Raw genomic sequence first — 144,179 nt, 5'->3', positions numbered from 1 at the left:
ATCTTGTTGTGAGGAAGATTTGTGCAAAAATTGTCTGCATGACGATAATGCGCCATCCCATACTGCTCTGTCAGTACAGAAGTTTTTAATCTCAAAACAAATTTCAGTACTACCGCAGCCACCATATTCAGCAGATATCGCTCTACGCGACTTTTTTCTACTTCCAAGAGTCGAAACGGCGGTGAAGGGACACCATTGTCAAACAACACAAGATATCCAAAAAGCTGTGACGAGGGCCTTGGAGGATATTACAGAAGATGAGGTCCAGAAGTGTTACCATCAATGGCACAAGCGCTGGAAAAAGTGTGTGCAATCAGAAGGGAACACTTTCAATGAGTCAACACTAAAGTTGACTAAACCGGCAAGCAACATTTTTTTCACATCAGTCTCATTACTTAATTGTTGAACATAGTAGGCTATAACCACGTCTCACTCTTTTCTAAGTTACTGCTATTCCATGTTTGGGCTGTACAGTTGGCTAACAGGTGAGGTATTCCACCTGTCAAGATCCAGAAAGCTTATGCCGCGTACACAACGACGGCACCTACAGCCTGAAATACCGTACCGTTTTCGAGATCTTGACTGCTTATGGTACATTCGACGTAGCTACTGCAGTAAGAAGGAAAGGTGTACTTTGCTGATAATACGCTGCTGCTGCCGCGTATCCTTTGTCATTCAGCACGGCTGTTTGCGAGAAATAAGAAAGCTGTTAGTAAGCTGGAAGAGAAAAAGCCGAGCGTGTCTGAGGTTTCACGCTCGCCGGCTAACCAGCGCCACGGCTTGAATAAAGGCGCACATGAAAGCGGCCCGCCAATGCGATGGCTGTCCCCTATTTGCCGGGGTCGCCGCCGGATTGCCTAGTGACGCGCATTCGCTCAGCGGGCGAATAAAGCGCGGAATTTATAGGGCTTTCTGCGTCGTTCCGCCTCCATCCGGCCAGGTGTGAAAAGCGGCGGCCACCTCAATGGACGGCCGTGCCTTTTCTGCCGCCGCGCCGGCCGCCTTTGTGGCCCACAGCTGAGAAGCGACCGGCCGGGGTGTTTAGAGGCGCTACAGTGCGCGTCTGCGAGAGTCCGTTGCGTCTTGCTGTGCACAGGCGGGCCCGCAGACTCGTCGGCTTACGGTGGATTCACTCTCAACGCCAACGGAACGAGAGGAAAATGTTGGCGCGTTCACCCAAGACCAGTGGTCTTAAACTTGGCCGTAATTACCAGAGGAGTACAACTTTTCCTTCCTGCCCCTGTCTCGTTCGCAACGCATGAAGCGGCTCAACCTGTCGCAACACAGGAATATACACTTATGCTCAGAAAATAAAGATAATGCTGATACATGGTGAAGCAACGCTCTGGTGGGCATTTTGCGGGTTTAAATCATCTCGGGGTATGACCATACGGTGCATTTGACCTGTGGTCGTCGCACGGTGGCGCAGGCAGCTGTCCATATACGCAGAGAGTGTGTTGGTACATGTCAGACTACCATGAAGTGAGTAATTGTACAGACGTCTTCAGACATGCTAATAGCGGCTGTGTGTAGAAAATGCTCAAAGAACACATATTGATGACGTTATGACGGGTTGAATAGTAGGGCGACTGGAGGCTGGTCAAACACGGCAGGTCGTACCAGGGACCCTCCGTGTACCACAAAGTGTGAGCTCAAGATTATGGCAACGATTCGAGCAGATAGGAATTGTGTCCAGGCGCTACACTATGGGACGTCCACAGTGTACAACACCACAAGAAGACCGATATCTCGCCGTTAGTGCCCGCAGGTGGCCAGGGAGTGCTGCAGGTAGCCTTGGTCGGGACCTTACTGCAACCACTGGAACAGTTGTGTCCAGACACACAGTCTACAGACGACGACTGAACAGACATGGTTTATTCGCCTGGAGACCTGCAAGGTCCATTCCACTATCCCTTGGTCACAGGAGAGCCCGTGAAGCCTGGTGTCAAGAACGCAGTACATGGTCATTGGAACAGTGGTCCCAGGTTATGTTCAAGTATAGTCTGAACAGTGATTCTCGCTGGGTTTTCATCTGGCATGAACCAGGAACCAGTTACCACTCCGTTAATGTCCTTGAAAGGGACCTGTATGGAGGTCGTGGTTTGATGGTGTGGGGTGGTATTTTGCTTGGAGCACGTACACCCCTGCGTGTCTTTGACAAAGGAACTGTATTAACAGGTCAGGCTATCGGGATGTCATTTTGCACCAGTATGTCCGCCTTTTCAGGGGTGCAGTGGGTCCCACCTTCCTCCTGATGGATGATAACGCACGGCCCCACCGAGCTGCCATCTTGGAGCACGTCTGGAATGCTTTCAGTCGACGTATCGCTGGTGCAACAATGGGAGGCTATATCCCAGCAGCTGCTTGACCAACTGATCCAAAGTATGCCAACCCGTGGTGCGGCCTGTGTACGTCAGCATGGTGATCATATCCCATATTGATGTCGGGGTACACGCGCAGGGAACAGCAGCGTTTTTTAGCACATGTGATTCGGGACGGTTTCCTCAACTTATCACTAATACCGTGGACTTAAGAGGGTCTGTGCCTATGCTACTAGCGCCAGTTTTGTGCAGTGCCATATCCTTAATTTATGAGCATGAGTGTATATGCATTGAAGCACAATGGTTACACCAGGCCATTTTGGGTTTCCGCCCAGCTTCACGCGACCCGTTGAGCTTGCTGCACCTGACAACGTTTTGCGATATCAATCCAACGTGATTAGCCAGGTGCACTGAAGCGCCAACGAAACTGGTATAGGCATGCGAACGTAAATACAGACAGAAAACGGCGTTTTCATCGGTGGCGCCTGTGTAAGTGTCTGGCGCAGTTGTTAGATCGGTCACTGAAGCTACAATGGCAGCTTATCACGATTTAAGTAAGTTGGAAGTGGTGTTATTGGCGGCGCGCGAGCGGTGGACACAGTATCTCCAAGGTAGCGATGAAGTTAGGATTTTCCCATATGATCATTCCACGAGTGTACAGTGAATATCAGGAATCCGGTAAAACATCAAATCTCCGACATCGCTGCGGCCGGGAAAAGGCCCTGTAAGAACGGGACCAACGACGACTGAAGAGAATCGTTCAGCGTGACAGAGGTGCGACCCTTCCGCAAATTGCTGCATATTTCAACGCTGTGCGTGCGAACCATTCAACGAAACATCATCGATATGGGCTTTCGGAGCCGAAGGCCCACTCGTGTACACGAAGCTTACGCCTCGCCTGGGCCCGTCAACACCGACATTTGGCTTTTGATGACTGGAAACGTGTTGCCTGGTCGGACAAGTTTCGTTTCAGATTTTATTGAGTGGATGGACGTATAAGGATAGGAAGACAACCTCATGAATCCATGGGCATTGCATGTGAGCAGGGGACTGTTGAAGCTTGTGGACGCTCTGTAATGGTGTGGGGCGTGCGCAGTTGAAGTGATACGGGACTCCTGATAGATACGACTCAGACAGCTGACACGTTCTGTTTTATGACCTACATCCATTCATACCCATTATTTATTCCGATGGACCTAGGCAGTTCCAGTAGGACAATGCGACATGCCACACGCCCAAAATTACTACAGAGTGGCTCCAGGAACTCTCTTCTGAGCTGGACACAAAACTCTCCAGACATGAACATTTCTGAGCATACCTAGGACGCCTTGCAAGATGCTGTTTAGAAGAGATCTCCACTGCCTCGTACTGTTATGGATTTATGGGCAGCCGTGGAGGATTCATGGCGTCAGTTCCCTCCAGCACTACTTCAGACGTTAGTAGAGTCCATGCCACGTCGTGTTGTGGCACTTCTACGTGCTCGCGTCGGGCCCTCCTCGATATTAGGCCGATGTACCAGTTTCTTTGGCTCTTCAGTGTATAAGATTGCGTAGGTAGTTTTTTCACTGCAACTCAGTTATTATAACTGTGGAAACGGAAACATTAATAAACCAAACTTAAAGGAGACTGAGGAGAAATTAATCACTAGGGAACACATATGTTTGTGTTGGTAGTTGCTCTGCATCTCAGTTACCAGTCCACGCGTCTGAATGGAACACTGAACTCTTCTCTGAAATGAGCTGCGTTGCTCCTCTCAGGCAGCCCTGGGGGATTTCTGTAAATGCTGGTAAGGTGCTGCAATCAGCAAGCGTAGGTCCTCAACAGAGTTGATCTCAGTAGCATAGACCAATCTTTTGACATAACCCCAAATGCAGAAATCCATGAGATTTAAATCCGCAGACGTTGGAGGCCGTGGCACAGGCGACTTACCCAATGTTGACCACACGTCTGAGTTAGAAGCTGGCGCATTCGTAAGTGCAAATGTGCTGGAGTAACTTCATACAGGAACCACATGTTCCTGCGTTGATTCAGTGGGACATCATCATGTACATCTGGAAATACAGTTGGCAGATACCGCATGTACCGCTGTCTGGTTAGTCTCTGTGATAGGAAGTGTGGCCAGTTATGTGGTCTCTGAGCAGTCCTGTCCAGACGTTCACTAAATAACGCTGCTGATGTCGTGATATTAGGACTGACATCGGCCCAAGTGTGACAGTTATGGTAGTTAACAATACAGTCACTAATGAATTCAGCGTCATCCGTGAACAGAATACTGCTTACAAACAGGGAATTCAGGGTACACTGTTGGGGCACCCAGTGGCAGATATTCTCTCTAGGAGGCAAGCCTGCATTGCTGAGGCTTTGCACTCAATGGAGATGATACGGATAGAGTACTTGCGGACCTAATGCCCGCCACATACTGCTATGACTCAGGACACGCTCTTGGGTAGCTATCTTCCTTGTTGATGTACTCGTATCCCAAACTTTGAGGTACCAACGAAAATACCGCGGCATCCAGGGGCGTTTAAAGTTGATTCCCAACTCGAATTAACGTGATACCTCGGCAACAGGTCATTTGCGGATCCGTGTTCGGAGCTTTTTAGCTACGTTAGTTTGTACTTTCCATGTGTGAATTATTTATTATTACTTTTGAAACCGGCTGTATGTCCGTCATGAAACAGAGCCCAGATCCAGCATCGAACAACCTGTCGTGTGTCAGTGAGGCACGTTCCTGTAGACTTGTTGGTGTTTCGCAGAGTCAATTGTGTAAAAAGTCACTAAACACTCATACGAGAACCTTGAGTATGTTATGACATGTTTGTAAATTTGATCAGCTGTTGTCTCACTTAAATATTTAGAAAGAGGGCTTAGAGTTAGTGGCTGGTAAGGGTGTACTAAGGACTTGAATCATTTGACAGTATATACGCTTGATAAATTTAGGACAAAAATTGACTGAAACAAGAAAAAATATGGCTCATTGGATATTAAAAACCTGGCTCTCGTGCTGCACAACGTAGTGCGAAGATAGTTTAGTACGAAAGAAAAGCATCTTCTTTCAGATGTGCACTTTTTAGATTAACATAATACAAAAAATTAACTTCATGTTTCATAAAATGCATTTGTGGGATTTAGAATGAACTATTTTGGCCACATTGAATGAATTCAGTGAACCCGCAATAGACGTCCTGGAAAAGATATTTACTGTTGGTATAACTGGGGTCGTATCTGGATGGAACAGAATAAGATAACAATAAGATGACATAAACTAGAAAACCTTACTGTATTTACAAGCTGTGACAATGTCGCGAATTGAACAGTGACCCGAAAATGTTTTATAAAACAGATCTGAAAATGATCATTATAGACCGAAATCGGTAGTCTGATAATACAAAAATTTATGACCATAGACGTGAAGTAAAGGAAATTTAACCTTGCTGTAGTTGGCGTAGTAGCAGCTGTGGTCTAGCGGTAGCGTCTTTATCAAGTAGCACGTTTTGTCTAGGGTTCATCCCCACCTAGATGAGAGAAAAGACAATTGAAACACACGCACACAACACATCACGCACACACAAACACACACACTAATCAGACACACACAACACAACACCACAAACACGACCAAGAAGTCCTTGCTTAAATTTTGATTAATAATCAGCATTGGCGGCCAAAGATTTACAACAGAAAAAATCACCTCTCATTCTGACAACGGCCTTGCCAAAGAGTGGACAGAGCTTCAGGGCACTCTTTGTCCTAGGTGTGGGAAACTGCCCCTAAAGGAGGAAGAATCAGCAATGATCAACGGAATGAGAATGCACAGGGAACCGAAAACCACTGAATTAAAGACATGTAAGGTGTATCCACAGGATATGTGACCTGTAATTGAAGAAGTGTCATGATTATCTCCTCACTGGAAAAAGATTCCGGAATAGTCCCCCATTCGGATCTCCGGGAGGGGACTGCGAAGGGGGAGGATACCATCAGAAAAAGATTACGCAGTCGGCTTTCTGCCGTGATAACCTAGCGGACGTGCACATGCTTTGTTTGTTTACCCGCTAGAGCGCGGTTGCGTCGTTGTTTTGCCTTATAGTACCGCTACCGACCCGCCATGGCGTTCTCATATCGACAAGCTACAACGCATCGTACACGAGCCCGAAGGCCCATGAAATTGAACGGTTTCTTCGAGACATCATGCACATAGAACAGCATTAATTGATAGGCATTCATTTGTCTATTGTATCCAGCACAGTGTACCTCAAAGTGTTTGACGTAGCGGCCTGCGACAGACTCATCCAATGATCTGCAAACGGCTTTCCCTTCTGCCACGCCGACGGTAATGTGAGCGTGGTAGCAGTTGACCATGCTGGTCTGTGAGTGCGTAGCGTGCCCTTCTTTGAACTACCGTTCCAAGTTCCCGACAATGCTCTGCAACCATATGGCACAGCTCTGAGCCACACAGAGGAGAAATGGAATTCCTTCACAAGTACACTGACTTTGACGGGGTACGACAAGTGCGCATAGAACTTGAGAAGCACGTTCCATCATATGTCTTCGTTGGCGGCTACCGCGCAATTGTTATATATGATTGCCAACCGAAGACTTGCTCGGGTTGCTGCCAGGGGGGCCATGTTAGAGCTGAGTGTCAGCAGCGCCGTCTAGTTCAGGTGCCCCGCAATGAGCTTCCCCAACGATCCACGGTGACCTCTCTCCCACTAACGTATGTGGAGGCGGCACGACATGATGTGACGGATGATCAAAACCTGCTACCTCCTCAAGCCGCTGCGAGCTCCGTGGGACTGTCAGGGCCGCCGCTGAAGAACGGGACAGGGATGTGAGAATGGCGGAAGACGTCCACTCCCGTTGACGCGCCTACAGTTGCAATGGATTCCAGCGGCCTCATTCACCAGAAGGCGCCTGATGATAAGGAACACTTTCCTACATCTGATGGCCCTGAAAACGAGGCGCGTAGGGTCGACTCCCAAAATGTGGGCTCCTGCGTAAGTGGCCATCCACCACTGACATTCCATTCCTCTCTTGGTGATTGGGCGGACGACATGGAGTCGATGATGGACAGCACACATCGGTACCTCCTCCGGAGCCCATGGCTGACACTGAGCCTGGACATTTCTGCAGTCAGGAGATGATACGGCACAGTAATGCACGTCATGCAGCTGGATGGCTGTGTGGTGTCCGAGCTCACTGTGGCCTTGCACCAGCACACTGCCTCCACCACCTGATATGTCTCAGTCATACCGAGTGGGAACAGTCAATATCAGTGGTGTCCACTCCACTGTCAAGATCTGCATGTCAGACGACTTGATCAGAGTAGCAGACTTGGACATTGCCCTTCTCCAGGAGATCCGCCCCGGGCTGCGTTTAGACACCACCTGCAGCCTGCCCTCTGGTGATGCCGCAGGAGGAACGGCCATCCTCCAAGATGGTATGGAAGCGACGGACGTGACACACTTGCCGAACGGGCAAGGCATCGCTCTCACAACCGGCGCAGTCCGCCGCGTTAATGTCTACGCCCCCTGCTATATTTTCCACAGCAGTGAGAGAGGTGTCTTCTATTCGAAGGTGGCAGCCCCACTTTTGCAAGGAAATATGAATAATTACATAGTGGGCGGCGATTTTTACGGTGTTCTGCGGCCCGAGGACGAGATACCGCATTGCGTCCCATGCCCGGCTCTACAAGCACTGGTACGTGACCTCGCGCTCCACGACACATGGCTGTTACATAATGGGAATCAGCGCGGATACACGCACTTTACCGGCCACTCTGCCAGTCGTCTGGACCTGATATAAGGCTCGCGTGCCCTCCGCACAGCAACCCGTGATGCAGAACTCTGGCCGACGGCCTTCACTGATCATCTTGAGTATATCAGCTCTATCACCTTACACCGACAACTCACAAGACGCAGAAGAGGCCCATGGACGCTGAACGTCATCATTCTTCGCCAGGAAGCTTGTCGGCAAGCGGTTACTGACACATGTCGTCGTTGTTTCAGGCGCCTACCCATGTATGCTTCCACGTTGCTGTGGTGCGTGGGATGTGCCAAACTGCGCTCCGCAAGACCCCGATGGCCTACAGGCATGACAGACCGAACTGGCAAAGGACAACATCGGAATTTTACTGCACACCGTTACGTGAGCTGGCGACGCAACCGCCGTCTCCCGAACGTCAGATGTCCATACAATGTATCAAAACTAGTCTACTTCGCATCAGGGCAGAGCAGCTAGAAGGTGTCCGCGTCCGTGCCCGAGTGCAGGACTTCATCCCCAACGAAATGGCAGCAGTCTATCACATTGTGTGGGAGTGGCGCCACCGCAAACGTCAGCTCATTACGGCGGCAAACACGGAGGAGGGCAGCCGCGCAGTGACGCAAACGGACATAGTGCACACGTTCGCCCGACACTGTGGGACCTGGTACACGGAAGATCCACGAAAAGTACGTGATTATATCGAGTTGCGCACGATTTTCCCGTCCCTAGGGACGTGGTATCGAATGATACTCTGCTGTTGCCCATTAAATCCGACGAGCTAACATCGGCCTTGGCACGTGGAGCATCGAACAAATCGCCTGGGCCGGACGGTTTACTCCTGGGATTCTGCCGCACTTCTTATGACCTTATGGGTGACAAATGGCTCCAAATGTTTAAAGAACTGATCCGCCCTGATTTCACTGTCCCCGCGGAATTCACAGACGGCATCTTGATCCCAATAAAGAAAGCGAATGGTGGTTGTAGGTAGCACGACTTTCGTCTACTCACACTCCACAACAACAACTACAAGATCTTCGCGCGCGTCTCCACATCGCTATCGGGGAAGCCAGCCACACCGATCAGACATGTTTAGCTGGTGTCAGCAACATTCATACGGCGTTAGGAGCATACCGTGACGTAACTGCTGTGACGGCGGCCTGCAAAATACGAGGCGCCCTTGTCATCTACGCACAGTTTTGGAACACATGGGCCTCTCTCCAGAGTCTGCAGAGGTGGTCCTTCGACTGGTCCACGGAGCGCGCTACCACATGATGGTCAACGGTTACCAGTCTGGTCGCATTGTTGTTGGACGGTAAGAGCGACAAGGGTGCCCCTTGTCAGGTATATTATTGGCGGCAGCGCTTGATCCAGCTTTACATGGTCTACGGCAGTGATTAAATGGCATTTCCATGCGGGACGTGACCTAACGTTGTGGTTCATTCGCCGATGATAAGGGGTTGCTGGCGCGATCAGAGGATGAACTGCAAAAGGCGTTTCAGTCGCTACGCCAGTACGGGTCGGTCGCTGGGAGCGACATCAACGTGAAGAAGACAAAATACATGGATGTCGGAGGGGGGCTTTCCCACGCATTCGCGGTGCCCTTTGACAAGGTGCCCGTACTCAAATGTTTAGGAGTGCAGTTCTATAGCAAAGTTCGCCGCACAGAGGCGGCTACTTACCGCTGTCTCCTGCCCCAGACACGTGCTCTGATACGGGACAACGAATTGCGTCGCATGGACATGCTTCTCAGAACACGTTATGTCAGCACCTAACTTGTCTCCAAACTGAACCTATTTTGAGCATGTCCTTCCCTGGCCGATTACGATGGGCAACAGATTTCAAACAGAATATGGACATTTCGTGAGCGCCCGCCATGTTTTCAAAATCCGGTAGGCCACCCTGTCACTGTCGCAGCGGGCGGGCGGTATCGGATTCATTCATGTCTATAACCGTACGTCATCGCTTTATCTCAACAGTATGCGTCACACGTGGACCTCTGCCCACGCCATTCTGGCGGGCACTCTGATAGCTGAAGTGGCACCACACTCTGCATCCCCCGGTTTGTGTAGGATACATTTCACCGGCAGTCGCCCACATCAGAGAGTTCTTGTTTGACCTCAGCTACTTACGGTCAGACCTTCCGACGACACCGATGCCCAGCACGAAAGACTATTATCACCTCTATCAACAGCAGCAACCTATCAGTACGGTTGCACACAGACATCCAGAAGATGCCTGGAACATGGTGGGCGAGCGGTACACACGCCTTTTCTACCTACGACGATACGTTCATTGTGGTACATGGTTGCGAATGGGAAGTTCGCTACTCGTCAGAGGCTACATTTCATTTATCTGACGGACGATCCCTTGTGTCCGACAGATTCGGATACACAACGCCTGTCTGTGCCGCCACCAGTGAGTGCTGGCTACTGACGCAGAGCATGCTGGGATTACTCTTGCGGTGAATGCCGGAGTCTATCTCCCCTGATGATATACTGAGCCCCGACGCGTATACTTTCCATCGACCAGGACGAACGCCGTTAACTGGCTAAAAGGCACGGCCCTTTACTACATATTTAGCGATGTTCACAAAGACACGCTCGAATTTTGGTTTCTGCTGATGACGACACATGCAGCTTTCAGCCGCCACCCGAAGCACAGGACCCGTTTCGCAAAATTATTTAGGTTCATTATTTGCGGATCCTCCTGCTCACTGGAGCGTTCCGGGTATGAGACACTGAAAATGAAGAAGAGTCCTGGAGCATATTGATCCTGTACGGATTGAATAGGGGGGAACCCCTCCCAACAGACGAGAAGACGAATCGGACGCTCGGCTACGGCAGTTGTAGAATCTTTTTCTAACGAAACAAAAATTAATCCATAAATACAACAAAAAATTAAAAAAATATAAATATTGAACAAATAAATAAATAAAACAACATAGATAATCCCGCTACATCCTCTCCCTGATCCTTCGATCCTAGAGCACGTTGCCTGGGCATGGTGGCCGGATGGGCAGGCTTCGGGTTTCGACCCCTGCCCTACCCGTCACCTTGCTCCTGCAGAGGTACCGCCAAAAAAAGGGGTTAGCGTCTTTGATTCGCAATCAAAACTTTTTCGGTACCGGGTTCGAATCCCGCCGCTGCTTAAATTTTGATTAATAATCAGCACTGGCGGCCGAAGACTTCCGGCATAAGAAGTCACCTCTCATTCTGCCAACGGCCTTGTCAAAGGGGGCGGAGGTTCAGGGAACTCTCATGTCCGAGGTGTGGGAAACTGCCCCTAAAGGCGGAAGAATCAGCGATGATCAACGGCATGAGAATGCAGAAGGCAAAGGAAACCACTGCATTAAAGACATGTAAGGTGTATCCACAGGACATGTGGCCTTTAATAGAAGAAGTGTCCTGATTATCTCCTCATTGGTAAAAGATTCCTGAATGGTCCCCCATTCGGATCTCCGGGAGGCGCTGCCGAGGGGGAGGTTACCATGAGGATTGAATTATCAACGGAAGGATAACGTTCTACGAGTCGTGACGTTGAGTGTCAGAAGCCTGAACGTGATAGGGAAACTTATTAATTTGATAAGGGCAATGCAAAGGCTCAATCTAGATATAGTAGGGGTCAGTGAAGTGAAGTGGAGAGAATACAAGGATTTCTGGTCGGATTAGTATAGGGTAATATCAACAGGAGCAGAAAGTGGTGTAACAGGAGTAGAATCTGTTATGATTAGGAAGGCAGGGCAGAGAGTGTGTTACTGTGAACAGTTTAGTAACAGGGTTGTTCTTATCACAATCGATAACAAACCGACACCGACAACGATAGTTCAGTTATACATGCCGACGTCGCAGGCTGAAGATGAACAGATAGAGAAAGTGTATGAGGATATTGAAAGGGTAATGCAATATGTAAAGGGGGACGAAAATCTAATAGTCATGGGCGACTGGAATGCAGTTGTAGGGGAAGGAGTAGAAGAAAAGGTTACAGGAGAATATGGGATTGGGACAAGGAATGAAAGAGGAGAAAGTAATAGAGTTCTGTAACAAGGTTTAGCTAGTAATAGCGAATAGCCTGTTCAAGAATCACAAGAGGAGGTGGTATACTTGGAAAAGCCCTGGTGATATTGGAGGATTTCAGTTAGATTACATAATGGTCAGATAGAGATTCCGAAATGAGTTACTGGATTGTAATGCGTACCCAGAAGCAGACATACACTCAGATCACAATTTAATAGAGATGAAGAGTAGGCTAAAGTTTAACACATTAGTCAGGAAGAATCAATACGCAAAGAAGTGTGATACGGAAGTACAAAGGATTGAAGAGATATGGTTGCAGTTCTCTAAGGCTATAGATACAGCAATAAGGAATAGCTCAGTAGGCAGCATAGCTGAAGAGGAATGGACGTCTCTTAAGGTGCCATCACGGAAGTTGGGAAGGAAAACATAGGTACAAAGAAGGTAATTGCGAAGAAACCGTGGGTAACAGAAGAAATACTTCAACTGATCGATGAAAGGAGGAAGTACAAAAACGTTCCGGGAGACTCAGGGATACAGAAATAGAAGTCGCTCAGGAATGAAATAAATAGGAAATGCAGGGAAGCTAAGACGAAATGGCTGCAGGAAAGATGTGAAGACGTCGAAAAAGAAGTGATTGTCGGAAGGACAGAGTCAGCAAGCAGAAAAGTCAAAACAACCTTGGTTGGCATTAAACCAAGGGTGATATCATTAAGAGTGCAACGGAAATTCCATTGTTAAATGCAGTCGAGAGAGCGGATTGGTAGTATGAATTAATTGAAAGCCTCTATGAAGGTGGAGATACGTCTGATGCGATAGAAGAACAAGAAACAGGAGTTGATTTAGAAGAGATAGGGGATCCAGTATTGGAATCAGAATTTAAAAGGGCTTTGGAGGACTTATGATTAAATAAGGCAGAAGGGATCGATAACATTCCATCAGAATTTCTAAAATGAATGGGGAAAGTGGAAACAAAATAAGTATTCACGTTGTTGTGTAGAATGTATGAGTCTGGCGACATACCACCTGACTTTCGGAAAAGCATCATCCACAAATTTCCGAAGACGGCAAGAGCTCATAAGTGCGAGAATTACCGCCAAATCAGCTGAACAGCTGATGCATCAAAGTTGCTTACATGACTAATATACAGAAGAATGAAAAAGAAAATTGAAGTCGCGCTAGATGGCGATCAGTTTGACTTTAGGACAGGTACAGGCACGAGAGAGGCAACTCTGATGTTGCGGTTAATAAAGAAAGACAGACTAAAGAAAAATCAAGACTCGTTCATAGGATTTGTCGACCTTGAAAAATCGTTCGACAATGTAAAATACTGCAAGTTGTTCGAAATTCTGAAAAAAATAGCGGTAAGCTATAGGGACAGACGGATCATATGCAATACGTCACAACAGCCAAGAGGGAATAATAGGAGTGGACGACCAAGAAATAAGTGCTCATATTAAAAGGGGTATAGGACAACTACTGTTCAATCTGTACATCGAGAAAAGGGTATAAGATAACTACTGTTCAATCTGTACATCGATAAAGCAGTGATGGAAATAAAAGCAAGATTCTCGAGTCGAATTAAAATTCAAGGTGAAAGGATAGCAATGATACGATTCCCTGATGACATTGCTATCCTGAACGAAAGTGAAGAAGATTTGTATGATCTGCTAATCGGAATGAACAGTCTACTGAGTGCACAGAATGGACTGAGAGTAAATCGAAGAAAGACGAACGTAATGAGGAGGAGTAGAAATGAGAACCGCGAGAAACTTAACATCAGAATTGATGGTCACGAAGTCGCTGATGTAGTATTCTGCTACACAAGCAGTAAAATAACCAATGACGGACGGAGCAAGGAGTATTCCAAAGCAGACTAGTAATGGCTAAAAGGCATAGAAGTCTACTAATATTATATATCGACCATAATTTGAGGAAGGAATTTCTAAGAACGTTCGTCTCGAATACAGCATTGTATGGTAGTGAAACACAGACTGTGGGAAAACCGGAACAGAAGAGAATCGAAACATTGGAAATGTGGTGCTACAGACCAATGTTGAAAATTAGGTGGACTGATAAGGAATGAGGAGGTTCTACGCAGAATCGGAGACGAAAGGAATATGTGGAAAACATTGATAAGGAGAAGAGACAACATGATAGGAGATCTGTTAAGACATGAGGGAATGACTTTCATGGTACTAGAGGGAGCTGTCGAGGGTAAATACTGTAGAGGACGACAGAGATTGGAGTACATACGCCGGCCGTTGTGGCCGAGCGGTTCTAGGCGCTTCAGTATGGAACCCGTGACCGCTACGGTCGCAGGTTCGAATCCTGCCGCGGGCATGGATGTGTGTGATGTCCTTAGGTTAGTTAGGTTTAAGTAGTTCTAAGTTCTAGGGGACTGATGGCCTCAGACGGTAAGTCCCATAGTGCTCAGAGCCATTTGAACCCTTTTTGGAGTACATCCAGCAAATAATTGAGGATGTACGTTGTAAGTGCTAGTCTGAGATGAAGGGGCTAGCACAGGAGAGGAATTCGTGGAGGGGCGCATCAAACCAATCAGAAGATTGATGAAAAAAAAAAAAACAACATGGCGTTGCAGTATAACAGACATCTTCAGGTACACAAGTGTATAGGATCTCGACTTCAGGAGATGATTTCACTTACGACAGAAAACGTGAGCCAGAGATGACCTGATGATGGTTCCAGTTGAGAACAAAAAAAATGGCTCTAAGCACTATGGGAGTTAACTTCTGAGGTCATCAGCTCCCGTAGAACTTAGAACCACTTAAACCTAACTAACCTAAGGACATCACACACATCGATGCCCGATGCAGGATTCGAACCTGCGACCGTAGCTGTCACGCGGTTCCAGGCCATAGCGCCTAGAACCGCTCGGCCATCCCGGCCGGCAATTAAGAACAGTTAGTACTAGTCGAAAAAGCTGAATTTTCACAGGTAATTGTTGATATCGAAATAAAGAAATAATCGAAATGTTGCACATATAATATTTGATATCGAAATAAATAGGCAATTTGGAAATACGCTGTAAAGAAAAAATAGGACAAATGAAATCCACATTTTGTGGCGTACGATGGCCGAAAATGAGTATATATTTCTTTGAGTTTCGTTTTGTATTATTCGGATTAAAAAAGGATTTTCATCAACTACCGAAATTTGCTCGTAACACTACTATGAAAGCGTGCAGCGTAAATTGATACATAACGTAGCACAGCGGGAAGACGGGCAGGTAAACAAGATTCCTTAAGCCTACTTGGGCTGGGCATAGCTTCGCTTGGACGGGAGTAAAGCAGCCTGTCCGTTGTACTGGTAACATGCGGCAGCTTGCCTATCTGTCTGTGCTGTTCGACTCTGTGACCATATTTCACTATCATAACAGAAACTATAGTAGCTGGATGCAGACAAGTACAGAGGTTTTTATGTTAATCCAGTGACATCATCAGTTACGATTTTATCGAAAATGGGATAATCAAGTTCAAGACTCGACTGTGGATTAATGGAAACCCTTTGCGTGGTAAGATGAATGACTGTTCTTGTTGCACCAAGTCGATGGTCCTGTCTAGATATGCCGCTGTCCAGGTGAGCGACCGCTCAGTACACAAACTGTTTCATGGACGCTGGCCATAGTGACAGTATTAGGCTATGGGTGACATTGACCTTTGAATCATGACCAGTGGCCTTGCATTGTTGAATTCACCGACTCTCGTTAAATCACCGAAGTTAAGCAACGTCGGAGGCGACCAATACTTGGATGGCTACCTGACTGAATACACCAATTGCTTCACGACGAAAGGTAAGACTGCTGGCGATGTAATGTTTCTCATCACCAGACTGCACCATGTCCTGGATTAACTGCCAGGTGAGAGAATGTGAAATGATTGTAATTCATTGATCAGATAGTGATGTTAAGCCCAGCAGCCCTGTTGGTGCCATTGGAGAGGAGCGGGTTATGTTCAGAACTGGGTTTCAGCCTCTCCTATCATCGTCCAACACCAACGGGACATCTCGCTACACACACTTATTAGGCTAGGCGCATAGATGAGTATAGCGCGTGTGGCGCGGCGCAGCGCAGCGCCCGTTTTTATAACTTGACAGGTTCAAATGGGACCTCGCAAATGGCGACGCGACGCGACTGGGACGCGACAGTCGACTGCGCCAGGACGCGCGGCTTTGTGGTTGCCGCACAGTTTTCTCGCTCCGCGCGTCACGCAAGCACCACGGGAGGGGTGAGGCGGGGAGAGGGAAGGCAGTCCTGCCATATGCTCACCTCAGCAGAGCGCGTATGGGCAGCGGAAGTATTGCCCAGCCGAGAAATCAGCCTTACTGTGTAATGAGTTTTATTGTCACCGATTAGTGTTTCATTTTCCGCAGTTTAAGTGATCCATATCTTTTCGTTAGTTCGTAATAGTTTTCAGTTACATGTTTCTGCACACTTTTTTGTTTTGTTTATTGTTTGTCAAAATCAATGCACAGTTCAGTAACCGGTGAGCCAATACACATTGGAAGTATGTCTTCTGCCTCCACAGAGTTTTCAGATCATAAGAAGGGACAGTCGATTCATCGTGAGGCCAGTGAATAAGGAGGTACGGAAAGTTATAAAATCATGTGATCTAGAAGCAAGGCAGGTAAGTAAAACGAGGTTATCTAATTGCTGCCTGTAATGCTGACGTACCTCTACGATCTGTTACGGCAAAAAAGGAAGAATGTATTGATTGTTGGTGTTAATAACGATCATCCTCCTTTACTTCCTCTGCATTACTGCAGATGACGTCTCACTGAGCACATTTGTTCTGTGCATGCAGTACACGTGAGGCGCCTAGTTCTTTCCACTGCACTGTGTGGAATACGAAGGTTCTGTTACAGGTCACTAACCTGCTGTCGTCAAGTTGATGTCCCCAGGGCAGAAAACATCACGCAGGTCGTAGGTTCTGTATCTTGAGGCTGAAACTGACTTATAGCAAGGTTCTGTTCTGAAGTAATGTATCACTTCTTTGGGATGCCACTCGCATATTTTAATATAGCCACACGAGAAGACTACATGATCTTAATACAACACCTTCTGATACAGCAAAGTACGTGATCAAACACAATGTTTACGAAAATGTACACTATTTGTGGCATGTGTTTGTGCCTCATGACTACCGGAGTGAATCGTTTAATACTGAACACTGGCAAACACATCCTGCCACAGACAACATAACTGTACATCTCGACTGCCTAATCGAGTGTGATGAACAGGAACTTAAATAAAAAATTTGAAACGCATCCTCCGACAGACAACATCTCTATTCTCCTCGACGGCCTAATCCAGAGTGACGAACAGGAACTTAAATAAAAAATTGGAAACACCTACTACGACAGACAACATGTCTGTTCTTCTCGACTGCCTAATCCAGAGTGACGAACAGCCCGAAACACTTCGCGCGCTCTACCAGAAAAGGCGTGACCCGAACGCTTCCGAAGCGCTTCGTCTGCAATTTAGTCAGTCTTTTGTTTTTGACTTAAATTGCTTTTAATAATTCTAAAACGACTGATTGATAGTCAGCAGTTGAGAGATATTTATACTAAAAACTGAAGTCATTCCAATGAGTAGTTTAACTAATAAAAATAACTATACTTTAACGTTTTGCCCTTGCTCCGAACACAGCAACCAATCACAGAGAAGTAGCATTATGCAGGCGGTCTTTCTCACGGGAATGGTACCGAATCTAATATCTTTCTCAGGTACTTCACACCACATTTCCTCATCTATATACTTCTAGCATCTCCACTGCTCTGGGAACAGCTTCTTGGAGAATAAGATGATGGCTGACTAAGCCAGAAATATTACACTGTTACAAAAAGTTGGAAAAGCGTAATTTCCACAGATATCTGTGCTCCTGGTAAAAAGCGTTCTTAAGTGGATGTGGGTATAGTAAGAGACATTATACTACGTATATATGGACATCAAATTTCCACTGCAAGCTAGAAACAGTCGATAAGCCCTCATGAATAATGTTTTAATTGGTTCGTCGTGACGAGAAAAAGCTTTTCCGTGTTTTGTATCCCACCTCGAAGGCGGCGCGTGGGTAGGAGCAGGAAAAGGTAACACGTCGGTACTGCAGTATGAATTTAAATCTGGTTTACACTAGCAAAAGGAATACATAACTTTGCAATGAGGTGCGAAGTGTCCCGCCGTCTGCTCTTCATCTGTCGTCGGTGTCTGTCGTAATGCCAACCTAATAACTTTAATACGCCGTGGCATCGTTGCTATCGATACCACACAGTGGGTGCAGATACACTAACAGCATTAATAAACTAATCATACAACAAGCTACACAAATGAAGAAATGGTGAGTATTATTCTGAAAATATATATCCTGAAAGTGTGTGGTGATCTGATATATTTAATTTGCTGAAATGTATTGCTGACAGACGCAGATCTATTTTCATGACAATGTTTTTTCGAAAAACGTGAACTCTTCCGCTCACAGTGCGCACTTGACTAGCTTCCGCATTCCTTCAAGCGTATTATTCACAGCTGCTGACGATACACTACCATGTCTTATGCCACGTATCAGTTGCTTACTTTTATCAATAACAACTATTTTATTCGCGAATCCCCACCTGCGGGTTCGGGGGTTAGAATTGGTCCGCACTATTCCCGCCTGTCGTACGAGACGACTAATAGAAGTCTCACACGTTTCGGCCTTTAATTGTTGGTCTTCTCTCGGGCTTGACCTCCATCTGTTCCAAATTTCTGTTGCTAATGCGTCTCATTTGAAGAAGGACGCCATATATGGTGTTTTTTGTTTGTTCATCATGCACCAATATCTTGTATGCTACTTATTGTTGTGTAGCGGGTTTTGCACCCAATGTCATATGGGTTGTCTACTTCTCGTCTCCTGCGCCATACCATCCTTCGCCCCCACGATAATTCTGGACCATTTCGGTACCCGAAATCCAGCGAGGTAGCCAGTCCGTCTTGGTGGGGCTGTCATGTACCCTCTTGGTGGTAGCCCCCTTACAACACAGAGATCGCACTGCTGATGAGAAAACTTAGACCTCCCCACGTATGCCAAGGAGCAGGTGCCCATCCTTCTGGGGCACCAGGACTCCTGGCAATGGCCATCCTGCAGGGTGGCCCTTGCTGAGGCTCTGTGGCGCCAGTGAGGAGAGCCCCTGGTCAGAGTGGGTGGCATCAGGGCAGATGAACCGCAATGAAACGGCTTAAATGAAATGAAGCTGGTGGTCGCTCGGCCCCAGCAGTCTCTAAGCGTGTACAAAATGAATTTGATTCTGCAACATATGATTCCTGATCGTTCCCCACCGAGACCATGGCTTGGGAGGACCATAGGGAGACTTGGTCTCGTGAGCTGTATCGCCTCAGTACATATTTTGCTGCAGGAGTGATGGAGAGACCTTTCAGGCAACGAAGGTCCAGTTTTTCATAGACCACCTCTAAGGTAGGTTTGGGAAGTGGCGGAGTTGTCTAAAATGCGCAGCAGAGCGATTTTGATCCAAGTGTCCTCCCCAACCCAGTCGTGGACGTTGCTCGCCTGTGATAAGCTGGGAGATATTCCCGTCTCGTTTACTCCCCATAGAAGCGTTAACTTGGTCCAGGGTCTTTTTTTCCATTGCGACCTCCTTTAGCAGTCGGATGAGGAGCTACGCGCCAACTTAGAGCGACGGGGTGTCCCATTTGTCCACCACATGCACAACGGACCCAAAGACAACAGGGTTGCCTCCAGTGCCTTCTTTTTGGAATTTTAGGGTGACTCGTTACCTGAAAAGGTCAAGGTGATGGTTTAGTGCTGTGATGTGAAACCACATGTTTCTCCCCCTTTGTGGTGCTTCAAGTGTTGGAAGTTTGGTCACATGTCTTCTTGTACTTCCAGCGCCACTTGCAGGAATTGCGGTCATCCTCTGCACATGGCTACTCTGTGTGTGTCTCCTCCCACTTTTGTCAACTGTGGGAACCATCACTGCCCCCTGCTCATCTGACTGCCCTGTCTCCTTAAGGAGCGACGAATCATGGTAGTAAAAATACTGGACAGGCTCACCTATCAGTATGCGAAGAGGAAATATGAACGGCTTCATCTTGTGCAGATGACTACATCGTCTGTGTCGACTGCAACTTCGTTGCCTCCAGTGGCGACGGCTGTCCTGCAGTTGTTAAGCCTCCAGTGGGCCCTCAGGGCCACCCTGGCTCTTCCCTTGTGTCTGTGATGGGGGACACTGCTTTTTCTGGTGCTCCCAAGGTACCTCCTTTGGGAGACCAACCCCCCCCTCCCCAAATTGACAGGGATATCAGACCCCCCCCCCCCCCCAGAGGTACACCAGCCTCCTCTGGCTTCTTTCATGTGGGAAAGGTAACTTGGAAGTCTACCTTCCAAGGTATCCTCCAGCGCAACAGCTGGGCAGCTGTGGCTCAAGGTGCTGGAAATGGCAGATCGCAGAGCTTCCCGCTCTTTTTCTGTCACTGGCCCTCCACTGAGACCCCCCCCCCCCCCCCCCACCACCACAGCTTGCGCCTAAGGAGCAGGGATAGGAGGAGAGGAGGAAGAAAAAGAAGAAGAAGAATAAGAAAAAGCTGGTGTGATGGAAGAGGTTCAGGTTGCCTCTGTGCCACCTTTTCCTACCAGCTCTCCATCTGAGGAAGATTTGCAGATTTTGGCGTCCCCTGACGACCTGAATCTCGCCTCTTCCTCAGACGCAATGGTCCTTGACTGAGGTTCTCCTTCTGTGGCGGTAGATGACCCAGCAGCCTAATCTGCCTCCTCATTCACTTTATGCCTTTTTACACCATGGACCATGTCATTCTCCAGTGGAATTTTAGTGGATTTTCCTCCACCTTGCTGAGCTCTGACAACTTCACCCTTTCTTTTGCATTGCTCTCCAGGAAACTTGGTTTCCAGTACTGTGAAGCCCCGCCCTCTTTGGCTATCACAGTTATTATTAGAATTGGGCAGCTTATGAGAGGGTGTCTGGTGGAGTCTGTGTCTATGTCCTTAACTCTCTTTACAGCGAGTGTGTGCCTCTTCAAACGACTTTAGAGGCTGTTGTTGCTAGGGTGTGGATGTCTCAGGCTGTTGCCGTCTGCAGTTCCTATCTTCCACTGGATGGTGATGTCCCACAACATATTCTGGCTGCACTAATAGCCCAACTGCCGCCACGTTTTCTGTTACTAGGCGTCTTCAACATGCATAACCCTTTGTAGAGTGGATTAGTGGCAACAGGCCGAGGCAAGTGTTGGCAGAGCTCGACCTTTCTCTTTTAAATGATGTTGCCTCCACACATTTCAGTTCGGGACATTTCACGTACTCAGTCATCAACCTTTTAGTATGCAGCCCTGGCCTTCTACTGTTTGTCCAACAGAGTGTGCATGACGACTTGTGCAGTAGTGACCACCTTCCGATTTTTCTGTCACTCAGCGGGGAGCCTCCCCATATGGGCTTTGAATAAGGCCGACTGGAATTTGTTTGCGTCGATTGCCACCATTGAGTCCTTTCTCATGATGCCATTCATGTTGTGGTTCACACGGTCACCACCGGCAATGTTTCTGCAGCGGAATCTGCAATTCCCTATTCTTCTGGCCCCCTCGGTGCAGGACTGTGTCTTGGTGGTCACCAGAGATCACTGAGGCAATTTGCGATCACAGGTGGGTCCTCCAATGTCACAAGTGGCACCTGTCATTGGACCACCTCATTTATTTAAGCAGATCCATGGCTGAGCTCGATGCCATATTCAATCCTGAAGGCCTCTGCCAACACTTTCTTTCCATCCTTGCCACGTTTCCCAGCTCGGCTGTAGTCTTTGCCGACGCTTCGATGGATGCTGGTCGAGTTGGGTATGCTTTTACTTTTGTGGAACAATCTGAACAACGCTCATTGCTGGATGGCTGCAGTGTTTTCACTGCATAGCTCATTGCCGTCTCTCACACCCTAGAGTATATCCACTCCTGCTCAGGTGAGTGCTTTGTTATCTGTATTGACTCCCCGAGGAGTTTAAGAGCTATCGACCAGTGTTTTCCTTGCTCTCGTCTGTTGGTGGCTATCCAGTAGTCCCTCCATACTCTTATCCAGTTTGGCCGCTTCGTAGTCTTTGTGTGGACCCCGGGTCATGTCAGCATCCCAGGTAATGAAGGTGTAGACATGCTGGCCAAACAGGATATCAGCACACTGGCTCTTGAGATTGGCATTTCTGAGTGTGATCTTAGTCAGTTTTGCGGCAGAAGGTTCCTGTCACCTGTGGTGATGAAAGGTGCCCACTGCCTTCACCCAACAGACTTCAGATCGTCAAGGAGACTACTGGTGTGTAGCACTCCTTCTTGTGGGCCTCTCGCTAGGACTCCATTGTCTTCTGTTGGCTACACATTAGTCACACCTGTCTGACACACAGTTATTTATTGTGCCTCGAGGACCCACCTCTTTGTCACTGTGGTTCAGTGTTGACAGTGGTCCACATATTGTTGGACTGTCCGTTTTTGAACTGCACTCAAGCAGACGTTTCGCTGCCTCATACGCTCCCTACACTTTTAACAGATGACGCTGGAATGGCAGGCTTCGTTTTGAGTTTTATTTGAGCAGGAACTTTTATCACCTGTTCTGAGGTTTTTTTTTTGCGTTGAGTCTGGCCTTTGGCCTACGGTTTTGGATTGGGGTTTTTAGTGTGTGTCTCGGTTGTTGGCTTTTCCTTTTTTAGTTTTGATGGTCGGCCAACCACTGTAACACTCTGTGAGTTTTTAATTCCTCTTTTCTGGTCTTTGTCGGTGCCTGCCTTGTTCTGTGTCGTCCCTTATCATCTTCGTTGCTTGTTTTTGTAGCTTGTGGGTGTTTCATAATCGTGGAAAATAGGGACCGATGGCCTTTGTAGTCTGCTCCCTTCAACCCCCACCGCCCAACCAACCGACCAACCATCCGCGAATCACGCATTGTTAGTTTGGCAATGCGTAGGTGAGTAACCAGCATCAGGCATGTGCGTTTCATTCCGCCTGCAGGGTACGCTCTTCATTAGTTTGATACTGCTACTTATTTTGCCAAAACACAATATAATTTGCACAAACTCATTTTTGCAGCAGTTATTGTGACAGAATTCTGAAACAGAATGTCTGATTAAACAAGTAATTGGCGACCAAAGAGCTCAGTAGCTTACGAAAAACCGCACTGTGACGGCCTATGGTAACATAAGAGAAGAAATTTCATGTTTACTTTCATATTAGGAAACTCTTGTCTTACCAGCTGTCGATAACTCTTAAAATATACAGTCACTGGAGTGAAAAAAATTAAAAGGGATGTGTAATTACTTATACATCGCCATAGATAAGAAAGTTCAGTGTGTTTCTGAACTGGCAAAGTACTCTCCTCATTGTGTGCCATTATTCTCCAAAGTCTTGTTTCGATGTCTCTGGCGGATTAGGAGATACAAGGGATGTAGGAATATTTCATTCGCTTTGGCGTTAGGTCGGGAGTGAACGCGTTCCATAGGGTCCATTTTCTCGAAGACAGATAGTGACCTCTTCCCAATTCTAAACCAAGATTCAATATGTTAGCTGAATTTCATACGCAGCGACATACGGTGTAATAGGCACCAAATGCAAAATCATAGCGACCCCTGTTTTTCTTTGCAAACTGTTTGAGTATTGCGTAGTGTCTTACTAAAATGTGTTTATCACAATAAGCATGACCCTTAGCGAAGCGAAGGTGACACATAACGCTACAAATAAGGCAAAAATCAAATGTTTTCAGTGTAAAGTTTCTGTAAAATCGTTTGAGGAAGGAAAATGGGTCCACGCGCTTCAGTTCTGTCAGCGCAGAGCGTAGCCAATCGGCGCGTGCGAAGTAAGTGTACGCGTCGCCATATGCGTTGGACCAGTGCGATACGTGCGGAACGTGGACGTCGCGCTGTAGTGTCCTGTCACGTCACATGTGCTATAAGCGTCTCAATTTGCGCTTAGCCTACAATCTCTATATTTCTAACATTAGCTTAATTACACAACTCTGAAACTTTGCAACGAGTAGGTGACATTGTAGGCAAAGGACAGAGAAATCTTTGACGACAGAACTTGCCCTTCAAGGCCACCGTGCCAACAATACCTTACGGATTTACTTTTTACCTTCCTTTCATCAGATCTGTGCCAGTAATCACAAACACAGACAGCTGTAGACAACGAGAACATTATTACAGACTACCTACATCACTTCATGCTCGATTTCTCCCAATAAGGAAATGGCCTCTTCAGCTGGATAACTGGCTATGGCACAAGTCCAGAATTTGAAACAATAGTTTGAGGAATACAGAAGTGAAATTCTGTTGGTGTCTCAGCCACCAGTTTCGCCTGATGTGAACGTGATGAAAATCTTGTGGAATACTATATGCCCCAAACGCTGTGTCCACAAAGCTCCAGCCTGCAATTTCCGGGATTTCTGTGACCTGTGCATAGACATCTGTTATTATTACATACCTCATTAATCAAGAAAGGACTTGTCGAGTACATTCCCTGCAGAATCAATGTTGTACAGCATTCAGAAAGTGGACCAATACTTTATTAAGTAGATGACCGTAACGTTTTGGCTCATTGTTCTTCCTGGCCAACCAGGTAAATGTACTATAACAACTGCCTTGGTACGGGGCACCAGGTGATCTACAAGGAGACATAGATAACATCCTGAGTGCTCCTTTCTGGGACTGTGTGATAGAAGAGGGAATACATATTAGCACAGCATGTAAATAAATAGACTCAAAATTCCAACTAAATGTAGCCTAGAATCCAGCAGTTGCAACCGACGCATGACGAGAAAAAAAAAAGAATTTTCGGTAAGTTCCGCCGCATCATAGAAGAGCATCCACCTAGCTAGCAGTCTCTGATGTGCTTCCCCACAATGGCGCTTGGCATCAGCACCTGTGACCTGATGTACTTATGGAGGTCTACAACATAGTTCCCCATAAGGGTTTTGAACTAACTACAATTTTCCATCTGGAAACAGATCATTCTCTCATCGCTACTTTCGGACGAGGCCTGCACAAAAAGGCCGTTGCAGTATGTGGACAATGGCAGCTGCAACTATCCAGCAACAACCAACAGCCGCACCTGACGATGTCGTGCAATCAGGATTTACAAATCGTGATTTGTTGTTCCGAGAGCTGAACTGGACATATCATTTGTTTTAATCAACTGATGCCATAAAGCGCGTTTCTCGTCAGTACTATATTTCTCTATTAGTCATTCATCTAATCTTGAGTGTATTTGGCAGAACATTTGAAAAATTTCCATCATCTAGCAGTCTGGACTATGTACCATAAAAAGCTACATTCAGAAAAATACTTTCGTGAAAGACTTCCTAATGCTTAAATATATGTCCAGTAGTACCACATACCTCGTTTTCAGAAAACTTAGTTTGTTTTTGTTACTTAACTTCCACTGTTGTGCTGATTTTACTGCCCAAATATCAAAAATCGTCTCCTAGTTATCGATTCATATTTCCTAATTAATTTCTCCAACATATCTTACTTAATTAGACTACACCGTACTACCGACACTTTACTTCGATCCATATTTATCTCATTATCTGATTTCAAGACACAATTCACTACATTTAACCGATAATCCGTTTTTCATCCCTATGAGAATTATGTCATCAGCAAACCTTAAAATTCACCCTGAATTTTAATTTCCGTAATTTTCTCGTTAGTTTCTTTCTCTGGTGGCTATAATGACATACTGAGTAAAAGGGAGAATACGACAAAATTTTGCCTTACTCCTCCCTTCACTACTCGTATAGCTTCCCTTTCATATCCTACGAGGCTCGAATCTTCAGTTGGTTTCTCTGTAAGTTGTAGATAATCTTTCGTGCCCTATATTTTCTTCCTGATAACGGCAGAGTTCCAAAAAATATATTGTAGTCGTAATGAAAAATGACTTCTAAATCTAATAATGCTATTAAAATTGGGTTATCCTTCTTCACCCTATCTTAGAAGGTTAGTTGTAGGATCAGTATTGCCCCGTGTGTTGCTACATTTCTCTTAAACACAAACTTATGGCTTCTACAAGTCGTGCTGTCCTTCTGTAGGTTAGTGTTTACCACGAGTTTTTAAACTAGTTGTTCGATAGTACTCATACATGTCAACACCGGCCTTGTTTCATATCCGTGCTATTACATTTTTCTTCAAGTATGACGGTATGTCGCATGTCTCACACATCCTGCATATCGTTTCCTTTTCTGTCAACTATAAAATTATTACCTCATGTGCCATTGATATTAAAATGGGTTTTGTCTTTTCATCGTTTTTTATTTACGAAAGCTACTGATTCATTTTCTGTTGTATTCGGATTCACTATTTCGGATTGTCATTGCCTGTTGTTCCATTTACAACATTCAGCCATTAACGGATGCGGGAAATTCTTTGCGTTTATAACCTTCCTGTGTTTCTACATTTCTTCCATCTATACAATTTTCTCTCAGGATTCTTAAACAGAATGTTGGCAGTGGTTAAATAGTGTGCTGTGGAAAATTCTACGAGGTGGAATCCCTTTTCATTCCTTTCCCTAATCCATGTTCTCCAACTCTTTCCTTCTTTCCCTCTTTTCACAACCGAATTCCAGCCTGACGTCACAATTAAATTTTTCATCTATGTACAGAAGAATTTATTTGGTATGCTTACACAAATTTTCATCTCGTTATTGGCGAAGCTACTGGGGATTTGTACTTGCATTATCAAAGTAGGTTACGGCTTTGAGTCTATCTTGGCTGTCATCCACCATGCTTTTCACAGTAGTTCAACCACACTTCCATTTTCTTGTATATTATTAGACCTTATTGCATTAATGCCGTGTTTTACAAGTAATCACGCTGTAACAGCATGCTTTCTCAGAAGTGATAAGTTCACGAAGGTATATGTATCACAATGGAACAACCGAAATAAAATGTTCAAACGTACCTACGTTCTGTACTTTAATTTAGAAAATGTATGTGTTACCAACTGTTCGTCTAAAACTGTGAGCCATATGTTTATGACTATTAAAGCACCATCTAACACAAAGCGAAAAAGTGGTCCAACTGAAACGTTCATATTTCTTTACGCACTACACGAATATGTAATAAAAAATGTGTGTTCCTATTTAAGAAATCGCAGTTGATATCTGTTTGACCTATGGAAGCGCCATCTAGCGGGCCAACCATAGCGCCATCTGGTTTCCCCCTTCAAGTTAGACGCGTTCCGTTCATTGTAGTTTTTTCGTTTGATGGTTATTTCGTTTTATGCTTATTTCGTGAGATATTTGGCCCGCTCACTATCAATGGACCACACTGAATAATAAAATAACTTTTGTTTCTTTGTGCTCTGCTTCTCTTTCGTCTTTTTTGGTTCTGACATCCTAGCTGAAGGGCGCATATAGATCATGGTTTGTATTCAGTATAACTATATGTAGTCTAATTATAATTTTTGTTATATATATATGTCAGTATCCAGTGTAGCATGTGTTTTTGTTAGTAACAAGAAAGTACCTTCCCTGTCCCTTATTTAATTACGTAATAATTAAATGTTTCCCTGGCCATGTTGTGTAAATGCATTGTTGAAGTGACGCAATTAAAAGGATAAAAACTTTTTTAACTGTAATTTAATTCTGAAAATATTGAATGTATTTAATCTCAGTAAATAGAAAACGGCGTCTTATAATATTTTCCATTTCATTTTAGTCCAGAGGTACAGTTTTATTGGAAATAGGTATTTCAATTTTATACACCAGCCATTGCACATAGTCTGCTGTACTGGAGCATAAAGCTTCACAGAGAAAAATAAATAATTAGTTGAGTATTGTGTTCAATTTGCTTATTGCGTAACACTGATCCAAAGATATTTTTTATACATTGTGGGTAAGACGCATGTCCTCATATTAGAATACGTATGATATTTCTGGTGATGGCATCCTGAGAAAAAATTTGCCATGGCTTTTAACGAAATAAAAGATATTTTTTAACAAAACACTTCATTCAAAATTAAACAGAGTATTTTATTTCATTCGCTTTTCAAAAAGTTACACAATAGTAGAATGGCCGCCACAGTGCATTGTGTAGTTTAGTGATGTTATCAGGCACAGTAGGGTTTACAAAGAGTGTGAACAGCATCAGATTTTGATTGAGCATGATGAAGGGCACAGAGATGCTGCATACTCACTTGGGACAGCATTGTCAACACCTGACAGTATTTGAAAGATTTCCATTCATCCAGCTAGTTAAATCATGCAGTTTCCAGATTCGTGTGGCATTCAGATGGAATAGTGGCCTGATGTTGGATTGAATGGGAATGTGAGGCGAGGCACCTTCATCATCAAAGTTCCAGTAGACCACATCTGACCATCAAAAGTGAGAATTTCTGTGTTATGCTCCAAGCATATTGTAGTCCTTTGATACCTATGCCTGCCATCGCAAAACAAATAACACACTCCTTACAACAATCTTTGTCATCCCACATCATTGAATGGACACTAATAGCAGCTGAATTAGGTTGTCACACTGTGTTCAGCAATTGACTGCAGCTCTGCACTATCATGGACGACTATTGATGGTGAGTATAGCTGTGACCTGAGGAAAGGCCCAATTCTTCCAACATTCTGGATGGCACCAGGGTGTTATTCCTGGTGTCATGGTGTGGTGGTGACTGAGGGATCTCTGCCAGCACAATGGCACATTGTGGACATGTTGTGTTCTCATGATTTACCTCTCTTGCAACTGTATCTTGGTGTCATATTTCAGCATGACAATATTCTTCCACACATAGGTCTCTGTGAAATGTCTAACTGATGTAGGAGTATTCCTGTGACCAGGTAGATTGAATTACAATTGTGGGACCAGCTACACCATCAACTCCATTACAGTGCCAGTATAGAGGGTGACAGGACCATTTGCAACAGTTGTGGGCCAGCTTACTTGAGGGGCTGATACATGGGTTTATGACACCCTTGCCACCTGAATCAGTGCACGCATCCACACAAGGTAACAGTGTCATATTGATAAGGGGGCTCACACTGAAACGTTCATCATAAATTTGACTCACTTTTGTAATCACTACAACACGTCACATGCCCTCTCAAAACGTGAAGCTTCATTAAATTTGTCCTCTCCCTCTGTGTGCTTCACTTTTTGTGTCAGGCAGTGTAGCTAAGCAGAATTTCTGAGATGGTGGTAATTTTGGGCGTCTACATGGTTTGCTTTGCACTTGCCTTTAGCCCATCCAGTGTTAAAATAATGATGCACATGCCAAAAACTTCGTCTAGCGTTAAAAAAAACCACTAAAATGCGATATTCAGTTAATCAGAAAATCCCCACAAATGACACACTAAGCTGCATTAATTTTGCTGAAGAAATATTCATCTGCTGCTGCGACATTGGTAACAGACATTACCATCACACATCAAGAGCACTGCTTCATGATTGCCTGATACTTGAATCAGTTCTTTCATTCTTAATTTGGATTCATTGTAGCTCAGTCATACTTTTGATAAGTCGAGTTTTGTTATACTTTTGATAAGTCGAGTTTCAGGAACAGTTATGGATGCCACTGAACAGTAAGGTATTTCACTGCAAGACAAGGATTTCAGTGGATGGATGGTGAAGGCATGCTCGTGGAAATAGTAATCAGTGTTATGATTAGCATGACAGGCTTTTTGTTAGGAGAAAGAACACACATTCAATGAAATCATCTTTGAAGACCTATTGTTTTTGGATTTTCTTGTAAATATGATTTCAGATTCAATGAAAAATGTTAACACTTTCATGGTCTCCCTATACAACAGTTTGTGATGACATCACTAGATAAGATACGCTTACTTATCCAGCAGCAATAACAACTCAAGACCTGCATGTTGCACTTCGGGATATCTCACACCCTTTCTGGCACTTTTTGGTGAAGATGGTAGAGAACTTTTTGGTGAAGTTGGTAGAGACAGTCATAGAAATCTTGATATCATAGCAAAGTTGCATCTGACCAAAAATATTTTGTTTGAGTTTCACATTATGTTCACTTAAACCATGGAATATTTAAGCTGTCTCACTTTAAATGGCATATGTAACATTTTTTACATTTTGCATGGTGACATTCAGACACTTGAAGGTACTAACAAGATGCTGCAGGTAATATGAACCTAGAATAACTAAAAAAGATAATCCTTTGTCTCATATTTTTAATATCAGTTCTATAATTTCCAATCCATTCTAATTACCAGGCAAATAAAACACAAAAATACATAAATGTTTCATGAAAGAGTGGAAAGGCTTTCAAGTATGTGAATTTTTAACCTTGGACGGTTGTCTAAATAGTCAAGCACAGCGTTGCATGTTGAGCATAATGATAATGTTCTCCTCGTTTTCTTCTATTATTTATAAAACAATTGAAATTTACACTTTACAGTTCTCTAAATTGAAATGTTGTACAATTCGAGTTTTGTAACATTCAAGAAACATAGATTGATAAATTTGTAAAGATATGTTGCACATGGACAAAATATATACTTACAAAATTACACAATTTCTCATACAGAAGCTTATCTAAAACTCGTACTAATGCAAGTCGACAATAGTAAATATCATCTTATTTACTGAGCGTAGCAGTCGCCACTGAAAAACTGGATGGAAATAACTTTTTTTCTACTTAGTTACAACACTAAATTAATCTTTTATTCATATTTACACATGTACTCATTTCACGCACCATACAGTAGTAGAGTTTATTCTCCCAGTTACCCTGGGGTATAACTCGTCTTTCATTTGCATCAAATGAGTGATCTTCTTATCGTCCAAGACGCCTTCCTAATTGTATTTACAACATTTCTAACAAACTAAAAACATTTTTTTGGAGTTGAGTGTAAACTTTTCAGTTTCTTTGTCTCGTTCAATGTTGAGATGTCCACCGCCTTTGGTGACGCCGAGTTGATCGCTCCACTTAGGTAAGTAGGTACTGCCTCTTGCGACCAAGTTTTTCTACAAAAATTTGTCTGCACTTCTGCGGAGCACTACACGTGTTTTAAGGTGGCAAAACGGACGTTCACGTTCACGGCGGCGGGCAGTCACGAGGCAGACGTATTGAGCTGGCTGGGATTGCGTCGCGCTCTTGCGCGGTCCACTGGGTCGAAGGTCGCCGTGCGGCTTCTGACGACCCGGGAGGACGCGGCCGGCGCGCCGCGCTGACTAGATGCAGACGGGACGCGCTGACGTCACAGGGGCGCAGCGCAGCCCGCGTCCGGAACACACTGTGGGAGAGAAAAGTCACAGTGAGAGCTGACGAGTCATTCAGCGTAAAATACTCTGTACGGGGAACATGCGCATTGCGGGCCTCAAGAGGGAAGGAAGAGGTCTTTAGAGACGGACCACAAACTATGGGCAAGGATGGGGAAGAAAATTGGCCAAGCCATTTTAAAGGAGCCATCCCGGCATTGGTTTATGGCGATTTCAGGAAACCACGGCAAAAATAACCCTAGATGACCAAATGTGGATTTGAACCGTTGCCTGCAAATGGTTCAAATGGTTCTGAGCATATGGGACTTAACTTCTAAGGTCTTCAGTCCCCTAGAACTAATTAAACCTAACTAAGCTAAGGACATCACACACATCCATGCCTGAGGCAGGATTAGAACCTGCGACCGTAGCGGTCACGCGGTTCCAGACTGCAGCGCCTAGAACCGCACTGCCACCCCGGCCGGCTGACCGTTGCCTTCCCGAAACCAAATCTTATGTGCTAACCCCTATGCTAGCTCGCTTGGTAGGCAGCAGAATTTCTTAATAAAAGTAGTACTGACGCTCAAAGGTTAATTGGTATTTAACGTAGCTAATTTCGCCATACAAATCAGATTCTTTTTGAGAGATATGAAATGAATATAGCGGTATTGAGTTGAGGGTCGATTCAATTACAGAACAAATAAAAACAAGCAGAATAATGTGGCTCTCAAGTATCGATACTGTGGTGTCACCGCCAGACACCACACTTGCTAGGTGGTAGCCTTTAAATGGGCCGTGGTCCGTTAGTATACGTCGGACCCGCGTGTCGCCACTATCAGTGATGGCACACCGAGCGTCGCCACACGGCAGGTCTAGTCTAGAGAGACACCCAGCACTCGCCCCAGTTGTACAGTGAACTTTGCTAGCGATGGTTCACTATCTACATAAGCTCTCATTTGCAGAGACGACAGTTTAGCCTAGCCTTCAGCTACATCATTTGCTACGACCTAGCAAGGCGCCATATTCAGTTACTATAATTCATATTTTCAAGAATGTATTCTGAACAGATAATATTGTCAAACATGTACCGTCAAGAGCGACGTTCATCATTAATGGATTAAAGTTAAGTATGAAACTAATTACGTCCGCTTTCTGAATGCTCATTCCTTGTCATGTTCCAGACCTCACGTCAGTATAGTTCTTCCGTCTTCACGCTCGCCGGCCGAAGTGGCCGAGCGATTCTAGGCGCTGCAGGTTCGAATCCTGCCTTGGGCATGGATGTGTGTGATATCCTTAGGTTAGATAGGTTTAAGTAGTTCTAAGATCTAAGTGACTGATGACCTCAGAAGTTAAGTCCCATAGTGCTCAGAGCCATTTGAACCTCTTCACGCTAGCCTGCTTGAGCTAAAACGCGTGCATTTTGGCCTCCACTCGTAACACGGTGTTGGCTCTTCTGCTAACACAAAAGATACAACGCCAGACGGGAGAATAATGAAACCAATATATAAATTTAGAAACAAAATAAATTTAGAAAGAATTTTTACTCTGAAGCAGAATGAGCGTCGTCGGCAGTGCCGCAGTGGTAACACTGGTTCGCGTCAGATCACCGAAGTTAAGCGCCGTAAGGCTTGGCGATCACTTGGATGGGCGGCCCTCCGGATCTGCCGAGTGCTGTTGACAAGCGGGTTGCATTCAGCCCTTGTGAGGCCAATTGAGGAGCTACTTAATTAAGAAGTAGCGGCTCCGATCAAGAAAACAGACAATACCCGGAAGAGCGCTGTACTGGACATATACCCCTTCACAAACACATCCAAGTGAGGCCTATTGGCTAAGGATGACATGGGGGTCGGTCGTTGCATTACCTTCTAAGGCCTCTTCGGATGCAGTTAGGTTAGTTTTGAAGATACAAATCAGCGCACATTCTGTTGCAGGATGAACATTCATTCTCGAAACAACCTTCAAGTTATATGTATTCGCCCATATTTGGCTGGTCGCTTGGTACGGCCTAAACAAAAATACATATATGTGCTCAATTTCCCCTCTCCCGTATTTGAGAAAACGGCCGCTAAACTTCATGATGCGAAAATGACTATCTATAGATAATTGAAACTTGAGCATTCTTCGTCATCATATGGGGTCCGCAAACGAGTGTTTACGTATAAAGTGACGAAAGAAACTTTTTCGACTGACGCAGTGCATCCGCAAGATAAACACTATTTAATGAAAGCGCCGCTGGCGGCGCAACGACGGTCTGGCTGGGGTGCAGAGGGGATGTGCTCGATTCCCACATAAATTTTGCCGTTTCTTTTTTCATTTGTATTTTGCACTTATGGAAGTTGGTTGGAAGAGGAGGGTTAATGTGGCAATATTAAATATCAAATAAATTAATAAGGAATGGTAAGAAGGTAGGCAAATAAACTTCTCAGACACTCAGATTAATAAACAATTAAGATTTTAATCCTCGTTGCATGAAAGATATTTCCAGTGAAAGTGCTGAGAAGACGAACATTCGACGCGCGTTACATATGAGGGACAAACACGAAGTCTCATCGCATTTGGTGGTATACACAACAAAATAACTCATTTACACACGAAACAACATTCGATCGCAGCGTCTGGAAAATTGTTTCCTCAAGTTTTCGTGTGCTTATATCAAAATGATGATTAACTTGGTCCTTGGGGTAACCTGTAGGTCAGTCGTTTAAAAGAATCATTAAAAAATGTTTACATCACTTGTTCCAAATCCGAAAAATGCACAAATACAATTTACAAATTGTGTTTTAAGAACATTTTAAAACCATACGTTGCTGGTAAAAATTTCGTCTGGTAATGGACTCCTGTGGCGGAGAAATACATACCGTTATGTATGATAGCACATGTATAGACGACGAAGGTCAGCGGACTTGCACAGTAGAAATAATACCGTCAACCTGCACACTTGTGTGCCAGCAATGTGATGCTTATTTTAGAAACTTCATATGGGGACTTCCAAATGGCAATCTGCTACTACGTATAAATCCAGCGAGAATTGCACAAACGCGCGAATGCAACAATTATTCACGACGTAATTTATGATCAAATTTCAGCACCAACTTTCTAGGATGTGTTATCGACTGCGGAATATGCACCAAAAGTAATTACCGGAAAAGAAATATTTTAAAATACAGGCCAAGTCTGTTACGCTGAATCTTCGGGATGAGCTATTCGATTGTTTGAAGATTACTGTCATGAGATGTTCTTGTTGCTTCGAATATCTGGTGTTTTTGGTAAACAGGGCCTTTCGGAAAACGTTCTTTCCTCCATTTCTACGAAAATATGCTTTTGCGGACGCCATATGTAATGACGAAAAATTCTCAATTTTAACTATCTATGGATGTAGTCGATTTTGAGTAAATGCACATCGCGAAGTTTTGGAGCGATTTTCTAAAAAACAGAGGAGGCAGTGTAGAGTAAAAATGTCTCAGACTTAATTTTTAGGTATTACACAAGTGTCCTGTCAAACATAAGCCGAATCAGTTGGATTTGTCTGAGGCCTTGTAAGCTATGTCTCCGCAATATCTTTTCTTCCAGTGATAGTTTCACAAGGTTGAAGGAGAACTTCTGTGAGGTAGGAAATGAGGTGCTGGTTGAAGTAAAGCGCTGAGAACGCATCGTCAGTCGTGCTTGGGTAGTTCATTCGGTAAGTACTTGCCCGCTTTTGAGTAACCGGGTGGCACACACTTTTCGCCTGACGGGTTTTTCAAGTATTGAACTATAAACCAGAAGTAAACTAGATCCTGGAACGCGACGAAGGGATGGCTGGACTGAGATCAGAACAGTGGTGGCTAGTTGTTGAAGTGAAGAAAAAGAAGCCTTCTGTCAACGTACGCCCAAATTAATCCCATATCACAATATAGAGGTTATGAAATTCGTCATAATTCAATAAAATATCAAGCTTTTCCAGATGTAATACCTCTCCGTGATATAGAAATTACAAATGCATGACTGTTAAATGTTTATCTGAGATTGGCTGAAATTGGTTCAAATGGTTCTGAGGACATGAGTCCCCTATAACTTTGAACTACTAAAACCTAACTAACCTAAGGACATCACACTCATCCATGCCCGGGACATGATTGTAACCTGCGACCTTAGCGGTCGCGCAGTTCCAGACTATAGCGCCTAGAACCGCTCGGCCACACTGGCCGGCTTACCTGAGATTGTCTTTACGATGTTTTGGCATGTAGCAATAAAATAAAGAAAGCTCGTAACGATTTCCCATTGGGCAAGGTAATATTGTAATTTTGAAAACGCCGAATTGCACAGTGGTTTGGATACTATGTTGCACTTTAGATCTACTTTAACTAGCTGGCTGACGCATTTGAGAGGTCAGAGGAAGGCGAGTGCGTACCACCTCCAATTCGACCACGCCCAGATGAACAGCACAGTATTTCAATCACCCTTAGATCTGGGGCTACAATTTAATTAAAAAATGACACTCCATAAACCTTAGATCTATTGGAGACTCGTTATATTTGCTTGTAGACAGTTTGTCGGAACCTGTACGCGACCTACCTACATTCTCTAAAAAGTAAAACAAATCAATGGCAGCTCCGACACGATAGTACCGTGTAAAGTGGTGTTCTCACGTGGTAGTTTCGTCATCACTTCTCGCTTGATTCATGGAGTATGACTGGGGAAGTCCTCCTGGTTAGCCGAGCGGTCTAACGCACGACATTCCGGAGTGGGAAGGAGAGCCTGGGCCCCGGCACGAATCCGCCAGCCGGACTTGTGTCGAGTTCCGGTGAGCTGGACAGTCTGTGGATGGGTTTTAGGCGGTTTTCCATCTGCCTCTGCGAATGCGGGTTGGTTCTCTTTATTCCGTCTCAGCTACATTATGTCGGCGATTGATGCCCAAACACGTTCTCCACGTAAGCGTACACCAACATTACACTACCACGCAAACACAGGGGTTACACTCGTGTGGTGTGAGACGTCCTCTGGTGGGGTCCACCGGGGGCCGAACCGCACAGTAACCCTGGGTTCGGTGTGGGGCGGCGGAGGGGTGAAGTGGACTGCGGTAGTCGTCGGGGGGTTGTGGACCACTGCGGCTGCGGCGGGGACGGAGATCCCCAGTTAACTTACAGTATACAACATTGCTGGGGAGGCCTACCTGAGTAAGGAGTAGGCGGTTAGAAGAGCGGCAGCTTGTCGCGCGCCTGCGCCGCCAGCCGCTGCCGCCGGTAGCTGTGCAGACAGATGATGGTGGCGACGAACGCGGCCGGCAGGCAGAGCCCCAGCAGCAGCACCAGCGAGAAGCGCATCGTGTCCCGCCAGCCCTGCAGGCCGGCCAGAGCGCGCCCGGTGTGCTCCGCCGGCGCCACCAGCACCAGCGTGGTGCCGTCTTCGCCGCCGCCAGTGTCCACCACGAGCGGAGGGCTGCGCACCAGCTTGTCGGCCCTCTTCGTCACCAGCTCCACCTGCCACACAATACAGCTGTCAGTGTTTCTAATTTTCCAACTTGACAATGCGCTGCCACTTTTTCTGCCGCCCAAGTCCGCCACGAACAACGGAACTGCACACCAGAGTGCCTGCAAGGAGAGTACACCAATGCCCACAGAGTGGAGCATGCCAACTAATCTGCCCTGTTCACTTCCAGCACCACCAGTCACACACCATACCTGCTCTAACTTCTGTTTTTCACCAGTGACCATTCTTCATCACACTTTACACCTGCCCAAACAATATACCCGTTAATGTTTCTTACATCAGAACTGGGGAGCACAGTGCCACCTTCTCTGCCACCCATGTGTACCTACACCGAGGGCTTCGCATCAACTACACCACTCTCCTCGTCACCAGCTCCAGCTCACACCCACTCTCCTTATCACCAGCTCCAGCTGACACACAACACACTTATACGTCATACAATGTTGGCTTTCATGGCCGGTGTTGTCTTCAGTTAAAACCTCCGGGCTGAAGCCAGCTAAATGGTACCGCTATATTGATGACGCATTTGTAGTGTGGACTCATGGTGAAGAAGAGCTGATGCGTCTGAACAGTATTAACCCGAAGATACAGTTTAAGATGGAGAAAGACCGGCAACTCAATTTCCTGGATATGTCGGTAATTAAACGGGTGGATGGGACGCTGGTCCACAAGGTATATAGAAAGAACACTCACACGGATCGATACCTCCACAAGGAATTACACCATCAGCCTAGGCAAAAAAGAGGTGTCATGAAAACCTTGGTGGACAGAGCCAACAAAATCTGCAAGCCGGCTTACTTCCAAGATATATTAAATCACTTACCGTCAGCCTTCATGGAAAACGGGTATACCAGCAAGGAAATTGATCGAGCCCTCCATCACAGAAGAAAAGAAGCAAGAAGTCAAGAGCAACAATGGTCACCGACTGAAAAAGTTTTCCTACCGTTCATTAATAAAGTCACGGACCGCATCGGGAACGTTCTGGCCAGGTATGGGATCTAAATAATCTTCAGACCCACCAAGAAGATTAAGGAATATTTAAGAACTGTAAAAGACGCCCGACACCACCTAGTAACACCTGGCGTATACAAAATTCCATGCAGTTGTGGACAAGTATATATTGGAACAACGAGAATAAGTGTAAACAACCGCTTAGCCGAGCATAAAAGAAACTGTCGCTTAGGACACATTAGAAAATCGGCCGTAGCTGAGGATGTTTTTCGAGATGGGAACCACGAAATTAAATTTAATGAGACAAGTGTTCTAGCACCAACGTCCCATTATCATGCGCGCATGTATAGAGAAGCAAAGACTTTCACAAATACCATAATAATTTTAATAGGAAAGAGGAAGTTTTAAAATTGGACAAAATATGGATGTCGACGTTGCGCCAGCAGAATGACCATCGATTACTGTCAATGTAGAATGATGACGCCTTCCAAAGATAGGCCTAATGTCGACATCACGTGACGAATGGTGGTGCCCTCTATGCGCTCTATAAATGCGAGAGTGCCTGGAGCCTCGGTGGTAGTAGCCGGACGACCTCAGAAGATGTCTCCCGCAGATGGAGACGAAACGTTAGGTGGAAATTTTATACATCGACCATGGCCTCTCAGCCCGGGAGTTTTAACTGAAGACAACACTTGTAAGGGTTTCTGTTTTATCACTTCTAGCCTTCAGTTTCACTATTTTCCATCACCAGCATCCTGTCGCAACATAATGGACCCACCTTACTCATCACCAGCTTCACTTGTCACAATCTGCAACAGCTACATCTGTCAGTGTGTCAGATATCCCAATTGGACAGCATAGCACCACACTCACCGCTGCCTCTCTCCAGCACCAACGGAGCTCTGCCTCAGTGGGCCTACTGCCATCATCACCAACTCCATCTGTGATACTCCATGTTTGTCACTGTTTCTTCTGTCTCGCCTGAACAGTCTGTTCTCTCCATCGGCACTGCCTGTGTCAACTGCCAGCAGGGGATTGTGCTCCAAAGAGACTGGCTGCTTTGTCACCAGCTCAACCCAACACCTGCCACAGTTACTACCCAGAACACGGCGTGTATGATTTCCCAACTGGATTATCTCGTTTACTAAGATTTGTTTCTCACAGTTACTATCCAACAGACCAATATGATCTCTGCAAAAGTTTTTGTTTTCCCAGTTTAACGTTTTAGTCCAGAGTTTCGTTTCCAACTTTGCATTACACAACGTTGATCTTGGTTATTTGTGAACACATCAGAGCATGGTGACGTTCCACTCCACATAACAGAACCATTTCGTTTTATCCATAATAGATAATGAAGTCATGATTGTTGAAATCAGTGTTAACCTGTATACTCAAGCACCTTTCACAGTGCAAAAGCGTCAAAATCGATGTGCTTTGAATTATTACACAAGAGTCTATAAAAGCGATTAAGGACACAAACATAAATAATAATATTTTATAGATTCGTATATAATAATTCTGATGAAGAAAGCTTGCTACATTTTAACATTGATACACAACGATCTTCTCTATTTTACTGACATACTGAAACATCTTGGACGTTCGATAGTAACTTACTCAGGAAACTCCACAGCTCATCAGACAACAAATAATTCACTAAAACTATCGACATATAAATTAGAGCGATAGGCAGGGCCTACCATATTCTTTAACAAATCATTCACATCTATGCGTCGTTTGGGCTCCGGTTTTTCCAGATTTCTAACTCTCTTAATAAGAATTGGAACTCTTTCTACTTCGCTTTCTGCGTCAGTCTACGTTGTCCCACAGACATAATGTATCTGCTAATTACATACCCACTCTCAGATTTCTGAAACACGATGAGAAACGCTATTCATTACCGTAACTTGGGTAATGGAGTTTAATCGTTTTCTTAGACATCACTAAATCCGAGTTTCTACCAACCAAATAGCCTCTCTTGGTTAACCTACACACACACACACACACACACACACACACACACACACACACACACTTCACATTCATGCCTTCAAATCCAAATGTCAGTGCATAAAACTATCCTCCTTACCCACTATAGATTCTTCATTTCGTGTTTCCTCAGACAAAACCAGATACTTCGATATGGATATTGACACAAAGCGAGCAGAGCTCACACTAAGTGGGGCACACCATGAGTGCATTACACTACTACAAAACCCCATTTCCTAAAACGACCACACTACTACTCTGGACGTGGAAGGCAATGGTTTTATGGCTTCAGTCCATTGTTTGAAACAACGAACAAGACCACTTCTCATGAGCCCTCCAGAGAAGTAGAAATGTTTTCCTTCTATTCCTTGAGGCAGTTCGCTAAGACGTGGATATTATCTATGATAGTTATTTTTTGATGCTGTTTGTGACGTTCTGCTACGGCATTCAGCTTATTTTGGTTTCCTTCCAAAGATTGCACGGCTATTATGTTGAGAAAGACAGTATTACACATCCATAAACTAAACTGTCTGACTCAGGAGAAGCCATTGCCATGCATGAGCAAATATCTGTTAAAAGTTCACCATAAAACAGGGTTAATCCACGCTAACAACTACAAGCGATCATAGAATTTACCAAAGAATTCTGAGAGATTACCGGAGTCTGATAAGGATTTCTATATAAATAATGGTACATATTATTTGCGGTATCGCACATTCTTCAGTGTTCTGAAGGCACTGACTGACCTGTATGTGGAAGACAGTGTCAGATGACAGGGAGAGCGTGACGCAGGAGGAGTCTGTGTAGAGGTTACCGGTGATCCCCCCGCCGTCCACCTCCCACGTGACCAGGTACAGCGGGGATCCCCCGTCACTCCTCGCGGCCTGCAGCTCCTTCTCCGGCAGTCTCCACGACAGCTCGGCGATCACCAGTGCTCCTTGATGGATCACGGACGTCAGTCTCAACGACCACTGGCTGCCGTTCTGTGAACAAATGGAAATGTCAAGCACTGGCCACATAAGATACACGACATATACGGCATCAGTCGAAGCAGGTGCTAAAGATCTTGCTGGCGTGTCCCATAGCATCTTATCATCATCATCACGGTCAGTCCAAAACAGTTTTCAGACTGGATTAACAGAAATTAGAGAACTGTTAAGATGGTACTCCCTTGTCCTCCTCATCCCGCACACACAAACTTTAGTGAAACGCACAGAACTTTCTTACAAACATATGAAACTGTCAAAAACGTCCTTCCTTGAGGAGGGGGGGGGGGGGGGTGTTCAACTCATACGTCACATTCATACCTTATTTAGTCTTTGTGAAGCGTCAGAGACTCATTCGGCACTGTGTTCTTTTGTGCTAGGTTCGAATTAATATCACCTGTCCCCCATGATGATTTTTTGCCCACCTCGGTCAGGTCGCTATAGGCATCCACTCATCGTTGTTTCTGATTCTGGAATCAAGACGTGAGAGACAAACTTTGCACGCACTTTTCCCTTCTTCATAGCGTTCTAAAGAATGTGTGGAACACCCGATTTACAAATGTTCAGCCCGTTGCTCCATTGAGATTTATGACACAATTACGCAAACACTCCACGGTAACATGTAAAATACTGAACACTGCCTGTTCGCACCTGACTGGTCGAATGTGCATCTGTTCTTTACAGCTGTTACTTCCATTTGCAACCGTAGTTACTTCGCTGACGTCGCTTGTACACCAGGAATGACGTCAGCCCCTCGGAACGTTTTGGACGGACAGTGAAGTTTATTATTACTTCTACGTACGTAATTATAATAATAAAAATAGCCGATGTCTAGCTATAATACAGGTTACACATCTAAGCTGCTAACTGTGGTGTTGTCAACGGTGATGTCTTCTCTAACAATTATCAGTTATATAGTTGAGTGCAGCTTCAACGGAGCGCTGTTGTCAGAAATAAGAGCAAAATTGTAATAATTAATCAGCACTCTGGGCAAACAAATTTCTGTTTGCTTGCTATATGTTTGTCTGTTTCTTTATTTGAATGAGCTAGCTGACGCAATGATTAAAGTGCAGGGCTATGATTCAGATGGAGAGTGATTTACACTCCCTTCCCACCACCCATGCCAAGCAGGTTCTATTCAGCGTAGTTTGTCTACACCACATAGCATACTGTAGGGAATATTCTTTTTGTCAACAGTCCTAATTGTCCACAGTTCTACAAGTCACTTGTTGACAACACTAGCGACGTCTCCAATTGTGGAAACTGCTATTGGGTATATCGAAGTAATGGTTCAGTAATTCTATACTATGTGATCAAAAGTATCTGGACACCTCCAAAAACATATGTTTTGCATATTAGGTGCATTGTGATGCTCCCTACTACCAGGTACTCCATACCAACGACCTCAGTAATCATTAGATATAGTGAGAAAGCAGAATGGGGCGCTCCGCGGAACTCACGGACTTCGAACGTGGCAGGTGATTTGGTGTCTCTTGCGTCTTACCTCTAAATGCGAAATTTCACACTCCTAAACATCCCTAGGTCCACTGTTTCCAATGTGATAGCGAAGTGGAAACGTGAAGGGACACCTACAGCACAAAAGTGTACAGGCCGACCTCGTCTGCTGACTGACAGAGACCGCCGACAGTTGGTCGTAAGGTATAATAGGCAGAAATCTATGCAGACCATCACAAAGGAATTCCAAACTGCATCAGGATCACTATGACAGTTAGGCGGGAGGTGAGATTACTTGGGGCGGCTGCTCATAACCCAAACATCAGGCCGGTAAATGCCAAACGACGCCTCGCTTGGTGTAAGGAGCGTAAGTTTGCTTATCAGTTTGAAGATTAATTCGTACTTAGCTTATTTTGATTAAACAATACACTAGAAATTTAAGTTTCAATGACGTTAATTACTATCAGATTATTGATTGGATAAAGCAAGATTTGCCGCGAGAATGATTTGGAAGGAACATTCTGATTGGTCGTTTAGATCAACAGTCAATCAGAATTAGGCTGTTCTAGCGGGAATATAGTGGAGTGGGAAGTGGGTAGAATAGTTGGAGAGAGTCGCTTGCTAACCGGCCTACGAGAAACACCATATTAGATAGCTCCGTAAAAATACTCTGAAAAATGAAAGAAATAGTGAGTTAATTGCGGTTCGAATACCTCGTGACTGAAGCGATTGCAGTTACGAATATTTTAATGAAAGTTTGGTGTTTCTAATGTAAATAGTTTGAAAATTATGAGCGTGTAAACTGTCTGGTCGTAGTAATAATTCCCCGTGGCATGTTTCGTGCTCTGTACGGAATACTTTGGCGAGCCCTTCTTTCGAAGAATAGTTGTGGGTCGGTACCTGGTAGAACGTGAAAATTATTCGTTTCGGACTTGAAATAATTCTGGCTGCTTTTCGAGTGAAACTATGTTGTACAGACAGTGAACTTTGAATGAGAGAGCATTACCATAGTAAATACGGATGTGATAGCCATTTCATGAGTTTCCATATGAATAAAAAGTAGATTCAGTCTAGTTTTAAATGCTTTCTGCAAGTAGACTGCATCAACCGAACACCCGATTTTTCTTAAAATGAACTTTCAGGAACTGACTTCCAACTCAAGTTACGCGTCCTCTGCGTGGTAGGTATTAGGTAATGGTTTCATCAACGCAGCTTTACACTGCCTAGCACGACTTGCTACTACAGAGTGAAAGGACGTCGGAAAGACGTATATTGGGGTAGGTTTAATTTGATTAAACATGCCACAGTATTATCTGCCCATATGCCCATTATCATATGCCGATTTGTCCATATGTTGAAAGGATTCCGAAGTAACAGGCTAATTCACCCTGTATTTTATACATGTTTGCTGCTCTCACACCATTACAGGTGCTAAAAGTGATGCACCGATGAATAAATCTAGTATTACTACTACTGCTACTACTAAATCATCCGCTTAGACGGAAGACTTCCACTTGGAACAGGCTTTTAACCCAGTCAACGGAGACCAAAAAAGATGGAATAGGGGAAAAATTTCGTGTATCGCAAATTTTCGTACAATTGTAAGAGACAGTGCAGTGAACAGCTAACTAAAACTTGTGACCACTGTGGTGTGATCCTAAGGGTGGGAGCGCCTTTGGAGGTGACGTTTTTATCGTTATCTCGAATAACAAGGAAACCGCGGTTGCTACTGAAATGCTTCGCAGTACAAAATTATACTACATTAAATTATGAAAGGTAGGTCACCAGAACCCCAATACATCACAAGAAGCAACTAAAGGGTGTTTCAGAACGTTATACCAACCCTTCCGCAGCATGCTTCATAAATCATTGCCGACGCAATGTGCAAGCGTTCTCGCTTCCCGCGCCCGGGTTCCCGGCTTCGATTCCCGGCGGGGTCAGGGATTTTCTCTGCCTCGTGATGACTGGGTGTTGTGTAATGTCCTTAGCTTAGTTAGGTTTAAGTATTTCGAAGTTCTAGGGGACTGATGGCCATAGATGTTAAGTCCAATAGTGCTCAGAGCCATTTGAACCATTTTTTTCGCCTGGGGAAGGGGAATTGTTTTATTTTTTCAAGTGTGTAGACACGGTATTAAATGCAGACGTAAGTTACTATTGGAATTAACGCAAGAAAAGGGAAAATGGAGAGATTCTATAAAAATTTTCTGCACACTGTTGCACACTGCTAGAGGGGAAATTGATTCTTGGTCATCGTGTACGGTAGTTGCAGCATTCTTCCATGAGTGCTGCTCGCTTTAAAGTTTACAAAAAAATGGCTCTGAGCACTATAGGACTCAACTGCTGTGGCCATCAGTCCCCTAGAACTTAGAACTACTTAAACCTAACTAACCTAAGGACATCATACACATCCATGCCCGAGGCAGGATTCGAACCTGCGACCGTAGCAGTCGCACGGTTCCGGACTGTGCGCCTAGAACCGCGAGACCACCTCGGCCGGCTTAAAGTTTACAGATGGATCATATATAACCAGCATTTCCTGTCCAGTTCTCTTACGTCAGTAGGCAAACTATCTTCATCGGACTCGGGTCTATGGTGGCGTTACTTTCACACCAGCATTTGAAGTCAGGACAGCCATAGCCATCATTTTGAATAGGTAATTCCTGTGTTTCTATGCGCGGCTGGTTTCACACCATTTCAGCTGCAATAACGGTTGCAATTTGTACAAACTGGCATACAAAGACTAGTTGGGTTGGGTTGTTTTGGGGAAGGAGACCAGACAGCGAGGTCATCGGTCTCATCGGATTAGGGAAGGACGGGGAAGAAAGTCTGCCGTGCCCTTTGAAAGGAACCATCCCGTCATTTGCCTGGTGCGATTTAGGGAAATCACGAAAAACCTAAATCAGGATGGCCAGATGGGGGATTGAACCGTCGTCCTCCCGAATGTACAAAGACAAGTGTTAGTTTGCAAGAAAACAGTTGAAATGAAGATACGTGATGAACACACTGACAGAATCAAGTCATGTTCATATCGAAAAAAGAGGATGGGATGACGCATGGTTCACAATCAGCAAATTTTCGCTAATACGTCAAAAATAAAATCACCAGCCACGCTCCCGAGGTACCTAGAAAGGAGGAAAACAAATAAAACGAAAGTCCTAATAAGGGACCACCAGGTAGATGAATAATAATAAATTCACGCACGATGAATAACAGTATCTGGTGAGCTAGCGGCGATCTCATATGCCGAATTGGTGATCAAAGCATGGACAACAAATGATAATCCACAAAATAATGAAAAAATGAGCAGCTAATGATCACTCACTAGTCTAAAATGGATTAATAGATATATATTGGTAAAGACCCAGTTATTCTATCTGTATTTAATTTCCGCAAAAGTATCCAGCATGAAACTATTCTGAAACTTAGCATGCAACCAATACGAAGTAAGCAACGGGACTGAGAATCATCTCGAAGCTCAATCGGCAGACAACAAGGCACTGCGAGGCCAGATGGCAAGAGGCTGAACTCAATAACAGCAACGGCGCGCACTGGACTGTAGTTTAGTTATGTTTTCTTGCTACTTCACATATTTGTTTACCAGTCTGTACAGATTGCATGTGATGAAGAACTCAAACAGCTGCGAAATCGGTCATGCCTATAAAGGACTAACAGCTCAAGCGGTCTTACCTGTACCCGTGTGCCGTAATACTCCTCGCAGCTGATAAGGGAGAACCGTAGCGTCGACTGAGTCTACGCGGCAGCTGCGCGCCAGTGCGTGACTTACCACGGTTCTGGTCTTCCAGCCGGGCCCTTCGGCTTCGTCCTCCGCCTCCGCGTCCGCCCCCTCCTCGGCAGCGAGTCCGTGGTCAGAGGGTGCCGCGCCGGAGGCAGCGACGGGCGTGTAGACCGCCTGCAGACCAGAAGGCCCCACGGCCAGCACGCGAGCAGAACCCGCGGAGGGCAGCCGCGCCCAGCAGTCCGCCGTCTGCAAAGTTCCAGGGGCGCACATTTCATGTCCTCTGTCTCACTGGTACAAGGAGCTAGTGCTGGGTGGTTATAATTAAAAAGAAAAAAAAACAGTATTGGTTGTAATTATCGTATTCCAGCGAAACTTGGTAGATATTCTAACTCATTAATGCGAAACAATTTACGCTCGAAAGAAGTAGTTCCAGTTCGGCCACCAGGTGCAAATCTGGCGCTGTAAGAAAGACATATAGAAATTTTCCTATATGTAATGGGTTAGGAATGGGACTTGGACAGGAAAAGTCAAACAAGTGAAAAATGCATAATGTAGATTTTATTATTAAGCGCCACTTACACAGTTTGTTCAGTATGAGCACCGGAAACGTCAACGAGATGCGGCAACGCCAAATGTGCTCCTGGTGACCAAAACTGCAACTATTTTCCAGTGTTACACGATTCCGCATTAAATGACTAGCATATATACCAAATTTCCCTCCCGTACGATAATTACAGCCCTCACTTGAGCTCCATGAGTAGCTGCACTTGAATTATAGCCAGCCGGTACTTGGTACTTCTGTGCATCTTTTGTTGTTGACACGACTGGATGGGACGCAGAAGAAATGGAAATGATTGCTTAGAAACGAGGGCAGGAAGACTTGGCTACCCAATAGAATTTTAATAGAAGACTGGAAACCCTGGAAAAAAACGAAAATGAATACATATACTGTGGAATAAGATCCGCTGCATCTCACAATTGAAGTGATCTATTTCAGACACGACCGGTTTCCTGCTTGCGACCATCTTAAGATAATTATACGTTCGTTCTCACTTTCCAACGTTTATTGTCGTAATTTATAGTGTCTGTCTGGTAACACGCCAAATCACTATTTGTATTAGGAAGCTTTATTTGGAAGTATTTGTAAAATGATTGCCTCGAAAATGTAGCCATAATAGCGCTATTATTCTTTGGAATTTATATAAAAAAAGAGAATGTTATTACTCTATGGTTATTATAATTCGAGTTTCATTCCGTGCGAAATAAGAAAATAAAATAAATGGAAAAATCCAAATTAAATTCAGTCCTTACTGAACGTAGTGGTAGAGCCGTTTCATTCAGACGACGATAATTTCCAAAAGCTCTCCACTGACCACCTGGCCTTATAACAATGTGTACTGCACTGGCCCATTGTGATTCAGATGGACATATGACACCATTATTTAACGAAATCTGTATTTTTTTAGCAATGTGTAATTTCTGTAGCTCCAATCTACAAGCTGTATTGTTTACTAGCAGGCTATTAGACGTAATGATATAATGCTGCACTTTTTCTTTCAACTTTGAAGTTACGGATGGTTTTGTTCGTCCATGAAATTTCTTCAGTACTTTAGAAAAATAGGATGTTGCATAAAGTGAGCTTTTCGAGTCTTCAGTATTCACAGCAATTACCTCCGCTAAAATTTTTATTTTGATGAAACTGTCTATCAACTTTTTATATTTGAGATCAATGAATAAACCATAGTGATGAAGGAAATCAGCCGCCAGTATACCTTCTTATACATCTACTGCAGTAAATACGTATAAGCACTAAATACTTAACAGCTTTGAATCCTAGGTTTTGATCTCTGATCCATTTTGAAACTGGTATAATGCACAACTCTGCACCAATCTATACCAGAAAATATCTTCCACCACTTCCATTTTTAACAGGCACAAGATATTGGTGGCTTGACGTGGGTACTGGGGTGGATCACTCGACCGCTGTTGTGCCTACCATCGTAGTTATCCTTATTTATCTACTGGAAAAGTTGAACACTTCTCTCAGAGTGATGTCGAATGCCAATTTTATAATGATATTAGCAATGTGTACCGTCCTTATCGAATTTTGCTCTATTTCTACAGCGCGATCTTTGCCTACTTACAATTCTTCAGTCCTTAAGAGAGTGTCTCGGACTGACACGGGCGATGATGCTGACGGAATTGATTGAACTGGTGCAATTTGAACTTACTTAACAAAGTGCATTTACACCATACGATCTGCCACTTCAGCAATCTTATCCACTGTTTCATCAGACATAATTAAGATACTTCTGATGTTACTGGGAAGTCTTTCAAGAAAAATTGTGTTTCTAAGATCTTGTATGACACGTTTGAAACGGCATAAATCCGCAGTTTTCTTAATGTTTTATTAGGCTTCGTATCACCAAGTTCACTCAAGAATTTATTAATTTTAATTTGACACTCTTTACCTTCTTTAAGTATGGTCAAACGTCGTTCTTTGGTAAAAGAAAATTTATTTTTCTCGTCAATTGCAACTATATCCCTTATATTTTCAACGAATTTTGGCTCCATATGAACAAGTTTGCTCCTTATGAGCAAGCAAATAGTTAAATGTAGTCGCCGCCGCAGCTACACCAGCAATCGTAAAATGCGCTTCGGGGCTTTAGAAAACTAGATGTCTGGTTTTTCGGTCCAGAGCGGCGGCAGATTAACGCTTATCATCAGTTTCCAGCTTACTTTCAGGACTGTTCCCTTCATGCCCATTCTGTGTATTTTTAAACGCAGTTAACGAGAATTCACGTTAAAACAATCAGATAGAAAAACTACATTGCAAATTCCTCGTCTCATCAATCCCGTCCGGGTCACCAATTTGTTGCACATTACGTTAATTAAAGATTGAATGTAATTTGGATCTTCGCTTTTATTTTAATATCTTATTGCGCACACAATGGAAGTTGAATTACAATAACAATAGAGTAACAGCATTCTCATTTTTCGTTTACTTCCAAAGAATAGTAATGCTATTACAGCTACATTATCACAATGAACACTGCACAAACACATATAAATACAAATAGTAATTTGTCATGTACCCACACCTGTTATGTTTACATGTCTGTAACATCTCTGATCGTCCTAGATGTAAGTCCTTTGACCATAACCTCTGTATTCCAATGTAAACATGTTGGACGCTGCAAATTCATGGTTGGTTGGTTTATTTGGGGGATGGGACCGAACAGCGAGGTCATCGGATTAGGGAAGAATGGGAAGAAAGGCTTCCGTGCCCTTTCAAAGGGACCATCCCGGAATTTCCTGGAGGGATTTAGGGAGATCACTGGAAACTTAAATAAGGATGGCCACACGAGGATTTTTATTGTCGTCCTTCCCAATGCGAGTTCAGTGTGCTAACCACTGCGCTATCTCGTTCGGCTCTAATTAGTGTTTTATTGCAGTAATTAACATACAAAGCGCCATTAACGTGCTAAAGGCATAATGTGACAGTTCAAATAATTGTTTAGAAGACACTTGTGTAGTTAATGTGAGTTAACGTGTGAAAATCGGAATGTTTTTTGTAAAAATAGAAAATTACGATTTGGATGCTCCTGCTATATGTGAGGACATTAATATTTTCATCACTGGTTAGTTCACCACTTCCAGTACTATCACTCAGCCAGTTACAGTACTTTCACTCAGAGCGTACACTTTCCCGATATGCTGAATATGAATGTCGTCTCGCCCTGTAGTAGGCTCTGATGGTGCCCCCACTGCCTCGCATATCACTCTCACAGAGCGGCAAGTACCTTTTGCGGCAGCGTATCACATGGAAACATGAAAAAAAAATGAATAACCACCTATCTTATGTAAGTCACCTTCAGTGTGAATGGTGGCGGATCTTCCACCAAAGACTGTAAAGAAAAAGTCACGGAGTTCAGCAGCATCCCTTATGGGTAAAATTCACTAAATGAGTACAAGTTCCCATGAAAGGTAGCATATCCGCCTAGTAACTGTTCAGCACCATGTACTGCCTCTGGCTGTAGAATGATCTTCAGTTTCTTTATTGCCTCACTGAAGAGGCGACAACTGAGGAGTCACTTCCCGAGTGCTGTGGTGGACACAGGTTTTTGCACATTTATTGCTGGTCGATTAAAAAAGCCACATGTTGATGATGAGGCCGTGTACAGCACCCTACTTCTAAACTGAGCTTCCTAAATAATCCAGTATTACCGTAAGTCAACGCGAATTATTATGTCCGTGATGAACGTGACTTCTAAAATGAGCTTTCTGGATAGTCCAGTATTATGGTAAGTCAACACGAATTACCATGTCAGTGGTGAACAGGAGATCGGACAGCAGCATCAGTAAAATAGGGGTGGAAGAAAACTGTACTTACGTTGAAAGGAAACAAAATACTATGTTCAGAGATTGGAACTAAAATAAGTTGATAGCTGTAAAAGTAAAGATACGAGAGCAATCTATAAAAAGCGATAAAGGCCATTTTTGACAAGTAGGTGTCGCCGAAGTTGCTTGTATAAATGTTCTTTTATTGATTTATTTAAAATTTTATTTATTTATTATAAATTTTTTATCGGACCAATTTAGAGCTCCACCTTCAGCTAGACAACGAAGAATGAATATCTACTGAACTGCGTGATTTATGTAATATAGTATTAAAATAGCAGCTATTCCACTTCGGGAGCGATGGCGTGAGCGGGTGCCGCTTTTCGACTTTTCCATGTGTGTCGTTACGCTAGTATCTACATAACTTTGGTTGAGTACTTGCAGGCATTACATACGTTACTATCTCGTGCTTACGTTTACGCAGTACTGACGCTGCAGATAGTGCATAGCTCTAACTTTACTTTGTAGAGGTTGTTTCCTATACCAAAATACAAGAAGTCTTACAACTGGTTACAGTAAGAGGCTGCAAAGATGATGCGTTTTCGTATCCAATAATAATTTATGCTGTACCCACAGATTCTGTTCGATAAAGCCCGAAATTGTTTCGGTAAACATGTTTCACCATATAACAGAAAAACAGCCAATATTTGGATAGATGGATGGACTAAAAAATAAAAAATAAAAGCTAAGACAACAGGAATAGAAAATGCCACATACACGTACCACTAGATTTAGTCACAGCATTGTAAAAAGTAACTTTTGACGGTGCTCACGTATCAGAAATGACCATCATAAACACCAAAGTTTCATGTACTTTTTTAAAAGTATATCAAGGCCAAGACTAGGTGGAAATAAGTAGTAGCAGATGAAAGAGAACGTGGAAGACCGACTTACGCTATGTGATCAAAAGTTTCAAGACAGTATTAGTGGACATTAATGTGGAATGTAATGACCCTTCTCCTTTATGACGGCCTGAACCCTGCTGAGGACACTTTGAGTGCGATGTCTGAATGTCATGTGGATGAGTGGCAGCTGATTCTTGCTCAAGATCAGAAGCCAGAGAAGACAGTGATTTTGGCCGCTGGGGTCTGGAGCACTATCGACATTCTAAGTCACCTCAGAGGTGAATCACTGGCTTCATGTGGGTTTTCTGGATATTTATGTTGTTGTCCACAAACCAGTGCCTCACAGATGTAAAATATGTTCATATCCTTCCGCATTTACAGTTTTCTTAAGCGCGATAGATGGTCAAAAGACTCTCAAACACGACTTCTCTGTATTTCACTGTGGGCATTACACATGGTGACAGCTCCCCAGGCGTTCACCAACCCATAAACCCTTCCTTAGATTACCAAAAGGCATAGCGTCATACATCAAATCACTCTTTTCCAGACATCGCTCTTTACACCACCTCAAGAGTCTCTTAGCACACACTACAGGAAGGGGTAACTTATGTGGAGCTGCTTAATCATTGGAGCCTGTACTTTCTAGACCACGTACAGTCACTTGGTAGCTGGACTGCTCTTACCTTTTTGCATCGCTCGAAAGATTCCTTCCGCTGATTTCATGAGGTTTTAAGAACCACCGTCCTCAGAGCTCGACGGTTCCTGACAGTACATGTGGCCTGCGTGGTTTTGGTTTCACTGTGGTTGCTCTTTCGCATTTCCGCTTGTCAGTCCGTCTGCTTAGCTGGGTGGTAGCCGGCACGGTAGCTCAGCGTGTTCGATCAAAAGGTTTAGCTACCCTATGTAATAAAAAACTGAATGAACGGATCAAAGAACAAGCTGAACGAGTCTTATCGGACGTCCGCCACGAACAAAGTCAACGAACAATATAGAACAAAATGAGATAAAGAAAAAGGTGGCAAGGTGTTCGCCTCCTATGCAAGCGGGCCCGGGTTCGATTCCCACCCGGGTTTTAGATTTTTTCCTCTCAGGGACTGGATGTTGTGTTGTCCTCATCATCATTTCATCTTCATCACCGGCGCTCAAGTTGCCCAATGTGGCGTCAAGTGAAATAACACTTGCACCTGGCGGCCGCACTTCCCCGCGTGGGGCCTCTCGACCAACACTGCCACACGCTCATTTCATTTCCCCTTGCCAGTCACTTCACCAACAGTAGACATGGGCAACTTTAGGATGGTGGAAGTGTCCCCAATGGGTTTGTTAGTAATGAAACATTCATTGACTAATCTTCGTTCTAAGTCACTGAGCTCTCGTAACAGATACAGTCTGTTGTTGCTCCTTCTCGACTGACAACACAGCGTTTCTCGCCTCCTTCGATACTGGCGAGTTCGCTTTCCGTAACATCTAGAGCCCAATTCCACATTACTTAGAGGTGTCCAGATACTTTGTATTAGATAGTGTAGGTGCGACAAGGTATACGAACAAACTAGAGGTTATCAAACAGTTGCGGTCATATACAACATTACTCTATGCAACAGAAGCACATGGTCTCTCCATTTGAGATGTTGCTTACCTGCGTGAGCTGCGCCCATTGGTCCCTGCCACGTGGCCTCCAGAGCACCACGTGGACGACAGGATGCCGGCCACTACACGGCCACTGGAGCTGGAGGCCGTGCGTCTCCAGGCGGGCGGCGGCGCGCGTCTCCAGCACCGGCTGCGGCGCCGGCGTCCCACCGCGCGACGAAGCCAGGAAGTGGCACGCTGCACGGCAACCCGCCGGCTGAGGGAAAGAAAGGGACATGGCACGTTCAGTGATGTCTGCTCTTCTTCACGTTTCAGTATAACTCGTGCAGTTGCAGTGTACATCTAGTTTTTAGGTGCTTTATTTATTTGCTAGCATTAAATTTTCACTTACTCTCTATGCACTGTAGCAAGTTCCACCCCTTATGTCAGTGTCTAACTGATTACACAAGGTGCGTTCCATATGTAATGGAACACTTCTTTTTTTACTGGAGACAACATTATTTATGATTTCATTACACTATTCTTTTCCCCACTCTTTTGATTACAAAACCCTTTTTTTTTTTCAACATAATCACCGTTCAATGCGACAGCCTTACGCCGCCTTACTAGGAAGGCCTGTATGACCGTATGGTACCACTCTACTGGTCGTCGTCGGTCACGTTTTAATGCATCAGTAACCTCCCCATTTTTCACGTACTTCTTCGCCCGCATCTCGTGGTCGTGTGGTAGCGTTCTCGCTTCCCACGCCCGGGTTCCCGGGTTCGATTCCCGGCGGTGTCAGGGATTTTCTCTGCCTCGTGGTGGTTGGGTGTTGTGTGCTGTCCTTAGGTTAGTTAGGTTTAAGTAGTTCTAAGTTCTAGGGGACTGATGACCATAGATGTTAAGTCCCATAGTGCTCAGAGCCATTTGAACCACGTACTTCTTCCCGCGTGAAGTACATCCTTCATTGGGCCTAACACATGGAAGTCTTAAGGTATTGCTGTGGTGAAACATGCTTCATCCAACGGCTCACCATGCATTTCTTCATTGTTGGGTCTCCGTAGACATTCCGCAAGTGCCTATAAATATCTGGGATACTCTGGTTCTCCGCCAAAAGAAACTCGATGTCACGCCTCTGCTTGGAACGTAACTCCACTACAGACGCCATTTGAAGGCTACGTATAATGCCGCCACCCTCGGAACTTGATGGAACTATAAGAGGCTGAAGCGGGAATATTCCACGGCACCCCACAACAAATTCTGCATTTTTTCAACCGAAATTGGCGGAGAGTAAAATGTGTCACATTACTTATTGAAGGCCCCTCGTACATGTGTTCTGCTCTGATAGTTGCAGATACTATCCATTTACGTTGTGTTAATGAGTTAGTAAACTACAACTACGTGTCTTGAAATATGTCAGTGTGTCATGTGCCGAGTGGACCTGGCTTCCGCGAGGATTTCAAAATCTCGCTACCTAGGGCGCGCGCCTCTGTCTGTCAAAGCGACGCTACCTGGCAGCTCTTTCCGCAACCTGCAGCTTGCAGAGCCCACAGAGGGGGTCTTACGTCTCTCAACTTGCAGTAGAACGGATCTTGTCAGCAGTACTGGCCGCTTCTAGTAGTTGTGGTAATAGTTTTTTCTCCATGTGCATATGAGATATGAAGTCACATACATGATGTTGTTGTGACAGGCATCCGTCGCACCGTCATCCTAGCAGAGTGAAGTTGCGTATTTTTAGTACTCTTCAAAGCGGCAGAAGTGCCTCGAATAGTTTACGCGGTTGTTCGATGCTCTGTTTACTCACTTGTGAGCTGAGAAAAATCGGACACAGTTGTTACTTCTACCGGCTGTAGTAAGAGTTTATTTCCTGTTCTTCGGACCCGCAAGCTGTCGTCTGCTCGGTTTCGAAGTGGGTTTAGTGCGTACGTGTGTGTGTGTGTGTGTGTGTGTGTGTGTGTGTGTGTGTGTGTGTGTGTGTATGTGTGCATGCGTTTTCCTAGTCAATCATGTATCACGTATTCGGCAATTGGTGTTGACTTCTAGGCGAGTGTTTTCTCAATGAAGTGTGGTTGGCGGTTAGGCATATGAGTTGCCTTTTTGTAGGCGAACCGCGTGAAGAATAGGTTATTAATAACAGTTGCCGGTTTGATGATATAAGCCCGTGAGCATGTAAGTTCCGGGTGGATTTAGACGACACGACTACAGAAATTAGTTCTGACACGCTTTGAGAAGTTTCCACAGTGATATGCCATTGGTAATGGGACACTACGTTCGCTATGCGTCCAAAATGTTTGGAGGGTCAGTGGTCGATGGTTTATTTTCAAAGTGCTTGGTACCGTCAGCTGTACACTGAGATATCTTGAGTTTGCGCAATGTGATTGAAATCCTGTACAGGTTTTCGCGTGAAGAATAGGTTATTAATAACAGTTGCCGGTTTGATGATATAAGCCCGTGAGCATGTAAGTTCCGGGTGGATTTAGACGACACGACTACAGAAATTAGTTCTGACACGCTTTGAGAAGTTTCCACAGTGATATGCCATTGGTAATGGGACACTACGTTCGCTATGCGTCCAAAATGTTTGGAGGGTCAGTGGTCGATGGTTTATTTTCAAAGTGCTTGGTACCGTCAGCTGTACACTGAGATATCTTGAGTTTGCGCAATGTGATTGAAATCCTGTACAGGTTTTCTCTGTCGGTGATTGCATCATTTGCCTAGTGAATTTAGTGATGTGCAACGAAATGTACCCAGCTTTAGATACTATGCAGTTTGCTTTTGTAAGTGGATGAGTTTCTGAGTTGTTTAGTACCAGTTAGTGTCGGTCATGTTCTACCAGCAGCATTTCGATGTTTGTGTTCTGTAACAGGCACCGACAAGCCGACCTCCGACTGGTTCTGTAGTGTGTTAGATCGGCCTACGTGTTCCCGATCAGTCATGAAACATGTCTTAGAATACTGGCTTTCGCTCACTTGTGAGTGTTCCCGCAACGATGCGCGGCTGGTGGCTCGGGACGGGTACGTTTTCGTTGTTTCTCACACGCTTTCGAGTGAAGGACCAGTTACTAAAAGTTTGTGTGTCTAGTGTTTTGTACTAGCTAAGTTGTCTTAATTTCATTGACGTTGTGGAATACGACGGAAATCTTGTGCTGATTCCCTATATCTGTATAACTGATTTTTACATCGGTTGTTGCTAGAACCACAATATAAAAAATGAAAAGCACTATATTATATTCTAAAGGATTAGATTACCGAGTTAACTGATTTTCGGCTTGGTAGTCCACCATCAGACTTAAACTGACTATTGTCGACAAAGCAGTTACAATGTTTGTAAACAACAGTGTAAAAGATGCTACACATCTAAACTAAGGCACAGTAAACATCTTGAAAGTATGGTGTAGCTGTAATACATTGTAAAAGAAAGAAAGTTCAACACTAAACTCGAAAAATTTGCCTGCATAACAGTTTACATTAATAAACAAACCCAATAAAATTAGTTCTTTACAAGGCTACTACAAGAGATATAAAACACGGAAAGTGATACAGAAACCAGTAATTAACAATTGTAACAACAGGATATTAGAACACCCACTTATAATCATACGCTACCTATATAAGACAGTTATACACTGATGAAACTGGTATAGGCATGCGTATTCAAACACGGAAATACGCTAACAGGCACAATACGGCGCTGCCGTCGGCAACGCCTATATAAGACTAGTGTTTGGCGCAGTTGTTAGATCGGTCACTGTTCCTACAATGGCAGGTTATCAAGATTCAAGTGAGTTTGAATGTGGTGTTATGGATGGCGCACGAGCGACGGGACACAGAATCTCTGAGGTAGCGGTGAAGTGGGGATTTTCCCGTACGACCGTTTCACGAGTGTTTCGTGAATTTCAGGAATCCAGTAAAACATAAAATGTCAAACATCGCTCCGACCGGAAAAAGATCCTGTAAAATGGGGCCAATGAAAGCCTATGTTGTACTAGATGTGCACTTTGCTAACAGCATCAGTGTGTTATCTGATGCTAGAGGGGGGGGGGGGGAGGGGGAGGATGAGCCGGATCAGAATGCACCTTCTGCCAGGATAGTGGCCGCATCTTCAGCAAGGTCCGGACAGGCATTTGGGGATAGTGGTTGGTTAGTTATTGCGAGCTCCAACGTTAGGCGGGTCATGGACCCCTCCATGAACATAGCGGCTAGGGCGGGGAAGAAGTCCAACGTTCACTCGTGTGCTGGGCGGGGGGACCTTGTCCGGGATGTGGAAGACGCCCTTCCGGTAGCTATCGAGTGAGCGGGGTGCAGCCAGCTGCAGACTGTTGCACATGTCGGCACCAACGATGCCAGTCGTCGGGGTCCCTAGGAAATCCTTGGGTCCTTTCGACGGCTGCCTAAATTGGCGAAGGCGGCCTCCATCCCTCGAGAAGTGGAAGCCAAGCTGACGATTTGCAGCATCCTACCCAGGGTGGACCGGGCTCCTCTGGTTTGGAGTAGAGTGGAGAATCTAAACCAGAGGCTACGCCGACTCTGTTAAGAAACTTGTTGTAGATTCCTATCAGGGGTGCACTACACACAGGAAGCAGCTACATGTGTAGCACGGTACTTGTGGCGTGGGCATGGAGGTCTTTTAAATTAGGTTTCTCCTCACGGGAAACAAACCGTTGGCCTGCAAAATTACCAGTTTCTGAAACTGATGAGGGTATGCCAACTGTAAAAATTGTTAGTTCGCTTAAGCAGCTCATTCCAAAGGATTTATATGCTAAATCTCACGTTAGTAAATTGTCGAAGTATCTGTAGCAAGATCCCGGAGTTATTCTAAGAAATATACAGTAGTAATGCCAATATTGTATTAGGTACCGAAAAGTGGTTGAAACTAGACATAAATAGCAGTGAAATTTTGAACTAGGATTGGACAATGTTTATGAAGGATAGGACTGATGCAATGGGAGGTAGTGTATTCATTGCAGTTAAAATCTGTTGAGATCGACACTGGGTCGGACTGTGAAATAGTATGAATAAAGCTGTCAATCAGGCAAGGAATTACCATTGTATTAGGATGTTTTATAGACCACCAGCATCCTCAACAAACGTCGCAGAACGTTTCAGGGAAAGTCTTGAGTACACAGGAAATAAATATCCAAATTATCCATTACTTATAGGTGAAGACTTTAATCTGGCGTCCATTCACTGGGAAAATTACACGTTTATCACAGAGGGCAGAAGCAAGATTCGCGTGAAGTTATTCTAGGGGCGCTCTCAACATACAACCTTGAGCAACTGGTTAGAAAACCAACACGAGATGGGAACAAATTACATATCTTGGACAAACAGACCTGATCTTTTTGAGGAAGTTAATCTAGAAGAAGGTATTAGCGATCATAATGCCATTGTGGCTTCTACGTCAGTGGATGTTGCAAAAAACAAAAACAAAAAAACAGTGTAGAGTTTCCGTGTTTGGGAAAGCAAATAAAAGTGTTATTAATGAATATCTTCATAGTCAGCTCTAAGCATTTACCGCGTGACACAAAGATATTGAGCATCTCTAGTCGGAATTTAAAGGTATTGTCTACCACGTGCTATAGAAATATGTGCCTAGCAAAAATATAGGGGAGGGAAGGGATCCACCTTGGTTCAACTAACATATTAGGAAGCTGCTGAGAAAGCAGGTAATCTGGCACAGTCGTTTTAAACGTAGTCACTGTACCGCTGACAAACAGAAATTATGCGAAATGGAAGCAGCTGTCAAAAGGTCAATGAGAGATTCTTTCAACGAATTTGAAAGCAATATTTTATGTGCGGATAATAAAAATAACACCAAAACATTTTGGTCGTACGTAAAATCTATGAACGCTACAAATAATTCAATACCTTCTCTTGCAGACGGTACGGCTAACGTAACGGATGACGGTAAACAGAGGGCCGAAATTGTAAACCCAACTTTTAAAAACTCGTTTGCGGTAGAGGACTGCAGGGCCATTCCTCCTTTCAACGATCGAACAAATGTAAGGATGGCTGACATAGTGTGTAGTGTATCTGGGATTGCAAAACAGTTACAGTTCTCATCCAGCATCTATCAGATATCATTGGTACAGCCGAAAGTTCCACGGGACTATAAGAAGGCCCAGGTCATAGCAGTATAAAAAAGGTGGAAAATCGGATGCACATAATTACCGGCCAATTTCACTGACATCGATTTGTTATAGAATAATGGAAACAGCGGTCATGCGAGACACAGCTGGCCCTCTTTGTGCATGATAAACAACAGGCTCTAGATACCGGCTCTCAGGTTGATGCCATATTCCTCGACTTTTGAAAGGTGTTCGCCTCAGTTCCACACTGTCGCTTGCTCCTAAAAATGCGCGCTTACGGCCTGTCCGATGACATATGCGTTTGGATACAAAGTTTTCTAACAGACGGAGAGGAGTTTGTCGTCCTGAATTGGGAGACTTCAACAGAAACAGGTGTAACATCAGTTGTGCCCCAGGGCACCATAATAGGCCCGCTGCTTTTTACGATTTACATAAACGATCTGGTTGATGGTATTGACAGCGGCATTAGACTGTTTGCCGATGATGCTGCAGTCTATAGGAAAGTAGTATCATTGAGGATTTGCAGAAAATAAATTCGTGGTGTAATGACTGGCAGTTATCTCTCAATATTAGTAAGTATAACATACTGCGTATAGCAACGCGAAAATCCCCATGATGTACGAGTACAAAATAAATGCCCATTCTTTGGAAGCGGTAACATACGTCAAGTAACTGGGTGTGACTATTCGAATTGATCTCAAATGGAACGATCAGAACCGGCCGGGGTGGCCAAGCGGTTCAAGGCGCTACAGACTGGAACCGCACGACCGCTACGTCGCACGTTCGAATCCTGCCTCGGGCATGGATGTGTGTGATGTCCTTAGGTTAGTTAGGTTTTATTAGTTCTAAGTTCTAGTGGACTGATGACCTTAGAAGTTAAGTCCCATAGTGCTCAGAGCCATTTGAAATATTTTCAACGATCAGATTACACAAGTAACGGGTAGGGCGAATTCTAGATTGCGGTTTATTGGTAGAATTCTGATCGATGCAGTCCTTCAACACAGAAAATTGGTTACAATATTTTGTTTCATCCAGTCTTAGAGTATTGTTCGTCTGTATGGGACCCTTACCAGTTGGGTCTGATTTAAGAGATTGACAAGGTCTAAAGAAGAGCAGCAAGATTCGTGACTGGTAAATTTAGCCATCGCGAGAGCTTTATAAATCTCATAGAAAGTTTGAAGTGGCACACACTTGCAGACAGTCGACGCGATAAACGGAAGGGGTTGCTCATTAAATTCCAAAATCCGATCTTCGCCGAGGATGTAGAGCATATATTATTACTACCAATTTCCAAATCGCGCAGTGATCACCATTCAAAGATAAGGGAAATTAGAGCTCGTACTGAGGCGTTCAGTCGTTTTCCCCTCGAGTGATCCGCGAGTGGAACAGAGGGGGGGAAATATGACTTGACGCGAATAGTGCCCTCCGTCACAGACCGCTTGGTGGTTAGCGGAGTATATATGTAGATGTAGAACGACGACTGAAGAGAATCGTTCAACTTGACAGCAGTCAACCCTTCCGCAAATTTCTGCAGATTTCATTGCTGGGCCGTCAACAAGTGTCAGCGTGCGAACCATTCAACGAAACATCATCGATATGGGCTTTCGGAGCCTAAGGCCCACTCGTATACCATTGATGACTGAACAACACAAAGCTTTATGCCTCGCCTGGGCCCATCATCACCAACATTAGATTCTTGATGACTGAAAATATGTTGCCTGTTCGGACGAGTCTCGTTTCAGATTGTATCGAACGGGTGCACGATACGGGTATGGAGACAACATCATGAATCCATGGACCCTCCATGTCAGCAGGGGACTGTTCAAGCTGGTGAATGTACTGTAGTGTTGCATGGTGTGTGCACTTGGAGTTATATGAGGTCCTTGATACGTCTAGATACGATTCTGACAGGTGACACGTACGCGAGCATCCTCTCTGATCACCTGCATCCATTCATGTACATTGTGCATTCCGACGGACTTCGGCCTATTCCGCAGGACAATGCGTCAACGCACACGTTCAGAATTGCTACAGAGTGGCTCCAGGAACACTCTTCTGAGTTTAAACACTTCCGCTGGCCACCAGACTCCCCAGACATGAATATTATTGAACATACCTGAGATGCCTTGCAACGTGCTGTTCAGAAGAGATCTCCATCCCCTCGTACCCTTGCGGATTTAGCCCTACCGGCTTCGTGGTGTCAATTTCCTCCAGCACTACTTCAGACATTATTCGAGCCCATGCCATGACGTCTTGCGGCACTTCTGCGTGCTCTTGAGGGCGTTACTCTATATTAGGCAAGTGTTCCAGTTTCTTTGGCAGTTCAGTCTACTAGATACCTGATATGAAGGCCGTCCAAATAATGTCAACTAAAAGGCTCTCACAACGCTGTGGACCGAGAGTTACAACTGATTTTTGGCAGAGAATTTAAAATGAGTTACCGGAAATGGACATATTTGTCATATTGAGTTATTAGTGAATTTTCCTTGCCCAAAATAAACATATTTCCTATCTGTCAAGAGCGATTTCTATTTGAACATTTCAGATCATGTCTCCTGGTTACAGAGTTACTACGAACTGTGGCAGTGAATTGATACTTCCGTTACCACAGGTTAGCCTGTAATTACTAGATATGATCTGTAGACAGGAGGCACTGCCAGAAACCGGTCATTCCGAAAAAAAAAGTTCAGTAGCCAGAAAACAAACCTATGTTGCTAAGGTAACTTGTCTCCCCGTAAGACGATTAGCAGAACTGACTTGGCCTACTTGTTCGTGACTGTTAGACCAAGAATAGTTTATATGAGGATATTCGGGACATGACGCTTCGTCATCCCAGCGACGACAGAGTGAGAAACCCGGTGGGTCCTGAAATAACGAAGTAGACAAATGGGAGGTTCATAGATATATGGTAGCGCAGAGTCTTGGTTGTCTGGGAAAGGAGACCCGGTCACGCAGAATGGAATACATACAGTGCAACAAGACACCATGCACTGAATGATCTTCATTGCCGTGGGCTAGTAAAAGTGGAACCGTTTACTAATTTGACTATTTCCGTCGATAAATAAATAGATTTTCAGTTCCTGTCCGGGGTACTGAGTACGCTGATGGTTGCGCCTTTTTAACTCTTTCATGCTTGTCATTATAATATTTGATCATAGTAAAGAATAAATAAAAAAATTCGTTTGGCTTTGCTGGCTGGGACATCGCACGGAGTGGGTTCAGTTGATTTTCAGTTTTCGTCCTTCGCGCGACCACGTCTCCTTTCTCTGCGGATATGTGTGATTTGTGTTGTACGCGTATTTGTTGGGATCAGATGAGTGTAATGGATGTGTGTATAGTGTAGTGCTACGTTATGTGGTATGATGATGATTTGAGAAGGGAGAGGGCGAAACCTGTTACCTGCACATAGCCTACGTCTTCCGAATAGCACCAAGGGGAGACCAAGCTTAACGTCCGCAACCGACGGACGAATCGCCATCAACAGTGTCACACGCCCTCACTTCAAGATATACTGCGGAGAGGTCTGGAATTTAAACCAGGACATTGGTACAAGGACTGATTGGTGATTAAGAACTTTATGCCACCCTCTCTGTCCTCTCCTTGTTGAACAAGTAATGTCAGAGAAGATTTCCAATCGGTTTACCCCCGAGTCGAACACCACCGGAAGGGCGTGCGTCAGTGACCTCGGCTCCAAAGCCAAGTATAATACACAGTAACTCAAAAAATGGTTCAAATGGCTCTGAGCACTATGGTAACAACCGAGATCATCAGTCCTCCTAGAACTTATAACTTCTTAAACTTAACTAACCTAAGGACATCACACACTTTCATGCCCGAGGTAGGATTCGAACCTGCGACCGTAGCTGTCGCGTGGTTTCAGACTGAAGTGCCTAGAACCGCTCGGCCACACCGGCCTACAGTAACTCAGAGCTTCTGAGGATGTAGAGGTTCCGATGAACTCATAGGAGGGAAGAGCTGCAATCTACTTTTTCTTCTTGTGGTAAATAACTCTGTGGCAATATGCAAGTAGCTCCTCTAACAGAAATGTACGAACAACCAGAGATCAGCTGTTTCCAACGGCCAGTTACACTAAGACAGCGATTAACTTAGCGGTGAGTAACAAAGATAACACGCAGCCTTCTTGAATATTAATAAACTGCTTCCGTAGCAGTTAATTCTTTATTTTGTGATCAATGTCGGTTTCGTGGCATTAAGAACCACACCGCTGCACAACAATTAATCAAGAAGAAATAATAACTCTGAGATATCCACTGATGTGATAAGTTTTTCTAAAGCTATTTTAAGATTTTTAAAGAACTTTAAAAACCTTTTACATAAGAAGTCGTCAAACAACTAAAAAAAGTCCTTAAAGTGAATGTCTTACTGTTCTTATTCCTTCTTGATTCGTTGTTATGCAGATCTTTACTTGAATATGTGGCTCTTACACTTAGTGCCATGAAACCGGTAGTGATCTGCAAATAAAGGATTAAAAACAGCTAAAGCGGTTTATTAATGTCAAAAATGATTGGGCACAGCTGTGGTTGCCCTATCTAAAAGGTTGTCTGCAAAATCATACAGTTATCACTCAGCAACTGTTCGATCGTTAAAGTTAATTCACCTGAGTGAAAGTGGTGTTTCTCCACTATTTCGTCAAAATTCCACATACATCTGGAAAGCAGCATGCTTTGAAGCTGTTTCTAGGCACCCTCCTAAGATGTAACGTACTTTTCTTATAGCTACTGTGGAAAATGCAATCCAGACAGATGACACGCTTTGCAGTACCAAGGAGGGTGAAAGCTCTAGATCTTACTAAGATCAAGGCAGATTCTTTTTTAGTTTTATGTAGTTATGAAAATTCGTGGTGGGAGGGTGGGGAGAGGGGGGAAGGGGAGAACGGAAAGAAAAGAAATTCATGATAGCAGCTGCAACAGGACTTTATGCTGAATCAGCAACGACGAATAAAAGTGCATGCCCGGCCGGAATTCGAACCCGAGATATCCCGTTTCCTACGCAGTCGCGTTAACCTCTGCGTCACCTGGACACAGCAATCTCTGTACGCCTCTCGGCTGACCCATACATATTCCCGCCTACCGCCACCTTTCCGCAGTCGCAGTCCATTCCCCTTGCTGGATACTTGTGGATTCGTTGCCTATCGAGGCGAACCAGTTATATGAACGCTTGGTGCCTGTTCTGTGGTGAATGTCCAAATTAGGCATAATTAATTAGAAAAAATTGGTTTATTTGTAGAAAATGTGGCTTTAAAATTGAGATACATTTACTTTTTACTAGTGGCCTTGCTTAAAACAAGATTAATACGAAATATCGTTGAATAATGATATGTCAGATGAATTTATTAGGTATTGATTTATAATGCAGACCAGTAAGGAGCAATACTTACGCAGATCGTCTTTCCTGAGCATATGCTTCCCCACACCGACCATCCAGACTGCAGCACGTCGCACGTTTGCCAACACTGTAACAAAATAGGAAAATGATTGGAAAATGCTAAAGTTATGTCCTGAAGTTATCTCTTAACTTTATTAGGAAAATAGTGACACCGAAAAATAAGTGCAGTAATAATCTATATCACTTAAGTAGCATGCTTCTGCAGATAAGAGTATATGGAACTGAAATAAATTTTGATGTCTGTCAGGAGCTAGCTGTGTTAGATGACGATCAGTTTGGCTTCAGCAAAGGTAAAGACACCAGTGAGGTAATTCTGACCTTGCGGTTAATAATGGAAGCAGGACTACAGAAAACTCAAGACACGTTCATGGGATTTGTAGACCTGGAAAAAGCGCTCGACAATATAAAATAGTTCAAGGGGTTCGAAATTCTGAGGAAAATAGGAGTAACTTATTGGGAGAGACACGTACTATACAATATGTAAAAGAGGTAAGAGGGAACGATAAGAATGAAAAACCAAGAACGAAGTGCTCGGATTAAAAGGATGTAAAACAGGTATGTCCTCTTTCGCCCCTACTTTTCAATCTATAAATCGAAGAAGCAATGACAGAAATAAAAGAAAATATTAAGAGTAAGATTAATATTCAAGGTGAAAGGATATCAATGATAATATTCACTGATGACATTGATATACTCAGTGCAAGTGAAGAGGAATGCTGAATGAGATTAACAATTTAACAAGTACAGAAGTTGGACTGAGAGTAAATTGAAGAAATGAGAACAACGAGAAACTTAACATCAGTAGTTATGGTCAAGAAGTAGATGAGGTTAAGGAATGCTGCTACCTAGAAAGTAAAGAATCAATGACGGACGGAGCAAGGAGGATATCAAAAGCAGCACTAGCAAAAAGGGCATTCCTGGCCAAGAGAAGTCTACTAGTATCAAACATAGGCCTTAATTTGTGGAATACATTTCTGAGAATGTACGTTTTGAGCACAGCATTCTATGGTAGCGAAATATGGACTATGGTAAAACCTATGCAGAAGAAAATCGAAGCATTTTGGATATGGTGCTATAGAAGGTCGTGGAAAATTAAGTGAACTGATAAGGTAATAAATGAGGAGGTCCGTTGGCGAATCGACGAGGAAAGAAATTTATGGAAACACTGACAATAAGAAGAGACAGGGTAATAGGACGTCTGTTAAGACATCTTGGAATTACTTCCATGGTATTAGAGGAACCTGGGGAAAAATTGTAGAAAACCTGGGGAAAAATTGTAGAAGAAGACAGAGACTGGAATATATCCAGCAAATAATTGAGGACTTAGGCTGCAAAGACTACTTTCAGATGAAGAGGTTGGCACAGGAGAGGAACTCGTGGCGAGCCAGATCAATCCAGTCAGAAGGTTTATGACTCAAAAAAAGCTAAACAGCTGAAGTTCAATGAAAACAGATGTTCGTCTTAAATCCTGATTGACTAGTGCTTGTTAAACGACAATGTGAGACGTTTCTTGCTGCGAACAATTGCGTTATCCTAATCCAGTTCAGGAAGAACGTATTTCGAAGTTGGATGTGCTTACTGATGAAAAAGCCATTAGAAACTGCTGACAAAGGTACGAACCTCTAACGATGCGGCACGAGCGCAAGGGCTGAATAGACCTACAAATGACAGCCTCACAGACTCTCACACCAGTCAGTCGGGTTTCAGGGTAGTCGTGCCAAACAAACATAGAACCGGTCATTGTCCACGACGCAGAGAGTAAAATTTTAATTTTAGAACATCGGTTATAAGTTATACATACTGCTGTGACTCACTAAGAAATGTGTGGTACTTGAGTCTTAATACAGAAGAAGCACATATGCGACACCGTTTCGGTATACGTGCGTTCTATTACTGCACTGAACAAAATCGTATACAAAATTGTCGCAAAAACCTTGGCCCAATGTTGTACAGATGGTGGATAGTTGTTGTTTGTTTTGAGATGAACAGTGCAATGAATGAGCAGTGTATTTAATGCTTGTGTCCATATACTACTTGTCTATCTTCCATCAACAGGAGTGATGCTAGTGAGATAAATAGTCGTCTGCGATACCTTCGCAAAGGGGTTTACTTCTGTTAACAGTTCATTACTGGTTGCTAAACCAGCATAAAATGCGCTTTGTGTGCTTTAGAATCGATACGCACCGATCATTAAAGCTCTCTGCTCTTAGTATCCTAGCAGCGGGTTTGCGGACGTCATGCGAGCCTCGGTGTCAGCACACGCGAGCTTATTTCGCCCGTTATGGAAGGCAGTGGAAAGTAAGCCTACCATTTCTTAAGAATTATTTCCTTCCTCTGCCTTCGTGATTTCGGGTTTGCTTTTTCAGTGTCGGTACATACCCCTTTTCTACTGCTTTGGTTTGTGGTTTCTGAACTGCCAGTACTTGCATACGGCGATGAAGCGGAGTACAAAGAAAAACGGTGGACACCTTTAGTGTATGACTTAAATGTTGGTGATCATTCGTGAAAACACTTCCTTTTTTTTAGTGAGGTTTTGCTACGGATATTGAATTTAGATTCTCACATGTAATGCTGTCTAGCTCTGAATAACGACTAAACGACTTTTATTTAGGCATTAGCCGCGCAATGTGGATCAGTATTCTGGATTACCAGTACAATTCGAGTTATTTTACGCTTTTTTCACAAAGACAAACGCCATTTAGATTTTAATGTTCATCGTTTTACGTGAGTTTTATTATGTATTTTGTTATTACTAACAAGAAGTTAATTTTTTAAAATTGTGTGCTTATTTTTTATAGCCTGTCTGTTGAAACTAGAAAGAGGTTAGCCTTTGAAAGAGTTTGTTCTCTCGTAAGTATTTGTGTTAAACTGGCACTACTATTACGGTGCAACAGTTAAAATCTAAAATAAGCTATGAATTATTTCTCTTGTAGTCATTTTGTATGTAGTAAAATTTTACTCTGTGTGTGTCTTAGAGAAACTAACAAGAGGGGCCGAGTGATATCTGGGTATAGTTCAAGTTAATATTGAGTGTGTTTGTTCCATGTCCCTGAATTGAAATTTTTCAAAGTATAAATTTTGATAAGAATAATTCTCTTGTTGTTGTTCTTGTTCAAAAACTTATGTGAGCTAAAATTTTAAAATTTCTTTAAATGTTTCATAATCTGAATTGTCGTTCTGATCGTGGCCTCTGTTAAACATTTTATTATGACTCGTTTTGTCTACGGTAAAATGTCGCTGAGGCAAGTAAATGTTATTAGAAAGGCTACTTTTTCTTTTATTTCAGTATCTTACCACTACCGTCTCTATGCTTCATGCTTCCTACGCTTTGAAAGAAGATTGGCACATAGTCGTGTGATGCATAGGTCGCCGGTTTATTCAGTCACTGACGGAACTTTGCACTCTCACTTTCCAAACGGGTACTTTTAAAATGCCGCAGAAGGCCTTGAATTTCTGAATAACCATCCGTTTGATGACTGCCTCCCTAGGCACGGCAAGTCAGTATCCAGGATGCTGAGGAACTCTTCCGAACGCCAGGTGTGTGTCAGCAGCCCCACCCCTCAGCCCCCAGAAACCACCCTCACTGCACGCAGAATGGGATCAGCCTGCAGCTGGCGGTCACTCCCTACAAATTTCCCCCTCACACACAAACTTCCAATTCAATTTCACGCTAGTATTCTCCGGACACCTCGTGTAAAAGTCTCCTTTCAGAACGTACCCCCTCGTATTTGTCATAAGCCACCCTCTGCTACCTGCAACCGTGACAGATTGCCGGATGATTACGCGGCCGACCGGTTCACTACAAAGGCCAGCTTTCGGGCTTTGTTTGCTTCTGATGGCGGCTGGCCTTCAGGGAGGCTGCCCGCCATCAGGAACCCTAATACTGTCTTCAGGAGCCCCGGGACGCCGCATTCACCGAGGCGTCGAAGGAGATGTGGAGGTAAGCGCGGGAGGTTCTTGCACAGTCGCGGCTAGCACTTCCAGCCTCTGAGGCAGTTTACGTTATAAGGAACATGTTAGAATATGTTCCAAAATGACTGAGATAATAACTGTCAACCTTTTTGTAACAGCCGATACTGAGTGACGTTTTTCAAACAGGTAGCTGGTAATGCTGGTTAGTTTTGTGTAGTATATGTCTGCTTCTACCGAGTGCAGCTTTTATTGGCTTCCAGCAGGCTAAAGATGCTGAGCGTAAGGAAGCCTTTCCAAATTCGACATGGCCTTCATGTTCCAGTGTTATGAAAGGACACGGTCCTCACCTACGTGGACAAAATAGGAAAGAGACGGGTCTGCAGTGTGTCACAATGGATATTTAGGATCCTCTGAGCATGTGATTCTCACGTGCCCGTTCCAAGTGGAGGCTAGGAGACATGACGGAAAGACGTTCCTCATTAAGAATGCTAACACATTCTAGTTAAGGAAAATAGTCACAGACACGATATTTAGAAATGAGCTAAACAAGACATTAGAGGCAGAAATACACATATAAGAGACAGTAACAGAAGAGAACGAGTGGCAGGAAATACACTAATAATGAGCGGGGTATGGGGACAGTGCCGAGCGTGCTGGAATGATCTCGCAAGTAGCGTGAAAACTCCAAGTGATCAGTTTAGGGCCTTGTTGTGTCGGATAATAAAAGCATATGGCTTTGTGGTTTAGTTTAATATAAACACGTTAGTTGTTGGTAATACTACAATAGTTTAAATTACAAATAATTGTGGGGATTCAGTGTTATTTGCCGGGTCACTCACAGCTGGACAATAAATTATAATCTGTAATACTTTACATTAGATGCATAGGCACATTATATAAGGGAAATGAACAGGTGGCTGAAATGTAATCTACGTCCCACTCAGCGAAGGCAAAGGTGAATATGTACAGGGGGAGCCGCAAATAGACGCTCAGCTAGAGAAATTTACGTATGAAGTAATGTAAGACATTTATTTCTTTTGTTTTGTTTCATTACTTTGTTCCATATTCATTCTAATTACCTTTTCTTCAAATGTATACTTATCGAAATGTTATATTATTTACTTTACTATCTTACTACGACATTATTAAAGTAAAAATATGCGCTATTATGAATAGAATTTCCTGAGTATTGTACAATCTGCTTCAGACAAACAGCTGGGTTCAATTAATGCAATAAGTAAATAAATAAATAAATATTTCGTTGTTTACAATGAAGATGAATCAAAAGAGTGGCTGAACATATAATCTCGAATGCCTGCCTCTGCATCTATTCTTCTTTTTATGTTTCAATGGACAAAGTTTAATACTAATGATTTCACAGTATTGAAGATGCCCTTTGGTCTCTGACATTGGCAGTTATACCCACCGTACTAAGAACATGCCAAGTTTGTTAAGATCTTTCTCTAGAGCACTGGATACGGCATCATTTCACCACCCAGCGAGGGTTTCACGAAAGATTAGATAAAATAACGGAGTGAATCGTGTCGTTTGTTTCAGTTCCTAAGACGTCCCGGGCTTCCTAATGGTGGTAGCTATATAAAATACTTTATCTCAAAATTCATCTTCGTTTCTTGAGGTTAATTCTGACGCGTTTTCCAACGTGTGCCTCGGATAGAACTGACAAAAATATGTTTCTTGCGAGATAACTGAGGGGAATAATAGGTCGGCAGGACACTCCGGCACTTTAGCATTTGACCATGCTAGAAAAAACTCCACAGCAGTCACCATTAAAAAAATATTTTAGTGAAATAGTTGACATTAATTATCTGTAACTAAACTGGTCCAAATTACGGAATATTGTGCACTAAAGACAGTTAACAGCTCACAATGTTTTGGCGAATTAAAATTTGAATAACGCGTGCTAAATATAAGTTATAGTGAGGGTGGCCGTGTCTGGCTCTCGTGTACAGGCCAGGAATCATCCCGCACTGGTCGTACCAACATGGCGTGTTCGCGGCTGAGTGCTATTTTCCCGACGGCGAATCTGTCATGCGCGTGCAACGGACCGTGCTGTCGTACGTGAACGCTGAGCGTCCCGAATTCAACTGCTGCTGAACACTCTGAAACCATGCGACTTGTGCATGTGGCACATAGGCCCCGACGTGGTATACGCAATCGCAACGCGCTCTAACGACGGCTGTCTGCCGTGTGTGGCTCGGCGATTACACTGTTCACGAAATAGACGGGCGTAAAATTCCCATATTAGCTCTATTAAAATATACTTTTCTCCCTTGTCCGTATGCTAGTCAGGCTGTTCTGTCTATACAATACATGAATAAAAATTTCAATAACCGTATCAGTGAAAATATAAGGCAAAAAGGAAAGTACCATGTCCCGACAGTAGCAGAATCTCTACAACTGATTTCAAAAACTTTAGAAGAAAAAAATGGCAAAATATCTTACTGCAAGTAGTGCAAAGTGTGCTGTTTATAAAGCCGATCGCACAAACTCTTAACAAATTCACCCCTCACCCCCCCCCCCCCCAAAAAAGAGAGCACTTACATTTACATTAACATCGAATATTGTAGTATATACTTATATTTAATTAATAAGAAAGTATCAGAGCCTATTAAGAACGGAAAGCTTCTAAAAAAATTTTTAGATGTAGAGGGACGCGCACCACCCAACACTTCAAAATCTCACTATAAATCAATGATGCTACTCATTGCGTTAAAGTTTCCAAAATGATGGAATGACCATATCTAGGTGGTTAGCATGGCCTGATAGCTTTACTTGTTACTATACTACTAATGTAAATTTATTTATAACAAATTGTAACCAGCACGATATATATTTCACGGATCATTAACATACCCTTGCTTTCTAATTGCATACTCTCATAATACGCAAGTTACAATAATTCTTTTACCACCAGTACGAAGTTTCTCGTCATTTTATTAGAACGAACAATTCAATTCACGGGGGATTTTCGAGAGCTCCTTAATTTGCTGGTGCTCAGAAATTCCATATACGCAGACGGGCTTCAACTGGAAGGCAATATGGTGCCTCACAACTCTGTAGCGACGGGAGATGGTGTACATGTGACGTAGGGGGCGTTCCGCCATCTCATTGGTCAACGTTCAAACGCACTTTCAGGATATCTGATATGCTAGGTATTACTCTGCACGTTCAGAAAGACCCCCCAACATGCTACTCCACGCTACGACGACAGAAACTCGGCACGCTCAAGACTCAACGTCTGGATGAGTGAGTGGTCAGTGTGCCGACAGCTTAAGTACTTCAAGATTCAGCCCGAATGTCCAATTACTGCTCGTGGAACTGGGTAAGAAACTTCCGTCCATCTGCCACTGCCTCGAATCCAAAGTCAACGGGCCGTCGGAAAATCGCCCGAACTCCCGAGATCATGGAACGTGTGCAAAGCACTTTGCAGGTAAGCCGTCGTTTGTTACGAAAACGCGTCCAAAAGTTCCCCATAAGGCATTTGGTAACGGCATGAGTTCCAAACGCATTTGAATCGAATGGGTGCCCAATCCGCCTGATTTAACAGTGCCAGACTTTTTCGTGTGGGGTTATGTGAATGTAGCAGTGTACTTCGACCGGCCGAGAAGCTTTTAAAAACTAAAAGATCTCATTCACGGTATAGTCTCTGGAATTCTTGCAGCGTTCACGAAAGGTGTGTTCAAAAACGGTGAAACATCTCGAGTATTGTGTAGCTGCGATTCTTCGTGATTTTTCCGATGTAGTATTTCACAAGTACACTTGAGTAAATGTTGTACCTCGTGTAAAATGTTCCACTTTGTTTCGCGAGGAGGAGGAGATCAATGTTTCACTTCCCTTCGACAACGAGTTCATTAGATAGGGAACGCAACCTCGGATTAGGGAAGGATGGGCAAGGAAATCAGCGGTGGCCTTTCAAAGGAAGCATCCGGCAATAGCCTGAAGCAAATTAGGGAAATCATTGAAAACGTAAATCAGGATGACTGAAAGGGGGTTTGAACCGTCTTCCTCCCGAATGCGAATCCGTTGGGCTAACCACTGCACCATCTAGCTCGGTCTTTATTTCGCGCTTAGTTTGTACGGTATTTATATATGAAATCGTAGACACATTGTGAAACACCCGGTAGTTGAACAATGATAGTACACTGCATCATTTAAAGAATTTATTATTTTGAATTTCTCTGAATTACTTTTGTTAGTTGTTAATATGATCACTGTAATGTAGCAGACATTATGAAAGTCCTTATAGTGCAGAACGTCTTTTTCCATTGATATAAGAAAAGGAGACGTGAAGGGACACAATAATAGAAATTTTGGACCATTACAACAGATAAAATCGAAGCTGGAGAGAGTAATTTAAGTGTCCAGAGAGAATGTAGAACAGCAGGTTCACCATATTTCACAGTCAGGTTTAGAAGAGTTAAAAAAGACAACCAGTTCGTAGAAGAAACTGAGGGTGATTACATTTCAATTCCTTCTGCCCGATCGACATTTCGACCCCTGTGCTGGGATCATCTTCACCAACTTCTGATTTTCACGGTTTACTAGACACAAAAGTATTCTTGGGAAGATCTTAGCAGATGGGTCGATATGTCGATCCAGTAGAAGAATGAAGCGGCTTGCCAACCTAAAACATTTTACTTGTAATGAAAACAGCCACGGAGACTTGCAGGCTTACGTAATTGCAAATATTTAATCTTGAATTATTCAAATCATTAGAATAGAAAGAGAGGAAAGAACACAGCTATGGGACACAGGAATGGATGAGATAAGAAAGTCAGAGAATGAAGCATTAAAGTGAGAGAAGGCAGTGGACATGAAATGAATGTGTTGGGGCGTTTTATGCAGTCCATAAATGGGTAAATTCTGAGAAGGACCTACTCGCCCTACGATACTGAAAATAAAAAAAGGTCAACGAATGTGAAAGGAGGCAGCAGCTACATTTGTTACACTGAGAGATGCAGAGGTTCCACTCAGAAAAATTCCAATAATTTTTCACCTGCCTTATATGTATCATGCCTGTCAATTGAGGTCGCCTATTCGTACATGACTCAGCGCGCGTGAGAACAGGCCATCGCTCTCCCCGAGACGCCTCCTGTGGGGAAGCACAAATCGTTGCCATCTGTAAATTACCTAGTTGGAAACGCAGCAAACGAGCGACTGCCGCTGCTATATCCGTTCTCTGACAGCGCGAAAAAAGAAAAAAAGTCCGCTCCGTAAAATACGTCCGCACCTCTCAACTTTCCCGGGGAGACACGAATGCTGCAAAACTGTGACTTCCCCGCTCCGTTCCCGGCGAGAGCAAGAGAGGACCAAAATGAGGTACGGCGACCAGAAATGCGATCATAACACGCATCTCCGACCTCCCCTGGAGACCGGCGGCACGGAAACGCGCGATCCCAGCGCCCCAGCACGGAGTTGCTGCCGCCAGGTCGCTTGGAAACGCGTTTCGGTCTTCCCCAGACTCTCGCGGGTCGATCGGTAACACCCTGCGGCGAAGCGACCGATGCTTTATATAAATTCCCGCCGACAGAGCGAGAACGAGAAATTATGCCTTCAGCCGCTGCCGGCCATAAAGCGTAAACAACGACTCGAACACGCGCGTGCGTGACAAATGTTTCCCGACGCACACACGCTATAAATGTAAATTATTGTTAAAGTGGGGCTACAAATCGAACTCCGGTCTCAGGGCACTGATTAATTCGTTGTCTTGTTCCAGGTTTATCTGCAGACCGCCGCGACAATAGAACTAGTGGGAGTGGTAATACGACAACCGTTCTCCTTGCGGTTACTGACATCTTCGGTGTAAAAGCGAGAAACTTAACTAGTCACGGATGTCCTTTTTCAGCCAACACGTTTCCGAAAGGCATGTCGTTCAACGCCACTATTTAGGAAAGTAGGAATCCACCACTTCTTAACACGGGAACGACTCTTGAGAAATGCAAAACTAAAGTGGCTTCTAACCACATTGTGTGCCTGTGGAATATGGGCACATTTGTGCTACAGGATTCGCAGTTTCCTGTCAGTATGGTCACAGTCAGCAGAAATTGATGGACTGTCATCGAGGAAAACGGAAGTGATACCTGATGTTCCTTAAGGGAGCGTTATAGGCCCTCTACTGTTACTAATCTATATAAACTATTTAGGAGACTATCTGAGTAGCCTACTTACGTTGTTTGCAGTTTCTGGTGACATTTACCGTCTAGCAAAGTCATCAGAAAAATCTAAACTAATTGCAAACTGATCTAGACAAGATATCTATAAGGTGCGGAAAGTGTTAACTGGAGTTAAATATTGAAAAGTGAGGAATCCGTTGAATTCCGTTTAGCGATAATTACAAAAATTTAACCTGTCACTTCAACTAATTACCTAGAAATTACAATTACGATAAACTTAAATTGGGGCCGTCGTGTCAGGGTAAGGCAAATCAAAGACTGCGATTTATTGCCAGAACACTTAGAAGATGCAACAAGTACTAAAAGGCTGTCTACACCACGGTTGTCCGTCATCTGCTAGAGTACTGCTGTGTAATATGGGATCCTTACCATATTGGATTGACGGACGACATCGGAAAAGCTTAAAGACGTTTTGTATTATCCTGAAACAGGAAAGAGAGTGTGGCAGTCATTAAAACAAATGCGATTGCGACGAGCGATTCTGACGAAATTTCATTCTTCAACGATCTCCTCCGAATGTGATAATATAATATTGACTTCCACCTTCTTGGGCAGTAATCACCATCGTAATAAAATAAATGAGAGTTCGCGCGCGTGTTAAAAGTGGATCGGTAGGGAAAAAGTGTGAAAGTGGTCCGATGAACCCTCTGCCAGGCACTTACGTGTTAATTCCAGAGTAGTCATGTAGACGTAGAAAGTACCGTAACATCGACTGGGGAAAGGATATAAAAGCAAGAAGGATATTAAGACCGCGAGACAGCTTCCATCGATAACAATACATGCCAGCATTCTAAATTTTTTGAACTGGTAACAGATGAATGCTGTTGTAGTTATCGTCGTCAAACCGGTTTTATGCAGCTCGCCACACTACTCTTTCTTTTGCAGTTCTCTGCTATCGACAAACATTTGGACATGCTCACTGTATCCACGCCTAGGTTTGCTTCTACAATTTGATCGACCACACTTCCCTCCATTACCAAATAGAATATTCCTTTATTCCTCATGATGAGTCCAATTAATTTTTTTTCGTGTTGTGCCTTAAAGTTATTTTTCCCCCGACTAGTTTCAATACCTCCTCATCACTTTTCGTCTACCTATCTAAACGTCGTCTGCATGCTTCTCTCGCACAGCATTACAGAAGTGCGTATTGTCTCCTTGTTGGAACTGTCTATGTTCCACGTTTCACTTCCGTACGGACCTACATTTCAAATATCTTCCGAAAAGATGTATTAACACTAAAATTAGTATTACATATTAACGCATTCCTCTTTTTCGAAAATTCTTTTGCTATTGTCAGTATGCATTTAACTTCTCTACCTCGTCCTACGACTTTGCCACCCGAAGGGCAAAACTCACCTACCACTTTAAATAAATCATTTATTATTACAATTCCTTCTTCATCGTTTGACTTAATTCAAATACATAGCATTATCCTTGTTTTGCTTTAGCTGATGTTCATTTTATCACCTCTTTTAACACACTATCCATTCACATGGTTCAAATGATCTGAGCACTATGGGACTTAACTACTGAGGTCATCAGTCCCCTAGAACTTAGAACTACTTATACCTAACTAACCTAAGGTCATCACACACATCCATGCCCGAGACAGGATTCGAACCTGCGACCGTAGCGGCTCTATCCATTCCGTTCAACTGTTTTCCAAGTTCTTTGCTGTCTCTTGACAGAATACGAAGTCATTTGCTGATCTCAAAATTTTATTTCCTGTACCAGGATTTCAAATTTGTTTCTAAATTTTTCCTTGGTTTCCTATAGTGCTTACTCGCTGTACATATTGAATAACACTGAATGTTGACAAAAAACCATTATCACTCCGTTCTCATCCAGTATTGTCCTTTCGCCCCTTTCGACTCGTATAACTGCAGTCTAGCTTCTGCACAAACGCTAATTAACCTTTCGTTCATTGTACTGCAACCCTGAAACTCTCAACATTTTGAAGGTTCTAACCCGAAACTTTCCCTAAATCTACAAATGCTATAAGAGTATTTTCATCTTTCTTCAACCAATCTTCCAATGGGAGATGTTCATCAGTATCCAGTAAGGATGACCAAAAACGAGCCAAATACAAAATATAACTAATAAATACAGGTAACACATATGTTTATAGCATTTGCTCCGTGTCTTATTCACATACTGTAGATGGTGCCGACGTTAGTTGCGAATTGAACTGGATTGCAGTATCAGTACCGGAACAGTCTTTTGTACCTGCATGTGTCACTGATTAACCGAGTAGGAAAATACTGTAATACATTGTTGACAGTCCATAGATTATATTTAGGCATCTTCGCATGATTTATGTTGAGTGTCGTCTTCTTTGAAACCCTGGCGGAAACGTACATCTCTCCATTATTACCTTGACGCTTGAAAAAAAAATCGGAAAAGAGTATCCGGGCTTCGGCTTGTGTATTTATCAAGATATTTCAAATCACGGTGTTATCTGTTTTATAATACGCCTCAGGAATGTTTCCCTGCCGCACGGTCTAATGCCCCTTGCACGGTTCGCGCAGCTCCCACCGTCGGAGATTTGAGTCCTGCCTCGGGGATGATTGTGAATGTTATCCTTAGCGTAAGTTAGTTTAAGTTAGATTAAGTAGTTTGTAAGCCTCAGTAGTTTAAGTCCATAGGAACTTACCACAAAATGCTTCACTCATCAACTGTGTTACCAAAATTTTACTAGGCCTATTCGGAAAGTAAGCTCCGATTGACCGTGAAATGGAAACCACTTTGATGATCAGAAATATTTAGTCTGCAACAGTTAGCTACAGCTTCCAGCCGCTGCTCTGCATAGTCACCACTCCGACTTAGACATTTGTCGCAGCCTCGTACCAACTTTCCCTCGTCATAGAAGGCTGCCGCCTGTGCTTCTCGCCAATTCTCTACGCTCATCTGTAGCTCGTTGTCTGTGCTAAAATGTTGTTTTCATTGCCAGTACTCAATTCGAGCAGAGATGAAACACAGAGGGAGCCAATTACGGGCTGTAGTGCGGGTGATCAACCACTTCCCATCGGCAACGCTGCAGGAGCGTTTTCACTGAGAGTGTGTACCGTAACTCTTTGTGGTTACCAAACCCTTCCTTGGCCAGATAGGTCGCCTGATCTGTACCCAGCCGAGAGCTTTAGAGCATTATGTACTGGTGCCTCCAACCAGCTCGGTATTATGAAGATCTATAGCGCCAGTTGGGCATAATTCGACACGATGACATTCAATAACTCTGTCAGTAAATGCCAAACCGAATAACTGCTCAAATGAGGGACAGAGACTGACCAACGCTTTACTGACTTACTCAGTTTGCGAAGCTTTTGAATAAATTATCCTGTTTTTATGAAATTGTAATCACTTGTTTCGATTTCCGCCCCACTCGAATACTCGCAATTCCTTCTTGGTTCGTCATTTTTGTGTATTAGGGTGTCATACTTTCTCCCAAAAACGTCTCTCGAGGTAACCATGACAACAATATCAGACATCCATTTGGAAAAAATTGTGGTAAGTTCTTATGGGACCAAACTGCAGGTGTCATCGGTCCCTAGGCATACGGTAAGGGCAACAAACACACCTATGTCCGAGGGAGGACTCGAACCTCCGACAGAGGGAGCCGAGCGGACCGTGACAAGACGCCTAAGACCGCGCGGCTACCCCTCGCGGCACAACTATTTCCTTCCACCTTTGTGTGGATTGCAGATCAGTAGATGTAGATGATAATCGGTGAAGACCTAACGAAAATGTGTGGTTCACTGCAATAACCTCTCTTCTCGGAAGGTTGCAGTAATTTGCAGGAAGCAGACTCAGATGTCGTAAAAGTTACAAAGCTAATAAATGGAAAGTCGAGGCGGTGCAAGAAACGAGCCGGGGCCCCTGCCGCCCTAATGTGCCGGCACGAGTTATTTTCCGGCCAGGAGGCGACGTGCCTGCGCTGGCGCGGCCGGGCCTGCAGTTAGTCCTGCCCGCCTGGGGCCGGGAGGAGGGGTCCCGCAGGTAGGCGGGCAGCTGCCCCGAGCCCCCAGCTCCTGCCCCTGCCACCAGACCAGACAAATTGGGGCGGCACAATTCAGCGGGCACGCACCGGGGGGTGGCGATCCCCCAGCGGGCGGCTCCAGACGCTGGCCCGGGCGCAGCCGCGGGCGCAACAACTGTTCTGCGCGTGCAACGCGCCGCATTCCGGAGGAGACGGTGCGGTAGGGTGGTAGGGGAGAGGACCCACATCACACCTGACGCGCTCTCTGGCTCCGCCTAGACCTAAACCAGCCGGAGCGACCGTAGGTGGAATGAGCGCATAAAACAAGTACCGGATGGTTATAATTACAGTGCAGCTACTCCCGGATGCCCAGTGAGGGCTGTAATTAGCGTAGGGCAGCGAAACTTGGTAGCCGACCTAACGTGTAACGCGGAATCGACTTCAGCTGGAAAAAAATTCGTTCCAATCTTTGCCACCAGGTGCAAATCTGGCACTGTACAGCATCTCGTTGACGTCTCATACTGAACAAATTATGTCAGCAGCAGTTAATAATAAATTCAATATGAAGCCGTTCTCACTTGTTTGATCTGTTCTGTCCACATTCCGTTTCTAATCCATTACATATGGGAACATTTCCACTCGTCTTTATTGCATTCACAGCGCCAGATTAGCACCTGGTGTCTAAAATTGGAACTAACTTTCTTCCTTCACAAATGGGTTACATTTTTCACTGCCGTGCGATATTTGCAGCCCATACAGGATCTCTGAGAGCAGCCTCACTCTCACTATGACCAGCAGGTAGCAGAAAAAGCAGTTGCCGGATTGACATTCAAAGGGACATCTTGCGTAAACTTAAGTCATTCACGACAGGAAAGAAGAGGTTTACAAAACACTTGTTCCGCCGATTCTTGAGTACTGTTCGTCTCTCTCGGACCCATACTGGGTAGGACTAATAAAATATATAAGGAAGATCTACCGAAGAGCTGTGTGTTTCGTCACAGGGTCGTTTGGTCGGTGCGACAGCGTTACAGAGAAGCCCACGAAGCTCCAGTGGCACACACTACAAAAGACACTGTCCTTTACGTAGGGGCTTACTATTGAAATTCGTAGAGAGTACAGTGCGGGAAGAGTTTGACAACGTATTACTTTCGCCCATACACGTCTCCTAAAGTGACTCCAACGAGAAATTACAGCTAATACAGAGTTGTACCGACAATCATTCTTCGCACGCTCCACTCGCCACTGGAAAAAGGAAATGCGGGTTAGAAACTATCACCAGACGTATCCTCCGCCATACACCGTCTGGTCACTTGCCAAGTATTGATTTACATGTAGTAGATGTGCAGTTACCTAGTCCTTTGTCGACAGTATTGCAGCTATACGAATTGCAGCCACATGTACGTCATCACCAGCCTCTACTACCTGGCAATGATTCGGCAATACTTTTCCACGCCCTGCTATAGTCACGAAATGGAAGAACGGGAGCCAGTGAAAGTCAGTGTAGCCCTATTACTTTTACAAGTAATAAAGAAGAAGAGAAATCGGATTTTATTGATGCGTTCTACTTCAAGTAAGCGTAATGCTTCAGAAAATTAAACTCGTCAGTGATCCATAATTGTTCCAGAATTTTACTAGGATATCGAAACACGATTTCGAGTATCTCGTAGAAGCAAATGGTCCGAGATTTACTACAACCGATACTAATATGGGAGTGTATGTCAGTTACAAACCGACTGGAGGTCACACTCCCGTTTTTACCTACTGGTGATTAGTACGGAAACTTAGTGTACCTCTTTGAGTGCACTATTCATGTGACACAAAAAGTATGCAATGTTTTCTTTTTTACTTTCATTAAAGTAAGTTTAAAGTATGAATGCAATTATTATTTCATCTACGTCTACGTTATTACTCAGCAGTTCACAAGGAAGTGCCTGACAGGTGGTTCATCCAACCGCTTTCAAGGTTTAAGCATGGCTGCGTTGTTCTTTACAAATTGAAGTTAAAGCAATTATAGCCCTCTGTCACAAAATTTAGCCGCCCGGTATTAGCCGAGGGGTTTAAGGCGCTGCAGTCATGGACTATGCGGCTGGTTCCGGCGGAGGTTCGAGTCCTCCCTCGGGCATGGGTGTGTGTGTTTGTCCTTAGGATAATTTAGATTAAGTAGTGTGTAAGCTTCCGGACTGATGACCTTAGCAGTTAAGTCCCATAAGATTTCTCACACATTTGAACACAAAATTTAAAACTGTGTGACCGAGGGCTGTAATTGCTTCACTTTGAAGCTATTTCCCTATCGTTCTACTATCGCGAAGGGCGCCGAAGAAGGAACACTTACATCGTCCCGTGCGAATTCTGATGTATTTTATTGTGATGATCGTTCATCACTATGCAGGTGGGCGTCAGCAACAGATTTTCGCCTTTGGAGGAGAAAAGTTGGTGACTGAAATCTTATGAAAAGACGCTAACGCAACGAAAGACTCTTTTTCTTTAATGACTGCCACCCCAATTGGTGTATCATATGCGTGGCACTCTCTTCCTTCTTTCGCGATAATGCAAAACGAGCTGTCCTTCTTCAAACTTTTTCAATGTCCTCCGTCAGTCGTATGTGATGCGGATCTCACACCGCGCAGCAATACTCTAATACGTGACGGGCCTGCTTAATGTAGGCAGGCTTTGAAGTTGATCTGTTGCATTTCCTAAGTGATCTGTCCATAAATCGCACTCTTTAGTGGCTTTCCCCAAGAAATTATCTATATGATCGTTCCAAGTTAAATTATTCGTAATTGTATTCCTTGAGTATTTAGTTAAATTCTCAGCTTTTAAATTTATGTGATTTTTCGTGAACTCAAATTTAGATTACCTTTTTCTCTACCAGTACGCACACCACCGCTTATACTATCAACTTCTACTGCAGACACGTCTCGACACTGTAAGGAACTTATGGCATTAAACGCAAACCATATGAATGAAGAGCCAGCTGCCCTTCCACACTTCCTATACAAGTTCATTGTTTCGCATTTGGCCTAAGTTCAATTACTTCGGAATTTCTTGTCTGCTTCATAATGTGTGATTCCGAGCTCACCGTTAAAAGCTCGCCAACTATCTTTTTTTACATTGCGATCTTTGTATACATCACTTCCGACTTTCCGTATCCCTCATCGTACGTGAATGGTATTTATCTCTCGTTTATTCACGTCTCTGTTGATGTACATAACAAACTTACAGCCAAGAAGCAACTAAGATATCAGGTAGCTGTATGTACGAGGGCAAATTTTCCCTGAAAAATGGAACGATATTGTTTTCGTTCAGAGAACTGATTGCAGCGCTGTCGGTAAGAGAAGTAGGAAACTCAGGTGAGAGCGTTGAGGAAACATTTACCGGAAAACTATCTATTTCAATGCTGACAGCAACACAATTAGGGCTAAGTTTTGCCGTAAAATATAGCTCATGTGAAAGTTCCTTAAGTAACGTGCACGAATTCTGTTACTGAAAACCGATATAGATAAATAAATATCAGGTATCAAGACCAAACGCAAGACAAAGCGTTAAAGCCAACACCGGAAACGTGTGGATTAACCCCCATAGAGAAAATTGAAGACCACTTATTGTTGGGCAGCAGGATGCCCAATGGCCTTTGTCATATTTTGATATTTGAATGGGTGATCGATCGCGGAAAACTGGATGATGTTGGTTTTAAGGAACACGCAAGTCAGCGAAGAGGCGCACCAGACCGTGGAGCCACACGACTTCTTTTTAGGTTTACTCGTTTTGATACTGAGGGATTTTTATGTTGCTTTATGTGAAAAAAGTATGTATTATGTCAGCATCATATACGTATGTAAAGATCACATACTCCATCCGCTTAAAACGACGTTTTCTGGAACAAGATTTCAAAACACATTCGCCACACGTGATGCCCTCTCCCCTCCTATTCCCTGATAATCAGCATCCCGCGAATACGAGGGCTCTGGTTGTCACTCCGATGCTGTGTGCTTAGCGCTAGGGCGTTAGGCGGCTGCCGTGGAGGGGGGGGGGGGGGGTCGAAGAGAGAGAGAGAGAGAGAGAGAGAGAGAGAGAGAGAGAGAGAGAGGAGAGAGAGAGTACCAAACAACTGGTCCGCGTGAGATTTAAAAGCTGCAATTTCAGGTGGTCATAAGTGGATACTATGAGAATTTTGGCCCAAATTTTCGCTCGAGGTCGATTGCTGGGGCTAATATCTCTCTATAGTGTGCAGTTTTCTCGTTAAGATACACGAGTTGAAGTTGGCTATATTTCCTTCTGAGGGAGCCTGCAGTGCGGTGTTATCAGTCACGCATCGGAGCATGGAAAGTAGGCACGAAGTATAGTAATTGTTCATTCACCTCTGTTTTATATGAATGAGTCAATAATTAACATTTTATGCCACCACATATTGTATCAGAAAAGCAGTTGCTAGATTCGTGTTGGAGTTGCGGGATAGTGAAAATGCAAATGTACTGTGGATGAACTTTAGACACTGAAGGGACGTTTTCTATGAACTCAAAGTGTAACAGATACCGTGTATAATACGAACTATTTTGATTTCAACAGACCTATCGTTTTCGTGTGTCACTATTATGTGGAACAGCGAGAGCTAGAGTTTCATTGGGCACGTGACACATATGCCTACATTTCGGACTTAATTACCATCATACGCGCACACTGGAAGTAAGGCTACGCATCGACGCTATCAAGGTCAGGAGTAAGATGTCAAACCAATACTAAAGCAAAGTTTAGGAGTCATCGCACAATGATCATCAGTAACCTAAAAAACCGTGAGACTTTACACCTGGCATCGGACCAGAAGGACTATGTCATCTGCCAATTGTTTGACAATCTCAGCATCGATATCAGTTTCTCTGACATTTCAATACTTTTTCCAAAATTTTCTTACACCTCCCCTTTGCGTCTTTGGCATACAGGCTGAACAGGTTCTGTAGTGCCGTACTTACAAAAGCGCACGGTTACGACAAACTTGGACTGATTTTGGGAATCAGTGCAGTTCATCTCCTTGGCTTATTGTAAAAGCTACAGCTGATGAGATGTGAAATTTAATTCACTTCGGAACAGTGTGCCATGCTCTTGCCCCATAAACTGAGGTGAAAAAACTCACGGGATACTTCCTAATTTCGTATCGGACCTTCTTTTTGCCCGGCCTAGTGCAGCAACTCGATGTGGCATTGACTCAAGAAGTCGTTGGAAGTCACCTGCAGACATACTGAGCCATGCTGCCTCTACAATCGTCCATAATTGCGAAAGTGTTGCCGGTGCATGATGTTGTGCACGAACTGATCTCTCGGTTATATGCCATAAATGTTCAACTGGACACATGTCGGGCGACCTAAGTGGTCTAATAATTAGTTCGAATTGTCCAAGTGATTCTTCACACCAATCGCCAACAATTGTGGCCCAGTGACATGGCACATTGTCATCAGTAGTTCCATCATCTCTTGGAACATGACGTCCATAAGTGGCGGCCAGTGGTCTCCAATTACCCAAACATAGTCATTTCCTTGGTTCACTTGGATCAAAGGACCCAGTCCATTCCATGTAGACACAACCCTCACCATTAAAGAGCCACCACCAGCTTGCACAGTGATCTATTGACAACCTGGGTCTATGAATTCATGTGGTCTGTGCCCAATTTGAACCCAACTCTTACCAAATGAAACCGGGGAACTGGGGATCACCTGTCGAGGCCAGGTTTTCCAGTCGTCTAGGGTCCAACCGATTCGATCGTGAGCCCAAGAGAGGTGCTATAAGAGATGTTTCGTCGTACCTCGCACATTGATTTCTGCGGTTATTTCGCGCAGTCTTGCTTTGTCTCTCGGCACTGACAACTCTATGTAAACGCCGGTGCTCTCGGTCGTTAAGTGAAGGCCATCGGCCACTGTGGTGCCCGTGGTGAGCAGTAATGTCTGAAATTTGGTATTCTGGGCACACTCTTGAGACTATGGATCTCAGAGTACTGAATTCTCTAACGATTTCCGAAATGGAATGTCGCCTGCGTCTAGCTCAACTATCGTCAGACTTTCAAAATCTGTTCATTCTCGTCGTGCAGCCATAACCGCGTCGGAAACCTTTTCACATGCATCACTTTGGCATAAATGACTGCTACGCATATGTATTGCCGTTATATACCTTGTGTACGCCATACTACCGGCGTTTGTATGCGTGCATTGTTACCTTAGTGTATTTACCTATACACATCACGGTGTTCAACGCAAGCAACTTTTCTTCTCCTAATAGAGCGACAAGATACTAATAACTCATTCTGTGGATACCTGAGTGGATATGAGTTTAAACATAAACCAAAATGCTGCAAAAGCGAACAAAATCGTTGGACGCAATAGGAGACTATTCCTTCTCGTTCTATCGAATTGTAAATCAGCGGAAGACAAACGGTTTTTCGTACTCAGTTCCAATTAACGACAAGTTTCTCTCAATATATTTTACTTGGTTTCCCAGAGTTTTTCTTCTACCGCAATTGCTACGTAGATTTCAGCTGCCATCCACTCATCGTAGTGGCTCAATATCTTTCCTTGTATCACTGTACGAAAACAATCGCCTGTGCCAAAATCTATTGCGACTTACATAACTGCTCATGTTTTTTCACTATTGCTGCTGAACCAATTAGCACTATTCTTCTCGCTCTCAGCGCTAGCGTTCATTAGCCTTTTTTTCGTAACTAATGAATCACAAGCAAACATTAATTACGTGCCAGTTCCTCCGCATACAGGAAATCTCTAGTAACAATATCTTCTGTCACACTTGATAAAATGCTCAAGAAATAGACGACTTGTAAAACAAAGGGACTTTTGATACCTTCGCACGTATTTGGTCGCAAGATACTGAAGGGAAAATGTTCTCTTTTTAAACGAAGCAAACAATTTTTAGCGGCTTTCGATTCCTCGCGGAAAGAATTTCTCCGTATAGCATACTTTCACCAGTGCTACGAAAACAGCGTATTCGTACCACTACTGACACGGCACAATGCCCGGCTATTTCTGAACAAAGTTGACTGCTAAGATTGACGTGTGTTGTACTGGCATTTTCTTGTTCTCTTTTCACGAGCTTCAGTTACCGAATGTACTGGTGTATTGTTCTCCGTTCACGAATTACTGGTTCCTGTTAAAAACACATCGTCGTGTTAAAAACATTGCATTGCTCGGTAGATAAAAAGGTGTGAGGTATTTACTAAAGATCTAAATACTTGCCAAATACTTGTCACTCTATCAACCATCACTCTTCAACATATATTCAACCGTTAATGCTAGTGTTTTTTTCAGAGGGGAAATCCTGTTTATTTTGACGGTAACATGAAAGTTGGTCTCTAACTCCTGCTATAAGCTATTTTCCATTGAACTTAATTTTATTTCATTATTCCAATTTTGAGCATTAAATTCTCTTCAGGATGGAAAGTGAAACTACGCTGATGAACTGTGAATTTGTCATTGCGGTGCCTCGGGTGAGTAAACGTTCTGCATTATTTATCTCCTTCGTGGAAGCGTCAGTTATTTCTATCACGAAAGTCGTGTTCTCGTTACCCGGAAACAGCCTTCGTAATGCACTGTTCCCCAGATAACTGACCTGTGTGTCAACAGGTGTTATAAATATTTTATTACGTATTTGTTGTTTCCTTTGCGTAACGATGGTGCATCATTCGAAAGTCTGTGGTTGCTGTGATTATTCCATCTCTTTAAATGGGCAATTAAATTTTCATCAGACACTCTATTTTCGTCATGTGGACATTCCATCCGGATGACGTAATACTGCCGATGCAGAGACAATGTGTAAATTATTCATAACAAAGGAAGTAGCTTTGAAGCACTAGAATATATTTATGTAATTTGTAAACGTACCAGCCTAAACGACACCAGTATGATGATTGCACACCATAAAATATATTGTCTCATAAACGCGCCTACAACTATCACTAGGGAGAAGTCATTCAGGAAGATAAAATGGTAAATTTATCGAATAGTTTATGCAGACACAGAATGATGATTTAAACTATGCTACTGAATTAGATGAAAATTATTAAGTGACGATGGTTCACAAAGGAAGTAAAGTTCTTGTCATAGCGATATGATGTAGTTTGACAGTTCAGAATCTGAAAGTGGACCGCCACACTGACAAGATACTTGTGCTCCTAGCTAAACGCACACTTGGTGAAAATTACAGCCATTACTCCGCTCATAATACTGTTAGGAACGTTATGCTGACTTTGAGGATTAGTCCAACGCTCAGTTACAGTGTGGCCAGATAAAGACGCTTTCGTTATTTCGTGACAACATTAGAAAAGAAGAAGTTCTCGTCATTTCGCTGCAACGATCGAGAAACAGCAAAGATGTCCTGCTTCCATGACGCCCGTTGTCATTTCCAGGTTTCCCGTGAAGAACAGTTCTGCAGCGCACTGAAGAGAGTAACTTATTTCGCATTACATTTTTTCCGTTCCTTCTCCACGTTGTAGTTCTCTAGGTAATGGAAATAGCTGAACGGCACTATTCATTCTAGCAACCGGTGCTGTCGGATGCCGGCATCCCGTCGTGAAATGCATGCGGTTTTGATTCCAAAAAAATTTTGTGGCATATATAACGCACTGGAGCACTTGATTTTTTCAGCATTCTTGTACTGGACCCTGTACTATGAGGTATTTGTAAAAAGGCACGTCAGCTGCTTTTAGGAAATGAATTTTCGCTACCGATTTCGTTTTTTGGACATTCTCAAGTGATCTCCGTTACTCAGTAACAGATATATTGGCGAAAAAAGCTTTCGCTACACGATAAGAACATTTAAGAAATTGTCACAACTCTCACAAATGTCTAGCACCTTGCCTATCATAATAGGCAGATTAGAAGCTGCTGTCTCGTACTGTCTTAGGTTACCTGTCTTTGCTGATCGATATATTGTATTCGACTGTAAGACTAGCATTACATAATGTGTTTGCATTCTTTTCGTATTGAGTGACAGTGTGGCCCCACATACACGAACACTAATTGTTCGTCGTCACGTGCTTGTGGACACATGTCTGCGTGCAACTGGCTCAGTAATGCTTGTTTCTCGCTCAATACGCTGCAGTGGAATTTGTACTCGTTATCGTTCCACCATGGCTTAGGTTGGCATAAAATCACAAGTAACTGAAACCGTTTTCATGTGTACCAAAGCACACGGTATCGTTTTAAAATGTTTTTATCTTGTTACAACACCAACTTTAACTCATGTACGTCTCTGTTACGTTATAGTGCAAAACATCTGAACAATGAAAGAAATTACAGAATTTCTTATCAGCAAAGTGTTGAACATGCATCAAATTACATAGGAATATGTAGCCTACATGCAACCTCAGTCGCTGTCTATGGGTGCATGCAGAATGCCTTTATTTGCATTAAGGTCAGTCTGTTTTACCGGACCAAAATACACTCGTCGGTAAAATGGTGGGTTTAATAATTTACTCCGAAGGAAGACCGAGTGGATGCCATTAACATGCACAAAGATAATTTTCTTTATCAGCCTAAAAGTTAGATAAGAATTAGTTGACTTTGCATACTCCATTTGCACAGGAACGTCCTGAATACTTTCAAATGTCCATGAGCTTTATCGTACCACCCGATGACAAAATACCTCTTGCTTTACATTCACCTATAACTTATATTTAGAGTTCTGCCAAATGCATTGATCACACAGCTGGCCTACTAGAAGACGATGCTGTCATCTCAGTCTATGATCGCGAGCTCGTGTGAGCTATCCTGTGCTCGGCCGTGAGTGGAAGAGCAGTTGCTCTGGCGCAGCGAAACGTTTCTGGCTGTGTCTTCTCTTATGATTGCGTTCCGAGATGTTAGCCTTGCTTTGGCACCTCGCTATTCAGACGACACCATAGAGTCAACAGAGTTATTTTACGTATTACTGAAACCATTACCAGATAGAGTCAAAGACATTAATCAGAGCACTGTCATCCAGCACTATCAGTGTTGTTGTTCTGGTCTTCAGATTAAAGATTGGCATGATTCTCCAAAGTAGCCTACATTGAGCATGTACGTCCATTTCTACATAACTAGAGTACCGTATAACGATTTGAGATAGTCTACTCTAACGAAGTTGTGTTCTCCTTCTACTGGCCACCCCACCACTGACCCACTTCCTCCCGTTACTGGACTCGCATTCGGGAGGACGACGGTTCAATCGCGCGTCCGGCCATCCTGATTTAGGTCTTCCGTGATTTCCCTAAATCGCTGCAGGCAAATGCCGGGATGGATCCTTTGAAAGGGCACGGCCGACTTCCTTCCCAGTCCTTCCCTAATCCGATGAGACCGACGACCTCGCTGTCTGGTCTCCTTCCCCAAAACCAACCAACCATCCTCCTGTTACTGGAATTAGTTTCAGAACGTGTCCTTATTTTAGGTAAACTGTACCATGAATTTCTTTTCTCCTCGATTCGATTCAGTACCTCTTCTTTAGATATCTGATATACCCAATCAATCTCCAGCTTTCTTCTGTTGGACAAAGTTTCAAAAACTGGTCTGCTCTGTTTACCGTCCATGTTTTACTGTCGTGTCAGGCTACTCTCCAGAAAGTTGCAATAAAGAAAAACTTTCAAAACTTACATTTGGATAAGATCTCGAGATATTTTGCTCGTTTTGAAAAAGCTTTTCGTACTATTCCAAGTATGCGTTTGATACAGCCACATGTGCTACAGTCAGGCTGCTACCTTCATTGATCTCCTACACTAATTACCCTCACCATTACACCACTTTCAAGAGACTACCGATTCCGCTGAACAGGGCTTTAGAAGTCCTTTGCCGCCTGTGGTAGAATTACAGTGCCATTATCAAAGGAAGTTATTATATCTTAATTAGGATAAAAGAGACTGCTTTAAACTTAAATCTTTTGGCCTCTTCAACAGATTTATCTTGTCCATATATATCTAACCTATGCGCAACGTGGTCAACTTCGTACCATTTCCCACTGAAATGAATTGTCCTTCTACAACGTGCCCTATGAAACCAGGGACTAAGTGTTACTCATCCACTGGCGCCATTCGTGGCTTGTTGTCGCAGCCAGCGTTTGGGTGGAGGCGATTCGAACCTCTGTACGATTAATCGTTTTTGAGCATTTCGTGATCCACACAAACTGATTTAGAGAGACGCCGGGATAGTTCCTCATAAAAAGACATTGCCGATTTCTTTTCTCATTCTTGTTCTGTTTGGAACTTTGCTCCACCTTGCCGTCGACATGTCAAGTTATGGTCGTCTTTCTTTCTCCAAAATCATATAAAAAGTATGTGTGTCATAGAAGTCAAATGTTCCCTTAAGACACCTAATAATAACTTGTAGCAACTCATGCAGAAATACTACAGAGCCACGGAATACCTTAACCTGCATGTTTAACGTGACTGTTGCACAGGCAAATGCAAAAGCTGTTCCTACCATCCCCCACACGTCATTGTGATCGGAGGGCTCTTGAACCATAATATCATATCCCGCAGGCCCCGTTGTACTCATTTTCCGTTATGCCACGCTGATACTTCAACGGGTGGCCTTCTCCATAACTAAGGACTAGTTTCTACTCAATAATGTTTTCGTAAATGTCGTCGTCATCGTATTCTGTCATCTTGGGTACGTTTGCTCTGACGCATTTAGCTCACCGAACGTTGTTCATGCACTCTTCCTAACAAACAACGCTCAAAAGGTAACTTGCTTGGAAGTCAGTGAATATCCAGTTCTGCCTTTGGAATCTGTTCCCAGCCAGTGGAACGGGTGAATATAAAATACTATTTATGAAACGTTGACCACATTTCTTCAAAACTACACCGAGAGAATTTAATGTGTCATGTACCTGCTCCATCGTTATGGATGAAGATAATCAATTTGTTGTTGTCTTGTCACTCCCCTTGTTAACTACTCGTGTTTGTTGTTTACAACCCAAAGCAATTTCAAATAGAACATGTCGATGCTTGGCAATTAAAACCCTTAAATACCGCCCAAAGTACACTTGGTAAACCAGATCTACCACATATCTGTAATTCAAACATGTAGTTCATCAGAGGCATTACTGAATCAATAAAATCCAAAACGTCAGTAATATCACATGACAGGAAATTTTGTTGAGCATCACTTTGGATAAGCATTACTTACGAACGTCTGTCTCTTATGGAAAGATACCCAGAGTTACAGGAGAGCGGCGACTATGATCGTTACATCAGAAACGGTCAGCAACAATGAAGAGCAGCAGTCATGTTAATTTACAGAACGACATTTTAGTCGCCTCGAGACTCATAGTTATTGAAAGTTTTAAAAATAATTTATGATCGGACACAACAACACTAATTCCAAACGAAATGACTGGATTTGATCATCTTTAGTTGAGAAAATACATTTTGTGTTTCAAAGCCACCACTGCTGGAAGCAGCATTATATACGGGGATAATCACCTAAAACGTGCACGGCAAATAACGCTGAAATGCTCCGTTTTCACAGAATGGCCTGGTAGCCAGGGACTCTTATTGTTACCCAGTTTACAGATTGCAATAATACTTACAAATGTAATATCTGTGCTAACATACATTTATTTTCTTTTAAAATGGAACAGTGCCTCTTGAAATTAATAAAGTGAAAGTATTGCGAGTCGTTTACGAGATATCGTATTTTGAAAAGTTTTCACACCAACACTTGTTTGTGCCATTCAACCTGTGTAGTTGCTAGGTACGATTATGTTGCTCTCAGTATGCTTGTGTGTTCGTTGAGTGTACTGCAACATGCTAGGCAGTTAGTGTGTGACAGTCCAAGCAATAGGTCGTGAGTGGACGATGGGATGTACCAACGTAGAAAAAGCCGACATGGTGATGTTGTATGGGGTGTGTAGGAAGAGCGTCGTATGCTGTATGTAGCAAGATATCGCAATAGATGTCAACCATCTCTGTCTTTATTTGTCATCCTTTTCAGCCCGTTAGATGAAAGTGTTAGTCTAACGCATAGCGTAATAGAAGGAAACAAGAGACGATAGAAGACGGGGAAATTAACGTTCTCGGTGGTGTTGCAGTTTTATCCGCACATTATCTCCCGTGCGATCGGATGAGGAAATGACATGAGTCAGGCAAGTGTCCTACTCATTCCCCTTTCACATAGATTCCATCCCTATAAATCTCTCTCCATGAAGAGCTGCATGGAAACGATTACTAGAACCGCGTTAACTTATGGGCATGAAGACGGAATATTCCAGATGTACCATGGCCAGGTAACCCGCCGAAACATGTACTACTAATCTTTTGACAATCCCCGTTTGCTTCGTCACGTGGAACGTCAGCGTCCACGGAATGTAAACGTATGGTATGGGATTGTGAACCATCAGCTCATATGTCCGGTTTTCGTAGACGGAACACTGAACGCGCACAAGTATCACAGCGTCCCAACTGACAATCTTCCACAGATGTTGCGCAACGTTGCTCTGCAGACTTGAAGGAACCTGTTGTACCAATACGTTGGATATCCAGCCCATGGATTTCAAACAAACCGTTCCACAACTGATAATGTGTTTACTATACGACAAATCTTTGAGAAATGCTAGGAATTTATCAAAAAAATCCATTTACTTCCAGCAAGCCTACGACAGCATCCACAGAAGTAGCCTCTACAACACATTACGAGAATTCAGTATGTCCAGTAAAATCATTAGGATGATACAACTGTGCATGGATGCTCCCAGGCAGCAGTGTTCAGAGGGTCCATATCCCCCACCTTTGCAAATAAAACAGGCTTACGACAGGGAGACGCTCTTTCGTGTGTCCTCTTCAACCTTGCATTAGAGAAAGTGGTTCGGGAGAGTAATTTACGTCTATACATTGGTCTCCGGTTCGAACACAGTAAAATAAAACTCCTGGCTTATGCAGGTGATGTAGTGTTGCTGAGTGAAACTGAAGAAGAACTGAAAGACATGTACAGATCTCTCAGGCACAGTGCCAGCAAAATCGGGCTTTTGATTAAACAAGGGAAAACCAAATATATGGAAATAGGTCGAGTCATAAACCCAAATCCTTACTTTGAAACTGACTAACATTCAGAATTCTAAAGTTTAAATACCTTGGATCACTCTTCAACAGTAAAAATATCATAACAATGTATATATATGAAAGAATAGCCTCAGGGTCAAGATGTCTGTACTCACTAAACAACCCACTCAAAAGTAAAGCTTTGTCAATCACCACAAAGATGAAGATATACAACACTATTATCTGCCTCATAGTACCATACGGCTCAGAAAGCTGGACGCTTACAAAGAATAAAAGAGAAAAACTGAATGTTTTCGAAAGAAAAGTAATGCGAAAAGTCTTGGGACCTGTGTTGGAGAATGGTGCATGGAGAATTCGAAAGAACAAAGCAATTTATCAGTTAATGAAGCAACCCACTATGATTCAGAAATTAAAAAAGTAGGAGACTGCAATGGGCTGGACATGTGGCCAGAATGGAAAACAACATGATCACCAAGAAAGCATTGGAAGGAACTCTCCAGGCAACAAACCATTGGGCTGACATCGTACCAGGTGGAATGATGACACAGAGAAGTACATCACAGCATTAGGAATTTCCGTAGGGTGGAGAGAGGCTGCGAGAGATAGAAGGCGGTGGAAGCAGATCGTTGATGCAGCGCGTGGTCTGCAGGGCCTGTGATCGCTGAGAAGATAGATAGATAGATCCAGCCCATCGTGCACGAAATACTACAGGCCGTCTTCACGAATCGTTTCTAAATCGTTGGATTGCTCGCAGTGGACCTATGCTTTGGTCCATTCCCCGGAGTTGACGCCTATAGACTATTTTCTGTGTGGGAAGCTGAAAGACACACTCTACATACCAACTATATCCGATGATATGCAACGACGTTTTACTGCAGGCTGCTTGGACATCTCCGCTGAAATGTTAGCATGTTTGCAGCAGTCGTTCCATACGACATAGTCGCTGTCGTTGGTCATTTTGAGCAAACCCTGTGATAGTCAGTGGTCTCTAAGTGCCGGCCGGAGTGGCCGAACGGTTCAAGGCGCTACAGTCTGGAACCGCGCGACCGCTACAGACGCAGGTTCGAATCCTGCCTCGAGAATGGATGTGTGTGATGTCCTTAGGTTAGTTAGGTTTAAGTAGCTTTAAGTTCTAGGGGACTGTTGACCTCAGAAGTTAAGTCCCATAGTGCTCAGAGCCATTTGAACCATTTATTGTCTCTAAGAGGTCAGAATCCACATAACTAGCGTATGCGCTTGTGTTGTGTGTGCTACCACAGGTAATGTGCAAGTGTCGGTGTGGGAACTTCACAAAATACGATATCTCGTAAAAGAATGGCGCTAGTATCTTGCAACAAACTCCACTGACATATTAATTTATTCTAATTTAGTGTCAATAGGTATTGTTTCATTTAAAAAAGTGCATGTTCGCAAAAAAATATACATTTTCTAAATATTACTACAATCTTTTGATTGACTAACAGAACGAGTCTCTGATTACCAATCCAATCTGTGAAAACAGCACAGAAATAGAGCTTTTCATTCTCACAATATTTGCGGATCATGTTTTAATTGTTTCACCCTGTATATGAACTTCGCAACTATCTACGAAGCAGATGATGCAGAGCCATCTATGAACTTTATGAGGGCTTTCTACTTCATACTCACAGATTGGGTCTTATTTTACGGAAATTTATTTCTTTGGGACATGAAGAACAATGAACAAATAGGAAAAAGCAGTAAAAGTGTTCCACGAGCCATTCGTTAACGAAAATCTTAAGTTCTACCTACCGTGATGCAGTCGGACGTCAGCATGCAGGTCGAATCAGTACTCAGATGTTCCGAGAACTGGAAAAGAAGAAAACATCGTCAAGATACCAACACAGACGTACAATGCAGTCACAGAAGATATTAGATATATGCTTCCAAAATCCCTTCTCTTCTAAAAATGCACCTAAGTATATAATTAACCCGGAAAAGGTAAGAAGGAGCAATGATTTCAAACTTCAGAAAATTTGTAAGTACGGAATATTAATGGTCGATTAACGTAATCTGTTTAAGAAGAAAATGCAGTTTTACTTACATCAAAAGATACATGTACCTACTAAATACAGAACGCCATTCCGTATGCTTTAATGAGATATTAATAAATGTTTAGGTATCTTCTCAGTGTCGAAGTCTTACGAGCACAATTACCTCTTCCTAAATCGACGATGGGTTTGAACAAGTCTGCCTACATTCTTCCACAAATGAATGCGTAATGAGTGAGTATTACAAATATAATCTTAATTCGAAAAAACAGACGTTCGATTACGACCTTTTTACCTCTAATTTATATTAGTAATTTTTGTTGGATTACATGGTCTGTCCAACGTTTCTATATTTCTTACATGTTTGTAAGCACAGCATAATGAAACGACATAATCCGACTACGCTCAGGATTGATTTCGAAAACTCCTTCCGTAGATGGAGCTTGGGGCTTTCGTATGGGTCGTTGCGTCTAATGAAGGCGACATTTCGACGACATCGAGCCTCACCGTGAAGGTGACAAGGGAGCTCTTGAGAGACGGGGCGCATTAGACGCAATGACCCGGCGCGTAGGTCCGAAGCTCTGACATTTATCACTGACGTCGTGAATCGACGGGAAGGCGACGCCTGCAGTGTGAAATCTGTTGCAGTGACTGCCATGCTTTACTGGTTCTGTCTCTTCGGTGACACGGAAACTGAGTGTGTCATATTGACGAGTTCAAGATCAAACGATTGGAAGGGTAGAAACGAAGAGGACAACCAAATGCTTTATTATTTGTCATTGATGATGAATTTGTATTGGTTAATTGATGTTGTCGGCTTTCACAGTAAGGACATTAAATGATTTAAAAAGTGACAAAGTGAATGTCTGTTTAACTATCTTGCTTTGTGTATATTAATTATTAATCTTCTATTTTTCACTTCCTCCTACCCTAACCTCCACACGACACTCCCAAAACATTAACATGTCTAAAGTACCCCACTCTTCATCATGCGTTTCTAATTTCTCGTTTATCACTTCCTGTATTGGCCAAATAACAGTTCCCGGGAATTCTAACACATCTCCGAAGCATCTGCTTCTTCTGGAATGGATTACTGAAGAGGGCCGGCCGCGGTGGTCTAGCGGTTCTAGGCGCTCAGTCTGGAACCGCGCGACTGCTACGGTCGCAGGTTCGAATCCTGCCTCGGGCATGGATGGGTGTGATGTCCTTAGGTTAGTTAGGTTTAATTAGTTCTAAGTTCTAGGAGACTGATGACCACAGAAGTTAAGTCCCATAGTGCTCAGAGCAATTTTTTACTGAAGAGGCCCGCTGCACGTCGGTCGAAAAGTTGACAATTTAACAGTTTTAGTAGTTACAATGACACAGCCCGATACCCAAAACTATTTTATCCAAAATTACACCGGCCGTGGAAGCCTAGGAACTTAGATTGACTAATACTTTTCCAACCTAATTAAGCGATTTTTCAACACGTACTTTGACAGTGCATCCAAATTTTAATACGTGTTCAACACACAGGATTTCAAGACATTCCAGTAGCACCTTTTAGGATTATTCAACTGTTAACGTTCCACATGTGAACTGTGCTGGGTCACTTCACCTTCGTTTCCATATATTATTTCCTAAATGAACATATCTTCTGCGACCTGAAACAAACTGGGTTTGGTCTCGTCTGCTATTTATGGGATCAGAATTCCTTGACTTCTAATCTATCTGTGCAAGTGGTCTTTGTTAGCATGTTTTGAGTCTCGTGTCTTTGGTTCAAGCTCATCGTTCTCGCAATATATGTCATTGTCTTGGAGCCAGCCAGAAAATACAGGTCGAACGTAAAATATTTTTTTCTATCGCTTATCGCTTCTCTTACTTCTGGCAATGATTGATTTGTATGCAAATTGTCAAATTCTTCCGTGGATGTGGATCTGCGTCTAACTGGCTGGGTAAGTCAGTCCAAAGGAATAAGGCAAGATTACACCATCTCCAGTAGGTCCACGTCCAGTAAAGAACTGCGCTGCTGAAACCAACCTTCCAGTGGCAGTCAGTTTTACTTTAATTTTAGGTCCCTTGGCAAAAATCTGTTATGACTGACGTTCATTTCATATTTGTTCCGAATCTCCGTTACTCTCAGATTGAATGGTAGTAAAGTGAGAGTATATGTAATGAAGCTCAGTCTCCTTGTAATAACGTTCTGAGGCTATGTCTGATTTCCATTAACCAATGTTGCATTATATAATGAATACTGGTTGCAATAAGCTTCCAAGTGTTATACTGGAGCCAGCTGGGGTGGCAGAGAGGTTCTAGGCGCTACAGTCTGCAACCGCGCGACCGCTATTGTCTCAGGTTCGAACCTTGCATTGAGCGTGGATGTGTGTGACGTCCTTAGGTGAGTTAGGTTTAAGTAGTTCTACGTTCTAGGGGATTGATGACCTCAGAAGTTAAGCCCCATAGTGCTCAGAGCCATTTGAACCATTTGTTATACATCTCAATATTAGCATAGCTCTGATATCAGAAGAAAATTGGATTACGATTTAATCCAACACAAATTTACTACAGATGAATGTTAAGCATAGCATCAGACGCACTAAAGTAGTGTTTCGACTGTGGAATTAACGAATCTCGTTTGCAAACAATTATGTTTCACATGTACTTTGCAGTGGTGGGAAGAAAGAGTATTAACGATCAAGACAGGTTGTACGGCTCGTTTCACTTGCAGTAAACTGTGAAACCACAGCACACCTAAAAAAAAATATTTGTTTACAAAGTGCTTTCATGATCCACCTTCCGATACCGTAGTAATGTGTGGGACTTCAGTAGAGCAGCATTAAACGTGAAAATAGAAGTGTGCAAGTGGCCATGCATTTACACAGCTCACTGTACGGTGTTGAAACATTTTCGATGTTTGTCTAAAGGTTAAAAGATCCGTCAACAGTCTGCAAACTGTTGATTTCTAAAATATCAAATAGGTCACAATATTCAAACTGGCCTAGTACGTAACACATTGCTCCATCATCGTTTACATTCTGCCATAAATTGCACAATGTTAGCCACTGTTATTTTAGAATAGCGACCGTATCTTGTATTAAATACTGGAAATGTTCGCATCCCTTTGCTGTAGGCCATTTCAGAAACTTTATGCGCTATAAACGCTCGTTTGGAACCAATTAAGCTAAATTAAGTCTTAGCTGTAGAAAGGAACCAAAACAAGACGAAAGACATCGAAAAAGTTCGGAGAGAAGTTTTTTTTTTTGTGAATCGTGGAATAGGGAAGAATGTCTCGGATATTATACGCGAGTAGAAGCGGCAAACATTAAAACAAAGACGTTTCCCGTTGGGATACGATCTTTTAAAAAAAAATTAATCTCCATCTTTCTCCCCCGAATGCAAAATACTTTGTTGACGCCTATCTACATAGGGAGAAATGAGCATCTTAATAAAATAAATTAGAACTCGTACAGAATGGCTTGAGTGTTCCTTTTGCCTGCAGCTTTTCAGAGTGGAACGGTAGAGAAACAGTCTGAAAATCATTCGATGAACCCTCTACCAGGCACTTTAATATGAACCACAGGGTAGTCTCTAGATGCAGACATACTTGTCGCCCCAGCCGGCCATTGTACACGAGGTGTTCAATAAGTACAAGGTGCATTCAAGTTCTAAGGCCTCCGATTTTTTTTTCTAATTAACTACTCACCCGAAATCGATAAAACTGGCGTTACTTCCCGACGTAATTGCCCTGCAGACGTACACATTTTTCACAACGCTGACGCCATGATTCCATGGCAGCGGCGAAGGCTTCTTTAGTAGTCTGTTTTGACCACTGGAAAATCGCTGAGGCAATAGCAGCACGGCTGGTGAATGTGCGGCCATGGAGAGTGTCTTTCATTGTTGCAAGAAGCCAAAAGTCACTAGGAGCCAGGTCAGGTGAGTAGGGAGCATGAGGAATCACTACATAGTTGTTAAAATGAAGAAACTGTTGCGTAACGTTAGCTCGATGTGCGGGTGCGTTGTCTTGGTGAAACAGCACACGGGCAGCCTTTCCCGGACGTTTTTGTTGCAGTGCAGGAAGGAATTTGTTCTTCAAAACATTTTCGTAGGATGCACCTGTTACCGTAGTGCCCTTTGGAACGCAATGGGTAAGGATTACGCCCTCGCTGTCCCAGAACATGAACACCATCATTGTTTCAGCATTGGCGGGTACCCGAAATTTTTTTGGTGGCGGTGAATCTGTGTGCTTCCATTTAGCTGAATGGCGCTGTGTCTCCGGATTGAAAAATGGCATCCACGTCTCATCCATTGTCACAACCGACGAAAAGAAAGTCCCATTCATGCTGTCGTTGCGCGTCAACATTGCTTGGCAACATGCCACACGGGCAACCATGTGGTCGTCCGTCAGCATTCGTGGCACCCACCTGGATGACACTTTTCGCATTTTCAGGTCGTCATGCAGGATTGTGTGCACAGAACCCACAGAAATGCCAACTCTGGAGACGATCTGTTCAACAGTCATTCGGCGATCCCCCAAAACGAATTCTCTCCACTTTCTCGATCATTTCGTCAGACAGGCTTGTGCGAGCCCGAGGTTGTTTCGCTTTGTTGTCACACGATGTTCTGCCTTCATTAAACTGTCGCACCCACGAACGCACTTTCGACACATCCATAACTCCATCACCACATGTCTCATTCAATTGTCGATGAATTTCAATTGGTTTAACACCGAGCAAATTCAGAAAACGAATGATGGTACGCTGTTCAAGTAAGGAAAACGTCGCCATTTTCAGTATTTAAAACAGTTCTCATTCTCGCCACTGGCGGTAAAATTCCATCTGCCGTACGGTGCTGCCATCTCTGCGACGTATTGGCAATGAACGCGGCCTCATTTTAAAACAATGCGCATGTTTCTATCTCTTTCCAGTCCGGATAAAAAAAATCGGAGGCCTTAGAACTTGAATGCACCTCGTACTGCAACACTTTCTTTTTTCAGAAAGCACGGTGGTTTTATTCTGAATTCCTGTATTGCAAGTTACTCCCAACTTTTTTGGATACATAACCCTAATTCTCAACGTAATCTCTGTTCAATGCGAAGACCTTACGCCACCTACCTGGGAGTGCTTGTTCTCTACTGGTCGACGTCGGAGCCATCGTCTTGCTGCGTCCTTAACCTCCCTACCGTCCATGTAATGCATCCCGCTGAGTGCATCCTTCATTAGGCCAAACGGGAAGTCGGAAGGGAGAGATCAAGGCTGTAGAGTGGATAAGGATGAGCAGTCCAGTGACGTTTTGTGAGCTCCTCTTTGATGCAGAGACCTATGTGATTCTTTGCGTTGTCGTGAAGAAGTTCGTTTGTATTTTTGTGACGATGAACACTCTAAAGTCATTTCTGGAGTTTCCTGGGGGCAGCGCTATATAGTTCAGACCTGATCGCTGCACCATGAGGGAGGACATCAAGCAGAACAACCACTTCTGAGTCTTTACCGGCTTTCAATGTTTTCTTCGGATGAGTGGGGCCTTTCGATGGATAGCCGTGTTTCCGGTTCGAAGTGATAAAACCCTGTTTCATCGCCCGTGATGATGTTCGACATAAAAAAGTCACAATCAGTCTCGTAACGCACAAGCAGCGTTCTCACCAGTGGTGTATCGTGCTCTTTTTGGCCGTGTGAAACTCAGCGGCACGTATCTTTGAGGACTCCAACTGGTGAGCTAGTGTGTCAGCATTACCAGCAGAGACGTCTAGTTGAGCAGCGAAGTATTCGACTGTGGTTCGTTGATCGCCTGGAATGAGAGTGTCCGCACACTCCAGCATTTCAGGAGTCACAGATGTGTGCGGCCTGACGGGACGCGAAGATTGGTCAGGTTTGCGCGCCTCATCCAGCGCCTCACCGTGCTTTTGTTCACTGCCAGGTTTCCACAGACATTCTGCTTTGGTTTTCCGCCAAAAGAAACTCGATGACAGTTCTCTGCGTGGTACACACTTCCGCTACATACCCCACTTTGAAGGCTACGTATAGCATCGCCACCTGTCGGAACTTCATGAAGCTATAGGGGATAAAGCGGGAATATTGTACGATGTCTCACAACGCATCCCGCATTTTTGCAACCGAAACTGGCCAGGAAACAAAGTTATCGCATTAATTATTGAACGCCCTTCGTATTTCGTGTAGCGGAGCTGTGTGGTATTGACTGCTCGCTCCGTGAAACTGTTTTCCTCGTATAACAGCTCCAAAACCTAGTAACTGTGTATGTAGCAAGGTGTATGCCGCGTGGCTCTTAAACCTGACGGCATTTTCCAATTCTTTCACTTGGAAAACCTGTTTTCTAATGTTCTCGAAGCACTGGAGAGGAAATTAAAAACCCACACTTCAAAGGTCTTTATGTACTTCAGTTATTATATCATTACCTTTTTCGCCTGAGTGACAATAACGAGTATTAGTGCTTTCCTGCGGTTGTAGGTTCAGATGGTTCAAATGGCTCTGAGCACTATAGGACTTAACATCTGAGGTCATGAGTCTGCTGGACCTTAGAATTACTTAAACCTAACTAACTTAAGGACATCACACACACCCATGTCCGAGGCAGGATTCGAACCTGCGACCGCAGCGGTTGTAGGTGCACGTATATCACACATTGATTCATCTCATGTGCGTAATTTCGGTATGGAACCAAACGATGCTTCTAGATACAACTATACAGGTTCGACTCTTTCATTAGGTGTCGCCCAACGATAGGATGTGGATTTTGACAAATGCTCTTCCAGATGTAACATAATCCCAGACGATCCACAATTTGGTCATTACACCATAAAATTCGCCATGGTTTCGTTACTTAAGTGCAACTTAAATCAGTAATAATTGAACCTAAGAAGATTTATATCAGGTGCGAGGGTCTCAAAAGGAAAGTTACTTATTATTATGTCTGGTCAATCTGCGGTGATAGGTTACGAAGATCTTTAAGAGCAGCCTAAATGGAGAGGAGATGATCACAAGTAAATCACCGAGAAATAGCTGTCATGGGGAGCATTGAAATCAAACAATCGGTGTTTACAACTAATAGAACGTCGCAATGATTATCTCCCGCGAGCGCAGTAGCGCATATGCGAACTGCTCACCTTCAAAAGTTGTTCAAAAAGTTTTATGTCACATTATACTTAAAAAGTGACACTGATACACGACAATATTTTTGACGTCTCTTTAAATGACTGTCCGAGCGTTCAACTAGTCGTTCAACTGCTCCCCAAGAGAGATCCGCTCCATGGTCACGGAGCCATTCGAGAACCAGTGGGTGAACCTCCTCATAGTTGGACAATCTCTTTCCACCCATATGTTCTTTCAGCTTGCCGCAAACTAATCCAACTTTGCAGTTGCGCCGCATTTTAGACGCATGCTGTGACGGTACCAGAACTGTAAGCAATGAATCCGGAATGACAGTTCCCCACTCTTAATTACTTTGTAAAGTCGTTAGTAAATGTGATGATGCTAGGAGCGTCTACATCCATCGATATATGATAAAATGAGCATTTAATAGCAAACTGAGGCAATTTACTTTTTTAATAATGGTCTCACCAGTAAGAGGGTGGTATCCTAAAAAACAGAATGATTTTTTAAAATCCATATATTTAAAAACGTTTACAAATCAACTTTATTCTCTTCAAAATACACTCCATTACAACTAATAGTTTGTCCCACCGGTGCTTCCACTGTTAGACACATTTTTTGTAGTCAGCTTTAGAAATGGCTGACAGCATCTACCTCGTTTTTTTCTTGTCGTCTTCAATTTTATCAGATCGGTGTCTTTCCATGCCCCCCCCCCCCCCCTTCCCCCGCTTTCCATGCGTAGAAACAACAGAAAGTCGCACGGAGCTCTAGGTCAGGCGGGTAAGATGCGCTGGGTAACGGAACCGTGCAATTTTTAGCCGAAAACGGTGCACCGGAGATGGCTGCATATGCAGGTCCGGTGTCATGGTGGAAGAATCAGTCTCCTGCCTCCTTCCGCAAATCGATTTTTTTTATGAAAGCTGTTACGCAATCTTCTTAAAACTTCTACATAAGAGGCTTGCTTCTTGACGATCTGACTTGGAGACCTGGAGTACAAACTCTGTATGAACTACGCCCTTGGCATCGAAAAAGCAAATCATTAACATTGTTTTGATTTGGCTTGAGGACTTTTTCTCCTTTTACGATGTGACGATAACGTATTTCATTGGCTTGACTGTTACTCTGTTTCTGCGTCGTAACCATTGCATCATTACTCATGTATCACCTATAATATCTCGATGTCGCAAGCTGTTGTTTCAAAGCACGACAGGTTTCAACTCGATGTTTGTTTTAATTGTCACTCAGAACCCGAGGAACAAACTTGGTGGCAACTCTTTTCATTCCCAAATTCTCCTACCCCCTTTTTTTCTTGCCTTCTTCAGTATTGTCAAATCGGTGTCCTATCATGTTCCTTTTCATGCTTGGAAGTAGTAAAAAGACGCACGGAGCTAGGTCAAGCGGGAAAGGTACGTGGAGCCAACTCTAGAATTTTTTCAACATTTTGTGGATTCGCGCGGTTAACGGACGTCCGGAACGAGTTTTGTCATCAATCGACATGTCGCCAGTTTTAAATCGAGCAAACCACTCGTACACTTGAGTTTTTCTCACAGCGTCACCTCGGTAAGTTGTTTTAAACATTAAAACAGTTTCAGCAGTAGCAGTTTTACCGCGTAGAAAACGGAACTTCACAGCTGCGCGTTGTTCACTGAAATTTTCCATCATAAAAACGAAACACGAACAAAACAGCGCTAGCAAAAGCAATCACTGCAGATGAACAGAACAAGCCAGGTCCACATTTGAAGTGTCGATGAGTTGCCCTACACACGCCTAGTGGCAGGAATGAGTACTACACAAGCTCCGCCCACGTAAATGCTATTCCAGGTTTTATGGGTGCCCTGTCACATTAACAGAAGCTTTCTTCTGAATTAGGCTAGCACATATCGGTAACCCCCTTATAACGCTCTGTTTTTTATGTGTGATGTTACCTGTCAACAGTAGACTATACAGTCAGAGCATGCGAGAGATTAGTTTCTCGCTTACACTAGCTGCACAGCTATTCTTGTTCGTTGATTTTCGAGTTTAACGTACTTTGTTAACTCGTCTACTCAGTGCCAGTTTTGTATACTTACGTACTGCCTCGCAACGGTACCCTTACCGAAAAAAAACTTATTTGTGTGTACGGAACCGGTAAGTCTACAGTACCACTAAAAGCAATGGAAATTCCACTGAGCAAAGTCGTTGAGCTAATGTTGCTGTAACGTGATATTGCCGCCCCTTTCTCATGCTTGAATGACTCAACACTACCATACGAAACATCATAAAACGCTTTCAGTCTGACCAACAAATATTTCTCTACGCGTGCAGCAGGTTCTTAAAACATAAATGTTGCCGTCGTCAGCAAACACTTTCCGGTTTGCGAATAACCGCACAAGTTTACGCTCGGCACAGGCCGCTTTACCCGTCGACTCTAGCTGCCCCCCAGCCTTCAAGGTCCTTTTCTCAGAAGCGGTGACAAGCACTCAGCAATATCGATTTGGTCCGAGTGGAGCAACAATTCTGCCACCGAGTTATGAAAGTACTGTAATATTATAGGTATCATTCTACATACATTTACACTCTACAAATGTCGTATTAAGCAGGGCGAAAGAAATTAGCAGCAGCTATCAACATCAATATGATTCATCTTCTTCATTTACGTAATTTCATCCAATTAAGACCAAGGGCATCCATAGTTTTGTACGTGCATAAATACACTCCTGGAAATTGAAATAAGAACACCGTGAATTCATTGTCCCAGGAAGGGGAAACTTTATTGACACATTCCTGGGGTCAGATACATCACATGATCACACTGACAGAACCACAGGCACATAGACACAGGCAACAGAGCATGCACAATGTCGCCACTAGTACAGTGTATATCCACCTTTCGCAGCAATGCAGGCTGCTATTCTCCCATGGAGACGATCGTAGAGATGCTGGATGTAGTCCTGTGGAACGGCTTGCCATGCCATTTCCATCTGGCACCTCAGTTGGACCAGCGTTCGTGCTGGACGTGCAGACCGCGTGAGACGACGCTTCATCCAGTCCCAAACATGCTCAATGGGGGACAGATCCGGAGATCTTGCTGGCCAGGGTAGTTGACTTACACCTTCTAGAGCACGTTGGGTGGCACGGGATACATGCGGACGTGCATTGTCCGGTTGGAACAGCAAGTTCCCTTGCCGGTCTAGGAATGGTAGAACGATGGGTTCGATGACGGTTTGGATGTACCGTGCACTATTCAGTGTCCCCTCGACGATCACCAGAGGTGTGCGGCCAGTGTAGGAGATCGTTCCCCACACCATGATGCCGGGTGTTGGCCCTGTGTGCCTCGGTTGTATGCAGTCCTGACTGTGGCCCTGACCTGCACGGCGCCAAACACGCATAAGACCATCACTGGCACCAAGGCAGAAGCGACTCTCATCGCTGAAGACGACACGTCTCCATTCGTCCCTCCATTCACGCCTGTCGCAACACCACTGGAGGCGGGCTGCATCATGTTGGGGCGTGAGCGGAAGACGGCCTAACACTGTGGGGGACCGTAGCCCAGCTTCATGGAGACGGTTGCGAATGGTCTTCGCCGATACCCCAGGAGCAACAGTGTCCCTAATTTGCTGGGAAGTGGCGGTGCGGTCCCCTACGGCACTGCGTAGGATCCTACGGTCTTGGCGTGCATCCGTGCGTCGCTGCGGTCCGGTGCCAGGTCGACGGGCACGTGCACCTTCCGCCGACCACTGGTGACAACATCGATGTACTGTGGAGACCTCACGCCCCACGTGTTGAGCAATTCGGCTGTACGTCCACCCGGCCTCCCGCAAGCCTGCTATACGCCCTCGCTCAAAGTCCGTCAACTGCACATACGGTTCACGTCCACGCTGTCGCGGCATGCTACCAGTGTTAAAGACTGCGATGGAGCTCCGTATGCCACGGCAAACTGGCTGACACTGACGGCAGCGGTGCACAAATGCTGCGCAGCTAGCGCCATTCGACGGCCAACACCGCGGTTCCTGGTGTGTCCGCTGTGCCGTGCGTGTGATCATTGCTTGTACAGCCCTCTCGCAGTGTCCGGAGCAAGTATGGTGGGTCTGACACACCGGTGTCAATGTGTTCTTTTTTCCATTTCCAGGAGTGTAGATTACATGTATCGAGGTAAAATCTCTTTGAATTCTATTGCCGTTACAATGAACTATCATAAACGTGGACGGAATGCTTTTCTGAATATGATGTGTGGTACCGTCCTAAGATCGTTGTGCCAAATCAGAGTCAGCAATGTGCATCTACACCACAAACATTAGCGGTGTCTTGCTGCAGTCTGCAACGACAAATGGAAGAGGCTCATGAAGACACACCCTGCCTCTCAGCACAGCAACCCCTCGCACGGAGGTCACTATAGAGCCGAACAAGGAAGCATCCTATCCCAGATCGTGGCCTTAGATGACGCAGTTCACATCAGTAGTACCAGTACAGCAGTTACTAGGTTTCGAGCTGTAATAAGAGGAAAACAGGACTGAAAACAGTTTAACAGAGTGAGCAATCAACATCACGCAGCTCTGTTACACGATATACGAGGAATGTTCTGGAACTAATGTACTATTGCAAATACTTAACAGCGTGCCTTAAAAGAAAAGTTTGTGACTGTATGCACCAAAGGATGTTTTAATAATCAAGGAAAGTTGTAAATTATCACGCCCTCTTGTGGCAAAGTATTATATGAAGTTAAGTAAATCTTTTTATCGTTCATGTAATACAGTGGAATAATGTAAATAAGTTATATAAAACTGCAACCAGTCACTTTTCTGAATAATTATATTTTATTCTATGAACCGGTTTCCGAACCTTTTCAGGTTCATCGTCAGATGGTTTCAGGAAGTTACATGATTATTTCTGACAATGCTGGGTGCTGGCTTGCGACAGTATGGGCAGCTTTTTTCCGTTAGTGTCCATCTGTCTGCCTCCATTTTAATGTCCGGTTGTTATATCACTACACAAACTTTCACACAAACTATATTAATTTACACACTGACAGCGAGATTTTGCCAGAATCCAGCATGCGCTTTACAAAAGTTGTTCGGTAGCGACCTCTGCTTCACAGTCAGATTATTGTACATGCTTCAGACGCATTGACAAGTTGAATTACTACTTTAGTAATGTACACTTTGGAGCGCATAAAGGGTATTCGAAGAAAGCTGCCGATCATAACTGGAAAGAAGATCCTACAAATGAAGGCCCGGCAGATGTTTGCCTGAAAACAAATGCCTTTTGACACACGGGCCATTACACTTGCATGAGCACTGACAGCGCCCAGTGGTAGAGGCTGTCTGGTTGTTGACGTTCATTACGACGGTGATGGGTACGAATATGTACTAAAATTCGTTCACGAAAATGTGATTTTTACAGAGGGTCTTATCTCAAATTTTACTGATTGCAAATATTAGAGGTCAAATGTTTTGGATAGCCCTTGGCCTAGCGACGCTTTTTATGCCTATTGGAAGAACGGGCATACTCAAGGTATCTTGCAGCACAGGGCGGCTTACAAAAGCTCTATTTGTTAAATGGGCACTACCTGAGAAAATCCCTAAAAACTATGATTTTTTAGTACCACAACTACCAGTTGCGGAGATGGCCACTTCCATGATTTCTGTTATGGCAGAACGTCCATATTTTTGCTGTGTGGTCTTAGGTTAGCAGTCGCTGGGAAGTTCGAAACTTTTTTCGATAACATTCTCTGTTAACGAGATCCACAGGTCCAAATTAACCGTCCTTACAAACGTGAGACATGCACGTAACATCCGGTCTGAGGCGTAAACGTAGTTTTAAGTGGCATAGTTAATGTACGGTAAGGGTTCTAGGGTCATCGCAAGGATACCAAGGCCACCAAGGTCACCAGATTATGTTATCAGTGAGCATTTTTTCACCAATAAAACTTTATGACGCGCTATATCTGTGTAATGGGCACTTCACTCGTATAAAAGTATCCTCAAAGTCGTACTGCAATGACCAAAAATTGCCAAAAAAGAGTGCTGAAATGCCCTAAAAGAACTTAAAATGTCTACCAGGAATTACATACCACTGGAAAGGCTACAGATTCAGTAAAGTATTTCTAATAAAAATAATCTTACTCTTTTAAGGTTGCGGAATAGCTACCCCCTTCCAGCAGGTAATGAGAAGTAGGAGAAATGATACGCGAAAAACTTAACATGAAGTTTGATAGTCAGTGGGAGACAGTGGCAGTACAAGAGAAAGAGAGATGGATGGATACAGAAGCAGTGCGAGTAAAAGACAGAGGAGGCAGTGGATACGAGAAGTGCAAATGACTGGAGATCGTACATATGTTGTTTTTTCTTGGGAGGGCGGGAGGGGGGGGGGGGTGGGGGAGAGGGAGGGTTACTTGATCCTCCGAGATCGGCGAACTTTAAGGTATAGGGAACACATGAGTATAGGGGAAAGAATAAATATGACCCCACAGGATCTCTGAGTTGCCGTGGGATGGTGGAGACAGAGGAATGAGATAGACAAAAGGAGACTCTACAAGCAAGAGAGCAGACACTGGCAGTGGGATGTACTGTAAATCAAAGGGAGAAAAAGGAGAAGACATATACAGCCAGTGTAATGAGAGGGAGACGTTGTGTACGGAGGCTTCACTAAAAAGAGGGACTTACCTAAAAAGACAGACTGAATAAAAGGATTTCGAACTTTCGTACTCTGTGATGCTGTCGCCAAACATAGCACAACAGCCATCAACCATACTATACGGATCGTCTCGATGTTGTACTACCATCAGAACAAGATACGTGATTCCGTGTGAGCATCGTGAACAGTGTAATGGTGTCCAGTTATTTTAAGCATTGTTGCTGAGCATTAATCTTGCACAAATACTACGAATTTGCGTCTTACATCATCCGATTTTCAACTCCACGCACCTAAATAAACGTATTGTGCGTCATAGACTGGTTAAAGAGTCCAATAATACGAGCCGTCACACCCTCTACACTTGACCGTGATCCTTTAGGATTCTGCTTGGGGAAGGGGGGGGGGGGATTAAGAGGCGTTGTAGTACAGTACATCTAACGAAGACAATCGCACATTACAGGAGCTCGTGTCCAATGTGTCAGAAAAGACGAGTTACTTGTGTTTTAACGCTATCGTGATCCTTTTAGTAGGATTGTCGAAGGATATGTGTTACGGCGTAAAGTCGAGAACGATAGAGAAGAGATGGCTGTGAGAAGACGTCAGACAATCCTATCCTGACCGACCCTTCTCTAGGACGACAACGCGACAGCAGTGGCTCCTATGTGAAAAAGACTTAAGCGCCGTGACATAGGATTGCTTGTAGTTAAGACGATTGCTTATTTTGTATGTCGCCCTTTGCTTGCGACACATCTGTGTAATTGACTAAGTTAAGTATTGGATCTTTTATTTTTTTTTAATATAAGTCATTAATGAGATTTTTTAAATTGTTTGCCTGTTGAACCAATAAGGCTGGCTTCCTAGACCACACGTATTTGACAACGAGCATGGAGACATAATAATACGAGAATGACTGGTAACCACATTGAGCACCTCGTGCAGCGTCGACAGAATGGCTCACATCTGAACAAGTGTATGTTTCCGGACACACTTCTACACCACGCACTTTTCTAGTTTTCACTTGTACTATCCCCTATAAAAATATAGCATATTTTCTCAAAACATGCTCTTATAAATGTCAAACACTGCGTAACAGCCGGCCGTTGTGGCCGAGCGGTCCTAGGCGCCTCAGTCCGGAAACGCGCGACTGCTACGGTCGCAGGTTCGAATCGTGCAGCGGGCATGGATGTTTGTGATGTCCTTAGGTTAGTTAGGTTAAGTAGTTCTAAGTTCTAGGGGACTGATGACCTCAGATGTTAAGTCCCATAGTGCTCAGAGCCATTTTTGAACTAAGTAACAGTCACGATGAACAGTGCAGTCATTAGGATGCGCATTAATGCGCAATTAATTTTATCAGCCGAAAAGTAACTACACTGAAATAATGTTTGTTTGCGCTGTGTCCGTATATGCATGTATCAGAACTAAAAGTCGATTAGAAGCGAGCCACAGAAATACTTTCTACATACGTTGCAAGCTGCGTATGGGTTAACGAACTCTGTGAGAGACCTATCTGTACACTGGACGACGATGTTCCGGTGCGTGTAGACCTCCATACATTCAGCCTGGTAGTCCGAAGGAAATCGCGTGTCTTCCTGACGTTAACGTCGCGGTAAGAGGTTCCCCGCTCTGCATTCACACAATGCCTTTACTACGAGCGCAGGTCTGTGGCCACTTCCCTTCTGTATAATCGGTGTATTATTTGCTAATCGACTAGTTCAGTGGCCCCTTGCCGAATTTGCTCCACGTTCATATGCCCAAGGTCAACTGTCCCGTCTTCTTCATTATCATCATCATCATTAGTGATACATCACCTGTTTCTGAGCCTTGGCCTTAAGTAGGATATCCTGCACTGTTTCCTTTTAGTCCCGCACTGCTGCGATTCTGACTCTGATTCTAATTTTTCTTATTTGCCTGCCTCGGCTTTGGTTTTTCAATCCTCCTGGTTCCTTCAGGGACTGTGTTAAATATCTTCGTAATAATTCTGTCAGTAAATGTCCCGCCTATATCAGTGTTTTAATCTTAATGAAACTGACAATGCCCGTTTCATTATCCCGTATCATAGTTCTAGCTCCTCCACTCACCATTTAATTCCTCTGGCCAATAGTTTGTCTGAAGATCTTTCTTTCCAATACGTCAGTGTGCTTTTCATAGAATTTGGTGAGATTAGTTTTCACCATCCTGTATTATCAATGGCCTTAATAACACTTTATACATCACTTCACTTTTTCTGGAGATCAACCTAGGTTTCAGTTGTGTCTTGAGGCATTGGCAGTATCTGTCAGCAGACAGTATTTGTTTTAGGATTTCAGAACATTAAAAAAAAGGAGATCTTGTTGGCCTACGGTTGCATCCATAGAGCCTGTCCATCAAAATTTTTTCAACAAAAAACACTTCAATTATAAGATGAATAATTCAAAATATCAAATATAAAACGTCTTAGAATAATATTGAAATAAATACACCTTAAGTTAACTGATTTCAGTCCGACTGAAAGAGCACCTTCACTCAGGCACATTGTTCTTACTTTTATTTCCGGTCCAAGGGAAGTTCAAACTACGTGCCATATAAAATCTACATGAATCAGTTTCAGTGAATGGGGATTCATTAGGATACTCTTCTTTAGTTACAGGCATAAGTATGTTTGCCCTTCCTTTATGTATAGATTCATCTTTCTAGCAATCCCGTCAGGACGAAGACGCCCTGTGACGAATTTTTCTCGGGATATCAGATGAGAAAACTGATCGATGCTACAGTTTCTTTGTTGCCATTTTCTAACGTAGTCTGTCAAATAGCATACTACTTATACTAGGTAATAAGTATGGCATTCTGATATTAACAGTTTTCACTCTGAACTAATCATCTGCATGCAAGGACCTGTTATTTGAACAAATACAGCTCATGTCAAGGAATTCGTTTGCTGTACGTATTGTAAAGGGACTCTTTATCGTGTAACTGTGGTCGCATATGACAGTGACAATGGGTACAGAACATCACCTGTGACACTGGAACGTTACGCTTAACAGTCTAAAAAAAAATGCGTGTGAAACCTTATGGGACTAAACTGCTAAGGTCATCAGTCCCTAAGCTTACACACTACTTAACCTAATTTATCCTAAGGACAAACACACACCCATGCCCGAGGGAGGACTCGAACCTCCACCGGGACCAGCGGCACAGTCCATGACTACAACGCCTAAGACCGCTCGGCTCATCCCGCGCGGCATAACAGTCCCCTTGAAACCATTACAAATGGGCAAACTTTGTACCTTCATCTAGTTTATTTCTCTCCCTGTATCTTTCTTCCTTTTCCACGAAAAATCACAGATCTAAAATGCCATAACAATCGTTAGCGTGTCCCATATGAAAGATGCAAAGACCTTTCCTCATCTGTTACACATATAATGACTATATATATCTATTAAGTAAGGTAAGCAAGAATTTATGTCTCTGTGGATCTTTTACATCAACTGTTCGTACAAAAACTTCATAATTCAAGCAGCAAAGATCTTAGTCAAATTTAAGAGACTATTATCTTATTTTAATATACTGATAAAATCGACAACAAAGTAATTTAGAGAATTTGAGGGCTATGTCAGTGGCACTGTGAACTAAGCTTCACGCGAGTCTACTTGCATGTAGACTATGTATCTCTGTAGGATTAGCAAGTAAGCATTGAAAGTTCTCACTGTCACTGCTAAACTAATAATGTAAACCGTAAGTGTCCGGTACAAGAAATTAGTTGATCGATCGTTGCCTCTCTGCTCTTGCCAATGACTTAACGGAAGTGCTTAGAGGTGGAATCTCACACTTTGTTGAAAAACGTGCCCTCACAAAGATTCGAAGCTCTAGCTGCAGGATGGGGGATAGGAAGCATCAACGCAAGCTGTAGGCAGACGAGGGAACAAAAGGGGAGAGGGAGGAAGAAAATGTATCGTGAATGATGATGAAGGTTTAGGAGAATGAGAAGTTACTCTAGTAATAAATGAGTCACAATTTTAATCTAAATTACAAGAAATTAGCACCGTAAAATTAAATTAAAAGCAAGAATATGAAGCACCCGGTAACTCAGAGCCGCGAAACCATACAAGGTCTGCTTTCCCCAGCGGGTAATCGCCTTTCCGACTCGGAGATCCTCGCTCATGTCAGTCGTAGCATTTACGGCCACGTAGGGGAACTTGATGGATGCGCCGATGTGAACTGTCTGTAAGAGAGTAAAATGTGCAACATATTTCAGCAGGAAGCTAATAAGCACTTTTCTTTTGTCTTGAAACCAGCAAATGCTTAATGCAGGGAACCATGAACGTAAATTCAACGAAATGAGAAACAGGAGGCACTTTAGGGGGTGAACCGAAAATACCAAGAGACAAATCGTTTCGTAATCAGTTATTAAATTTTAAGCAGATATTTGTTACCCATTAAAGTCCGGTGGAGAACAAATTATCAGAGTGTAATGTAATTTGCTTAGTGGCCTCATATGTCTTATATTTTCTCACTACGCAAGATACAGCAAAGCATTACAGCTAGTGACGGCGGACCAATATTTAGTCACGAAGGATGGGAAGACATTTAAGATAAATGTCTTAAAATATCACATTCTAGCAAAACCACATGCAGGATTCAGATTCTTTCGACAGTTAGTCTAACTCCTAAAGTTATCAATGAAGCGACTGAGCCACTCTGTAGTATCGTTCCTCGGTTTGAACTTTTACCTACCGCAAGAATTACGTAGTACAACCGCTGAGAGTGAAGTTTTGAGAACACCCTGTCTTCCACGAACACATTGTGTAATTTGAGACTTTCGAGTAGCTCAGAGGCCGTATGTGGGGTGAGTACTGTAATATCACAGCTGAGAAAATATTTCCCAATGTGTACAGGTGATTTCACTTAGAAATACGGCACATGAAGGTAGTTACAACTTCCTGTAGAGTTCCTACTTCCTCTTATAACTCGACAGAATGCTGTCGCCTAACTACGAAGGAATCGCTGACTTCCAGTAGAACACCTAATTAACAGAGTTTTAGTGGGCATATGAAAGCATTGCAAGTAGCGTGAAACGGTTTACAGATCTAAAGGGGCTGATGAACACTTAATTAGGAATATTTAATTTTATGTGTAAAGAGTTTACGAATGATGCAAGAAAAGATGCTCATATTTATTTTTTGCACCAAGCAAACTAGAGCTTAGAATTTCTTACTTTTTTTTCACGTGTTAATTTTTTGTAATGCGCAGACCACTCTCGGGATGAAAAAGAGCATTAATGTGTTCTTCAAAATATAGGTTTCAGTCCTGAATGTGTAGTCTGCATGTAACTAATCTACCACTGTGGTTGATGGTAGAAACTTTTCTACAGCACAGTTAGGACTTTTTAGCTCATTTACTCATACGACTGGTTTCGAGTCATTCGATCTACATACAAAGTTGCCCTTTATAATCCGCATCGGCCAGCATCACACTGACCAATATGTGTAGGTGGAAATCAGTCGAAAATTAACAGAGAGAAGGACACCGTATTGTTGTTAATGTCATCAACAATTCTGCGATATCAAACACACCCTAAACAGCCAGAACAAATCCTTAATTACGATGATGGTGTGTAAATAAATAAAAAGGACCTGAAGTGGCAGCGGATTTTTTTAATATTTGTTCCTTAACTACTTCAGCTGCACTGTCGGGCATATCAACAAGATGAACCAAACGGTATAATGTAAGGAAACTGAATTTGTATTTGTGCCCAGATTCTAGAAGTATTATTGTATATTTCAGACATAATTTAACGTTTACCTATATATTCATGTTTACAACATTTCTTTTGTTCCAGTTTATTTTTTTCATCATTAGACTCTAAAGGTCTGCGATTTAGTCACGTGTGAATGTTATAAGTTTTCCAGTGGATCCAACACGTTTCCATTGAAATAGCGAAAAACCACGTTCATTTTTTTTCACTACAGAATCTGATAAAGTGGAGCTGGTTTCCATGAAACTATCTTTCAGTTTTGCTTGTGGAGTCTAAATCCCGAGTACAATTGTTCAAAACTACGTACTATATAAACAAGAGGCAGGACCAATACCCTTCTAATCCACTATGGTTCAAATGGCTCTGAGCACTATGGGACTTAACTACCGAGGTCAGAAGTCTCCTAGAACGCAGAACTACTTAAACCTAACTAACCTAAAGACATCACACACATCCATGCCCGGGGCAGGATTCGAACCTGCAACCGTAGCGGTCGCGCGGTTCCAGACAGTAGCTCCTAGAATCCACTATGGTTACAACACCCATAACACATATTCTCCATGTCATTAAGTTGAGCACTGCCGGGCTGGGCTAGGACTTGGATGGGTGACCATCCAGTCTGCCGAGGGCTACTGGCAAGCTGGGTGCAGTCAGCCCTTGTGAGGCAAACTGAAGAGCTACTTGACTGAGAAGTAGCGGCTCCGGTTTCAGAAACTGACATACAGCCGGGAGAGCGGTGTGCTGACCACATGCCCCTCCATATCCCCACCCAGTGACGCCTGTGGGTTAGGATGACACGGCGGCCGGTCGGTACCTCTGGGCCTTCATGCCTGTGCGGGAGGAAAGAAATTTTTGCCACCATTCCATTACGAAAATACATTTGGTCCATTTACCGCCAGGATCTAACGGTGAATCTGTGTGCAATATGGGCGTTTTGCCAAAAGCAGTCCCTGTTATCCGTACCGCAATAGAACTCTGTCTGCAAGAATCAGGAACATGTATACTCTTCTGAGAACGCGTTGCACTTTTTAACGCTGTTCTTAGCGTGGGACAACATGTGAAACGTAATTTTTGAAGTCTTCCCATATCACGGATTCCATGATCCGCTCGTCTCCGTAAGATGTGTCAAGAGTTATCAACAATAGATAGTTTTACCCGTCTGTTTAGTATTTTATTTCCGTGGATGCGTTAGTCTTGTACTTGAAACCTCAAAGACACGTTAGAGAATAATGCTCATGTCATTCCCATCAGAAACAGAACGTAGAAATTCGCTTCTGCTTTCAACTTTCTATCGTCCACATCATTATTTTTTCCGCAGTAGTTACAACAGTTTATCTGAAACAGTTTAATCTGGGGAAACCTATCTGACTACAATTTAGTTAACGCCATAATTTTTCTGTCAGTTATGTTACTCTTGTCGTGAGAGATCTATTGCATAACCCCCTGCCCGTTAATCGATTGCTATTTAGCCGGCCGAAGCGGCCGTGTGGTTCTAGGCGCTGCAGTCTGGAACCTCGAGACCGATACGGTCGCAGGTTCGAATCCTGCCTCGGGCATGGATGTGTGTGATGTCCTTAGGTTAGTTAGGTTTAAGTAGTTCTAAGTTCTAGGGGACTAATGACATCAGAAGTTGGGTCCCATGGTGCTCAGAGCCATTTGAACCATTTTGATTGCTATTTACGGATTTTCTCCGTCGGCTTTGAAAGATTAGGTGCTAAATGTAGCCCGCCCAATCCCCCTCAAATAAATCATATACATCAGAGCAGATCCGAATGCGAATGTTTTAATGCCAGCAACGGTAAACTGCGCTTTAAGTGGGTGCCATAGGGGAGTGTTATGGGACCATTGCTTTTCACAGTATATATAAATGTTCCATGCGGCTTTTCGCGGATGATGCTGTAGTATACAGAGAACTTGCAGCATTATAAAATTGCAGCGAAATGCAGGAAGATCTGCAGCGGATAGGCACGTTGTGCAGGGAATGGCAACTGACCCTTAATATAGACAAATGTAATGTATTGCAAATACATATAAAGAAGGATCATTTATTGTGTGATTATATGATAGCGGAACAAACACTGGTAGCAGTTACTTCTCTAAAATATCTGGGAGTATGCGTACGGAACGATTTGAAGTGGATGATCATATAAAGTTAATTGTTGGTAAGGCGACTGCCAGGTTGACATTCATTGGGAGAGTCTTTAGAAAATGTAGTGCATCAACAAAAGAGGTGCTTACAAAACACTCGATCGACCTATACTCGAGTATTGCTCATCAGTGTGGGATCCGTATCAGATCGGGTTGACAGAGGAGATAGAAGAGATCCAAAGAAGAGCGGCGCGTTTCGTCATAGGGTTATTTGGTAAACGTGATAGCGCTGCGGAGATGTTTAGCAATTCAAGTGGCAGACTGTGCCAGAGAGGCGGTGTGCATCGCTTTGTAGCTTGCTGTCCAGGTTTCGAGAGGGTGCGTTTCTGGATGAGGTATCGAATATATTGCTTCCCCCTACTTATACCTCCCGAGGAGATCACGAATGTAAAATTAGAGAGATTCGAGCGCGCACGGAGGCCTTCCGGCAATGGTTCTTCCCGCTAACCATACGCAACTGGAACAGGAAAGGGAGATAATTATAGTGGCACGTAATGTGCCCTCCGCCACACACCGTTGGGTGGCTTGCGGAGAATAAATGCAGATTAAGTTCGAAATGCAGAACATGTAGTCAATTTTGTGGAACCTAAAGTCTTCATTTGTGAGTTTTCGTTGTAGTTACGTATTTGGTTATTAGTAAACACCTTGCTACATAATGACAAGTGATCAGCAAAGTAATGAAAATGGAAGTGAGTTGTAACTCGAGCGATGCTAACGTATGAGACCGTCCATGACACTGCTTAAGAAACGAGCCAAGTATTACAACTAAGTTCAATTCAGTTGAATTCAGAACGATTTCCCAAAAATATATAGTGTGTGGCTGGTTGACAATAACTTGTCACATAACTATACTCATGAGAATGTCTACTTTCACTGGTGACGTGATGCACTACACACGATTGTGACACCGACGGCTCAATTAAACGCCGGTGTTGAGAAACATGTTCTAGGAATCGATTTCAATATACGGTAGTCAGGAAACTCAGTGGTTTATGTTAACCGAACTGTCTTTCAGACCGTGCGAATCATGACATGAGAAGAGTGAAGATAACAGTCACTAACCAGGTGTTGGTGAATATCTTCTGCGCCATTACTACATAAATAACCGACGTTACATCATGCCTCGGTTTTCAGTACGACACAGATCCGTAGCTGGCTGGGTGAAGTGCTAGAAGGGCGGCGGTATATCAAACATAGTGACGCGTTATGCTATAAATATATAGGCCTATACGCTCCAGTACATGAATTTTCCAGCTTAACGTTTCCAGTCAGTACTCCGCACGCTAGAGTGGAATATTCTTCGTGAAATGTGAAACTTCAGATAATGAATACATTAAGAAAGTTAACTGATATTCACTTTAGAAACATAGGTTTTTTCGTTTTCGGTTGTAGCACAATGAACACACAATGGATTCGTAAATTTTATTTTCGCAGTGGCAAGTATTTGCACAAGTGTATTGGGTCGTAAGTACCGAAGAAGGTGTCCAGCCAAACGTCATAAAAAACTGACTTCTTTGTTTGAAGTTTTTTAATCACTTCAAAAAGTAGATCATAAATTATCTCTGAAAGTCCAGAGAAAGCAGTGGTCCCCGGAAATATGGAAAACTATCTGTCCACTTTTATAGTCTACTAATTACACCCATAAACTGTGACATGTCGGAAAGTTATGGCTAAACCCTAATTATCTAGTAACTCGATGGAGATGTTTACAGGTTCTTTATAGCCATATGACAATTAACACCATAAAATGCAACTGTAAGTATTAATTAATTAAGGTTTAATTACTATCGTTTTGTAGTATCTCAATATGTACTAAAGCCTGGCGCTCACGTGGAGATTAGCTACCGTTAAAGACATAGAAATTAATTAATTTCCGCTGATTTCTGTGTGATATATCATAACCAATATGTAATAATGGAGTCTGATTAGCTGTTGGTGCAGCCGCGGTAATTCAGCGTATTCGGTCAGTGATTCACCATCCTAAGTAATATAAAAGTGATTAAAGTTTCCACAGATGTCCGCCAGCACTGATCTCCCTCAAAGGAATTGACAACGGAGAAACTGAAAAAATAGAAATAGTGAAGGGTGTGACTGGAAATTGATTGTGTGATTGAATTCCGCTTGGACCACGGATTTCTCGAGTCTGCCTTTCGCCTGGCATTCACGATACGCGGTTCGGATTTCACGGAGGTCTCCTTTCCCCCGCTGGATATCTGGAGTAGGTTAGGAACAAGAATGTCTCCGAAATGGTGTCCAATAGAAAGAGTAGCACCAGGCCACGGAACCACATGAAATTATTATTACGGGGGCCATTCGGAAAGTAAGGTCCGATCGGTTGCGAAATGGAAACAAAAGCGAAAATCAGAAATGTTTTATTTTCACCAGTTTCCTAAACCTCCCAGCTTCTTCTCTACATAGTCGCCACTCCAAGTAACACCACTGTCGTAGCTTTGTACTACCCTCATTATGGAGGGCAGCCAGTTATGCTTTCGCCACTTCTGTACGCTGATCTGCAGTTCGTTGGCTGTGCCAAAATATTGTCTTCACAGCCAGCGGTTAGTGTTAACGGAGATGAACATCAGAGGGAGCCAAGTTCGGGCGCTATGGCCGGAGATCATCTATCTTCAAACACGCTGCAGCGCCGTGTTCATTGCCCCTAGATTGTGCGGCCGAGAATTGTCACGAAAAAGGAGATGCATGAGAGGTACGTTATGTGGCGTTGTATGAAATCGAGCGAAGTCTCACAGTTGGCGTCCATACTTGGCGGGAGACGCTATCCTTCTGGGCATGTTTACGTGCTCACTCCGTTTTCAGAAGTAAGAAGAGCGATGTGGCGCGGTCGACAGGCACGCTCGAGAAACTGGCCACCACATTACAGTACATTTTTCGTTTTCCGTGGATCCCTTGGAGAGGAGTCTCTGGGATGTGGAAAGAGTCAAAGAGTCTTTTTTTTTGTACAATTCTAATGCATACAGAGTTATGAGCTATAATCTTTGTGAAGAAATTCATTGGTGGAGTAGAAGGAGTTGGCCCACAGGAAGTTCTTTAATTCACTCAGAAACCGATCTTTATTACTTACAAGATCTTTGATATGCTCTGGTACGTTATTGAATATATGATTACCCATGTATTTGACTCCTTTTTGTGCTAATGTTAAGCTTGTATAGTTCTTATACAGATTGTTTTTGGTTCTGGTATTACAATCATGTTTTGCGCTATTTTGCGCTATTTTGTGGAAATGACAGAGGACATTAATGAGTATTTGTACTGAGAAGTAGTAGTTAGAATACCAAGTTTCTTAAAGAGGTCTCCGCATGATGGTCTAGGACTGACACCAGATATAATTCTAATGACTCATTTCTGAATTTTGAAAATGTTCGCTTTGTGAGAGGCGTTTCCCCAAAAGATGATTCCATAACTAATTAGTGAATGAAAGTAGGCCAAATAAACTAACTTCTTAATTTTTAAATCACCTATCTCTGGGATCATGCGTACTGCAGATGTAGCTGAACAAAGGCGATTCACTAAGTCTAGAGTGTGAGTACTCCAATTTAGGTTGTAGTTAATTTGTAGCCCTAAAAATTTGACTCTGTCTACACGTTTAATTTCATTGTTTGAATACTATACTAATAGGGTCAGGTATTCTTTGCTAGGCACTAAACTGTATGCGCTGGGTCTTGTCAGAATTCAGTGAAAATCCATTTGCTGTGAACCACCCATTGATACTTACAAATATTTCTTTAGCTGATTGCTCAGTGAGATCACGGGTACTGTTTTTTATACTAATACTTGTATCATCTGCAAATAAGACCAAATTTGCATTTTGTGACACTGCATATGGAAGATCATTAATATATAGTAGGTACAACAAGGGACCTAAAATAGAGCCTTGGGCACCCCTTGTCTGATGGTTTCATGAGCCGGATACAGACACACACTGTTGCCTGTAATAATAATAATAATGGTGTGTGACGAGGGCCTCCCGTCGGGTAGAGCGTTCGCCTGCTGCAAGTCTTTCGATTTGACGCCACTTCGGCGACTTGCGCGTCGATGGGGATGAAATGATGAAGATTAACACAATACAACACCCAGTCCCAGAGCGGAGAAAATCTCCGACCCAGCCGGGAATCGAACCCGGGCCCTTAAGATTGACAGTCTGTCGCGCTGACCACTCAGATACCGGGGGGCGGACACTGTTACCTACTAAAAAGATAGAATGAGAACCACGAGCCTACTACTCCTGTTATCTCATAATATTTTAACTTTTGTATAAGGATATCGTGCTTAACACAATTAAAAGCTTTAGCCTGATCACATAATATTCCAAGCAGTAATAACTTTTGATTTACTGATTCTAATATATTTTCGGTAAAAGTGAATATAGCTTGATCAGTTGTCAATCCTTTCCAAAAATCCAAACTGATTGTGAATGAGAATATTTTTCTGTACTAAGTCTTTCTAAAGACTATGGCACATACCCCTTTCAAAGACTTTCGAAAATATTGAGAATAATGAAATGGGACAAAAGGTTTCCACCGATGATTGGTCTCCTTTTTGTGTAATGATTTGACAATAGCATATTTAAGCCTATCTGGAAAAGTACCACTGTGGAGGGATTCATTACATAATTAACTCAGTATGTCACAAAGTTCTGAGGAACAACATTTGATTATAGTAGTGATGATTTCACCATAACCACTGGAACATTTGTTTTTAAGAGACCTAATCATATTAGAAATCTCTTTCGGTGAGGTAGGATATGGTTGAAGTTTGTCAGACTTCTGCATAAATGCTTTTTTTAAATATTTCAAGCTGTCTTCTGAGGAACTATGCAAACCTCAGTTGGTGCTTCTGAAATGAAAAAGTGGTTGAACTTATCTGCAATTTTGGAGGTATCTCTAATCAATTCATTATTTAAATGTAACATACTTTCCTCATTTCTCTGATCAGTTTCTCCTGTTTCACTTTTTACTATTTTTTCTTGAAAATAAATACATCTTGAAGTTCAGATTACTTTGTTTAGAGTTTTACAATACAGTTTGTAATGTGATTTAGCTCTCTAGTCGTCGTTTTCCCTTGACATTAAGTACAGTCTTCTTTTTGTTTTGCAAGATACTTTTATTCCATTTGTAATCCAAGGTTTTGAGACATTTAATCTATTTGATTTGATTGCTTTCTTAGGGCAGCAGTTTTCAATGTGACCTACGACTGTATTAGAGAAACAGTTACATTTTTCATTTATCCTGAGTGAATTGTATATATCTTTCCAGTCTGTATTCATCACACAGTTTTTTACACCTTTAATTCCTGTTTCATTTATTATACACATAGTTTCCCACTCCCTATTATTACTTGAATCAGACCCCACTATATTAAAGGTAAGCAACTGGGCATCATAATCTGAAAGGCCATTAAATATTGGATTTATACTATGATATGCTAGTGTGGTAGTATCTATGAAATGTTATCAATAGCAGTGCTGCTGGTACCCATAACCCTAGTTGGAAACTGTACTAAGGGAATGACATTATAAGAAGTGGTAAGAGACTCTAGTATGGATTCTGAGTGACTAACCTCCAAAAAATTTTAATTAAAGTCTCCGTTTAGTATGAGTTCATTATTTTTAGAAGTTAAGAAACTTAATACTGCATCAAGTTGTTTAGTGAATAGCTGGAAATTATCAGTTGGAACCCAGAATATTGTGCCTATAATTATTTTTCTGTGTGCTTCTACTTGTGTGGCACAGGCTTCAAAATGCTGATGACTACACTATTTAAGAATGTCAACGTTTCTATAATTGTGACCCTTTATAATGTAAGTGGCAACTCATCCTTCCTCCAGCTCTTTTCTATGATACTTTGAAGCTAAGGCATACCCTTCCATATTAAGCATTTCTATTTCACTACTTAAATGATGTTCAGAAATACAAAATAATATCAACAGCATTTGTAGACTGTAGCTCATCTAAACAGATCTGAAATTTATTAATTTTGTTTTTAAACCTCTGATATTTTGATGTAGTAAATTTACTGTTACTTTTTTTGTCTTCACAAGTATTACGCTTAACATTTTCAGATACATCTTGTTTCAATATTGAATGTGTAGATAATGAGGTTAACCAAAAAAGAACTACTTACGTTTGTTGCAGTGTCCCCCTTAAAGAATTTGCTATTAACCTAGCCAGTATATCCTTCCTTATTCTATTGAGATGCAGGCCATGAGAAGTAAAGCCCCAACTACCGATAGTGTCAACAGGAAACATCTGTGCACAGCTTCATCTGATTTTCGCTCCATTTCGCGATCTACTGGATCGTACGTTCCGAATGGCCTTCGTCTTATTAATGTGTCATAAATCAAGGGACACAAGAAGTTCAACACATTGCAATTACGTTGCAATAAGAGACCTTACAAGAGAGTGCACGTTTAATCAACCTTTTGTCGATGGACAAAGCCTGCGACTGTAGAATTCCTTCAAAACTTTATCATCTCCAAATGCGCACTAATATCAAACTTACGGCCATGAATTCGATCGCAGTGTCCGCTAAACAAGAATTAAACCGACCATTCATGGACGGTGGCACACTTTCATCTGTAAAAGGCCACATAATAAGAAAACTCACAGTGTTGCATGTAATGAAACTCCATTGTAAGATTTTTTATTGTTCCTCGTACCAATATGATGCTTCGCAGCCCCATCAGCGTTGCATCCATCCATTTTCTCGTAGACCTCTCGTGATAGATCACAACACAGCCTGGACCCGGGATACGGAAACAGTCATGAGATGGCTCCTGAGCAATTGCGCGCCAACTGGCAGCAATTTTCTTAGTTCTGCATAGCCTATTCCTAGCTGTCACAACCGCCGGTCGTTCCGCACGAAACGTATTGTTTACAGAATTCTCATTAGATTTCCCTTTACGACGTGTTACTCGGTAGCCTAGGAAGGGCAATTTCACCGACGGCAATCTCCGGGTAACTGCAGACGCTCCACCGTAACTGGATTGTTTCGTGCTTAGTTATGCAAGATCCGTGCGAATCATGGCTGCAATGGCAACTTATTTCGTCGCGTGCTTAGGCTTCATAAGTAAAACCAATATTTTCCGTCGACGTGCGCACACTGCACACAGCGAGACTCGGAGAATGGAGACGTGTGAATAACTTCTTTTTTCTTTATATGACGCTATATTGATGCTGCCATAAAAGTTTGATTAAGTACAGGAATTTCTTGGATTCATTCTGCTGTTAGTTTATAGTTTGTCACGTAACAACAAACAATTATTGAAGTTCGTGCGGAGAATGGATGAAACTGAATGCGTGGCATCGGACTACAGAAGCCTGCATTACCAAGAACTGCTGAAAGCCAGAACTGTAGTACAATCCTACAAAGACCTCACACATTCGAACTTCTGTACAGAATTGCACTGTTTGGCTGTAGGAAAGGTACAGGCATCTGAGTTCTACCGTTTCCTTTGACATTGAAAGCGATGTATAAGAAAACCCTACAGATTTTGTCCACCTAAAGAAGGCATTCGATGAAATATCTTTGAAAGCGTCAGAAAAATAAATATCTTTGTAAGAGAAATCGAGTAAGGTATTAAAGAAAGTGCAAGAATCAAGAAAAGTCAAGAAAAAGATCAACATTAACGTCCTTTTATTAAAAGATATGGGCCTCCTCTAGTGTTAAACCTGTATATCGAGGAAGCAGTGAAGGAAATAAAAGTTCTAAAGCGGGACTAAAGTTCAGGATGACAACATATCAATCATACAGCAATTTTTGTAAACATACATTAGGCACCACCCGTGGTAAAACATTATTTTGGCAGCACCTAACCCATATAAATCATTCCGAAGGGTCCATTCCCAATAATTTAAAAATTCCCTATAACGGCCTCAAAGGACTCATACAACTATGAAAGCCGCGTGCAAATAGATTTATGGTAGCTGCTGCGCTTCAGTAGGTTTTGTACAATAACGTCAGTGGTCTATTTGACACAATATTTTAGATCTATGTGACGATGCTATGCTGAGTGTATTTGCATGTTTGACGATGCCATTAAGGCATTGTGACATTAGCAAATGGTGTAGAACAGGTACGCTTTACCTTATTACATCTATAGCTTTCCCAGTTCATATGATGGTATATTGTGATATGAAATGCAGTATTATTTTGAAAGATAGACTACCCACTACGTGTATATATTTTTTATATTGTAGACCTGAAAATGGTCATTACTGACTGAAACCGGTCATCGTCAAAGGAATTTATATTGCGATCAAAGACTGGAATAACAAACATTTGACTCATACTGAATACTCTAGAAGAGATAGAAATTTATGCACATAAATAAATAAGACTTTATCTTTTAGAGTAAAATACGAGGGTTGGAACTACAGTAGTGGCAACTATTTATTCACAACCCATACAAAAGAGTTACATGTTTGCAACTGTTACTGTTCTTCAAAGTAGTCACCAGCGTAGTGTAGAACCCGTTGCCAGATACGTGGAAGGTGCAGTATACCATTAGCAGAGCCTGTCCTATTGGTGATGCGAATGGAGCGGTCTACTACCTGTCGAATCTCTGGAACAGTTCTGAAGCGAATGCCACGCAGTGGTTCCTTCATCTTCGGAATCAAAGTCGCAAGGACTTAAGTCCGGGGAGTATGGTGGATGGTACAGTATTTCCCAGTCCGGCCACAGGTTGCCCTGTATGCGACCGCGCATTATCGCGCAAAATGATGGGTGGGTTGCGCAGAAAGTGTCGCCGCTTCTTTAGCAAAGCTGGTTGCAGCTGATGCTCCAAAAACGAACAGTAATACTGTGCATTGACAGTCTGCCGTGGAGGAACGTAATGCGTTTGGATAACACCATCACAGTCGGACACGAGAATCACCATAACTTTAGACCGCTCCATTTACACCATCAACAGAACAGGCTCTGCTACCCGTATACTACTCCTTCCACATCGCTGGGAACGGATTCTACATAACGCTGGTGACTACTTTGAAGGACAGTAACAGGTGCAAACTTTAATTTTTTTGTTGTGAATAGATAGTTGCCATTATTTTAGTTCCAATCCTCGTATTTCTATGGTCTGTTTGATGACCTGTTGTTGATTGTACCTGCTCTTTTGTTTTCTGTTTTAACGTTTGATACCTTTTTTGAAGATTTTAAAGTTGCATACCTTGCTTATGCGATTTCTATTAATATTTGTGTTATCCTTTATCATAAGTCTCTAATTATTTCATCCACTGATTTTCCGTTAAACAATATTGCTATTACGGCTGTAACTGCAGCTTTTATCTATGTATATACTAAACTGTAGCTCTGTTGACCAACGACGTTTTTCTGGCCGTTACTGCAAAACTCGACACTGTATTTGTGTCGCTGCAAACACGCCTGGCGTTATTTTTGCTTTGTTGGCAATTCATCGTGATGTATACATCGCCGTGACTAGTAGCTGCGTCTGACCACACATTAATGGATAATCCGTCTTTGCCGTTCCACGTAAATATTAGCAGTGGTTAGCCGCTGTTACATCTCTGAGAGCATCATCTTGTTGCCTCACAGGGTTCATATCGATACTCTTCACGCCGTCTCCATGGCAACTAACGGCGTCTCTTTAGTTTATCTTTTGTGTGGTTACGCACTATATATCAAAGTCGACTTTACGAACTGCCCATACAGGGCAGTCTCCGTTCTCAGAACCTATTGCTATTGATTTACTGCCTGTAACTCTACCTGGTGTATTTTGATAATTCTTCTAGGAGTTATGTTTTGTTGGTTTTTAGTTTAGATTTCACCTTTTGTATTTCATTTTATGCTGCTACCTTGTATCTATGTAACTTCTTCAATGTTTTTACTTACTATGTGCCCTATCAGCTGCTGCTGACATCATCCGAAAGGTGGTGAGCGGAGCCGCTTCTTCTTACCCTATAGCCTGACCACACTATCCAGAAATTGACGTTCGTGACTCTACATACAGTACCTCCTCCGTCGACCATCTCCGTCTCTCACCATTGAGTATATATTGTTTTAATTATTCTTATGTTTATATGTTTCAGTTGGTAACCCTTGTTGTTAGATGTTCCTCCAAACCTGAAAATGTACTTATATTTCAGACAATGGTCTGAAGATGGTCTTAGAAACAGCTTGAAAGCGGCCATCATTTTAATAATTGTATTTATGCGCTCAGGATTTTTAAAATAAAATCAATTATGTAATTCGGTGGCGGTATTCTTAGCATTGGGCAGCTCAGAAAGACTGGCAGGATCTGATGAAAGCGATGAACAGTCTATGGATTACAGAAAATGGATTGAGAGTAAAACAAAGCAAGACGAGAATAAAGAGGAACAGCAGATACAAGATAACTAACAATCTGATCATCAAGACTGGGAACCATGTACAAGAGATGAAGGAATTTTGCTGTCATGGATTACAAATAACATACGAGTGAAGAAGTAATGAGGCCATAAGTAGCAAACCAGCATAGGAAAAGAGAGCATTTCTCTCCAAAATAAGTCCGCCAAAACAAATGTAGCCCTTAATTATGGAATAAAACTTAATCATGAACCAAACGGAAAAGGGATACCTAAATACCTGAAGGGATTGAGATATTATGTCATATTACATAGGCTCATAACCAATTACTTTCGTGAAAAAACCATAAGGAAAGGAATATGAGGGAAACATTAAGTACAAGAAGGAGTAGACTTATGGGCCAAATATTAAGACATTTGAGAATAACGTTCATGTTACTGGAAGGAGAAAGAACAAGCTAAAATTCCAGGGGGAGAGAAAGTGTAGCATATATTACAAATAACGGAGGACGTCGGCTGTAAGTGCAGCTCTGAGATCATGAGATACACGCAGGAGAAGCTATCATGCAGGATAGCATCAAACCAGACTGAACAAAACAAAATTAGAAAACAACCATTTTCATTGTGAAAAAATGAAAAATATCGAAGAGAACGCTGAAGGAGCTACATTCGTTAATAAGCCCCTTGTGATAATTATTTTGGTTGTTTTTCATTTTCTTTGTCCGATCTGTTAGGCAGAAATTTTTCTTCTTCTGAAATTATTAACCTGCATTCTCGTTTACAAAATGTTGTGAAATAGAGCAGCATTTTGTAGTTCGCACAAGGTGCTAAATAGTACACATAGCAACCTGGACGACAATGATAATTGTATCCATGGTATTCTCAAGACCGGCAGTAGTTTTTTTAATGCCTTGAAAGAACTTTACGTTTCCAAATAAATCCGACAGCAATATTAAGGCCTATACGACGTTTTTTTTCGTGCAGCAACAAACAATGATCAGGGCAATGTGGCTCCTGTCTGTTTCAGTCGGTTTTACATATCTTTAACATTGGTTACGACTTTTCATGTTGGTTAGCGAACCTTTCTAAATTGATTTACTAAATTATTCAACTGGTGTGCGGATTCACCATGTGGAGAGGACGGGAAGGGCGTCGGCCCCGCAGAATACAGATTAATAAACCACCGCCTTGACTGGTACATGTCGGTGCCGCTATAAATCGTCAGAATTGTTTGTTGTGCATGTATGCAAGCCGCTCTCACTCTTCAATTGGCGATTTAGTGTCGCTGTAATTTACTGCACCGTGTGACGCACTGTGTAAATCACCGGAGTTGTATTCGACTAGGGCATCGTTCGGGTCCCAATACGGCCTTTCTAGATAGTATTTTCAATAAAACATAAAAGTATGTGCCGTACAGCTCCTTCTAATAACGGAAATAATCCTCCCCCCCCCCCCCCCTCCGGCTATTTCTCAACCGATTTGGCATCCGCTCTCTACTCATGTCGAAGTCACTAACATTAGAACTCCTTGTATATATGTTACGCATTGGCATGTACATCATAAGACGCAACTCAGAATTATACGTACGTAAAGCTATCGTTACGGAAGTCAATTCTGCATACTACAATGGATAAAAACACACAATTACACAGACTTTTGAAATGATTTTTGTTCGTAAGTAGTTCACAGCAACATCTTTGCGCAAGCTAAGAGAGGAGAGGGCGAAATAACCTCCTTTTCAGAAAACTGAGTTATTGCAGTTGTTCATATACAACTTGAACACCCGTTTTTTCTTTCTTTCCCTTTTTTGTACGAGTATAATACGTGTAGTCTTCGTATTCTGATATCATGCTTTCTTTGTTCATTAACCAAAGGACTTCAACGAAAAAAATTGGTACTATTTGTATGAGCTGAGGCCAGTTATATACGAACTATGAGCCACATGAGGACAGAGATGTGAGATAAAATACTTTTTCTTTAAAAATCCTTAAGTCAGAATTTTAAATTATGGTAGCAAGTGAAACAGCTTTCTTTACTAAGAAATGTACTGTCGCACATCATCAGTGAAGTTTCCTGTTCTACAGGAGCAACATATGGTAGAAATTAGTTTAAAACACAAGAGAAATATTTCAGTACTCTGAATATGATTGGAGGAATAGTGATTTATCTGCCACATAACTGGTCTAAAGATTGTGTGCACTTGGTCATCTAAACATACTATTTAAGGATAGACAGTCATACTACGTTTAAGTCAATACCTGGTTACATTTTTAACAAGCATATTTTGCACAAACGAACTGTTTTACAGTGGTCTTTCAGTTCTCGCTTCTCCTCTGTATTTAAGTTACAGTTAAGACGGTCGTTACCTACGCTACACATACAGTCACTACCGTCCCCATAGCTTTCTAAATTAACTGGATCAAAGGTCAGAAACAGAGTCTATTTTGTCTTCTGAGAATTTACCACAAAACCTTACTTCGTATGTTATTTCTCCATACACTAAATTGTCTGTACATTCAGTTTTTAAAGGAGTCCATTTCGTTATATTGTTAATACTGACTACCATCGTCGCTAGTTCAACCTTCTTGTCGTTTTACATAAGGGTAACTATCACTCTTATTCAGTGACAAAAGACTGTTAATAGTTGTTCTTACCTAGAGTTTTAAAAGGTGTTTTCCTGATTCTTGTTTACTTTTATTGTGAGTTCATAACATCTTAACTGTCATTTGCTTTATTTTCTAAACAGCTTTCACATTCTCGGAGCAATGCTCAGCACCGTTTCCTTTACAGCTCAACAGTTCCTACAGTTGTTTGTTTCGCATAGAAAGTATACGCTTTTTGTGGAACTCGTTATCTACACTTGCTCTTTACATGAGTTCAGTCCGTTATTGCATGTTTCTTTCTCTCCATCGTTGCACCTTCGATATACAAACTGAAGAGAAAAAATGCTGTTCCTCATCCCTGATAATACCTACCCGCAGATTCTGGCTACATATTTCTTTTTATTAATAAAATGACTTTGATGAAAGAGAGAATGTTGGGTCTATCTGACTTTCATGCTTATCAAAATTGCAACAACTTGTCTTCGTAACGGAAGACGTGAAGTCTAACTGTATTGATTTCTGTCTGCTAACTCCTTCGCTTGTGAAACTGATGCAATACTATTTATTGGTGTTGCTGTTGATGAAATGATGTCGTTATAGTCTACAATCATCAGACTAGTTAGATGCAGCTGTCCATTCTACTATGTCCTGCGCCAGCCTCATTTCAGAATAACTTTTCCTACCTACATCCACAGAAAAAAAATGGTTCAAATGGCTCTAATCACTGTTGGACTTAACTTCTGAGGTCATGAGGTCATCAGTCGCCTAGAACCACTTAAAGCTAACTAACCTAAGGACATCAGACACATCCATGCCCAAGGCAGGATTCGAACCTGCGACCGTAGCGGTCGCGCGGTTCCAGACTGTAGGGCCTAGAACCGCACGGCCTCCACGTTCGGCACATCCACTGCAATTTAACCTTGTTTTACCTCCACAAGTTATAGACTTTTCCTTAATTATTCGCGATGTGTCCTACCAATTGATACCTTCTGTCAGGTAAGTTGTACCATAATGCTCAATTTGCCATCATTTTTTTTTTAATTTTTGTTTGCTCTCTTCACTTAATCTTCAGCCTTCTTCTGTACCAACACATTTCAAAAGATTATATCATTTTCATGTCCATGATCATACCGTCTGTTCTTCTCCTCTTTTCAAGGCACTATTAATTCCGTTAAAATGACCCACAGAGGCTCTGCTGAATTACAATGCAATGGGAAAAACTGAAGGTTTTATTCCCTTTCCAAATTGCTCCTTTGTTGACGTTGTTGCTCGTTTAGTATACAGATCGAATAAAATCAGGAATACGCTACAACCCCGACTCACTCTTTTCTCAGCTACTGGCTGCCCTTCATATCCTTTGACTCTTAAAACTGCGATCTGTCTGACGTAGCAGTTGAAAGTTTCACTCCCTGTATTTTGTTACTTCTATCATTAGAATCTCAAAGATTCCTGTCAACACTTTCGAAAGCTTTCACCAACTATAAAATTGGTTCAGTATTGTCTCAGTGTTCCAACGGATCTCCAAAACCCAAACTGAAGTCAGTATCTAACACTGCTTCCATTATTCTCTAAATAATTTGTGTCAGTATTTTTCTTCCTTGACTATTAACCTCATTGCTCTGCAGCCTAACCTTCCCAACTGGCAGCATCTGTTTCATTTGGCACGGGAGCTAAGAACGTTCTTTTTTTTGAGTCTGAGGGCATTTCCTTTGGCTTTTATATCTTGTATACCAGCTGAAATAATTTTGTAATGCTTAGCTTTCCCAAGGGTCTGTTGTCAGTACATGAACAAATCAGATTACTAATTTCTCCCTAACTAATCGAGATACAATAAGGAGTGCAATTGGATTTAAAAAGTTTACCACATAGTTCGTTGAAGGGGCGTCGTTATCAAAAGCGCTGGTAGTGTGAGGCATACCTGGAAATAGTGTGAAGGAGTCGCTGATGTTCTGATGTTCACAGCCTTGTGAAGAGGTCCACAGACGTCGCAGTTCTGTATTAGAATATAATTTCGTTAGGATGTGGAGGGCTTGCAGAAGTTCAGCCAAAAGAAAAGTTGTGTGAAGTATGAAATATTTAGGGGAAAACATGAAATACACGTTTTGCGGCAATAGAATTTAATGCGGCATTAGACTGCCTCTAGTTGACACACTTGCTTCGCAGTGAGGTCGCACTATTCCCACCACGAGCACTTGTTCATCTGCACTACTGTGAAGTGCATCTGTTCTACTAAACAAGTGCTCATATCTCTTAAGGTACGCGTTTTAGAGCGCCTGTCCACTCCAAAAATATGTATAGCGAAGAGCCTGCAGTACAAGTATAGTAATGACGTGCCAGATTATTCAGCGCATAGACTACAGCGATTGCGTGTAGCGAAACCCTGAGAACCATCTGCATTCCTTCTTCGCTGACAGCTAGCAATTAGGAGAACTGTACACTGTTGTGTTATTGAGAGCAGTCTTTATATGCTGGCCTCAGTAGACTTTAGTATCGACATTCTCTCATAAAGCGGATGGGTTCGTGTCTCACTTTGAGTGTGCTGTTGCTGTGTTCTTGAGTGCTCTAAACTGATAAAAATGATTATATATGGCTATATGATTAATACAATATTATTTTTATATACGGGTACAACTAATACGAGCTCGTTTCTCAACAGTGAAGTTGCGTTCAGTTCGTTGAACGCCAACATTTTAAAGTAGACCTAAATCCGCTGAAATACATAAACAAAGATTGGACATACAATTATTTTGGGCAGGCTCTGCAACGTCTTTCTGCGATCACGGATTACTTTCCAGATTCTTAGTTAGGTTGCACCCGTCATTCTTTCGGGCAGATAAGTGATGTGTAAAGTAAAATATGATTCGGAACTGCAACCTTTGACCACCGAAGGACAATGCTACAGGTTTCCCAAAAACTAAACGTAAAAACTGCCTGTGTCATATTAATTAAAATTATTCGATTTGAAAATAAACAGTAATTGATTACAGGAACTTGTGTGCTTCCGTTTGCTTAGTTTCACTGTCAAAGATACGCGAAAACGTTATGTTTTAGACAAAGACGATGTCTGAAATAAACAGAAGTTAATGAGTACATTCACTCACATGACCAGAATATTTTTTCGGCATCAAATCATTGTGATGTCATTAGCAAGTGAAACATTTACATTTTGTACGTGATATTGAAAACAGTATGTTTCAGCTGTATGTTTAATATTGATACGAGTTAACTAGTGTACCGCCAGGAGAGGTTTCTTTTTGTTTCCAACACCTCTCATAGTGTAATAACCTACAGCACAGTTTGTTTTAGTAGTACGCTTTGTGTTCGGTGTTACTCAATATGTGAGTGACCTCCTTTACAGAACACTAATAATTTAAATGCAAAATCAGAACAAAAGTTCGCATACATTCTAGAAATGGAGATAATTTATTGCTAGCAGTGTTCGAAGCCCGATATTTCTGTTAACCTACAGCATATTAATACCTCTCAGCACCCATATGAGAAGCAAAAGTTTGTTGAATTAAATGAACAAATAGAACCCTGCTATTTATGAATTATACATTATCGTCTTGCAGCGAGCAACGCTATTCCCCCAACTTAGAGGTTCAAGTTTATTTGATTACTTTGACTGTGGTATGCAAAATTGTGAAACAATTAAATTATTTTCAGTCTATGTTTACACTGTTAAGAACTTAACAAACAAATGTATTAGAAACTGCCGTGCTTTGTACCTGTAGAGCTATATCGCGCATGATAATGAATTTCATGTTACACAGAAGACGATTTAAAATATATTGAAGTTATATGAGTTTGGAGATTGTCTAAAAAAAAAAAGGTTTTCCCGGAGCTCCGAAAATGGCTTGAAAAAGTTAACCACAGGAATGGAAAAGAGTGTCTCGCAGTTGGGACACTTTGTAATCAAGACGCATCAGTTACAAAATACAATCGGATTACGTAGACAACAGACGCTTCAATACTACAACGTTTAAGAAATGTACACGAGTATTATTTGTATTAGTCTACTGCTTCACATCTACGTGAGCATCTCAATATTATTCCAACAACTACCTCCATGAATGTTGTTCATTATAATTTAGAGACTTGTGAAGTTAACGCAGAATATCATTTCTGCACTTTGTGTGGCATTAAACGTACCTCGTTCCGATATCATAAACGAATTGGAACCATCTGTATGAATGCATATAAACATATATGTAGATGCCCTCAGTAGCTAATAACCTAACAATAACTGGTTTATCCCCGTTCTCTGTCAAAAATAATTTTTTAAGAAATTCAATAGACATGAAGAAACGAGTGCTAACAAGACTATATCTGAGTAGCTGCAACACTTAGTATGACCCCAATAGGTGAGGCTTTAAGGTTGAAACGGTCCAAAAGATAATCACCTGTAAAGGAACACATTTTTCTCTGAGAGAATAAAAAATTGCTCCAGAAGTGTCTGCTAATCGAGTACAGATACTTCGACTTTTGTGTGACACTCTTCAGTAAATCTCACTTCTCTGTAACCTCGCATTCGGGAAGATGACGGTTCAAACCTGCTTCCGGCCATCCTGTTTTACGATTTCCGTGATTTCCCTAAATCTCTTCAGCCAAATTCTGGGATGATTCTTTTGAAAGGGGCACGGCCGACGTCCTTCCCAGATCCGATGGGACAGATGACCTCGCTGTTTGGTCTCCTCCCCGACCCAACAAACAATCAAGATTATGTCGCATTTCGTTACCCTCTACTCTGTGTACACTACAGTCCTAGCTGAAATGTATCTCCCACTTGAGATTCATTGAAGCAGATGCTGAAAACGTATTTAAGAAACAATCGCCCTTAGACATTGTGAAATTCCGAGTAGCGCAATGAATTGCTACATTCTTTTGACTTTGCTCAAGACAGGACCTATGAAGCAGATGGTCACTGCGTGCTGACGTTTTGTCAGCTACATATATTTTTACGACTTACCTGACTACAACTGTGATATTGTAGACGAAGGCTCTGATTCTACGTTAATTCCTTCATGGCGATTGTTCTAAAGGACTAGACTGGCATAACAGTCTGGAACTGAATCTCTGATATTTATCTATTATAGAATATTATGTGTTCCTTCCCATTGTAATTAGTGTTTCATTTTCTTTTTTTTTTCACGCTACAGTTTTTGCTATTGATATTCGTTGGGAGTATTTAATACTGCATACTTCCACTGGAGCTAATATTTACAATTCTTACTGAAGTATGTACAGAATCAAGCGCTGTGACAGTGAAAATAATAACCTGCCTCTCCACATTACTTCGTAGTTCCGAAACTTGCAACAGTATAGTTAAGGTAAAATGATAATAACAATAATAATATAGCGGGAGTGTATGCCACTAAAAACAACAAAGTAAAATACATCTGCAACATTAGGTACTCTCAAGTGACTCGTTGCATATATGTCTTCGTTTTCAACTGGTCGTTAAAATATCAGTCATGCTGATATTACCCGTAACTGTTGCAGAGCTCGCGAGCGTACACCTGTGCGAGGCGCTTGGCTCGGAGATCAACTTCTTCGAATCCTGTGATGGATGAAGTTTTCAGTGTGACTAGTGCTTGGATAGCAAATGGAGGAAAGGCGGTGGCGGAAAGATCCTGATCAACAGTCTTTGAGCGAATGTCTTTGACTTAATTCCAAACCTTTCCGCAGTGTCTCGCGCGAAGTGAGGGCATTTAACACTGCAGTTGGTGATCTGTTCGTCGGATGGTGACATTAGCTCGGCGGCTGCGTCGGTACTATTAGAGAGAAATAGGTTATGTGCCGGCACTGTGTTTCACCGTTTCTCGTCCCTCATCCTTATTATATACAACACAACCATAACACTATATTATAAACGCATCCATTACATTCACCTATAATATGAAAATACACATACGACAAACGCTTCACGTATCTTCAACGAAACGGGCAAATTTGCGGGGAGGAATAACATTCTTTCCGACACGCAGAAATACCAACTCTGCAGAAAATTCCAGCCAGCAATGCCATACATCAAGATATGAATACGTACCTTATTCTGTTGAATACCTGTTAATCTGTAACTTCGTCATCTGCGAATTGTCAGAGATTGGACTATCATTTTCCTCTAAGCCGTAAGTAAGTAACATGGACAGCTCCTGACCTACCGTGCATCCCTGGGCCACATCCGATATTTTTTACGTGTTTGTAGATGACTCCTTTCTTCACAGTAAAGGTTTGCATATTCGATATGAAGACCATCTGGATGTATCTAGATATGATAGTGGTTACGAAAATGTTTAGCTCACTACAGAACAGTATTCAGTACCTACTAGTCGAATTGTTTAAAGCAAAAATGGTCAACAAATTAAAATAACATTCATTATACTCTGTCGGCGAATTCTTTTCTAATCAGAGGCCAATGGCTACCTAATGTGCAACTCATAATCACTGTTATGAGATTAGCAACAATTCTGATATTCAACTTGTTACTGTGATGTCTGTTCTCTTGAATTATAACTGTAATCGTGACGCAACCAAATCATTCCAAACTGGTCAATGACGTAGCGCTGGAAATACTAAAATGAAACTGTCCCATGCTAGAGTACTTTCTTTACGAACCATCAGTGAGACGCCGATTCAAAAGATTTTCAAAACACAGCTCCAAGTTCTACTCGTTCCCTCTACAAATCAATGGCGTTCGTGATATCCTGTGCGATAAACACAATATGAATATGGCATAACGAGGTTTCGAAATCCACGCTTGTTATTATGCAGCATGTTCATTGTTGCATCTGAACTCAAGAGTGTGTTATACGCGTCTGCTGTAGAAGCAGATGAGCGATACAGGATTGTAATTCTGCGGACCAGTTCCTCTTCCCATTTTGTAGATTGGTGCTACCTGCGATCTCATCTCTGCTAAAATCATATAGTGTAAATAACAATTAAAAGTGGAGAACATTTATTTACTTGCTAATTCCGTATGCGATAAGGCAGTTACTTCGGAATAATGGTTGAATCACTGAATCCTACAAACATCCGCTGATTTTCAACACTCTTTGTCCAGATATCTATAGCATTTTCCCTTGCCGCAATGAACCAATGTCAATTACAAACTTTCCTTTGCGTGTTGGTAATGGCACGGTCAATATTGTTGCACCGCTGCGTTATCTCTCTTCAGAGCTATGTCAACGTCAGATATCTGCCATCAACAGCTGAATAATATCTGCCCCTGGAAGCTTCACACATATTACAATTTTCGGAATCCACATCACCGCTCTGTGTCTTGAAGATATTTTCTCTTGGAGTTCACTGATTTGGCTCATATACCATCCCTTCAACGATAACAGCCCATATCCATTTTGTTTTCAATACAGCCATCATCGCATCTACGACTTAAATCTGCTCCCTGTTCAGTTTGATTGTATTCCTGTTTCCCCAGTAATTCTCAGCGTTTTATCATCGCTCGATGCGGAGCCCTCAATGTGCGATTAGTTATGACATGTAAAAATTGTGTTCACCTGCTATGAGCAAAAACTGTTAACACATACTGATTGTAAAATTTCCATTTCGAATACAATAAGAATTTAGTTTCTATACTTATATTTAGTTTCACAGGAGCAACTAATTAAAAAAATAACACTCGGTTCTTCTTTTAGTAGTTCCTAAGTAATCTGTCATATAATGGCAAAATTTGAATGGATTACTTAGGTGATCATGCGTCGCAGCTTTTAAGTCGGATATTCCCTCCTTTTACAAGGAACGTAAGTTATCGATATGAAGGTCTTGATCACTGCAGCTCGCCAACAGCACAACACTAGTATAAAACGTTTGACTGTCCTCTAGAGAATAGATTTTGAAACGCTCGTATCGCGTGAATTAAATTACAGATGGCATGGCAGCGAACTTCCCTCATAAATAAAAAGTTGGACCGCGACAGCTCGTAAAAAGTTATAAAATTGGCCGGCATCTCGGTTATATTACTCGCTTCGTATGCATTCTTTATATCCCTCACTACTTCGTGAAAAGCCTGACTTCGTTGCTTCCGTAGCTACTAATATTCACCGTTTGCCACGCATATCGACAATTAGTGGGAATTCCATCCAGTGCAGTGGCTTCTGAAATTTGTAGCATAGCTGTTGTTCTGTGTCTGCGTATATCGAAGGTTAGAAACTCAAACACGCCGGCTATGAATAATCCCCTACGAACATGAGCACACACACACACACACACACACACACACACATATATATATATATATATATATATATATATATATATATATATATATATAATCCTGTTAGTTACCAACAGGTCAAATTACAGACCACGCGTATATTGCTAACACTGCATCATAAAATCGTATACTAATGGTAAATTAAATCTATATTGAAAACTTTGAAAAAAAAAGAAATAATGATCTTGGAATTTCATGAAGAAGGAAATAACTCACAATCTGCGTGATTATTAGATGTGGATAATTTCACAAGATTTCCGGGAACTAAATGATGGTCTCAGTGGTAAGCTTCAAAACATATCGTATTATGATTTTTCATGCATACTCAGACTACAGGTAACAAATTCTTGCATTGAAACTGCAGTGTACCACGTATATTTAAATAACATTATATCTCCTTGGTAGTTGCAGTGCTCCGGTATTCAGAGCGTTTAAACTGAACGTAAATTTCTGCATACCTTTTCATACTTATCTCTGGGTTACATATATCACGTTTCATGGTACAATGCTGTTTCGAGAACCTTCGCCCTAATAATTAAAATATATTTTTAAGTCTTGCGACATTAAAAGTCACTAACGTACACTTGCTCAAAGCTTAAATTGGCTTATTTTCGGGCACTTTTTGTTCAGTGAAAGGCGTTGGAATTAAAGAAAAGCACGATATTCACTGCTGAACATTATTTAAGAGTTTGATCGACCTTTCCTGAAACTACAATAGAGTCAACAGCCGTAGCGGCAGCGATGTCCCCTTAACCAAGCTGAAAATAATGACAGTACGTCATGGAAGTACGTCATCTGCTGCATTGTTTATGTAGAGGACTATTTGAGAACTTGCGTTACCAGTCGAGATATTCATAATTAATACGTTGACGTAGATGTGACGGTTGTCGATTGACTAAAGCGAGCTATAGATTTCCAATGGCGGCTCTGAAGTCGTGGTGCGTGTTGCCTGCACATTCAGGCGTTAGCCGTTGGGGAAGTTCATGGCCAAATGTTATGGACCAGAAGAGAGCGGCCAGTATATTGCGCTCAGTAAATCTGTGTTTACGATGAAGGCGCTGGGCAAATGTAGCACAGATGTCTGTTGCGAAGGCCGTTTGTCACCTGTATTTACTTCCTGTGAATGATTTAGAGGCATTTATTGGGTACTGTTGTTGTAAATATACTGGGGTATTGCTTACGATAATTTACCTACTTAGAATATGTTGCAAGTGTACTAGTACGCCATATTAAAGTAATAAACTCTTATGCAACATTTTTCTATACCATTTTACCTGTCACTTCCCAACTGAGACTTAAACGCATTTCGTAGTAAATGAGAGCATTATGTAAACGTCAAAATGCTAAACACTTCAATTTTTATACAATAACACGTTACATATTGGCCCAAAATCTGAGTCAAAATTGAACATGTAATTTTGTACACTAAAAAGCACCAAAATATGTAAATTAGAGGAAGACACGAGTGGCAGGCTGCAGAACACTTGGCCGGCCAGGGTGGCCGAGCGGTTCTAGGCGCTACAGTCTGGAACCGCGCTGCTTCTACGGTCGCAGGTTCGAATCCTGCCTCGGGCATGGATGTATGTGATGTCCTTAGGTTAGTTAGGTTTAAGTAGTTCTAGATTCTAGGGGACTGATGACCACAGAAGTTAAGTCCCATAGTGCTCAGAGCCATTTTTTTGCAGAACACTTGACCTGCTTCAGGCATATTTTAATATTATTTCTGAAAACATCGAAGCAAATGATAGTAGTAGGTGTACAATCTACAAATGTATAAAGGTAAGACGTAACTGTAGTGTTGTGTTATCTGTCGGAGTAATGTCGGAATGCAAATTAAGCGATAACGTGCAGATCTTAGAGCATCCTAAGACTAATGTAGACTCTCAGAAACATTGACAGAATTCACATTCTTACAGATAGATCACAAGCCCTGGGTGTTTTACAATATGAAATTTTTAGTTATTTGCTTCTTTTTACAATTCCACCTGTTATGAGGTTTACTCATTACTAACCGACAATGACTTACTGAAATATTTGCTGTCTATTAACATTGGGAGAGAACGAACATGGAAAGAGAAAATACGCTATGGTTTAAAGGTATTAACTAATTGTTAAAAATTATATTCTGGCACAATAGTTGTACGTCAATTCTATGTTAAAACAAGTTTTTGTCAAATAACAGACACACCTGACGACGACCTGCTAAAACTGATGGTTTTGATAAACAACTTGATTTTACTATGACAAATCACGGTTTTTTCTAAAAAATAAGGAAACAAAACGTAATTACTGTTGGTTATGCACGGAATTAATCTAATACAGCTGCTTGATTTTCCACTTGCGATAACGACAATTATTTGGTGAATGTAGCAGATGTTGAGGACAAGCAGCCATACGGAACCAGAGAAATATCATTAAATAAGCAAGTTAGACGTAATTATACAATGACGCTGGGAGTGATCAGTTTTCAAAAATCGCGTCTTCGAAGAAAATTTTCAGCTAAAACTGCACAAATATTTGGTGGTGGCGCACGGTTACGGTGTTCGACATGTTGCTCTACTCAAACCACTATGAAGTGGGTGTATGTGGCGCGCGCGCACTCGTGCGGGAGTCCCATTGATCAGGTGGCCAAGGTCGCCAGCGTTGTAGTACAAGTGTTGTGTACAAACAGGCCGGCCATACTGACCTCTCGAAGGCACGTGGCCCTGCACTGGGCGACGGTGAGCGGCGACCGCGCGGAATTCTCCTTGCCGGCGCCTCCAGGGGCGCTCTTCGTCCAGAGGGCCGCGTACAGCGGCGTCCCCCGGGACATCAGCACCAGAAGCCACAGCGAAACCATGACGCGATCCGCTACCTGCAGCATGGTCAGTCCTTCCACTACCGATCTCCACAAACACAAGAAACCGCTTTACTGCTCCCAGCGACGTCCGCAGCTAGCATGCCACGTAATTCTGCACCGGACTCGAACAGCGTCTTCAGTACGTGGCTGGAATCATCGATTCATAACACACGGCCGGCGGGCTTTGCCAAATATAGAAATAAAACGGGTGATAAGGCGCTCCTACACTCACACACGACCTACTCTGGCTTCGCGCGCGTGCGCACTGAGTCCGCCGAGCAGAGGCAGCGCGGGGTCTGGCGGGGCATCACCCCCACTCCTCCGCCACGGCTGGTCACGTGAGACGCGCCGACCCGGCCCCCTCCACCGCCGCGACTCAAACTTGTTTCGCAGCGAAAGCAATTGTCGGGGGCAGCTGCCTCCTGTTCACGGAAGAAGACCGCGTCTGTGTGACGCAGTCGAGCGGAAAACCATTTAGGCAGAAAGACGACGCCAAAGAAATTTCCTTCCGAGGTGCCTACCGAACTGGCGACTAGTGCGCTTGAACGGACGGCCATTTTGAAATTGTGCGGAGTCATTTGGGAGCGCAATGGAGGGCGTTACCCGCACGTGACGATTAGCGCGAACTCTATATCCAGAAACCGCATTCTGTTGGATACTGTATGACAGCAGCGAAAACGGGCACACATGAAAGCATCTTATGCTAAACGCAAAAACGTTCCCGGTGAACAAGTATCCGCAAATGGCCCATTTGGGACATGGATGGTGAATGTGTAATTACTAGGTGCCAGTAACTTCGTTCGTCGTAAACGTCGTTATGCTCTGCTCTATGCGCACAAAGAAGCGGCCAGCAAAGTGATTTACAGAATCGGAAATTGTCGACGATTGTAATTAAACCACGCTTACAGGATGGACAGGGCAGTCGCAGCAGACGCGTCATTTGTCAGACAAGTGTCCGGTGTAGTCACAGTGGAACTTTATAGCAGCAAAGAGTATGCGGACTCACGTTTCATGTGTGTACAGCCGACAACAATGCGTCGGTAGCTCCGCGTTTGTACCCACAAAAATATCCTTGCTACTTTGTGAAAAACTGACGTTTTGAGACTGTGCCTGTGTACAAAATAACTGTTGATGTTTGCAAGGATGAAAGCAGTAACCAGGGCTGTTAAACAGTGATAATTATTCACACATATATTGCAGTTACCGGATTAGAACCGAAACGTCCATCTTCGAACGACTGTTCACATTGTATGCACATTTATTGATGTTCACATAAGCTTCAGTTTCTTTTTCTCCAATACGGTGAAAGTTCCTGGTAAGCTTAAAACGATTTGAGAGACGGCCTGGTTTACTCTACTGTAGCCAATAAAGATTGAAGGAGACGTAAACATTTCATTAAAGAAGAACTGCTTCGTTTTAGGTTACTTATATTGTTTTTTGCTGTAGGGCACCATCGCCCCATAGAATTTTCACAGCATGGCGGGAATAAAGAACGGAAAGTAAATGTAAATATCTAAAAATGTGCTCCTAAACTTTACCTGCCCTCTGAAGCTGAATCAGTCGGTCCGAAACCGGTTACGGCGCTATTTGTGTAAGTAAACATAATGATTAAGACCTGCATAAAAACACCCATTGTCGGGGACATCCGGATAATAACACATTTACAAGGATCTGGTCTTATGTCGACAACAAAAGAGTTTCGTACGTAGCGGATACCGCCGGAAGGCATTACACCTGAAGTTAAGGATACAGTTTTGGAAAATATATAAGTCTGTCCAGGAAAGAGACAAGGAAAATAGTTGTACAAGTGACTGCACTAATCAATACTAGTGTATGTTGAGTTTTACATCCCAATCCACACTACCAGCACAATCCCCAGCGAGTGCTGTGTCTCAGTTAAATGGGCTTTGGTCGTGCAGTGATTTAATGTCGGACCACAAGTACTATTTCTTTTCCATACGGAGCTGAGTTCTCACCTGATGGTATCTTTAATTTGACAATACATTTTTTACATGTGACGCAGTTCGTGAGTCACCATATCAGTAGCAACATTTCTCATGGGTAATGATTTTTCGATTTAGTATTTAATCATGCCATTCCCGTTGATCTCTTGCAAATGCACTTCACTTTAGTAAGGCCAGTTTTAAAATCGAAAAAAATAACGTACAACAGCGATGTTAATAACTGAACAGCACTAGGCTACTTACTTATTTAACCACTCACTCACTCGTTTCATCGATTTAACTGCATTTGACATTATGAACAAACAAAGCACGTTACCAGTGTCGAAACACTATCTTGCAAAACTCATGCTCAATTCACTGTAGAGTACTCGCGCTCGGTCAAGGCGATTGCAGCAGGGCGGATTGAGTGTCAACGAACCCGTGACATAACTTCAGAAGGCCATATTGCGCACTATCAGAATCAGGACTCAACTTTTCTCGCGGAATCGGTTTTTGGGACTGACACCTTGCAAGTATGCTTTTACTCCTTCAATTACGATGTCATGTCGCTTACGCTTCCTTGTTCCTACTCGACCAATATTTTGTACTGAAGTCAGTGGCGGCTCATAGCTATCGCGAATATTTCCCAAACAGCTCGTTTGCGGAGCCATGATAACTATTAGTTATGCTTTATTACCGTGTATTTGAACCTTCCCTCTTTGCCCGTTTTTCGTATTAACTGTGATACAGTCGATATAGGTTCATCCACCCGCACTATCGGACCTAAAGGTTTTAATTCTGCACCCAAGGATCAATGAAAGATTTGCCGTGATGTGCTTCTTTCGTTAGAATTTTCAGGAATGACTATATACGTTATCTGTGTTCTTCAACGCAACAGACAAATAAGAAAAGCCATAAATGTACATAACTACACAGATCTCGCGTTTGTGCTACGTAACGACCATAAGCTAACAGATAATTCTATGATGCGTCGTTTCAATCCTGTAGAAACAAAAGCTAGCATTCCCTCGTCGCTGAAGAACGAATGAACAGTGTCTGATAAGATATTATTGCAGTCCATTTCGTCAGCGTTTCACCAATTAAAAAAAATTACTTGTAAATGTAACAATATCCACTGTTAGAAATGCATAGATGGAAATACATTATAATTCTTGCTAGTGGGGTGGTGTCATTATGTTCACACATACCCATACCATTACAAAGTGCATCACAACGTGGTTCACACAGCAGCTGACATCCTAGTACAGTTTATCAGATGTTCTGTAGCTGCCGCCGACGTTACTAACAAATTTCACTGGAAGTATCATTAACACTATTTTTCTCGAAGTCTTAAAGGTAAGTAATCGTAACACCTACGAAACACGTATCACATCTTACTTCGAACGCGACGACAGTTATTGAATCGATTACTTAAAAACAGGCTAATTTCAAGAAAAGTGGGAAAACATGTTTTAAATACACACTGTAGGTAAAACAAAACGATTTTCTCTTTCTTACAACAAAATTAGTTTTTTACATTCAATGGGAAGAATTCTGTAAAACAAGGGCATTCTAGCAGGACGTAAACAGATAGATATACGCAAGAGAAACAGCTCAAAACAATATGAGTACAAAAACACTGGATTCTTCACTGTTGTGGAGTCATTTTCACCGAGACAATGTTACTAGGAGTAATAAACCAAATAAATAGTAATTGCTTTATTGCTGTCTAACGAGTGACCTAAGTGCACTGTCCATCATATTTTCTTCTTCTTCTTCTTGCGTTACGGCCTCTGTAGGACCACGGGTAGTCCTTTTGTGGACTGCATTTTCCTCTTCATTCTTTCTCTTCTTCTCTCCCGCTCTTCTTCCGAGATTTTCAGTGTCCGTTTCTTCTATTGGCTCCACTGGTGACATTCTAATCTTTTCCTGTATCCTTTCTGTCATTGATCTCCGGCATGTTGGTCGGTGTATATTTGTTCCTCCAATTTTCCTTTCCTTTGAGCTTGATCCCCAGCTCCAACCAGTCCTTCCGAAGTTCAACAACTCACTTGGTTCCTGTCTTTCCCCTTGTCCTCCCTGATGTTTCCCACACTCTCTTCGTCATTCTGTCCATGCTCATCCTAACTACATGTCCAGAAAACCTTGCACTTTTGAGTCTGATTTCCCCGGATATTGTTCTCATGTTCCGGTACAATTCATCCCTACGTTTTCGCATCCACCTCTCTCCACCTCTTTTGGGACCTAGTATTTTTCTCAGTATTTTGCTCTCTTCTTTGTCTTATTGTTCTGCCCCATTTCTTCCTGGTGTAATCGTCTCAGCACCATATAATACGGCATTCCTCTCCGTTGCCTTGTAGTGGCTTATCTTTATCCT

The 144,179-nt window shown here is 42.9% G+C and overlaps 1 protein-coding gene across 1 annotated transcript; it reads right to left on the bottom strand.

Annotated features, from left to right (window-relative positions):
* Window positions 1-30,252: 30,252 nt before the first annotated feature.
* On the bottom strand, window positions 30,253-140,169 carry LOC126281637 (uncharacterized). Its single transcript, XM_049980768.1, has 8 exons — window positions 139,707-140,169; window positions 94,061-94,117; window positions 64,184-64,258; window positions 52,768-52,974; window positions 45,934-46,134; window positions 40,455-40,691; window positions 36,452-36,758; window positions 30,253-31,334 (listed from the first exon to the last, which is right to left on the bottom strand). The coding sequence occupies exons 1-7, from the start codon at window positions 139,881-139,883 to the stop codon at window positions 36,471-36,473; spliced, it is 1,242 nt and encodes a 413-aa protein (XP_049836725.1). The 5' UTR covers window positions 139,884-140,169; the 3' UTR covers window positions 30,253-31,334; window positions 36,452-36,470.
* Between the last annotated feature and the right edge of the window lie 4,010 nt (window positions 140,170-144,179).

The sequence above is a fragment of the Schistocerca gregaria genome, chromosome 7, assembly GCF_023897955.1.
Source record: "Schistocerca gregaria isolate iqSchGreg1 chromosome 7, iqSchGreg1.2, whole genome shotgun sequence".
Taxonomy (NCBI): domain Eukaryota; kingdom Metazoa; phylum Arthropoda; class Insecta; order Orthoptera; family Acrididae; genus Schistocerca; species Schistocerca gregaria.
The sequence above is the reverse complement of the archived record's forward strand: the minus strand, read 5'-3'. Positions and strand labels throughout refer to the sequence as shown.

Coding starts and splice junctions, on each gene's coding strand:
- LOC126281637 (XM_049980768.1), bottom strand. CDS start 139,883: ATGCTGCAGGTAGCGGATCGCGTCATGGTTTCGCTGTGGCTTCTGGTG. Junction 94,118..139,706: donor GGGCCACGTGCCTTCGAGAG/GTCAGTATGGCC, acceptor CTTCTTTTCCAG/TTCTCGGAACATCTGAGTAC. Junction 64,259..94,060: donor TGACGTCCGACTGCATCACG/GTAGGTAGAACT, acceptor ATTTTGTTACAG/TGTTGGCAAACGTGCGACGT.